The sequence below is a fragment of the Oncorhynchus keta genome, chromosome 30 (genome assembly GCF_023373465.1).
Source record: "Oncorhynchus keta strain PuntledgeMale-10-30-2019 chromosome 30, Oket_V2, whole genome shotgun sequence".
Classification (NCBI taxonomy): Eukaryota; Metazoa; Chordata; class Actinopteri; order Salmoniformes; family Salmonidae; genus Oncorhynchus; species Oncorhynchus keta.
The window spans coordinates 48,129,175-48,273,353 of record NC_068450.1 but is presented as its reverse complement, the minus strand read 5'-3'; the positions used below and the strand labels follow the sequence as shown (position 1 = coordinate 48,273,353).

Here is a 144,179-nt window from a genome sequence, read left to right as displayed (position 1 = left end):
TTCTACTGCTGGTACGGGGCACGGAACCCCGCCGATCATTCACAACTGGAATAGCGACATAATCTGCCCGAGGATCCCAACAGGCCCCTCAGGTGCAACGCCCACTGAAGGCCCATTCTGCTAACTGCGGCCTGCTATCTATCTAGAGCATATTGGACTGTTAGCTGATCCATTAGCCAGTTTCTTGGACCACTATACCCATTTTACCAATTGGACTTTGACCCCTCTGCTACTTGGAACCCTACTAATTCCACGACTAGTCTATCGACGTCACAGCACGAGGAGGCAAAAACAGATTTCCCCCCATCACGACTTCCCTCTAAGGCTCTTATGCTAGCTTGCTAGCCCCGGCCTGCTAACTGTCCGAATCGCCGTGTCCATAGCCAGCCCAACCACTCACTGGACCTATATGATCACTTGGCTACGCATGCCTCTCACTAATATCAATATGCCTTGTCCATTACTGTCCTGGTTAGTGATTACGGTCTTATTTCACTGTAGAGCCTCTAGCCCTGCTCAATATGCCTTAACCAGCCATGTAGTTCCACCTCCCACATATGCAATGACATCACCTGGTATACAGTCTCTGTATCTCTCGCAACGTCACTCAATGCCTAGGTTTATCTCCAATTAGTCTCCTCCTACCATACCCTTGTCTGTACATTATGCCTTGAATCTATGCTATCATGCCCAGAAACCTGCTCCCTTTACTCTCTGTTCCGAAATTGCTAGACGGCCAGTTATTATAGCCTAGAGCCGTACCCTTATCCTACTTCTCCTCTGTTCCTCTGGTGATGTAGAGGTTAATCCAGGACCTGCAGTGCCTAGCTTCACTCCTACTCCCCAGGTGCTCTCATTGTTTTACTTCTGTAACCGTAAAAGCCTTGGTTTCATGCATGTTAACATTAGAAGCCTATTCCCTAAGTTTGCTTTATTCACTGCTTTAGCACATTCTGCCAACCCGGATGACTTAGCCGTGTCTGAATCCTGGCTTAGGAAAACCACCAACAACTCTGAAATTTCTATCCCTAACTATAACATTTTCATCCAAGATAGAACTGCCAAAGGGGGCGGTGTTGCAATCTACTGCAGAGATAGCCTGCAGAGTTTCATCTTACTATCCAGGTCTGAACCAAAACAATTCGAGCTTCTACTTCTAAATATTCACCTTTACAGAAACAAGTCTCTCACCGTTGCCGCTTGCTATAGACCACCCTCTGCCCCCAGCTGTGCTCCGGACACCATATGTGAATTGATTGCCCCCCATCTATCTTCTGAGATTGTGCTGCTAGGTGACCTAAATGTGGACATCATTAACACCCCGGCCATCCTATAATCTAAGCTTGATGCCCTCAATCTCACACAAATTATCAATGAAGCTACCAAGTACAAACCCAAATCCTAGATATCATCCTAACTAACTCGCCCTCCAAATACACCTCTGCCGTTTTCAACCAAGATCTCAGCGATCACTGCCTCATTGCCTGCATCAGTAATGGGTCTGCGGTCAAACGACCACCCCTCATCACTGTGAAACACTCCCTAAAACACTTCAGCAAACTGGACTTTCTAATCGACCTGGCCGGGGTATCTTGGAATGACATTGACCTCGTTCCGTCAGTAGAGGATGCCTGGTTATTCTTAAAAAGTGCCTTCCTCACCATCTTAAATAAGCATGCTCCATTCAAAAATTTAGAACCAGGAATAGATTTAGCCCTTGGTTCACTCCAGACCTGTCTGCACTTGACCAGCACAAAAACATCATGTGGCGTTCTGCATTAGCATTGAATAGCCCCCGTGATATGCAATGTTTCAGGGAAGTTAGGAACCAAAATACAGGCAGTTAGGAAAGCTAAAGGTAGCTTTTTCAAACAGAAATTTGCATCCTGTAGTACAAACTCAAAAAAGTTCCGGGACACTGTAAAGTTCATGGAGTATAACAGCACCTCCTCCCAGATGCCCACTGCACTGAAGCTAGGAAACACTGTCACTACCAATAAATCCACAATAATTGAACATTTCAATAAGCATTTTTCTACGGCTGGCCATGATTTCCACCTGGCTACCCCTACCCCGATCAGCAACCCTGCGCTCCCCACAGCAACTTGCCTAAACCTCCCCCACTTCTCCTTCACCCAAATCCAGATAACTGATGTTCTGAAACAGCTGCAAAATCTGGACCCCTACAAATCAGCCGGGCTAGACAATCTGGACCCCTCTTTATAAAATGATATGCCGAAATTGTTGCAACCCCTATTTCATTGTTGCAACCTCTCTTTCATATCGTATGAGATTCCATACATTGGATAGCTGCCGCGGTCATCCCCCTCTTCAAAGGGGACGACACTCTAGACCCAAACTGCTACAGATCTAAATCTATTCCACCCTGCCTTTCTAAGGTCTTTGAAAGCCAAGTTAACAAACAGATTAACCTCTTGCTCCTTCCTGGCACGCAGGCGTCCCATCTAGAGCTCTGGAAATGCAAATGCACTACGCTAAATGCTAATAGTATTAGTTAAAACTCAAACGTTCATTAAAATACACATGCAGGGTATTGAATTAAAGCTACACTCGTTGTGAATCCAGGCAACAAGTCAGATTTTTAAAATGCTTTTCGGCGAACGCATGAGAAGCTATTATCTGATAGCATGTAACACCCCAAAAGATCCGCAGGGGACGTAAACAAAATAATTAGCATAGTCTACTACACAAACCGCACAAATAAAATATAAAACATTCATTACCTTTGACCATCTTCTTTGTTGGCACTCCTAGATGTCCCATAATCACTATTGGGTCTTTTTTCCGATTAAATCGGTCCATATATAGCCTAGATATCGATCTATGAAGACTGTGTGATAAACTGAAAAAAATAGCGTTTCATAACGTAACGTCATTTTTTAAAATTCAAAAAGTCGACAATAAACTTTCACAAAACACTTCGAAATACGTTTGTAATGCAACTTTAGGTATTAGTACATAAGCGATAAAATTCATCAGGAGGCGATGTCAATTCTATAGGTGTCCGTCTCGAAAAAATGTCTGGAGAGAGCTCGACCAAAACCTCCGGTTGGAGACCTGAATCAAATTACAAGACTCTAGACAACGTGTGGAAGCCGTAGGCACTGCAACCTCGGCCTCATTTAATCGGTTCACTTTGAACAATTCCTGGAAGTAGCGCAAGGATATTTATTTCCATTTTCAGTGATCAGATTTTCCTGCACTTTTCGATGAAACGCACGTTCTGTTATAGTCACAGCCGTGATTTAACCAGTTTTATAAACGTCTGAGTGTTTTCTATCCACACATACTAATCATATGCATATACTATATTCCTGGCCTGAGCAGCAGGGCGCTAAATGTTGCGCGATTTTTAACAGAATGTTGGAAAACATTAACAGGTTAACCCATTTTGAATCTCACCGTCTTCTCCGCTATGCAACCTGGTTTCAGAGCTGGTCATGGGTGTACCTCAGCCACGCTCAAGGTCCTAAACGATATCATAACCGCCATCGATAAGAGATAATACTGTGCAGCCGTATTCATCGAGCTGGCTAAGGCTTTCGACTATGTCAATCACAACATTCTTATTGGCAGACTCCAGCCTTGGTTTCTCAAATGACTGCCTCGCTTGGTTCACCAACTACTTCTTCAATAGAGTTCAGTATGTCAAATCGGAGGGCCTGGCAGTCTCTATGGGGGTGCCACAGGGTTGACTCTCTTCTCTGTATACATACAGTGCCTGCGCGGCCCCCTTGAACTTTGCAACCTTTTGCCACATTTCAGGCTTCAAACATAAAGATATAAAACTGTATTTTTTGTGAAGAATCAACAACAAGCACAATCATTGGAACTTTATTGGATATTTCAAACTTTTTAACAAATCAAAAACTGAAAAATTGGGCTGCAAAATTATTCAGCCCCCTTAAGTTAATACTTTGTAGCGCCACCTTTGCTGCGATTACAGCTGTAAGTCGATTGGGGTATGTCTCTATCAGTTTTGCACATCGAGAGACTGAAATTTTTTCCCATTCCTCCTTGCAAAACAGCTCGAGCTCAGTGAGGTTGGATGGAGAGCATTTGTGAACAGCAGTTTTCAGTTCTTTCCACAGATTCTCGATTGGATTCAGGTCTGGACTTTGACTTGGCCATTCTAACACCTGGATATGTTTACTTTTGAACCGTTCCATTGTAGATTTTGCTTTATGTTTTGGACCATTGTCTTGTTGGAAGACAAATCTCCATCCCAGTCTCAGGTCTTTTGCAGACTCCATCAGGTTTTCTTCCAGAATGGTCCTGTATTTGGCTCCATCCATCTTCCCATCAATTTTAACCATCTTCCCTGTCCCTGCTGAAGAAAAGCAGGCCCAAACCATGATGCTGCCACCACCATGTTTGACAGTGGGGATGGTGTGTTCAGGTTGATGAGCTGTGTTGCTTTTACGCCAAACATAACGTTTTGCATTGTTGCCAAAAAGTTCAATTTTGGTTTCATCTGACCAGAGCACCTTCTTCCACATGTTTGGTGTGTCTCCCAGGTGGCTTGTGGCAAACTTTAAACAACACTTTTTAGGGATATCTTTGAGAAATGGCTTTCTTCTTGCCACTCTTCCATAAAGGCCAGATTTGTGCAATATACGACTGATTGTTGTCCTATGGACAGTCTCCCACCTCAGCTGTAGATCTCTGCAGTTCATCCAGAGTGATCATGGGCCTCTTGGCTGCATCTCTGATCAGTCTTCTCCTTGTATGAGCTGAAAGTTTAGAGGGACGGCCAGGTCTTGGTAGATTTGCAGTGGTCTGATACTCCTTCCATTTCAATATTATCGCTTGCACAGTGCTCCTTGGGATGTTTAAAGCTTGGGAAATCTTTTTGTATCCAAATCCGGCTTTAAACTTCTTCACAACAGTATCTCGGACCTGCCTGGTGTGTTCCTTGTTCTTCATGATGCTCTCTGCGCTTTTAACGGACCTCTGAGACTATCACAGGGCAGGTGCACTTGATTACACACAGGTGGATTGTATTTATCATCATTAGTCATTTAGGTCAACATTGGATCATTCAGAGATTCTCACTGAACTTCTGGAGAGAGTTTGCTGCACTGAAAGTAAAGGGGCTGAATAATTTTGCACGCCCAATTTTTCAGTTTTTGATTTGTTAAAAAAGTTTGAAATATCCAATAAATGTCGTTCCACTTCATGATTGTGTCCCACTTGTTGTTGATTCTTCATAAAAAAATACAGTTTTATATCTTTATGTTTGAAGCCTGAAATGTGGCAAAAGGTCGCAAAGTTCAAGGGGGCCGAATACTTTCGCAAGGCACTGTAAATTATGTCGCTCTCGCTGCTGGTGATGATTTAATCCACCTATACGCAGACGACACCATTCTGTATACCTCTGGCCCTTCTTTGGACTTTGTGTTAACTGACCTCCAGATGAGCTTCAATGCCATACAACTCTCCTTCCGTGGCCTCCAACTGCTCTTAAATGCAAGTAAAACTAAATGCATGCTCTTCAACCGATTGCTGCACGCCCGTCCAGCGTCACTACTCTGGCCGGTTCTGACTTAGAATATGTGGACAACTACAAATACCTAGGTGTCTGGTTAGACTGTAAACTCCTTCCAGACTCAAATTAAACATCTCCAATCCAAAATTAAATCTAGAATCTGCTTCCTATTTCACAACAAAGCATCCTTCACTCATGCTGCCAAACATACCCTTGTAAAACGAACCATCTTACCGATCCTCGACTTCGGCGATGCCATTTACAAAATAGCCTTCAACACCCTACTCAACAAATTGGATGCAGTCTATCACAGTGCCATCCGTTTTGTCACGAAAGCCCCATATACTACCCACCACTGCGACCTGTATGCTCTCGTTGGCTGGCCCTCGCTTCATACTCGTCGCAAACCCACTGGCTCCAAGTCATCTACAAGTCTCTGCAAGGTAAAGCCCCGCCTTATCTCAGCTCACTGGTCACCATAGCAACACCCACTCATAGCACGCGCTCCAGCAGGTATATCTCGCTGGTCACCCCCACAGCCAATTCTTCCTTTGGCCGCTTCTCCTTCCAGTTCTCTGCTCCCAATGACTGGAACGAACTGCAAAAATCTCTGAAGCTGGAGACTCTTACCTCCCTCACTAGCTTTAAGCACCAGCTGTCAGAATAGCACACAGATCACTGCACCTGTACATAGCTCATCTGTAAATAGCCCATTCAATCTACCTTATCCCCATACCGTATTTCTTTATTTATAATATAATATATGCCATTTAGCAGACGCTTTTATCCAAAGCGACTTACAGTCATGTGTGCATACATTCTACGTATGGGTGGTCCCGGGAATCTTGCTCCTATGCACCCCAGTATCTCTACTTGCACATTCATCTTTTGCACATCCTACTATTCCAGTGTTTAATTGCTATATTGTAATTACTTTGCCACCATGGCCTATTTTTTGCCTTTACCTCTCTTATCTTACCTCATTTGCACATGCTGTATGTAGATTTTCCACTGTATTATTGATTGTATGTTTGTTTATTCCATGTGTAACTCTATGTTGTTGTATGTGTCGAACTGCTTTGCTTTATCTTGACCAGGTCGCAGTTGCAAATGAGAACTTGTTCTCAACTAGCCTACCTGGTTAAATAAAGGTGAAATAAAAAAAACTGAGCAATCGGGGGAGAGGAGCCTTGGTCAGAGTGGTGACCAAGAACCTGATGGTCACTCTGAAAGAGCTCCAGAGTTCCTCTGTGGGGATGGGAGAACCTTCCAGAAGGACAACCATCTATGCAGGACTCCACCAATCAGGCCTTTATGGTAAAGTGGCCAGACAGAAACCACTCTTCAGTAAAAGGCACATGACAGCCTGCTTGGTGGTTTGCAAAAAGGCACCTAAAGACTCTCAGATCATGAGAAACAAGATTATTCTGTCTGATGAAACCAAGATTGAACTCTTTGGCCTGAATACCAAGTGTCACGTCTGAAGGAAACCTGGCACCAGCCCTACTGTGAAGCATGGTGGTGGCAGCATCATGCTGTGGGGATGTTTTTCAGTGGCAGGGACTGGGAGACTGGTCAGGATCGAGGCAAAGATGAATGGAGCAAATTACAGAGAGATCCTTGATCAAAACCTGCTCCAGAGCGCTCAGGACCTCAGACTGGGTGAAGGTTCACCTTCCAACAGACAATGACATTAAGCACACAGCTAAGACATCGCAGGAGTGGCTTCGGGACAAGTCTCTGAATGTCCTCTCTGGCCCAGCCAGAGAGCCCGGACTTGAACCCGATCGAACATCTCTGGAGAGACCTGTAAATAGTTAGACACTAACCCATCCAACCTGACAGAGCTTGAGAGCATCTTCAGAAAATAAAGGGAGAACTTCCCCAAATACAGATGTGCCAATTTTGTAGCGTCATACCGAAGAAGACTCAAGGCTGTAATCGCTGCCAAAGGTGCTTCAACAAAGTACTGAGTAAAGGGTCTTATGTAAATTATTCTTATTTTTAATACATTTGCTAAAATTTGCTTTGTCATTATGGGGCAGATTGATGAAAAAACAATTTAATCAATTTTAGATTAAGGCTTTAACGTAGCAAAATGTAAAATAATTCAAGGGGTCTGAATACTTTCAGAATGCACTGTATGGGCTGACGCTCGGCTGCTTGCTCCAGACTGATGACATGCACCTCAGGGTGAGTGCAGGGAGGAGGCATAGGACGTACTGGACTGTGGAGGCGCACTGGAGGTCTGGAGCACAGAGCTGGCACAATCTGTCCTGGCTGCATGCTCACTTTAGCCCGGGGTGCTGGCCCAGGATGCACTGGGCTGTGAAGGCGCAATGGAGACACGGTGCGTAGAACCGCATAACATGGTGCCTGAACTGTGACACACACCCCAGGGCGAGTGCGAGGAGGAGACACAGGATGCACCGGACTGGGGAGGCGCACCAAAGGCCAGATGGGTGAAACCGGTGCACATGACAACAGACTAGTGTCAAGCTACTCAGCACATCCGCTCTGCAGCGCTCTCAACGCCAGCACCTCTCTCCGGATTCTTGCGTCAAGCTCCTCACTCGACTCCCTGACTGGCTCAAGCCTCGGGTCCGCCGACCACTCCGTGTGCCCCCCTCCCGTGCCTGCGTCAAGTCCTATATTCCTGGTCTTTTCGTAGTTCCTCTCTCGCTGCCTCCGCCTGCTTCCATGGCAGGGTCTTGTCCCCTGCCATTACCTCCTCCCAGGTCCAGGATGTCCTCCACTCCTGGGCACGGTGCTTGGTCACTTGGTGGTGGGATCTTCTGTTACGCCCGTCGTCGGAATGAGACCAAAGCGCAGGTTGGAAAGTGAACACCCAAAAACATCAAAAGATAAACAAACGTAATGTTCTACAGGGCTATACAGCTACTGTGCAAAAACAAGATCCCACAAACTCAGGTGGAAAACAGGCTGCCTAAGTATGATTCCCAATCAGAGACAACGATAGACAGCTGCCTCTGATTGCGAACCATACCCAGCCAACAAAGAAATAGAAAACTAGAATGCCCACCCAAATCACACCCTGACCTAACCAAATAGAGAAATAAGCAGGCTCTCTAAGTTCAGGGCGTGACAGGTTTTAATCCTCATACAGTCTCTAAAATAACGTAATGTGAAGCGTAGAGAACAGGTTTAAAATAAATAAACTATTAATACACTGTGCCGCTGATAAATTAATTGCCAGTGAGACTTACTGTGAGTACTGCTCAATCCACCATTCTGACAGAAATGACTAAGGATGATGTAACTTTTCACCTTGACCTCAAAAAACATATTTAATTTATCCAAGGACACACTCAATTATTATTTTTCCCAACGATCAAAAGCCCAGTACATGTTTTAATGGTCTCTGCACGTTATTGCCCATTTCTTTACATTGTAGGTGTCGCTAAGGTTACTCTTGTAATATATTGACCATGTATCATTCTTTATGATAGACAATACAAAATTGTGGGTGCTTATATCTGTCTTATTTCACACATGTACAAGTGTGTTAAATATGAATGTGCGAATTGGAAATGTGTTTCTTTCATATCCCAAATCACCCTGAGACACCCTCAGAGAGTGGGGTCACTGCCAGGGTCTGCTAACAGCAACCCTGGAGCAATTGGGGTTAAGTGCCTTGCTCAGGGTCACATTGGCCAATTCTTCACCTGGTCGGCTCAGGGATTCAAACTAGTGTCCTTTCGGGCCCAATGCTTTAACCACCCTGTCGACCTAGAGTGGTGATGGCCTGGCAATCATTCAAGACCACGCCATCAATGAGGAATCTATATGCTTGACCCAAACACTTACTTTATCGTCACCTGCTTTGAAGCAGTGACAGATTCGTGGCATGGCTTTTGTATCGGTATGGAGTTGAAAAGACCTCCAGCTCTATTTTAAAAGAGGACTCTTCACCAAGATTGTTTCATCAATGTGGTAAAAATAGATTGGGATTTCATCAGAGGACAATTGCATGCAAATCAGTCTCCCTTGAAGGGTTGAGCTGCCCAGGGGACAGAAGTGAGGGAGATTTAGGTTGGATCTACTCAGCAGTCATTTTAGTCCACTGGGATTCCTTGATTTGTATTCACCCACACATAAAGCCATTGTGCTAATGTTAGCTATGAGTCACTATTAAGTAAGTACAGCATCAGGGCGCGTTATTTATATATTGGAGTTATTGTAGATACTGGCAATGTACTCTACTCAATATGTCTGTTTTGGGGTGGAGGATTGAAGCAGTTAGTCGTGAGGAGTCTGTTTTAGGTAAGTTATTGCAGTAGCACTTTACATTCAAATGTCATGAGGTGAGCTGTACTATTCAGCTTTAACCCCCTTGTACACTGTTGACACTACTCCCACTGGGCACAAGCTGCCCATTTTCCATGAGACAATGTTGTAGCCATGTGGAAAACATCATGAATTTGTAAGTGATCAACGTACACACATTTAGATAACTTTTTTTTTCTTCCACCCAACCTTCAACAAACAATTTCAAATGACTTTGATTGACAGCTTAATGAAATAGTGACACAATCTAGACACAGAAGTGATGTCAGTGCCCAGGCAGTGGGTTCTTGCTTTCCGGAAAGATTGGCCCAATTGCAACCACTGATGGCAACCAGATTATCGCCAGCTGATCTCTCGTTAAAACATCAATACGCTCAACAACAACAAAAAAATCAATCGTACAGATGATCTCAATTGCAACCATCACCGATTCACCGTTCCATAACACGGATGTCGGGGGTTATCTTTAGTTCTGATCGCAACCAATCATTTCCAAGACAATACCCACCGGAGGGGGAAATTATCATCGGAGCATTTTATATTCTTGCTTATTGAGCAGACAAAGGTCAATTTATCTATTTGACAATCATTCCATACAACTGAAATAAAGTATTTTATAACAATCTATGAATTGATTTATTGCACACGTGTACTTCACAGAAAAGTTGTTCCCCGACGGAAATATGCAAATACATGCTCGAATCTCGCAAGCTCGTGCTTGGCTCTGCCCACCACCTTGCTTGTTCTGCCCACTATGCTTCATTTGCTCCCATTGAAAACAACGCAGATAAACTATCTTGGGTTAGTTATAACTATATTTGGTAACAGCATCAGATCAGTTGGTCTGCTAGTTTTTATTCCACAGGTTTTTGGCTTTGAGCGCCATGTCATCTTCTGTTAGTCATGCGTTTAGAAATCCAGAGTTAAACTGCAGGTTCCGAGACTTCATTGCAATTCTGACATAGGTTCTGCTTCCCTCCATCCGGCTGGCAATTATCACAAGTCATTGCTCATCGGGTCCTGCTGTTATGGTCAGCTGAATGGTCAGTCCACAGGAGGGATGTTTTACATTACGCTTGACCCAGGTTCGTGCAGCTTCAGTCCACTATCACAGGCCGACAGATATGAATTACACCCCGATGGCTTTAAACTACTAACAATGAAGTCAAAAATGCTTTATAAGGGGCACACGTATTGCATGCCACTGACCTGTCACAGCAGATGAAGGACACCACTGACAGACACTGTGCTTCTCATGCCTTGGCCCCCAGTTCAGCAGTATCAAATGAGGTCAATATTCACCATCCCAGAGTGTCGACCGCTCGCATTCTGTTTGCGTACACATCCGCTGCAGGGGCAGCAGTGATGTGGAAAACCTTCGCACTTCACATGCAAAAAAACGACATCACTTCCAATCATTTCTCATTAAGTCATGTGTGCCCTGCTCAATTGCATGCGCCGAACTACTGTGTGCGTGAGCGAAGACAATAATGACAGCGGACAAAAGTTGCTTGATTTGAGTTTTTGGAAGTTATCGCCGGGAGTCGTGTGGTCATTACGAATTAGGACGAAGAAGTGAGACTGCAGCTTATGTCTGCGATGAAAGTGGGAAAATAAATATTCATTAGCACCTTTGGGCTGCAGAGACCATGGAATACTTGAGGGAGAACGTTAAACATGTCTGTTAATGGTTCTCTTCATTTAATGCTCAACATAATCACATAAACAATGTTCAGGACAGGAAAGATAAAGGGAAATATGCCTGTTAGCTGGAAGAGTCGAATTGAACAAGTGGACGAGGGTAAATGTCACGCACACCCAGACATACTTGTAGCTAACCTTTTGGTTTGCAGTTGGCAAACCTTTTGATTTGCAGTTATGCATAATAATGCATAATTTGGCTATTTGTGTAACCATCTTAAACCTGTCTAGAATAAATTATCCTTCATTCCAGATCCTCTACATAGGGTACATGTGATTCAAAAGAGGGTGTCTCAATTGCTGAATGACACCCACTTCAAATATGCTACTAAAATAACACAACTTCATAAACTATCAAAGTGGGAGGCAGGTAACTTAGTGGTTACCCGAGCCGACAAGGTGAAAAATATGTTGATGTGCCCTTGAGCAAGGCACTTAACCCTAATTTGCTCCAGGGGTGATGCACTACTATGGCTGACCCTGTAAAACAACTCATTTCACTGCACCTACATATCTGGTACATGTTGACAACAAAACCATGTTTTTTTTTTAACTTGTTGTTTTTTAAAGGATTCCACAAAACATCCCCTTTTGAATGTCTTACAGTTAGTTACAGTAAGCCCTATAGCTCTATGTTGAGGGTAGCAGTTTGGTATCTGTTCATGGGTTCAGCCATCTCCTGAGAGCCTCCTATGAGAACCCAGGGCTATTTCCAGTGTGCTAGGCTATTTATAGAGTGCTGCTTGTCTCAATAGAGAGGCAAAATGATCCGGATCTTACAAGCAATCAGGCCAGTAATCTGACCGACTAAGGGCTTTGTTGAATCAAAACTGTAGCTTGCTTGAGTATTATGGGTGTTCAGGTCCATTTAAATCGTCAGACTTATGAGGTCATGATCACCTCAATAAAGTAGGTAAGTGTATCGCAATAGGAGGTGTGTATCATACCTAAACGCCTTTTCTAGAGGAAGTGATTGAGTTCATTAGCCTTTTGCTATGTCTGTGTGTGCTTGGCGTGCATAGCCATTTCTGATGTAAAGTCACCAACTGTGCCGGATGTGTTTGCAGCAGCTTCAGGGTACAGATTCTAATGAGGTGGAGTCCTCCATGGTTCTTGAATGTAGTGAACACAAATTCACAAACAACATTAATGCAGAGGCATTAAGGAAGAGGCATTAAGGAAGACACTAAAAATAAACTTCCGGGATGAAAACTTAACCTAAAGTCACATGGACAACTTTTTTCTTTTTTTCTTGGACCATTAGACTTTATTATGACATCCAAAGTTAAGACGTACCAAACATACAATGAAACGCATTAAAAGTCTTCAAGCTTGTTATTGGAGGCATTTAAGCAGCTGGTGACCTCTCTTTCTCCCTTGTACCTAATGGACATTGAGACTCGTTGAACCATGCTTTGTTTTCTGAACACACAAGCTAACTTACAGTGTCGTGCGACACTTGCACTTGTAGACGACAGGTATTTATGTCTTTAACAAGGGTGGAAATGAGGAACTCGCACGTCTCTGGGGTACGTGGCCGGTGGGAGATGAAAGGAGAGGCATTAAAATAAAGTTAGTGGGCAAACGTTTGCCCTGGAGCTAATGGTGTGTGCAAGTGTAGTTCTCTCTCCTCCCTCTCCACTTTATGTGAATGCATTACTCCTCCAGCGCATCAACTGTGCACTTTACGAAGCACCCCCTCTCCAATCGATTGGTGTACATAACTCCAGTAAGACTGGAAACTGGTGATTGTTGCAAGGCAAGTCTTGTCTTCCTCTCTCTTTCTCCATCCAAACGCAGTCAAAACACAGCAAGCCCAAGTTCTCTCCTCCTGTGAATATTGGATCATATAGAATGGTCCTTTCCCAGAGCTGTTTGAATTTCAGATCATGTAGAATGTAATCTATGGATACATTTATAATGCCTCACTGGTGACCCTTGAATGGTCTACTTGCTTAATTACTTGTTCCTTGTCATCATATTTTGTCAACTGAATCGTTAACTTTCATAATGAAAGCCAATGTGAAAGACAAAAGCATAAAATGGTCTGATTAGATTTCAGCTTTCTCCTTTCCCCAGCGATTCACAAATCCCCTGGCGGCTACTGTTCATCTATAACAATTAACGATGAAGAGTATATTACTGCTTAACTACCCCAAGTTGGTATTTTGGACTTTCAAGATGCATTCCCCAGCACCTTTCTCCATTAGGTTGAAAAGAAATGCACTGCTTGAACAGTTTTTTTGTTATCATGTGCCGGAGGGTAAGGCTGCCGTCTTATCGGCTCTCAACCAATCATGCTATTTTGTTTGTTTTTTCGCTTTGTTTGTAACTTGTTTTGTAGATAATGTTGCTGCTACCGTCTCTTATGACCGAAGAGCTGCTGGACATCAGAACTTGGATTATTCACCTCAAATTGGAAGAGGAGTTCTTCAATGAGTCGGAAGCAAGGGACATACTGCAGACACCCGGCCAGGCCTCGATCCCAGTGATTCACTGGAGAAAGAAACTGAGATTTCGCAGCAAAAGATCTGTGTGCCTTGCGAGGATCAGGCGACGAATGGCTAATATGCCTTTGCCTTCCGTTATGCTAGCTAATGTTCTATCACTGGAAAATAAATGGGACGAACTGAAGGGACGTATATCCTACCAACGGGACAAACTGTAATATCTTGTGTTTCACCAAGTCGTGGCTGAACGACAACATTAAGAACATACAGCTGGCTGGTTATACACTAAATCGGCAAGACAGAACAGCAGCCTCTGGTAAGACACGGGGCAGGGGCCTATGCATTTATGTAAACAACAGCTGGTGCACGATATCTAAGGAAGTCTCAAAGTTTGGCTCGCCTGAGGTAGAGTATCTCATGATAAGCTGTAGACCAAACTATCTACCTAGAGAGTTTATCTGTATTTTTCGTAGCTGTCTATATACCACCACAGAGCGAGGATGGCACTAAAACCGCACTCAATGTGCCATAAGCAAACAGGAAAATGCTCATCCAGAGGCGGCTCCCCTAATGGCCAGTGACTTTAATGCAGGGAAACTTAAATCAGTTTTACCGAATTTCTATCAGCATGTTAAATGTGCAACCAGAGGGGAAAAAATTATAGACCACCTTCACTCCACACACGGAGATGCGTACAAAACTCTCCCTCGCCCTCCATTTTTAAAATCTGATCATAACTCCATCCTCCTGATTCCTGCTTACAAGCAAAAATTCAAGCAGGAAGCACCAGTGACTCGGTCTATAAAAAAGTGATCAGATGAAAGAGATCCTAAACTACAGGCTTGTTTTACTAGCATAGACTGGAATATGTTCTGGGATTCTTCCAATGGCATTGAGGAGTACACCACATCAGTCACTGGATTTATCAATAAGTGCATCGAGAACATTGTCCCCACAGTGACTGTACATACATACCACAACCAGAAGCAATGGATTACAGGCAACATTCGCACTGAGCTAAAGGGTAGAGCTGCCACTTTCAAAGAGTGTGACTCTAACCCGGAAGCTTATAAGAAATCCTGCTGTGCCCTCCGACGAACCATCAAACAGGCAAAGTGTCAATGCAGGACTAAGATCGGCTCGTACTACACCGACTCCGACGCGGATATGGCAGGGCTTGCAAACTATTACAGACTACAAAGGGAAGCACAGCCGAGAGCTGCCCAGTGACACGAGCCTACCATACGAGCTAAATTACTTCTATACTCGCTTCGAGGCAAGTAACACTGAAACATGCATGAGAGCATCAGCTGTTCCAGATGACTGTGTGATCACGCCCTCTGCAGCCGATCTGAGTAAGACTTTCAAACAGGTAAACAATCACAAGGCCGATGAGCCAGACAGATTACCAGGACGTGTACTCCGAGCATGCTCTGACCAACTGGCAAGTGTCTTCACTGACATTTTTAACCTCTCCTGTCTGAGTCTGTAAGTTTGCTGATGACACAACAGTCGTAGGCGGAGGTCAGAGACCTGACCGTGTGGTGCAAGGACAATAACCTCTCCCTCAACGTGATCAAGACAAAGGAGATGATTGTGGACTACAGGAAAAGGAGGGCCGAGCACGCCCCCACCGATGGAGAGGGGAAAATGAAACCTATTCCCCCTCGGGAGACTGAAAATATTTGGCATGGTTCCTCAGATCCTCAAAAGGTTTTACATCTACACCATCAAGAGCATCCTGACGGGTTGCATCACTGACTGGTATTGCAGCTGCTCGGCCTCCGATCGCAAGGCACTACAGAGGATAGTGAGTATGGCCCAGTACATCACCGGGCCCAAGCTTTCTGCCATCCAGGACATCTATACCAGGCGGTGTCAGAGGAAGGCCCTAAAAATTGTCAAAGACTCCAGCCACCCTAGTCATAGACTGTTACCTCTGCTAACGCACGGCAAGCGGTACCGGCACGCCAAGTCTAGTTCCAAGAGGCTTCTAAACAGCTTCTATCCCCAAGCCATAAGTAACTAAGTAACACAGCTAACTAGCTGCTATCCGAGTGACTATTGGCTAATGTCGATTCCGGAGCAAACACCAATTATCCCGGAGCTAGCCAGCTGAAGAGATCCATCAGCCACTCCTGGGCTACAATCACCTATCCGGACCCGTTTTACTGCCAATGCGGAGCCCCACTAGGCCTTCATGACTGAAATACCGACGTTATCTGCCCAAGTGAGTTATTCAACTTGCCCCTCCATCGCGACATAACCTTAACGCCCATCTGCTAACTGCGGCCCGCTAATCGTTATCTGTCTTGAGCATATCGGCTGCTATCTGAACAGGTCTATCGAACAATCTTCTTGGGCCACTATAACTATAACTATTTTGACAATTGGCTTGGTCCCCTCTACCACACGGAACCCACTAATCTACCGACGGAAACGCATGGGGGGGCTAAAAACAGACCTCCATCTTCTGCTAGCTAGCTACCCATGGCTCGGCTAGCTGTCTAAATCGCCGTTACCCCAACCAACCTCACTACTCACTGGACCCTTATGATAACTCGGCTAAGCATGCCTCTCCTTAATGTCAATATGCCTTGTCCATTGCTGTCAAGGTTAGTGTTTGTTGGCTTATTCCACTGTAGAGCCTCTAGCCCTGCTCATTATACCTTATCCAACCCTTCAGTTCCATCACCCACTCATGCGACATCACCTGGTTTCAATGATGATTCTAGAGACAATATCTCTTTCATCATCACTCAATGCCTAGGTTTACCTCCACTGTATTCACATCCTACCATACCTTTGTCTGTACATTATACCTTGAATCTATTTTAACACCCCCAGAAACCTGCTCCTTTTACTCTTTGTTCCGGACGTCCTAGACGTCCAATTCTCATGGATTTTAGCCATACCCTTATCCTACTCCTCCTCTGTTCCTCTGGCGATGTAGAGGTGAATCCAGGTCCAGCATCGCCTAGCTCCTCCTATTCCCCAGGCGCTCTCATTTGATTAATTCTGTAACTGTAAAAGCCTTGGTTTCATGCATGTTAACATTCAAAGCCTATTCCCTAAGTTTGCTTTATTCACTGCTTTAGCACACTCTGCCAACCCGGATTTCTTAGCCGTGTCTGAATCCTGGCTTAGGAAGACCACCAATAACTCAGAAATCTCCATCCCTAACTACAACATTTTCAGACAAGATAAAACGGCCAAAGGGGGCGGTGTTGCGATCTACTGCAGAGATAGCCTGCAGAGTTCTGTCCTACTATCCAGGTCTGTACCCAAACAGTTTGAACTTCTACTTTAAAAAATCCACCTCTCTAAAAACAAGTCTCTCACCATTGCCGCCTGCTATAGACCACCCTCTGCCCCCAGCTGTGGTCTGGATACCATATGTGAACTGATTGCCCCCCATCTATCTCCAGAGCTCGTGCTGCTAGGTGACCTAAACAGGGACATGCTTAACAACGAGCCATCCTACAATCTAAGCTTGATGCCCTCAATCTCACACAAATTATCAATGGACTCTGTTTTGGCTGATCTGTGACCAGGTACAACCCCAAATCCGTAAACACGGGCACCCTCATAGATATCATCCTAACCAACCTGCCCTCTAAATACACCTCTGCTGTTTTCAACCAAGATCGCAGCGATCACTACCTCATTGCCTGCATCCGTAATGGGTCAGCGGTCAAACGACCTCCACTCATCCCAATCAAACATTCCCTGAAACACTTCAGCGAGCAGGCCTTTCTAATCGACCTGGCCTGGGTATCCTGGAAGGATATCGACCTCATCCCGTCAGTAGAATATGCCTGGTAATTGTTTTTAAATGCCTTCCTCACCATCTTAAATAAGCATGCCCCATTCAAGAAATGTAGAACCAGGAACAGATAAAGCCCTTGGTTCTCTCCAGACCTGACTGCCAATGACCAGCACAAAAACATCCTGTGGCGTTCAGCATTAGCGTCGAACAGCTCAGGAAAATGCTACTTTTTAGGGAAGTTAATTAATACAGTAGGTTTTTTGTTTTGATTTGTTTGGCCTGAGTTTGACAGACTACCTCATGGCTTCTGCAATGCACCTTGCACCTTCATGAGAAGCATGACAACCTTCCCTGATTAAAACTACACCATCTCAACGACCTTCAGATGAGATTGCTCTAGATAGACTGGAGAGATTTCAGCTACCTGTAGACCAATGGCCTCAAACTTGTTGCAAAGAATTGTCTCCTTCTGAGACGTGAGCACGTTTTCCTACGATACATGTCAATACTTGTGTGTGAGAGTAACTCTAAACACACACATTCCTAGTGCACATTTTAAAGTCATTTCCTGATAAATTCATATTTACCTAAATGTCTCTATCTGGTTCAGACAATCGTCACCTTTATTCCCAAATCTCTTTATTCCCAAATACCACCCCAGATTCATAAACGCCTCTTACAGAGACAAAATAATTTGGGTTGCATGGGTTTGTCAATTTGACTTGGACATTGGCAGTATACTTGTACTGTGTGGGTGTCTATGGAAGTGTTTCCAGAAAGACTTTCTCTTTGAGGGCATTGCTCTGCGTTCCAACCACTATGCACAGCACTAACTATTTCAGTTTGGGCTCAATGTAGGAAACATGTTTGACAGAGAGCGACTCTGTTTTGGCTGATCTGTGACCCGCTAGCACCTCGCCCGGTCAGGGGGGATGAGGCAACCTCACAAAGTAACACACGGGGACACTTTATTGACATACAACAGACATGGAATTTGAATGGGAATGGTTGTGGTTCTGTAATGGACAGAAAGCAAGGCTAATGTCACCGACAATAGCCCCAGAGCAATAATAACAAGAAGGGGGCTGTGAGATGGTACTTACAGTCACCGTCAGGGAATTCCTACGAATGTTGGTCTTTAACATCATCCTCTTTTTCTTCCTTTATAAGTTGTCTTTGAGAGGCGTGACCTTCCCAGGGCACAATTTATTATTTTGATATCGCTATCGGTGCTTGGTTTCTAAGTCACTTTGCGTTGGATCTTACGCGTAAAGTAAAAGTCTGGCAGCCAAAAAACAACAACTACACAACACTTTGTGTAGTTTTATCAGACTGCTTTGTGGCGCTCTAAGCTGCTCTTTTCTCTTTTTCCTCTTTGTACACGTCTCCTTGCCTCCTCATGAGGGTATCATGGAAACATGGTCACAGTGTGCATCCTGCATCACTTCCTCATCCATTTCCACGGCAGCACCCGGCCCCCCACCAGTAGCAGCTGATGTATGCACAACACTTGTGCTGGGGCTTTTTTGCTGAGCCACAGCAAATGGGATGGAAACCAAGTGACATCATCATAAACTTGAGTTAGATAGAACATTGACACACCACACCAAACTCTGCGTGTTACAATAACTGTGCCATCATTTTAGTTCCTGAAGCACCACGACATGCTGCAGCATGTGGAGCCTTGTTTTGCTTGCCATCAGATCTAATGTGCACATTAAGGTTAGCCACATGAGACTTTAATTTCCTGCCATTGTAAATCTATTCGAAAGATGTTAAATTAATTAAAATGCGCTAGTCCACAACAGGGTCTCCCAAACTCGGTCCTGAGGCCCCCCTGAGTGCACACTTTTTTTTGGGGGGCAGTTTGAGAAACGCTGGTCTACAAGATGCCCCACAATTCAGAGAAATTCCCAAATGTATAAACATTACATGATGTGGCTATAGCTCATGCTAGGTTTGGTGATTTATCTCAGACACATTGTTTAGAATGTCGGCACATTATCAAATGAATAGAAATCTTCATAAATATATAAATAGAAAGGTTTTCACTGTTGGAGATCTCTTTTAGTGATGATGATGATGATGGTGCTGGTAAGGAATTGGATGATCACGACGATCACCCAGTCAATAACATATTAATTCTTCCTGCGGAGTGTTTTAGCTCGGAAACATACTATCTGTCCACTTTCTCTCTTTGCCTATACTTGTTCGCTGAACAGAGGCACAACATGTCAGTCTTTGGCTGGGGTGTGATCACTAGACAGCTTGATTCACAGTTCCAACTCATTAGCTCCATGTGCCAATGCCGCCATGTAGCCTCATCAATCGCACCCCCCCCGGTGCAAAGTGGCTGCTTTCTTTCTCTACCTGCCCATTACGTTCTTTGTGCCCAATGCAATTACCTAAACAAATGACACACAATGACATAGAAAATACACAACTACAATGGCATTTGTGTTAAAACACCAAAAATGTGAAAATTTACTGTAAATCTATAATCGGGGGAAAATGTCTGGGGTTTGCACTTTGCACACAAAAATATATATATTTTCTCTCTGGCATTTAGGTTTTAAGCAAGCATATTTTTAGCATGGATGTACACACAGGCTTATAGCCACACACACCTACACGCACGTCTGCACACATGCTCAAAAACAACCACACATGTATTCGCACGCACATCACACACACTCACATGCACATGCATACACAGGATGGAAGGAACACACACACACACACACACACATTGGTGAGAAACTAGGTTATCATAGCAGTCATTATTGCTGCAGGGTATATAGCTTACAGAGCAAGGAAACATGTTTCAAGCAGTCCTGGGACGTGGACTACCAAACATACACACAAGGTATACATAGACTAAAATATGTTGATTTCTGTCATCACCATCCTAACCTCACAAGTTATTGTCTCAAGGCTAAAACAACATCCCTTGTTTTTTGGCTAGAAAATGCACAGTACAATACATGTTGTTCTCTCTAACACAGGTCAGGACATACTAGGAAAGGTCAAGATAGCATAAAAACCTTGCATGCATTTTAACCAAATCACAATATGACATTTTACGACATTCCATTGCACACATTTATGAATATTAATACATATATATGTCTAATTCTGTTCATGCCCTCAAGTGAAACATACACGTTTTAATATTTGTATATTTTAGCAGACCAGAGCGACTTAAAGGAGGTATTACGGTTAAGTGCCATTGCTCAAGGGCACATTGACAAATGTTTCACCAAGTCAGCTCTGGAATTACAACCAGTGACCTTTCGGTTACTGGCCACACCACTAGGCTACGTGCCGAATGGATTAACAACAATATAAAGTGTTGTAGTTGGATCAAAGCCCCACAATGAAAGAAGCGATGCTTCAGTGTATGGTTGGTGGACCATAGTTAGCGGCAGGGTTGTGTGTAGAAGTTAGGGAACTGCTCTGTTACCGCATGATTCTAAGTCTCCATGCCAAATTGCATCCTATTCCCAATATAGTGCACTACTTTTCCTTGTAGTGTGCACTACTTTTAATCAGAGTCCTATGGGCACTGGCCGAAAGTAAAACACTATAGGGAATAGGGCAGGGTTCTCCAATTGGCGGCCCCTCAAGTTTTCTGAGAATTTTTTTTATTTATTTTATTACATTTCCATTGTTGGACATAAAAGACTGTAAAAACACCAGGGAATGTGTTCCAAGTATTCCCACACATAACAGAGGGACACGTGATCGTATACACATGTAAGTAAGGTTTGAAATGACTATGTTTGAGTCAGACATGATATCCGTTTTGGGCTTCATACATTAAATATGTAATCAATAAATGATTTGTAATTATGTTTCGGCCCCCTAGATCATCCACTCAAGGAAAAAGCGGCCCAGCGGTTGAATCTAGATGATGACGCCAGGAACAGGGAATCATATCAGGTTCACTATGTTCACTCCATGCACATTTCTAGCTCCAAAACAACCTCCTGAGTTGCCAACACGTTGTTCAGCCTCCCAACCGTCGAGTCCTATTTAGCGTCTCCTCTGTTAGAGGCAGTACTGTGTAAGAGCCTGGACAGTTATTTCCTGTCTGGTTGCAGAGCAGCTGCACTTTAAAAGCCAAGTGGCATAACCAGGTTCGTGGAAACCAGACATCTTGTTTGTCCCTTAACATTTCACCCGCACCAAACCTTCAGGGGCGTAGACTCAGAAGGGCACACACAGACCCGGGCATGTCAAGGAATGAGATGAGACAGATTGATAGAATAAGTGGGTGGCGGGGCTGGTGTAGAAGCACCGGCAGTGAGTTCGCAACGTTTGACGGGCCTGAGGGGAGGCTCTGCTGTGCTGACAGTCTGGGGAATAGTGCAGTCTGCTGTGGGAGGTAGGAAAGGGGGTAGTCCAGTACGTTAACCTATAAATTGGGAATAAAACTTGCCTTTGAGTATACTTACCTGTCCTGGTCGTCTGTGTGGGGCTGTGTGCTGGAGCACTTTAAATAATGTGTTGTGTGGAGTTAGGGGTTCACTATAAACTGTGACAGGCACAAACACTTTTTTTGCCAAAGCCCTCCTTATCTGTAAAGATATGACACACGCACTCTGAAGTTCCTCTCTCGGGTGCAGAGAAATCTGTGAAGTGGCGTGTGGCTTGTGGCCATTTCCTCTAAACTACTGTGTGTGTGTATTCCTGACTGCATATTGCGACAAGACTGACCAATTTGAATTTAGGCTGTAGATTAATAAATTGTTCAGTCTTATACAGACTCAGGACTCCTTACTTCTCATCAATTACTTTAGGTAAGGTGAAGTGATGGACAAACATAAATTTAGTTCACAATCTAAAACGGAGTATTTGGCATTTTCTCGCCAAATAATATTTTGCCTAATATGGCTGAGCATATGGCCCACTCTAAAACGAAAAAGTGTAAAAGCACGATTGTGATCATGGCTTTGACAACATCAGATGTGTTTCACTGAGCTCTGGGGGTGGGTGGGGGAGTAACTAACTACAAGCAGCCAGATCTTCAATCGAAAGCTGGTTGTTGCGCCCTTATTCTCTCCCTGTTGGTCTCACCACTGGATTTATTGCGCGGTAGACGGACAACCCAATTTTTCCATAAAACCTTGCGTTTCAACGCAGCACAGTTCACGTCTATTCTCATCTCTCAAGTCAAACCGTGGTGTGAAACAGAGGATACCTACTAGACTTGGGGTGGATGCCAACAACTGAGAGAAGATTGTTTTTGGTTTAGTCATCGGGCGACAGCAGGAAAGGTGCACGCGTTCAGATGCTCAGCTGACCCTGGCTTTTTTTCCCCCCTTGGCGATAGCGGGAGATGCTGCTGGAGTTGCTTTGGCACCATTCCGCTCTCTCTGTCTCTCTGGCTTCAATCTCTCCATGTTGGGACAATACATTTAGCGAATGGAGATGTGAAGAGGCTTAAAGTATGGCATGCAAAGATGGTTTCTGCCAAGAAGGAGATGGTAACTGCGATGTACCCCAGTTACATTTCGACTCTCTTCTACTTTTTCTGCTTGATTGCTTGGTGAGTTTCGAGGATACATGATCTGGGGGGAATAATTGTTCCTGTCAGATTGGCGCTGCGCTGGTGCCACTGCCCATGGTCCTGAAGACTCTAGGTGCTGAAATCTGAAAGTGCTGTAATTGTGATAAAATCGACTCCCTAATGCTAATTTTGTCATCCATAGCTTGGGTATCGGAGAGGCTACTGTAATTTCACGATAACAAATCATTTTGATTATTTGTGTCGTTTTTCAGTGTAAAGAGAATCTCTGGAACGATAAAAAAGGATGACAGAATATATCCCGAGAATTTCACACGCATTTTAGACAGACTCCTGGACGGGTATGACAACAGACTGCGACCTGGATTTGGGGGTAGGTACATACCTGAAACGGTGACAGTTTTCGGCTGTCCAATTAGTTTGTGTGCTACAGTGGCTCCAAGAGATGAGCGACTATGATTTCCACTATTGTACCAATGCCTCGGAGCCTAGTTCCTCTCTAGGGTTCTTCCTAGGTTCCTGCCTTTCTAGTGAGCTTTTCCAAGCCACCAAGCTTCTGCATTGCTTGCTGTTTGGGGTTTTAGGCTGGGTTTCTGTATTGCACTTTGTGACATCTACTGATGTAAAAAGGGTTTTATAAATCAATTTTATTGATTTGAGTTGTTTAAATAGGCTATGCGGTTGACAGATCAAAATCACATTGTATTTTTCAACCAGAGGGCATGAGCTTTTCCGTAGCCTACTGTTTCAAATGAAACATGTTCCTCCACTGAGCCACGACTACTGCCTCCCACAGACATTCCTTGTTTCAAAAGCTAGTCGTTCATGACCTGAATTAACACTTTCTTATAATCACTGCTTTGATTCTTGTGTGCGACTGAAAACGGTAGGCTACCTTCAAATGTTTAAGCGAGTTTAGATGTGTCTTCTAATCGCCGTGGGGAAAGCCGCTTATTGCACTATTTAAATATAACGAGTGCAGTGTCGTTTTCTTGTGTCAAATTCTCCACGAGCACCAAGTACCAGACACACACATGTTTAAAGACTGTATGCTTGAATGTGAATTAATCACGAAAAAGTAACCTATTTTTCGTTCATTATAGACTTGACGGTGCGTTTGAAAATAGCTTACTTTAGGATACGTCCTTCAACTCCACCCTCAAAAAGATTCTACCTTAGTGCGCGTAAACTTCAAAACTCACCAAGTGTGCATAGGTTAGATACCGATACTCCCAGAAATGTACGATTGAAACCTATTTATCTCAGGTTCACTCCATTATATAAAAGTTTAGAACCTGACGCGAGTTATTAGGTAAGAATACGTTGCATGCTATTGCATATACTGTAGGGTTTTGGCACACATCTCCACAGCACTATCAACCCAACCTTTGGCCAATGTTATGCTGTTACTGAGGTCTTATGTTTGACATATTATTCCATGACAGGCCTACATGTGAATAACACAAGTTCTACATAAAATCAATTGAGGATTGATTCATAAAGAGTAGCCTAATAAACCAGAACTAGAGTGCCTGTAGAAAGTATTACAGACCCCTTGGATTTCTTCACATTAAATTGTTACAAAGTGGGACTAAAATGGATTTGTCATTTTATGTCAACGATCTTCACAAAATACTCTGTAATATCAAAGTGCAAGAACAATTGTAGCGTTTGTGAAAGATTCATGAAAAATAAAACACTAACATACCTTGACATTATGGAGTATTTTGTGTAAATAAAATGAAATATATTTTAATCCCACTTTGTAATGCAACTAAATGTGAAAAAAAGTTCAAGGCACTGTACGATCACTTCAAATCAATCAATTAATCACATTCATTTTTATAAAGTCCTTTTTAAATCAGCAGTTGTCACAAAGTGCATTTCAGATACCCAGCCTAAAACCCCAAAGGTCAACCAATGCAGATGCAGAAGCACAGTGGCTTGGGGCTATGCTGTGATAAGCTTAGAATAGTCTAGATATCGTGAAACTGACAGAAATTTTCTCTCAATAGGTCCGGTGACAGAGGTGAAAACAGACATTTATGTGACAAGTTTCGGGCCTGTCTCTGATGTTGAAATGGTATGTACCGAATCAACAACTTGATACAGATGAATAGCCTAAAAAAAAAAATGTTTGATTCGTGTAGACAATACACTTAACGTTTCATAGAAGAAGAGAAAGACAACGTTAACCGTTTAGATTTGGGTTTCTGCTTCCTCAGGAGTACACCATGGACGTGTTCTTCAGACAGACATGGGTCGACAGGAGGCTGAGGTATGAGGGTCCTATTGAGATCCTCCGACTCAACAACATGATGGTCGCCAATGTGTGGACTCCTGACACCTTCTTCAGGAATGGCAAGAAGTCTGTGGCACACAACATGACTGCCCCCAACAGGTTGTTCCGCATCATGAAGAACGGCACCATTCTTTACACCATGAGGTACTACATATACCAAAATGCTTTACACCATGATGCATACATTACCCAGCATGCCAGTGTTTCACCATGCTAACATCCTGTCCAAACAATCAGCGTTGGGTGTGTGAGCGTTGCAAAATAAATGTACACATACATCCAAACTGATCGCGGGCATCTGCGAAGCCAGGTGCTAAAATATATTATATTTTAGATGCTTGATGCACTGCAAGTCCTGCCTCTCCCATCTACTCATTGGTTTTTAGACACCTACTAACCCACCTGTGTGATTGAGAGTTTAAGCCACAATCCAGTCCAGTTGGTGGCGGAAATGCACCTTAAAGTTGGTTGCCAAACGCTGTATAAAATCCACAGAAGAAGAAGGAGAAGCAGAAGAAGGAGGGGGAGCAGAAGGAGAATGAACAAGGATAAATTAATCAAATAAAAAATAAAAAATAAGTTTCCCCTCTTATCTGTGGATAAAGGTCAGAGTAGAGAACATACAATTTTGTGTGACTCAAAATTCTAGAAAGATCCAGCAAAAAAAAGGAACATATGTGACCCACCGCCTCGATTCAGTCTTATGTAGAATTTTTTTTTTAAATTGTGTTTTTTACATTGGATAAGAGTAGAGATGCAGAGCTACAAAATACTATATCATACACTGATGTTGAGGAATAATGGGAAAGTAGTTCTGCTTTGAAAGTTGATCAGTTTGTAACCCCACTTTTGAGAAAATGGCCCTAGAATGTTTTGGTACACCCACTGAAGAGCTGCTCTTTGTCTACAACTATTCAACATTGTTCACACCCCCTTAAGCCTTAGCCCCACCCATCTCTTTACAATAAGGAAAAACACCAGGTAAACAAACACTTTATCTAGTCTTTGGCTTATATCCTAATCTGACTTTGAAAGCATCTAGATAAACCTATTGTACACATATTTTATCATTATTTGATGATGCTTACCCAGACATTGATAAGTCATGTGAAAGAAATGCTATAACCACCCCCCAGCCACATCTCGCTAAGTGGATGGGTCACTATTGTCCAGACATGTACACATGTTCATGAAATAATCCCCCCAGACACACCTGGCTAACTTAACTTCTTGCGTCGAGCCAACCCGGATCCGGGATCATGACTACAGCCTCAAGTCCATTACCATAACGCAACGGTAACTATTCATGAAAATCGCTTAAAGGAAATGAAATCAATATGCTAGCTCTTATGCTTAGCCTTTTGTTAACAACACTGTCATCTCAGATTTTCAAAAAGCGTTAGCATCACCAGGCAACATTTTCACAAAAACCAGCAAAAACATTCAATAAATCATTTACCTTTGAAGAACTTCAGATGTTTTCAATGAGGAGACTCTCAGTTAGATAGCAAATGTTCAGTTTTTCTGAAAGATTATTTGTGCAGGAGAAATCGGTCCGTTTCCTGCGTCATGTTTGGCTACCAAAAAAAAATGAAAATTCCCCAAAATAATATAGTTGGTTCACAGTCGGTTTTGGTATTTTAACCTGCGTGTCATGAACGCATCTGGTGGGGATAGACAAAATCAACATGCACATTATGGAGCTGGTTTAGTCAGCATGTGCTACTCAGCCTGCCTACAGTGTCCATCCTAAAGGTAGTTCTCCACTTTATGGATATGATACATGTTTGTCTTCTGTTTGGAGGGTTCCCTACTCTCTCCAACTCCCATTAGTTTCAATATGTTTAGATGTATGTATCCCCATAGGTTGACTATCAGTGCAGAGTGTCCCATGAAGCTTGTGGACTTCCCCATGGATGGACATGCATGCCCTCTCAAGTTTGGAAGCTGTAAGTATGATATGATATACTTTAAGTCTATTGTAATAGAAGTGACTTAAAAAAGCGGTTCTTCATTCTTCTCATGAGACTAATAAATGGTGGGCCATGCATTCTTCGGAACACTATGCATTGAAATACACCCCAATGCAAATCCGACTATACCGTCTCTTAGCAGATATTAAACCTGACACGGTGTATGTGTTTACATGCTCTAACAGTTCTTTGTCCTGTTTGATTTAGTTTGCAATGTTTATAAAAATGTATATTTGAATACACAGATCACACCAATTTACCAGCCGGCTTCTTTTCCCCTGCTTTTTGTTGTATCTGAAAGGGGTAGGGATTTTTAAAAACATGACAAATTTAAACCCACCTATACACATTTCACACAATGTTTTTCCGCCAACTTCAACAACTCTTTGCAGACTTTTCTGTTTATGTTGCTTATCACCTCCATAATGTTAAATGCAAACCGCCCCCATGGTTTAACAACACCCTCAAATCCCCCAATCCACCAGCTACCCAGTGATATGTTTAAAAGGGGTATACCAGCAAATAAAGTGGTAAAAAAGGGTCTGTTTTAAAGGTGGTCCTATTAACACTGCCTTGTATTTGTTACAGATAATATACCACATCTTCTGTCTGAAATGTGTAGATGTACTCAATATATCCCAGTTTGTCAACAACAACAAAATTACTAGTTTGTTTTGAGAAAAATACTACCATTACCATTACCCTATGCAGTGTCAAGCTTGTGGTATTCTTCCCATTTTGTCATATTTTGGAATTTCATACATATTCCTCAAGTAAGAAGTCATTTTCTTTTTTCTGACAATGACGCTAATAATACATGACATTCATTTTGTACCAAAAACAGAACAAAGAAACCCAAATTCAGCACTATTGTTCATAATGAGTGTAACGGTCAGCAAAACAGTGACTTATCTCCAATGGAAGAAGTTTTCAAATGAGGGTTCTGTCTTATCAGAAAACAGTAGCGATTTAAAGATAGCATCTACTGAGGGAAAAGCAAAAGAAAGGATCGGAGGATGGTTTCCCATGCACTTCCCAACCCTCCCCCAATCTATTATCAGCAATTGTGACATTTGTAGAGGCAGAGGACAAAATAGATTCCTCAGTTATCATTCAGTTACGTTATTCTTGGTTTAACATAGTACCTCCCCCCCACCTTCCCCAAATCCCATCCTCCCATCCTGGCCCAGAGTCAGGGAAGCAGACGCTGCATCCGATGGGGCCTGTAGCTCGGGAAAGGTCAGAATCCCTCTTCCCGCCCCAGGTTAGCTCAGACCTATTCTGGATCTCTCCAGAGCTAGTGTGAGTCGGCGCCCCCGGCAGCAGTCCACTCCACGACGCCCCAGCCGGCCCATTTTCCCTGCGCAGTTGGTGTCATGCCGACTTTGAGTCCCCTGTGGGAAGCGACAAACGGGAACAACAGACCCCGACATGAACCCAAGCATGTGTTGTTGTTTTTTCTTTCAGCCCTCTTGTATGAACCCTCATGTCACATTTCAACGTTTTTGCACCGTATTTTTGCAACGTTGGATCTGCAAAAACTTTTCCATGCAACAAAGAGCTTCTGAGACCTGGCAGTTTGTTTGAACGCAGACTCATTGAGCACACATAAGTCTACCCTTTGAGCACACAGCACTCTACCCTTTGAGCACACAGTAGACACCCGCACCCTTTATTACCATGCTAATGTACCACTCATTTTCAATCAAATTACGAGGAAAAGGTCTCTCAAAATCCAGAGTGCGCTATTTCAGGTCATCTTCAACGTCTGTATGTATTAAGCCAGTGAGGGATGTACAGATAAAGTGGGGGAACCATGCGTAACTGGACTGCACAGCATCACATCACACATCATTGTGTCGTACAAATGCATTGTGATCAGCTGACTAGATGAGGGAGATAGAAACGTTTCTCGTGTTCACAAAGCTTAGCGTTAAGGAGAGGATATCACTTGCACACAGTAGTCATACTCTCATATGACTACCATTTTAACATTTCCACTTAATGACGCTCTCTCACAATAAAGGCCCTATTCTCTCTCTCTCTCTCTCTCGTACATGTTTTTTCGTTACAGCTACAATTTTGAATTCTCTCTCTCTCTCTCCATTGTACATGTTTTTTCGTTACAGCTACAATTTTGAATTTGTATTAACCCCCCACTTGAGGGTTCAATAAATATATATATATTTTCCTTCTCTCCCCCCAGATGCATACCCTAAAACAGAGATGATTTATACCTGGACCAAAGGACCACAGTATTCAGTGGAGGTTCCCCCAGAATCATCCAGCCTAGTGCAGTATGATCTCATTGGCCACACTGTCAGCAGTGAGGAGGTCAAGTCAATCACAGGTATGGTAGGCCATTGGTAAGATACAGTAGATATCCCCAACTCTGATGATAGTGATGAATTTCTTCTTCAGTTCTTAATTCAGTTTGGAATGTTTTCTGTACAGTAGCTTTGTCCAAAATAACTTGTCTAGTTATATTTGATCATGATTTACTTTTACGCTACTGTCTCCAAAGGCACTCTCTATGGTGTCAGTAAAAATGCAGGATTTTGTTTGACGCTGTATCCCTCAGTGAACAGTGAAGACACAATACAAACTAGCAGGAGTCCATCATTTTCTGTGCTTGTGCTCACTGTCTCACGTCAGTCGGTTTGTTTTATGGAACAAGTCAACCGTCACATCTATGGCTATCCTCCAGGTGAATACGTGGTGATGACAGTGCACTTCCACTTGAAGCGGAAAATGGGCTACTTCATGATTCAGACATATATCCCCTGCATCATGACAGTAATCCTCTCCCAAGTGTCCTTCTGGATAAATAAAGAATCGGTCCCGGCTCGAACAGTCTTCGGTACGTATTGCACACAAATCCCTCCATTCTGTAAAATACTTATTTTGAGAGGCAGAGAAGATGTGAAAGTGTGTGAAGAGTGATGTGCCTCGTCTGTGTGTCTTTGTCTCCATTTTCATTTTGTGACTACGTGCTGCTGAGCAATGGACTTGGCTGTCTTTAGCCTCTTATATAACAATTAAAGGCTATGATTTATTAAATGTGTGTTATACTTCCATTGTTGTTATCCATCAAGTGGCAGTTGCATTTGCCAAAACCAGCCCATTTGTATATAAAAAAGAAATGGCAGGGCCCCACTGTGGGTGGAGTCAAAGATTAAAGGAGTGCACCTTTTTAAACCCGGAACTATACACTCCAGCAAAGTGGTTCCCAAACGGTGGGGCCCCGGGGGTGCACTCCTCAATCTCTGACTCCACCCACACTTCTGTTTGTTAACAAACGGGCTTCCATCTTACCCTTGAAGGTTGTCATAGAATGCACAAGGTGCAATTTTCAAATTGGGTAGTGCATCATCAGTTCTTCTTGTCATGTCAGTCATTGCATACCTTAAAGAGTTATTTATAACCTCTCAGAAATGTCCTGTTCAACCAGCCCATGCCAGGTGACGTTTTTTTTTAGCCAGGTTTTTTAGCCCATAGATTTTGAATGAATACACATTAGACATGGCAAAATGTACAGAACTGCAAGAAAATTAGCTTTAAACCTGTCAAATGTTCTCTCCGCCAATAATAGCGGTGTGAAAAGTTTGTGTCATGAACAGTGCTTGTGCCCATAGAAATGTGTGGTGCGTGCTCACCCGTAACAGGGGTGGAGATGTTCCCCAATGCTGTAAAGGGGGCCTGAGTGAAAAGGTTGGAGAACCCTTGCTCTAGAACTTCTCAATTGCACAGCACATTTCCATTACTTTCATTAACCTGGGTTTTACAAGTACTCCATGTAAATCAGCCTTTCTTATGTGTTACCCCTGAGCTAGGGAAATCGCATACTGTATTACAGCGTTCAATATATAACAATTGATTGGTTTGGGTTAAATTCAGAAGACACATTTCGGTTGAATGCTGGGTTCTGAATACTATCCGAAGGCAGTGTGTGTGTGTGTGTGTGTGTGTGTGTGTGTGTGTGTGTGTGTGTGTGTGTACACTTAGGTTGGAGTCATTAAAACTCGTTTTTTAACCACTCCACAAATATCTTGTTAACAAACTATAGTTTTGGCAAGTCGGTTAGGACATCTACTTTGTGCATGACACAAGTCATTTTTCCAACAATTGTTTACAGACAGATTATTTCACTTATAATTCACTGCATCACAATTCCAGTGGGTCAGAAGTTTACATACACTACGTTGACTGTGCCTTTAAACAGCTTGGAAAATTCCAGAAAATGATGTCATGGCTTTGGAAGTTTCTGATGGGTTAATTGACATCATTTGAGTCAATTGGAGGTGTACCTGTGGATGTATTTCAAGGCCTACCTTCAAACTCAGTGCCTCTTTGCTTGCCATCATGGGAAAATCAAAAGAAATTCAGCCAAGACCACAGAAAAAACATTGTAGACCTCCACAAGTCTGGTTCATCCTTGGGAGCAATTTCCAAACGCCTGAAGGTACCACGTTCATCTGTACAAACAATAGTACGCAAATATAAACACCATGGGACCACACTGCCGTCATACAGCTCAGGAAGGAGACGCATTCTGTCTCCTAGAGATGAATGTACTTTAGTGTGAAAAGTGCAAATCAATCACAGAACAACAGCAAAGGACCTTGTGAAGATGCTGGAGGAAACAGGTACAAAAGTATTTATATCCACAGTAAAACGAGTCCTATATCTACATAACCTGAAAGGCCGCTCAGCATGGAAGAAGCCACTGCTCCAAAACAGCCATTAAAAAGCCAGACTACAGTTTGCAACTGCACATGGGGACAAAGATCGTACTTTTTTAGAAATGTCCTCTGGTCTGATGAAACGAAAAAAATAACTGTTTGGCAATAAAGACCATCGTTATGTTTGGAGGAAAAAGGGAGAGGCTTGCAAGCTGAAGAACACCATCCCAACCGTGAAGCATGGGGCTGGCAGCATCATGTTGTGAGGGTGCTTTAAAAAAAAAATATGTATTGCAAAAAATACAAGGAAGGGATAACATTAAACTATTAAAACATGAAGGACAAACAATACAGCAACAAGACACTATCAAACGTGTCAGTCCTTCCGCAACAGAGCCATCCTTCTGTGTGAGGGTGCTTGTGCATGATAGTGATATAAAATATGTCATAGTTTCCTTTTTCATGATCACAACATTGTGAAAGATCCCCCCACAGTTCCCCAATAGCTGTCCCTCAACCATTCGAGACCCCTCCCACAGTCCCCCCCGGAAGAAATAAAAAATACAATTCATTCCATTCCCCACCCCCAAGAACCCCCCAATGCACCAACAACCAAGAGAATGAACTAAAGAGAAAAAAGGAAACGACAGAACAGCAAACAACAATGCAATTTTTTAAAAACAAAATAATACATTTTACAACAAGGGACATCGAGGACAACTGAAATCATAACAGCAATGCCAACTGTATATGTTTGTGTTCATGTCTGGCACTATTACATGTGTGTGTGTGTGTGTGTGTGTGTGTGTGTGTGTGTGTGTGTGTGTGTGTGTGTGTGTGTGTGTGTGTGTGTGTGTGTGTGTGTGTGTGTGTGTTCTTGTATGTGTTTATTTGAATGAGAGTGTGTGTATATGCATGTGTACAAACACCTGCACGGCATCAGCCTCAGGCAAACCGGCATGAGTTGTAAAAATACTGCCACTTAGTGTCATTCAAATGCACTTTTATTATGTTTTATTTAGACTTTTTTTCCCTTTATCTTTTGACCATCATTCTCTCTCTCACACAGCAACTCCACTCCCACTTGTCTCCAATTCCACATACCAACCCTCAACTTCCCTCAGCCCATCCCATCTATCTCTGCTGGCCACCCACTTAGTGTTTCTACGCAACACATATCTTTCAACTATGCTATGATGTTTAACGTACATTTACATTTAAGTCATTTAACGCTCTATCAAGAGCGAATAGAATCTTCACAGACATCCGTGGAAGATAAATACTGCATTACTAAGGGGGGTGAGAGGATTATTAGTATATTCCTTAAAGAGGTGGGGTTTCAGGTGTCTGAAGGTGGTGATTGACCCCTGTCTCTCCAGATCTCCACCATGACAGTACTATTTCTGGGGTCAATTTTAGTGGTCAATGCTGGATGCATTTTTTGGGTGTAGGGCCTGAGAGCCTGGATTCCTGAACCTGAGACCAGGTCTTGTACAGGCTAACTGAGGTGCAATACCAAATAAATTGAACACCAGACGGGCTGCTATGGATGAGTTGTGGGGTTTAATGACACAGGCAGGGAGCACAGCCAACAGCGAGTTGCAGTAATCCAGATGACAAGTTTTATGCCACAAATATTCAACATTTTTTGGTGGCAGAGAAACCTATATAATAACCGCCTTTGTTAGCTGAAAAGCACAAAGTCTTGAATCTTGCGCTTGGGAGGATATATGGAGTCATACCATGGAATCATGGAACAGTCAAAAATCTCTTCCCAGGTTCAGCTATTTTGCATCCACACTGATATGTCTGCCAGACATGCAGAGATGCATCCTGGTCCTCAAATGAAACTGGATTAATTGTTTCCTGCATAGCAATGATAGGAGAGACCATGTTTATTCCTGAGCCAGTTTTGATCCTTTATGTTGGGCAGAACAGAGCCCTGGGGGACACCAGTGGTGAGAGCGCGTGGTGACCTCCTCCCACTGCCACCTCCTCCTCCATTTTTGTGGCAATGCTGTAATCAATTGATGGTACTCTTGGATTGAGCAGACCTTCCCAGTGCAAGCGCTGGTAATTCCATGAAGGACATAAATGACTAGTCTTGAAACCTACAATTTACAATAAATTTAAGAACAAAATACCCTTTTCAAACTTACTTTCTGTAGTTGTTCAATAGGGATCGAGTGTAGGTTTTTTTCAGAAGGGGTGCAACTCTCGCTCTTTGAAGACGGAAGGGACGTAGCCAGCGGTTGAGTTGATGAGCAGGTGAGGTAATAGAAGGTCTCCGGAAATGGTCTGGAGAAGAGAGGAGGGGATAGGGTCAAGTGGGCAGGTTGTTGCCAGCTCTGCAATGCATCTGGAGAGAAAAAAGACAGATACTTTGAGCAAAAAGTGTCATTTTTAGCAATTATGTCGAAAATGAGACATGGCAATCTGCACAAAGACAAAAGGAGGCATTTTTAAACAATGGATGAGCTTTTCTTATTAAGGCAGATGCTTGGAACCATGTATGGTTCAGCAGAGACAGAGGAGGAAAATTAGAAGGAGGGAGTGAAGGATGCCAGGTCCGAGGGAGGTTTCGTGTTTTTTAATAATCTCCATTTCCGCTTATATAGATAGGCTGCCCAGAGCCCTGTTCTGTGAGCTTTCTCGAGCCACGGAGCGGGAGGGAGGACCGATGAAGGATAGGGGACATAGAGAGTCAAAGGATGCAGAAAGGGAGGAGAGGAGGGTTGAGGAGGCAGAATCAGGAGATTTGGAGAAGGTTTGAGCAGAGGGAAGAGATGATTGGAAGAGGAGAGAGTAGCAGCACCAGAGAGAGCGAAGGTTGGGACGGCGCGATACCATCCGAGAGGGGCATGTGGGAAGTTTGGAAGAGCAATTTTTTCAAAAATACAAGGTAGTGGTCGGAGACTTGGAGGGGAGTTGCAATGAGGTTAGTGGAAGAACAGCATCTAGTAAAGATGAGGTCGAGCGTATTGCCTGCCTTGTGAGTAGGGGGGGAAGGTGAGAGGGTGAGGTCAAAAGAGGAGAGGAAAAGAAGGAGGCAGATAGGAATGAGTCAAAAGGTAGACGTGGGGAGGTTAAAGTCGCCCAGAACTGTGAGAGGTGAGCCGTCCTCAGGAAAGGAGCTTATCAAGGCATCAAGCTCATTGATGAACTCTCCGAGGGACCTGGAGGGCGATAAATGATAAGGATGTTAAGCTTGAAAGGGCTGGTAACTGTGACTATGGAAATTCAAAGGAGGAGATAGACAGATGGGTAAGGGGAGAAAGAGAGAATGACCACTGGGAGAGATGAGGATCTTGGGGACCTTCCAGAAGCTGCAAGAGAGAGCAGTAGGAGTAGCAGTGTTATCTGTGGTGATCCATGTTTCCTAGTGAAGAAGTCTTGGGACTGGAGGGAGGCATACTGAGATGAACTCTGCCTTGTTGGCTGCAGATCGGCAGTGAGGCTACCGGAGACCTGGAACAATTCTTGGTCACCACCAGATTAGGTGGGAACGCGGTGTGGAGGTTCTCCCCACTTGATGGTCTGTGCAGAGAGGAGAGAACAGGGATAGACAGACATAGTGACAGGCTACAGAAGAGGCTCGCTAAAGCAAGGAGATTGCCCAAGTGGACTACAAACTCGAATGTTCAGAAAGTGAAGCAAGCAAGAATCTTATTGACTAAAATGATTAAAATGATACAGTACTGCTGAAGTAGGCTAGCTGGCAGTGGCTGCGTTGTTGACTTTGTAGGCTAGCTGGCAGTGGCTGGTTGACACTCACTAATCAAGTTGCCCGTGAGTGTAATAGTTTCATGCTGCTATTCGGGGCTAGCTGGCTAGCTCTCAAGTGCAGATTAGTTACGTTGCGCTAAAAGAACGACAATAGCTGGCTAGCTAACAGAAAATCGCTTAGACTACACAATTATCTTTGATACACAGACAGCTATGTAGCTATGTAGCTAGCTAACGTGAACTTCAATCTATCTAATCGAATAGAATCTACAGATTGCGTGTTGAAGATAAATACTTTTACTAAGAGTATTAGTATATTGGTAATTGACTGACCCCGTCTCTCCAGATCTCCTGACAGTACTATTTCTGGGGTCAATTTTAGATCAATGCTATGCATTTTCAGCCATTCCTGAACCTGAGACCAGAAACAGGCTAACTGAGGGCAATACCAAATAAATGATCTATTGATTCTGTATCCTCACAACAAAATATGCAGAGCTTCGATGATTTTATGCCACAAATATTCAACATTTTTTGGTGGCAAGAAATCTATATAATAATTTTAGCTGAAAAGCACAAAGTCTTGAATCTTGTGTTGTTTTATATATCGACTCATACCATGGAATCGGTACATCAAAAATCTCTTCCCAACTATTTTGCAATCTATATGGCACAGTTGTCAACATCCTGGTCCTCAAATGAAACTGGTATACTTTCCTATTTATGTTATTTTTATTCCTGTGCCAGTTTTGATCCTTTATGTTGGGCAGATAGACCCGTTCCCTACCTCCTCCCGCTGCCACCCTCCTCCTCCATTTTTGTGGCAATGCTGTAATCAATTGATGGTACTCTTGGATTGAGCAGACCTTCCCGTACAATTCTGGTAATTCCATGAAGGACATAACTCTACCATTACAATTTACAATATAATTTAAGAACAAAATACCCTTTTCAAACTTCTTTCCCATAAATACAGGTATTTTATCAACCAGCACATTTGAGTTCAGTCATAATATTTGTTCTATCTTTTCAGGGGAATGAAATTGAAATTGTAGCCAGCTCTGCAATGCTTGCTTGAAAAAGACAGATACTTTGCAAAAAGTATCATTTTCAATTATTCGAAAATGAGACATGGCAATCTGCACAAAGACAAAAAGGCATTTTTAAACAATGGATGAGCTTTTCTTATTAATCTACTTGAGAACCATGTATGGTTCAAATAAAACTTTTGAATGAGTGAAGCTTTTAGAGAGAGGTTTCGTGCTTATATATTTAATAATCTCAAACCACCCAATTCATATTCATTATATAGATAGGCTCGTTTTATTTTGTCTGGTTTAGCGTCCCAGATAAAGCGAAATATTTTTTGCTCATGTGATTTGAAAAACAAATCATTAAGAGTAGGCAGCACCATAAGTAAGTGAGTAAACTGAGATATGACTAAGGAGTTAATCAGAGCAATTTTTTCATAAATAGACAGGTATTTACCTCTCCATGGTTGCAGGATCTTGTCTATTTTTACAAGTTTTCTATTGAAATTCATTGTGGAGAGCTTATTTATATATTTTGTGATACTGGGTTCTTGGTCACCTCCTGACCAAGGCCCTTCTCCCCCACTTGCTCAGGTTGACCCGGCAGCCAGCCCTAGGAAGAGTCTTGGTGAATCCAAACTTCTTCCATTTAAGAATGATGGAGGTCACTGCGTTCTTGGGGACCTTCATTGCTGCAGACATTTTTTTGGTACCTTTCCCCAAGTCTTTGCCCCGACACAACCCTGTCTCAGAGCTCTACGGACAATTCCGAACCAACTGTGGGAACTTATATGGACAGGTGTGGATTGGATTTACCATAGGTGGTCTCCAAGTTGTAGAAACATCTCAAGGATGATCAATGGAAGCAGAAAACACCTGAGCTCAATTTTGAGTCTCATAGCAAAGGGTAAACATTATTAAAGTGACCAGTTTTCAATGACTATGTACAGCAATCTCTAAGGTGCAGGGTTGAGTACCGGGTTGTAGCCGGCTAGTAACAGTAACTAAACTTCAGGACAGGTTACTGGGCGGAGGTCGTCTAGTGGTGACTCTTTAACAGTCTGATGGTCTGGAGATAGAAGCTGTTTATCAGTCTCTCGGTCACAGCTTTGATGCACCTGTATTGTCTTAGCCTTCTAGATGGTAGGGGTTGAACAGCCCTGTAGTTGCCGTACCAGGTGGTGATGAAGCCCGAATGGAAGTTTTAGAGGCACTCTTTCTTCACCATACTCTCTGTGTGAATGGACCATTTCAGGTTGTTGGTGATGTCCACTGCGGCCCCGTTGTCATTGTGGATGAGGAGCGTGATCCCTCTGCTGTCTCCTGAAGTCCACGATCAGCTCCGTTTGGTTGACATTGAGGGAGAGGTTATTTTCCTGGCCCCACTTCGCCAGGGCCCTCTCCACCTCCCTGTAGGCTGTGTCGTCGTAGTTGGTAATCAGACCTACTACTGTTGTGCCCTCTGAAAACTTGATGATTGAATCAGAGACGTGCGCGGCACCCTTGTCGGGCCCCTGTGTTGAGGATCAGCAGGAAGTCCCGCCAGGAAGTCCAGGACTTTGCAGAGCGCTTTCTTGGGTACAGGAACAATGCAAGTGGACATCTTAAGCCCTAGCTTGGGGACAACAGACTGGGATAAGGGGAGGTCCTATGGGACACTCCAGCCACCAGTGGTCTGCACATGTCATCTGTGGATCTGTTGGGGCTGTATGCAACTTGTAGTGGGTAAGGTGGAGATGATATGATATTAGCCTCTCAATGCACTTCATGCACTTCATGTTGACAGAAGTGAGTGTTACGGGGCGATGGTAACTGAACTGCATGACTTTCGCTTTCTTGGGTACAGGAACAATGGTGGACATCTTGAAGCAAGTGGGGACAACAGACTGGGATAAGGGGAGGTTGAATATGTCTGTCAACACTCCAGCCACCTGGTCTGCACATGCTCTGAGGACACAGCTAGGGATGTATGTTAGCTAGCTAAGTTAGCCATGTTATCTCGCCCTCAGGATACGATTTTAGAGCACTAGTTAATGGTTAGCTAGTAACTTGGCTGCATGCTAACAGTAAATTTAGTGGCTATCCAGCGGCTAGCCACACTAGAAAAACTCCTCAATCAGCTTTCGGAATTGCCCTAGGGGCACCAAAACATAACATTTTAAGAACATTTTGAAGATTGTTCCACAAATAAGGTGCAAGAAAACTAAAAGCTGATTTACCTAACTGAGACCAAAGGAATTTCTAAAGTTAGCCATTCCTGAGACTGGGTGTGGTAACTCATACGTCTAAAGTTTACAGCGGGAGTTTTTGTAAAAGGGTTTTCTACATGAAACCATAGCAATGTAAACCTACACAACATCAAAAGAGGACCAACCAACTTTCTGGTTAAGAATGCAGTGATGAGTACTAAAACTGTATGGCACACCTGTAACAGCACACCTGTAATCAAAGCACAGTGTCCTGTGATAAACTGCATCGAACGACTTTAATGAAGTGGCCGCTACGTGTATATAGATAGGAACGTCTACTGAAGAATCTGTTTTCTGTTGTTTAGCGAGAGGCAGGATCCATTTCTATAGAAGAAGCCCCTTTTTATACTCAGCTTCTTAACTAACTCATCGATATGGTTTTTAAAAAGACAGCTTTTCATCTATCCAGATGCCCAGATATTTGTAAGCAGGGACACGATCAGTATGGACACCATCCAAAGTCAATTATCAGACTTATTTTGATGCGCTCCAGAGAACAACTTATACATAGTTTTACCATCATTCAGTACTAATGTCAGGTCAATAAAGATTTTCTGTAATACACTGAAGGCAGAATGTAGTTCAGATAGAGAATAGTCAACGGTGGGGGCAATAGCATACACATATACACATCAAGTGCCAGTGCAGGTTACCTGATTTAACACTGTAGATAGAAATTGGGGCAGTTTTACTGACACAGAAGATGCCTCGACTAAATTGCACTTTTAAACTGGACTAACTGAAATGGCATTTCTCAGACATGGTTTAAAATAGTCTGACTTGCCCAAGTCTGGATTTCAAAGGTCTGCCTTCCAGAAGGGCGATTGGAATTCATCTAGATCCAAGTGAAAGCTTAAATGAAACCTGTCCAGAGGAATGAAAGAGGCAGAGAGCTGCAGCAAAAATGTATCAAGCATATCACCCTGGCGATTTTCTTTCTCATCTATCTTAAGCAAGGCATCTAGCACGTCACAAGTAGTAAATTGTTGAAATGAAAACAAACAAAAAAGGCTGACAGAGGTAAGAAGAGTCGATTGACTGACCAGAGTCAATTTAAACCACCGTCACTCTCAAATAAAAAGCTTGCCGAGATAAAATCATGATTAAAATAATCACTTATCCCTTTCTTCTCCGTTATGATGCCAGAGTCAGACAGAACTTGCTTAGGCAGCGAAGAAGGCGAATTGGTATGCTTCAGTGCATTTACTGTTTTCCAATGCGTTTTTGCCCTTTCGTGTGTTGATGAAAAGATAAATGAGCACCCACCTTTTGGCACTGTTTTGCATGCTACCCCACATGTGTGTATCTGCATCTGTTGCATCTATGAGCCTATTTGCTTTGCCTGCTGACTTTCTTCCAAAGACAAACACATGATCGCTGAGTCACTGGGTTCTACTCATATCCTAGCAGCTGTAGAAGCTAGGGCGTGTTATTTCACAGCCACACTGATTCACGCAACGCCCCAGTGCGTCCCCTCCCACCTCCTGTCTCAGCGGGGAGCTAATGAAACTGTCCAATATGTGACAGGAGGGTGTTGTGGGAACATAAATATTGTTGCATTGGCCAAACCCCCAGGCTGTGGGGCTGTTACAGTACTCTCTCTTGTGTGCATGTGTGTGTGCGTGTGTGTGTGCATGCGTGTGTAAGGAGGGAAAGAAAGGAATTGACTTGAGGGATGATTAAGAAGCTCCCCCTGGTGGCTCAATATGTTATTGTTTAGTGAAATGTGTGGCATATACAGTTGACGTCGTAAGTTTACATACACCTTAGCTAAACACATTTAAACATTTAATCCCAGTAAATATTCCCTGTCTAGATCAGTTAAGATCACCACTTTATTTTAAGAATGCGAAATGTAAGAATAATAGTAGAGAGAATGATTTATTTCAACTTTTATTTCTTTCATCACATTCCCAGTGGGTCAGAAGTTCATACACTCAATTAGTATTTGATAGAATTGCCTTTAAATTGTTTAACTTGGGTCAACTGTTTTGGGTAGCCTTCCACAAGCTTCCCACAATAAGTTGGGTGACTTTTGGCCCATTCTTCCTGACAGAGCTGGTGTAACTGAGTCAGGTTTGTAGGCGTTCCTTGCTTGCACACACATTTTCATTTCTGCCCATAAATGTTCTATGGGATTGAGGTCAGGGCTTTGTGATGGCCACTCCAGTACCATGATTTTGTTGTCCTTAAGCCATTTTGTCACAACTTTGGAAGTATGCTTGGGGTCATTGTCCATTTGGAAGACCCATTTGCGACCAAGCTTTAACTTCCTGACTGATGTCTTGAGATTTTGCTTCAATATATCCACATAATTTCCCTACCTCATGATGCCATCTATTTTGTGAAGTGCACCAGTCCCTCCTGCAGCAAAGCACCCCCTCAACATGATGCTGCCACCCCCGTGCTTCACAGTTGGGATGGTGTTCTTCAGATTGCAAGCCTCCCCCTTTTTCCTCCAAACGTAACAATGGTCGTTATGGCCAAACAGTTCTATTTTTGTTTCATCAGACCAGAGGACATTTCTCCAAAAAGTACGATCTTTGCAGTTGCAAACCGTAGCCTGGCTTTTTTGGGGCGGTTTTGGAGCAGTGGCTTCTTTCTTGCTGAGCAGCCTTTCAGGTTATGTCGATATAGGACTCGTTTTACCGTTGCTATAGATATTTTTGTACCCGTTTCCTCCAGAATCTTCACAAGGTCCTTTGCTGTTGTTCTGGGATTGATCTGCACTTTTTGCAGTAAAGTACATTCACCTCTAGGAGACAGAATGCGTCTCCTTCCTGAGCGGTATGACGGCTGCGTGGTCCCATGGTGTTTATACTTGCGTACTATTGTTTGTACAGATGAACGTGGTACCTTCAGGCATTTGGAAATTGCTCCCAAGGATGTACCAGACATGTGGAGGTCCACAATGATTTTTTCTGAGGTCTTGGCTGATTTATTTAGATTTTCCCATGATTTCAAGCAAAGAGGCACTGAGTTTGAAGGTAGGCCTCGAAATACATCCACAGGTACCCCTCCAATTGACTCAAATTATGTCAATTAGCCTATCAGAAGCTTCTATAGCCATGACATCATTTTCTGGAATGTTCCAAGCTGTTTAAAGGCACAGTCAACTTAGTGTATGTAAACTTTTGACCCACTGGAATTGTGATACAGTGAATTATAAGTGAAATAATCTGTCTGTAAACAATTGTTGAAAAAAATTGCTTGTGTCATGCACAAAGTAGATGTCCTAACCGACTTGCCAAAACTATAGTTTGTTAACAAGAAATGTGTGGTGTGGTTGAAAAACGAGTTTTCATGGCTCCAACTTAAGTGTATGTAAACTTCCGACTTCAACTGCAGCCAAAAACTAACCTCGTCTCAGATATGTTTGTCCAATCAATGTTTGGCATGATGAAGGCCAAAGGGGTTTGCAAGACAGCACAAACAGATCTGGGACTGGAATAATGTTAAACTGGTTCTGCCTCTTGGACATACACTGGTCATGTTTCAATACATTTGAGGGACTGATGTGCATCTAGCATTTCATAGGTGGCATAGCAGCTTGTTTTTGTAGATTCTTTCATCTCTATCTAACCTTTTAACCTATACACTGACCGATGGTACGTCTGTGTCCATCCTCAATTTGACTGAATATGGCGCGAGCTCTGTGTGGGATATGTGTGTGTGTGTGTGTGTGTGTGTGTGTGTGTGTGTGTGTGAGTGCATGTGTTGAGAGTGTGTCATTTCCCCCGTTCACCTTTTTCTCAGTTTCAATTCTCAATGACCCATTGTTTTTTAGTATGAATCATTCTCTACCACCTGAGTGCTTACTGGAATATTTCTCTATCTTTGTTGTCCTCAATGCATCCTATACGCACTCATTGAAACAGTAGAGACGGGGAAGAGACACTGAACACACTAACATGTGGGCCCAGAGCCACTCTGGGGACATTCATTGTGACTCACAATCCTCATAGTAGCCTACCGGATGTTGTAAGTAGATGCAATGTTTGAACACATATATTATAAAGTCAGAAAGACCAACCATGGAAGGGCCTCCCCAGAGGAACATGTACTTACAATGGCTTACAACATCCGGTAAGCTACTGTGAGGAGTCACAATGAATATCCCCAGAGTGGCTCAGGGTCCACATATACATTATGAATACCCTACTGTTTATTTATATATATATATAGTAGGATTAGCTCAGTTTCAAAGGTGTTTATTAAAATAATATTTCAAAAGAAAATAATAGGTCTCCCCCATGAGACCCTCTCCGGGATACCGTCTTCTGGGCTCCGGGTCTTGCAGTATCCTGTGGGGATCAAAAACTGAACTCACTCCTGTTACCTCTGCAACAGTCCCAAACTATAGAGGAGTCATTTCTTCCCCCACTCTCTCCCCTGTGTGCTGCCCTTCTGGCAGCTTTATGGGACTTGTTCAGCTGGTGAGCAATCAGCCCTTGATTACTCACCAACTCCCAATCAGCCCCAATTAGTCCTGGCCGGAGAGCCCATTTGTGGCCTGGCACGTCCAGCAGATGGAGCCAACACCTCGTGATGTATACTCCGTCTGTCACCAGGCCTCGACGAGTCTCCCCCTGGTGTCTGACCTGCTGTACACCACAAAATATATGCATAGAAATGTCAATACAACGTGAACCCTTATGCTGGAGAAGGTTGACGTTTTACGTGTCCCCAACCAATTGTGTTTTTTTGTTAGTTTCTTTGCAACTTATTTTTTAAACTTATTTTGTACATAATGTTGCCGCTACCGTCTCTTATGACCAAAAATAACTTCTGGACATCAGGACTACGATTACTCATCACAGACTAGCAGAATCCTTTTTTTCCTTTAACGAGTCTGACAAGCCCAGTGTGAATGATATACTGTTTTCGCGGGAACAAATGCCAAAGGGCGGGCTGCCTTCTGAGAATTCGTAGGCGACCCCCACTTCCTTCCATTCTGCTAGCAAACGTGTGATCTTTGGAAAATAAAATGGATGACCTACACGGAAGACTAAACTTCCAATGGCACATTCAAAACTGTTATATCTTATGCTTCACGGAGTCGTGGCTGAACGATGACATTATCAACATACAGCTGGCTGGTTATTCACTGTACCGGCAGGATAGAGCAGCGGCATCTGTTAAGACAAGGGGCAGCGGACTATGTATTTTCGTAAAACAGCTGGTGCACAATATCCAAGGAAGTCTCAAGCTATTGCTCGCCTGAGGTAGAGTATGTCATGATAAGCTGTAGACCACACAATCTACCGAGAGAGTTTTGATCTGTATTTTTCATAGCTGTTTACATACAACCACAGACTGAGGCTGGCACTTAGACCGCATTGAATGAGCTGTATTCCGCCATAAGCAAACAAGAAAATGCTCACCCAGTGGCGCTGCTCCTAGTAGCCGGGGACTTTAACCTCTTGGAACTCCCTCTCCCGGATCCAACTGACACTAATTAGCATAACGCAACGGACAAAAAATATTACTAGAAAATATTCATATTCATGAAATCACAAGTGAAATATATTGAAACACAGCTTAGCCTTTTGTAAATCACCCTGTCATCTCAGATGTTGATATTATGATTTACAGCCAAAGCAAGACAAGCATTTGTGTAAGTTTATCGATAGCCTAGCATAGCATTATGCCTAGCTAGCAGCAGGCAGCTTGTTCACGAAAATCAGAAAAGCAATCAAATTAAATCGTTTACCTTTGATGAGCTTTGGATGTTTTCACTCACGAGACTCCCAGTTAGACAGCAAATGTTAATTTTGTCCCATAAAGATTATTTTTATAGCCGAAATACCTCAGTTTGTACTTCACGTTTGGTTGAGAAATCCACCGGAAACTGCGGTCACGACAACGCTGAAAAATATTCCAAATTAGATCCATAATATCGACAGAAACATGGCAAACGTTTTTTATTATCAATCCTCAAGGTGTTTTTCAAATATCTTTTCGATAATATATCAACCGGGACAGGTGGCTTCTTAGTAGGAAAGAGAGAAACAATGGTCGCATTTGTCTATTACACACAAATCACTCTGAGAGCCTCCAGCTGACCACTGACGCAATGTTGTCGTTCAGGCTCATTTTTAAAAATAAAAGCCTGAAACGATGTATTGTGACACTAGACACATTAGGGAAGCCATAGAAAAAGGAATCTGGTTGATATCCCATTCACTGCTCAATAGGGACGAATAGGAACGCAGAGCTTTCTAAATAAGAGTCCCTTACTGATTGGATTCGCCTGCAATATCAGTTCAGTTAAACTCACTAACAATATTTTTACAGTTTTGGAAACTTTAGAGTGTTTTCTATCCTATTCATATTCTAGCATCTTGTCCTGACAAAATAGCCTGTTTACTTTGGGAATGTTATTTTTCCAAAAATGAAAATAGTGCCCCCTAATTTCAAGAGGTTAATGCAGTGAAACTTAAATCCGTTTTACAAAAAGTCCTAGTAGCATGCTAAATGTGCAACAAGAGGGGGAAAAAAAATCCACCTTTACTCCACACACAGAGACACATACATACAAAGCTCTCCCCTCGCCCTTCAAATCTGACCATAATTTTTTCCTCCGGATTACTGCTAACAAGCAAAAGTTAAGGCAGGAAGCACCAGTGACTCGATCAACAAAAAAGTGGTCAGATGAAGCAGATACTAAGCTACAGGACTGTTTTGCTAGCACAGACTCGAAAATGTTCAGGGATTCCTCCGATGGCATTGAGGAGTACACCACATCAGTCATTGGCTTCATCAATAAGTGCATTGATGACGTTGTCCCCACAGTGACCGTACGTGCATACCCCAACCAGAAACCATGGATTACAGACAACATCCACACTGAGCTAAAGGCTAGAGCTGCCACTTTCAAGGAGTGGGACTCTAACCCGGAAGCTTATAAGAAGTCCCGCTATGCCCTCCGACGAACCATCAAACAGGCAAAGTGTCAATACAGGACTAAGATTGAATCGTACTACACCGGCTCTGACGCTCATCGGATGTGGCAGAGCTTCTTACCATTACAGACTACAAAGGGAAGCACAACCGAGAGATGCCCAGTGACACAAGCATACCAGTCGAGCTAAACTACTTCTATGCTCGCTTCGGGGCAAATAACACTGAAACATGCATGAGAACACCAGCTGTTCCGGAAGACTGTGTGATCACGCTCTCCGCAACTGATGTGAGTAAGACCTTCAAACAGGTCAACATTCACAAGGCCGCAGGGACAGATGTATTACCAGGATATGTACTGCGAGCATGTGCTGACCAACTGTCAAGTGTCTTCACTGACATTTTCAAACTCTCCCTGTCTGAGTCTGTAATACCAACATGTTTCAAGCAGACAACCATAGCCCCTGTTCCCAAGAACACTAAGGTAACCTGCCTAAATGACCACCGACCCTGACCCGTAGCTCTCACGTCTGTAGCCATTAAGTGCTTTGAAAGGCTGGTCATGGCTCACATCAACACCATTATCCCAGAAACCCTAGACCCACTCCAATTTGCATACCGCCCCAACAGATCCACAGATGATGCAATCGCTATTGCTCTCCACACCCTTTCCCACCTGGACAAAAGGAACACCTATGTGAGAATGCTATTCATTGACTACAGCTCAGCATTCAACACCATAGTGCCCTCAAAGCTCATCAATAAGCTAAGGACCCTGGGACTAAACACCTCCCTCTGCAACTGGATCCGGGACTTCCTGACAGGCCACCCCCAGGTGGTAAGGGTAGGTAACAACACATCCACCATGCTGATCCTCAACACAGGGGCCCCACAGGGTTGCGTGCTCAGTCCCCTCCTGTACTCCCTGTTCACTCATGATTGCACAGCCAGGCACGACTCCAACACCATCATTACGTTTGCTGATGACACAACAGTGGTAGGCCTGATCAACGACAACAATGAGACAGCCTATAGGGAGGAGGTCAGAGACCTAGCCATGTGGTGCCAGGACAACAACCTCTCCCTCAACGTGATCAAGACAAAGGAGATGATTGTGGACTACGGGAAAATGAGGACCGAGCATGCCCCCATTCTCATCGACGGAGCTGTAGTGGAGCAGGTTGAGAGCTTCAAGTGTCCTTGGTGTTCACATCACCAACAAACTAACATGGTCCAAGCAAGCCAAGACAGTCATGAAGAGGGCACGACAAAACCTATTCCCCCTCAGGAGACTGAATAGATTTAGCATGGGTCCTCCTCCGATCCTTAAAGGGTTCTACAGCTGCACCATCAAGAGCTGACTGGTTGCATCACTGCCTGGTATGGCATCTGCTCAGCCTCTGACCGCAAGGCACTACAGAGGGTAGTGCGAATGGTCCTGTACATCATTGTGGCCAAGCTTCCTGCCACCCAGGACCTCTATACCAGGCAGTCAGAGGAAGGCCCTAAAAATTGTCAAAGACTCCAGCCAACCTAGTCATAGACTGTTCTCTCTGCCACTGCACGGCAAGCGGTACCGAAGCGCCAAGTCTGGGTCCAAGTGGCTTCTATACAGCTTCTACCCCCAAGCCATAAGACTCCTGAACACCTAATCAAACTATTTCCATTGCCCCCCCCCCCTTCCTCTTTTACACCGCTGCCGCTCTCTGTTGTTATCATCCTATGCATGGTCACTTTAATAAACTCTACCTGTACATATTATTATTACCTCAACTGGTGCCCTGCACATTGACTCTTCACCGGTAGCCCCCTGTATATAGTCTTGCTATTGTTATTTTACTGCTGCTCTTTAATTACTTGTTACTTTTATTTCTTATTCTTATCTGTATTTTTTTTTAAAACTGCATTGTTGGTCAAGGGCTCGTGAGTAAGCATTTCACTGTAAGGTCTACAATTTGATTTGATTTTTAATTGAAGTTACAGAACAGAGTAGCGGTGTTCTATAGCACACTGTATTACTTCTACAACTAATATAAGGACAGGACATGAGAGGAGAGTAGAAACTAACGTGGGCATTGTTTCATGCATTTCACGGAACAATACATTCCAAGCATTCCAATGTACGTAAGGAGGCGGGGCGTTACCAGTGCCCTAAAGAACATCAATACACAACAAGTGTAGACTAGAACTTATTTTCTACTCCCATTATAATGTAAGCAAGACCCAAGGTGTCACACGATGAGGAATGAAGACTGTACTCCAACAGAAGCCGTCATTGTGATTACTCCTTAATTTGACGATTATAGCTCATCTGATTACATCAGTCACACCTCATTAATCTGTACCAGGAACGATTGTGCATCTGATCTTGCCAATTATAATCCAAGGAAAGAGACATTTTTATTAAAGCTAATATCTACTGTACCTTTGGAAGTCCTCTGCTTCATACACTTACATATGCATGCTGTAGGTAGGCAGAGTTTTGGATGGAGATGGAGGATGAAGTTATGTTTCTGTATCTCTAACATAAAGGGGATTTTCTCCGAATCACATTACAGCTATTTGCTAATAATCCCAAGTGACCTGCAGGCTTACTATAACTCCCCAGTTATTGTAAAGGTATAATCCTCAGAGTGGAGACAATTTGGTTATTGTCTTAAAAGGAATTTGAGGTGAGGGAAAGTAGGTATGCTATGTGAGGTGGTCGCTTGGGCAACCTCATTAGGATGGAAAACACAGGAAGCAAAGGTCAATAGGTCATCGACCAGATGTTTACAGGTCATTCTAGTGTCAGAAACGTTCAGTTTCCTGTTTTTCATGTTAAATATTAAGGCCGGCATTCATTGATTAGTGTGTTGGATTTCCACAAATTATTTTAATCGATTTTTTCTATGTAGTTGTATCCCTGAACTAGCACACCTGATTCAATTAGCCAAGGGATTGATGATTATATGAGAAGTTGAATCAGGTGTGCTAGCCCTGGAATAGATTAAATACAATGAACAGCCAGGGGGGGTCCCCCAGGAATGGTTTGAGTAATGCTAATATAATAGGACGGTTATATAATAGGACGGTTAGGCTTATACTGACTGTTTTAGTACTGTATGTATTATTTGAGTGTGTTGACTATTATTTTGGTTACAATTTACAGCCAAGGTTACAAACTTTTTCAAATTTTCAGGCATCACCACGGTCCTGACCATGACCACGTTAAGCATCAGCGCGCGCCACTCCCTCCCCAAAGTCTCCTACGCCACCGCCATGGACTGGTTCATTGCCGTGTGCTTCGCCTTTGTCTTCTCCGCACTCATAGAGTTCGCTGCCGTCAACTACTTCACCAATGCAGAGATGGAGAGACTGAAAAGGAAGCCGCCAAAATGCCCGCCGGCGCCCCAAACAACCCCAGTGAAAGTGAAGGATAAGGAGGAAGTTCTGCAGGTGTGTTAAGACCTATCCTCATTCCCTATACCCTTTTCTACTTCAGAGACTGAAGTATGAACTTGTTCCTTCGTTAATTTGTATGCTGATCATCAAATGGAGATTCATTGTAAGTCTCAAAATTGGATAAATGGACTTATTAAAATATAATACTAAATATAATAATAAAGGTTACTTTAGCATTGATAATTTATTATGTTTGGAGGGTCTCTTCCTGGCTCTCTCCCTTTGTGCCTCTCTTTCTCTTTGTACCCCTCTCTGCCAGCCTTCTCTCCCTTCTCTCCCACTCTCTCCGTGATATCACGAGCTAGAAACATTCACTTCCTGAAGGCCAAATAGGAATAGTAAATGATGAATACATGTTAAGTTTGTCCCATTTAGAGTACAGCTGCACAACTGTCTGCTTAGATCAATGCACGCCATTTGTAATCCAGCGCAGAGGCTTAGCAATATTATAAAATTAAAAAAAATAAAATAGGCTCTGAACGTCCTACATTTGCTTGCTTTCTCATCATTTAAAAAATAAAATCTTCAGCATGAAGATAAGTGTTTTGAAGACCCGTGTTGTAGAATATTCGTCCCATTTTCATTTGTTACCTACATTTACAATGTTATGCAAGCATGTTTGCAAGAGCCATTTTGGTATTACCAAAAAATGAACGGCTCCGACAAAGTTTTTGGTTTTTGCTCGTCATACTGCGTACAGCATGTTCTCATGAAAGGGTATTTGTACAGAATCGCGTGTAATGGGGGTTGATCAAACATGTTTACATTGAATTCATTACTCCATGCATTTGTATTCTACTGCAGTATGAACACAATCCTTCAGTTAAGGGGAAATGACATGCTAACGCTCTCATGTCACAGTCCAACTGTTGATTGATGGCTGATACTGACCGGGGGGAAAAAGCCATACATTCCCCCTGTATGGCCCGATGACTGCTTAAAGTATGCCCTGTGGATCTCAAGTCTTCGTGCGGTGTAATCGCGCCTGAATGCAGTTTTAGTGACAACTGCACATCAATGGATTAGCAGGTTGCCACAGCAACACTGCTGGGGCACATCTGTACAAGTTTCAGAAGCCCTGGCGCCAGGAGATAACTCTGTTCCTACAGAGCTGTGGCTCCAGCCCCGCACGGCTAACAGTAGGCAAATCAGCTCGGCATTAGGGCCCGCGGTGTGTATTGATGTGGCTCAGATTTATCTAAAACCTTTTACCTCCCAGCCATAGTGATGTCAAACCTAGCCTAGTGTCCACAGCACTGGGCCTCACATCTCTCAGACAGTAAGCAATATGCTTAGCCAGTTAGCACATTCCGGTAGGGGAATTATCACCGGTGAGGCTATAGTGCAGCACCTCCCTCTTCTGGGGCTGAAACCTATGCTAGCTCTCAGGAGATAAGCTCTTTTGATGTTTTACTGTACTGCCATGCCGCCCCATGGAACAGTACTTTGTGACATAATGAGCTTGTGTGAAATGAGTGAAAACCTACACAAATAACGTCTGGGAGCTGGGCTATTCTACCACGCAGTGCAGTATGTATGCAGACTAAAGAGTGTCGGCGGTATAAAGTAGGCCAGTCATATTCAGGCACATAGGAAAGGCTTAGAATCAGTGGTGCCTGACTGTTAACATGGTATAGCTCTGCATAGTTGATATTTCTCAGCTCAGTACAATTGTCATATTGTACCTTATCACAAAGAATCAAGGAAAAATGGTCACATTTGAATTCAAATTGCTCCACTTCAAGGGACTTCCTTGTTGTTGCACATGAGTGAACTATGTGCACAATTCATTCACATCACTGCAGTTTTGGGTTGATGGTTATTTTTCCCCTCTCCACAGCATAACCCTGACACCAATGGTAACCTGCGGAAACGGATGAACTATATGTCCCAGCAAGATGGCCAGAAAGCCGAGTCAAACAGCACAGCAGCGGCAAGAGGGGTAACCAGGAAACAACCTCAGTCTGGCCAATCATCTTCATCCAAAGGGGCAACTGGCGGCGCCATCATCCTACCACACTCCAGCCCCGGCCCCGCCAGCCAACCCAACACTTCCTCCTTGACCCTGTCTGCCATGAACACGCCCCTGGCTCCACCCACAACTGAAAAAGCAATGACAATACTAGCCAACCAGAGCCAGCCCACCGCTGACTCTTCGCTCCGGGACCTTCTAGGACCCAAACTGGAGCACATTCAGCTGATGGGCAAAAATGAGCCCAAGCAGTCGCCATGCTCCCAGCCGACCACCGCCAGTATGGGTGGGACCAGTAAAATCGACAAGTATGCCCGCATCCTGTTCCCGGTGTCCTTTGGCGCATTCAACATGGTGTACTGGGTGGTTTACTTGTCAAAAGATACCATGGAGGCCAAATTTAGAGGCCAAATCTAGTTTCTAGCTCCTCTCGGGGTCATTTTGGGAATCCTTTTCTACAAAATGTAAAATGACAGGAGAAAAAAAAGCTTTGGAGACATGGGAGATCAAATCATTTTTCATCTAACAAGGAAACCAAATATGCTGGACAAGAGCCTCAAAAGATTACACCCAGGAATAGTGATCTCTGCACATCTGTTTGTTTAATTTCCGAGAGGTCTTCTGAGAATGAGCATGGTAAAAAAAAACATAAAACCATTTTTAAAAATGTCTGATTCAAACAAATATCACAACTATGGCCATATCCAATATGCAATACAGTAACGGTGTGTAACGGTTTGATGGATTGGTTAGTTGTCTTAATGTTAGTGAGTACAGTAACACCTGATCTTAGCGTAAACAGCTAATAGGTCCCTCTAGTCTTGGCAGGCATTGCTCCAATGACAAAGGATAAGGACAATATCACTGAAGACGAGCTGGTCACGCAAGTCGCAAGGTGCCGAGCATATGAACAAGAAGATTTTGGGTGTACTTTCTCCCTTATTGATTACCAGATGTAAATGACTGGGTATGTTGTCATTTATTCTGGAATCAAAAGTAGATCCACTTTTGTCCACTCAAGTCTAATTTGCGCTCCCAAGTCTGTGCAGCAAACCTCGACCAAGCTTTGTTAAATAGCATAGAATGAGGATACCAAATACCATTGGTGCTGGCCTATTTTACTTCACTCAGTAACCTACAAACAACATTTCCAGGGGGTAATGTTCATCTAAGCCCCATTAGTTCCCTCCAAAAACATTCTAGGAAGTCTTTGTTTGAACGGTCAACTATGAAACGATGAGCTTTTTTTTTTTTTTATTTTTTTTTTTTTTTTAACATGGTCAGTTTCTGGAACATTGTGTACTAATGTATTCAATCAAATATTCTTCATTCATGTTCACTTAACAAAGGAACATATTGTAGGAACCCTTTGGTTTGGGAATGTTTCCTCTGAGTTCGGGAGTGTTTATTTGTGAGCAAATGTGGGGCCTGATTCCGCTACCTGTTATTGTGCATCGTGTGTGCAGAGGAAGAGTCGTTCCCCATAACCAAATTCCTACTATTAATGTAGAATGCCGTGCACTACCATGAGTCCATCGGGACACGCCCAGAAGTTCTGTTGGTTACCCACTGGGCGCACGACGTCATTTCAACATGGAAATGTTGGTAGTATTTGGTTGAGACGTTGATCAATAAGATTTCAACCTTTATTCACCCACTCAAAAAGAAAGCCATGAGTTTGTTGAATTCCCAATGTGTTATCACTATGCTTTTAAATCATCTGAAAGCACAACCAAATTCCAATGGGAAAAACAATGTCGGATATTTGGTTCAGTTGTCATCTAAATGTGTTATTAGTGCACGTTCAGCCATTTAAAAAGCAGAACAAAGTTAAAATGGAAATACAATGGTAGATGTTGTATTTATACAAGAACTTCATGTGTTATCACTGTGCTTCATCTAATAGCAGAACCAAATGACCTGGGTTGCAGTTGAGATGACATAAGTACATGATGCAGGTGATGCTGGTTGAGATTCTGCGCAGATTATTATAGCAATTGTGAAGGTCTCCACAGACCAGCGACCTTTGCATGCTGTCTTGAACATGCACGCTTTCTATGATTACAGAAGACATTTAGTAACAGTAACCTCAATGTGGCCATAGATGTGTTACTCATATTAGGGTAAATAAATACTGTTACATTAGTTTGTAAGATAGCCTTAACTTCATGCTATTTACTGTATTACAGAAGTCATGTTGAATTGTGTTTGTCACCAAATATCAACATTTAAAGGAGATGTTCTGTATCCAATGATTGGAAAGTTTCATCTGAGCAAAGTTTTGGTTGTGATGGAGGTATATAAATGATTAATTTGTAGACAAACCAGAATTAAAGCCAGTCTGTCAGTGGCAGACAACTATCCAAGCAGAAAATACATCTCCTTCAAATGTTAATATTTGGTTGTGTTGAATACCAAACACAACTCAATATCCAGCTCATCTAAAAATGAATAATTTGTTACAGTGAGGGGGGAAAGTATTTGATCCACTGCTGATTTTGTATGTTTGCCCACTGACAAAATGATCAGTCACAATTTTAATGGTAGGTTTATTTGAACAATGAGAGACAGAATAACAACAAAAAGAAAATCCAGAAAAACGTATATCAAATGTTAGAAATTGATTTGCATTTTAATGAAGGAAATAAGTATTTGACCCCTCTGCAAAACATGACTTAGTACTTGGTGGCAAAACCCTTGTTGGCAATACCAGAGGTCAGACATTTCTTGTAGATGGCCACCAGGTTTGCACACATCTCAGGAGGTATTTTGTCCCACTCCTCTTTGCAGATCTTCTCCAAGTCATTAAGGTTTCGAGGCTGACGTTTGGCAACTCGAACCGTCAGCTTCCTCCACAGATTTTCTATGGGATTTGGCTAGGCCACTCCAGGACCTTAATGTGCTTCTTCTTGAGCCACTCCTTTGTTGCCTTGGCTGTGTTTTTGGGGTCATTGTCATGCTGGAATAGCCATTCACGACCCATTTTCAATGCCCTGGCTGAGGAAAGGAAGTTCTCACCCAAGATTTGACGGTACTTGGCCCTGTCCATTGTCCCTTTGATGCGGTGAAGTTATCCTGTCCCCTTAGCAGAAAAACACCCCCAAAGCATAATGTTTCCACCTCCATGTTTGACGGTGGGGATGGTGTTCTTGGGGTCATAGCATTCCTCCTCCTCCAAACACGGTGAGTTGAGTTGATGCCAAAGAGCTCCATTTGGGTCTCATCTGACCACAACACTTTCACCCAATTGTCCTCCAATCATTCAGATGTTCATTGGCAAAATTCAGAGGGGCATGTATATGTGCTTTCTTGAGCAGGGGGATATTGCGGGTGCTGCAGGATTTTAGTCCTTCACGACGTAGTGTGTTACCAATTGTTTTCTTGGTGACTATGGTCCCAGCCTTGAGATCATTGACAAGATCCTCCCATGTAGTTCTGGGCTGATTCCTCACCGTTCTCATGATCATTACAACTCCACAAGGTGAGATCTTGCATGGAGCCCCAGGCCGAGGTAGATTGACAGTTCTTTTGTGTTTCTTCCATTTGCGAATAATCTCACCAACTGTTGTCACCTTCTCACCATGCTGCTTGTCGATGGTCTTGTAGCCCATTCCAGCCTTGTGTAGGTCTACAATCTTGTCCCTGACATCATTGGAGAGCTCTTTGGTCTTGGCCATGGTGGATAGTTTGGAATCTGATTGATTGCTTCTGTGGACAGGTGTCTTTTGTACAGGTAACAAGTTGAGATTAGGAGCACTCCCTTTAAGAGTGTGCTCCTAATCTCAGCTCGTTACCTGTATAAAAGACACCTGGGAGCCAGAAATCTTTCTGATTGAGAGGGGGTCAAATATTTATTTCCCTCATTAAAATGCAAATCAATTTATACAATTTTTGACATGCGTTTTTCTGGATTTTTTTGTTATTCTGTCTCTGACTGTTCAAATAAACCTACCATTAAAATGATAGACTGATCATTTCTTTGTCAGTGGGCAAAAGTACAAAATCAGCAGGGGATCAAATACTTTTCCCCCCCTCACTGTATATGTTGGATTTACTTCTCCATCTCAACCAAAAATCCAAGTCAAAGAATAGTACTAAATCAAATCAAAAAGGTAAATGCACTTTATTCAAAGTTTGATTTAGTACTATTCTTTAGCTTAGATTTTTGGTTGAGATGAAGACACGTATCCAACATATTAATTGTTGACTTTAAATCTTTAAAATCAACCAAAGTTTGAAACATTAGACCTATATGTATTTCTAGTTGAACCCTGGGTTGAATTGAAACAGTAGCTGTTGAGGACTTTGCACATGATATATACAGTTGTGGCCAAAAGTTCAGAATGACACAAATATTAATTTTCACTAAGTCTGCTGCCTCAGTTTGTATGATACTTTGCAATTTATATGTATATGCAATTTGCATATACTCCAGAATGTTATGAAGAGTGAGCAGATGAATTACAATAAATTGCAAAGTCCCTATTTGCCATGCAAATAAACTCAATCCCCCAAAAACCATTTCCACTGCATTTCAGCCCTGCCACAAAAGGACCAGCTGACATCATGTCAGTCATTCTCTCGTTAACACAGTGTGAGTGTTGACGAGGACAAGGCTGGAGATCACTCCAGTTCAAATAACAGACTGGAAGCTTCAAAAGGAGGGTGGTGCTTGGAATCATTGTTCTTCCTCTGTCAACCATGGTTAACTTGTCACGTTCTGACCATAGTTCTGTTATTTTATTCTTTGTTTTAGTATGGTCAGGGCATGAGTTGGGGTGGGCAGTCTGATTGTCTTTCTATGTTGGTTTTTGTGTTCGGCCAAGTATGGTTCTCAATCAGAGGCAGGTGTCGTTAGTTGTCTCTGATTGAGAATCATACTTGGGTAGCCTGGGTTTCACTTTTGGTTTGTGGGTGTTTGTTTCCGTGTGAGTGTTTGGGCCACACGGTACTGTTTCGGTTTTGTAAATTCACATATTCGTTTATTGTTTTGATTCAGTGTTCAGTGCTTTCTTTAATTAAAATCATCATGGACACTTACCATGCTGCGCTTTGGTCCGATCCTTACTCCTCCTCAGACGAAGAGGGCGATAGCGGTTACATAACTGCAAGGAAATATGTGCCGTCATCATTGCTTTGCACAAAAAGGGCTTCACAGGCAAGGATATTGCTGCCAGTAAGATTGCACCTAAATCAAAAGTGATAACTAAGTGGCTCGGGGAACAAAACATCAATATTTTGAGTTTGGCCAGGAAACTCCCCAGACCTTAATCCCATTGAGAACTTGTGGTCAATTCTCAAGAGGCGGGAGGACAAACAAAAATCCAACATTCTGACAAACTCCAAGCATTGCTTATGCAAGAATGGACTGCCATCAGTCAGGATGTGGCCCAGAAGTTCATTGACAGCATGCCAGGGCGGATTGCAGAGGTCTTGAGAAAGAAGGGTCAACACTGCAAATATTGACTCTTTGTATCAACTTCATGTAATTGTCAATAAAAGCCTTTGACACTTATGAAATGCTTGTAATTATACTTCAGTATTCCATAGTAACATCTGACAAAAATATCTAAAGACACTGAAGCAACCAACTTTGAGGAAATTAATATTTGTGTCAATCTCAAAACTTTTGGCAACGACTGTAGACCTGAACAGTATCAGTGATGATATGACTTATAAAGTATGGTTACATTTCATTTGCTTTGTGATCAGTGTCCCTTCCACGGGACGGTTGAGCTAACGTAGGCTAATGCGATTAGCATGAGGTTGTAAGTAACAAGAACTTTTCCCAGGACATAGACATATCTGATATTGGCAGAAATCTTAAATTCTTGTTAATCTAACTGCACTGCCAATTTACAGTTGCTATTACAGTGAAATAATACCATGCTAATGTTTGAGGAGAGTGCACAATTTTGAATAAGAAAAGTTATTAATAAACAAAGTAGGCACATTTGGGCAGTCTTGATATAACATTTTAAACAGAAGTGCAATGGTTCTTTGGATCAGTCTAAAACATTTTGCACATACACTGCTGCTATCTATTGGCCAAAATCTAAATTGCACCTGGGCTGGAATAATACATTATGGCCTTTCTCTTGTATTTCAAAGATGGTACAAAAAAAATACAAAATAACGTTGTTTTTTCTTTGGATTGTCTTTTACCAGATCTATTGTGTTCTCCTACATTTCTTTCACATTTCCACAAACGTAAGTGTTTCCTTTCAAGTTGTACCAAGAATATGCATATCCTTGCTACAGGCAGTTAGATTTGGGTATGTCATTTTAGGTGAAAATTGGGGGAAAAAGGAGCAGATCCTTATTAAACCTACCCCTTGGAATGACTTCTATAGCAACAGAGAATGTATTTAGTTATTAAGAGATTAATTGTCATTCTCACCATTGCACATTGGTAGTAGTCAGTGACATATCGAAGCTGGGCTTGGTTAAAACACTAGATGTGAGACCAAAGGGATAGATCAATTCTCCAAATAGGAAGTGCTGCCCAGCCTATTGTTTTTTTCCTGATAGTCAATTTAACATTGAAGATCTGATATTGTTTCAAAGGTACAAATTCAACATATTTTATACAAGGTTCGTCTATGTTGAAAATTGGTTTCCATGATGACAAATCCTGTGGTTTAAATATCACCTTAAAAAAAACAGTTTACTTTGTATTTTTTTACAACGTTGGTTCAACCACTTTGTGCCCAGTGGGTAGGGACTTGGTGAGGAAGTGGAAAAGTGTGCTATGTAATTCTCTCTGGTCGATAGGTATCGAGGGTCTTTATAGGGTCTCTATGCCAACTTTGGACAGATTTCCACTGATAAGTTACAGAAGCCTACATGGTCAATTCTTACACTGTGCCATGTCCACTGTGCCATGTCCATAGCATCCTCTTACGGTGAAAGTGTACTTCTGTCTAATCTTTCCCCGATGGCAACTCTCCTCTCGCCTTGTCAGCTGAGGTGATGTCACCTGCAGAGGCATGGTCAGTGATCAACCTGATGCTTGGTTTCCTGCCATGCTAATGGCTATTATCACCCAGATAGGTCACACATTGTTGGCCCCTCCATCACTGACCTAATAGTGCATTTCTTCCATTTCCTGAAGGTGGGGCTCAAAACAGAGGCTGATGGACAGATCAAGATGTCTGCCTCAGCTTCAGGTCTCCTCGATGCACTCGTGTGAAATTGATTCAGCCCCCCCCCCCCCCCCTTTAACAAAACACACATCCACGTACAACAACACTCTTTAAGGACCTTGTTTAGCAGCAGGTGAGATGGTGTTTTGATGCATTTCTGTGTGTTCTATTTCCCAGCTGTCCCCATTGATTTCTCTGTCTCAATAACACACCTTGCCTAGGGATTGATGTGGGTGTCATCAGTGGGTCGACTTGCTTGTTTAAACAATCCCAGGCTAGACGGCGGCCGGCTAATGAATGTTAGGTCTTTTACGTAAGGAGCTCCTGGATGCTGTTTGGGAGCGGCAGAACAGAGGAGAAGTGTAGTGAGTCTAGTGGAAATAGCCAGAGTGCTCTTGCAAAGGATGTGGTTGACTGGTTACATCTGATACTTAAGCATCTCCCTGGGTGGTTAGCGTCACCATAGCAGAGGGAGATATAGAGGTATTGCCCAGGCCCAATGAGGAAACACATCAACGTCACAGTTTTGTTTTTTTCTCTCATACATTTTTTTTGTTTGTTTATGTCGTGAATATCTAAATGAGGCTGCTTAGAAGAAGCAGATCTGGGAAATCATGTGTTAACACACTGCAAACCTGGACATAAAAACTGTCCACCACTGTTACGCCCAATTGTTGGAGTTTTTATTTTATTTTATTGCCCACTGAAGATGTTCTCCGAGACATGGTCCTGAAGGTCAATAGTTCAATTTATGGGTCATAACGCCCTGACCATTGTCTATATTCATCAGAAACACAACTCTTTCAAAAAGGTCCTTTTTATCATACGTATTTTTGGTTCAATAATATGTGGGGTTACATTTCAGTGTAATTGTGTCTTACACAAAAGTCTTGTGAGGTTTTTGTTCTTATGCGGTACCTATAATTTCAGCTTGGAGATCACGGTAAGCTTTCCTCCACCCGTTTGTATGGTTTTACGATTACTGGGGTCCTTCTGTAGCACAGTTGGTAAAGCATGGCGCTTGTAACGCCATGGGTAGTGGGTTCGATTCCCGGGACCACCCATACGTAGAATGTATGCACACATGACTGTAAGTCGCTTTGTATAAAAGCGTCTGCTAAATGGCATATATTATTATATTATTATATTACTGTCATATTGGACTCCGGTACAGAGCTTTGTCTTTGTTTTCTGTTTTAGGGATGAAGCTTATTCCTCGATCTACTGCCATTGGAAGATAATCATATTTGGTAAATGACTTAGCAATGGAAGTCTTTGTCTCTGATTATGTGCACAGATATCCATAATTGTCTTTGGACTGCCTCCCGAGACCAGAACCAAGCCCAGGAGAGAAATATAACTACAATAAGAATTGGGATGGCATTTTTTTAAGTATATATGAGATTTTGGTGAGGAAGTGACATCACCAATCAGCCAAATAAACAGAGTGCATATGTTACAGCATTTGGTAGTTCAGTTTTCTCAATCTTCTCTTCCCGAAGAATTCAGCACGTTTTGCGTTACTATACGTTATGTGGTCAGCCATTAGGCTATATAGTCAAAGTTCCAGCCTTGTGTCTTCTTCAGCACCCCTATCTGGTAAAAGGCTTGTATTGTGATGTGTTTTAACAAACGAAAAAAATAGGTGAATCTGTTTGTATTATAAAAATGTTTACATCCATATTAGGACATCAGTCATCCTCCTCAAACCCCGAACACAGGTCAAACATCAACCCTCCCATTTTGTTCAGTTCTCTCTTTCTTTTGGACTTCGTAACCCTTAGGGCTAATGTGTTAAACTGCAGAGTGCAAAGTAAATGCATTGACAGCCCCGGCGTGAAAATAATAATAATAATAATAATAATAATAATAATAATAATAATAATAATAATAGCTTGGCTGTAAATGACACAAACAATTTGTCAGTGCTTGACTCTGCAATTTCACAAAGCAATTAAAGCATAATTAAGAAACATTACTTCATAGACGGTTGGCTGAGCGCATGTCACTGACAAGTGCTAGGCAAAGGGCTGAGGGCTGTGACTCATGCTTGTTGTGTCCTGCTGCTGCTATCCCAATTGTACACAGACACATCTCACTGGTTAGCATCTGCATGTCACAGCAGTCAATGATGTGTGAGCAACTCGACAACAACCCCAACCTGGAGTGAAATAAGGAGGAAACGTCTCAATTAGTAGAGTATTGTATCTGAGTACAGTATTGGTAGTGACATAATATATGCATGTACTGTACTGTGTGGGTTTTTTCTCTCTTTTACTCACAACAGTTTTGTCTGTTCATGTAGCCATTTGCTTCTTTGATTATAGTAAGGAAAGACAGTTGAACTAATCTCATTTTCATAAATCGGGTTATATTTCATCATTCAAAATGATTGGAATCCTACCTTGTTTCTTACCTTTGCCAAAATCAACTCACATCCTCTTCATGCCCATAAAAGGTATACCGTTTAGGACTTTAGGTCAACACACGAGTCTGTCCAGCTTTAAATATGTTTACTATAATGCCCCCTGCTGCCATGTTATGATATTACACAATAAACTGAAAATACTGTGACAGCAATGACTATAAAGTCTTACTGTTTTTTAGTGTATGTTGTCAGAGTTTGCCTGTTGATAATGAGTCTTGCAGCCTAACCTAAGGGGACAGAACTATACAAATGTAAACGTCGAACTTTTTACTGAAAGAGACAATATTAACCCAGAGATATTTAGATTAGGGTATATTTATAGATTTAGTCATGTGTTATAAGGTTGTTTGTTGGATTCTTTTTTATACTGCCCACAAACCTACGCTTTTCAAGATGATCTGTCCTGACGTTGTGTGATAATGAAAGTTGTGGGTGGGTGTATTACATTTTCTTACATAATATTTAGTTTTCCTAATATCTTGTACCTTACCAAGAACAAGAGGGCTCCAGCATCTGTGGTGCTTGGTCCCCGAACAAGTTCAGAAATGCATTCACATACAAATGTACACACATGAATCTATACTCATTGGTGGAAAAAGTACCCAATTGTCACAACGGTAAAGATAACTTAATAGAAAATGACTCTAGTAAAAGTGAAATTCACCCAGTAAAATACTACTTGAGTAAAAGTCAAAGTATTTGGTTGTAAATATACTTAAGTATAAAAAGTAAAGTAAAATTATACTTTTTTTTTAAATTCCTTATATTAAGCAAACTAGAAGGCACAATTTTCTAGTTTTTTAAAAATTTATTTATGGATAGTCCAACACTCCAAGACATAATTTATAAATGAAGCATGTGTGTTTAGTTAATTCGTCAGATCAGAGGCAGTAGGGATGACCAGCGATGTTGTCTTGATACTTATAGGAATTGGACAATTTTCCTGTCCTGTTAAGCATTCATGTACTTTTGGAGTGTAAGGGAATTGTATGGAGTAAAAAGTACATTATTTTCATTAGGAACGTAGTGAAGTAATAGTAAAAGTTGCCAAAAATAGGAATAGTAAAATACAGATACCCCCTCAAAAACTATTCAAGTACAACTTTAAAGTAGGCCTACAGTGTTTGTTTTGCACCTTTTGTGCGTTTCCTATTTCTTTTGGTTAAAGTAAAAAAATCTCCCACAGTAAGTATTCCCTTCCATTGCTTGATGTTTTTCTCCTTGAGCATATTCATGTTTGTCTTGTTTAATGTTATTCTCAGAGAAATGTACTGAAGAGAATAGGACACAACGAACTGCAAAAAAAGAGACTCTGTAGAATTCCATTTGGTTTGTTTCCTTGGTAACCTGAAGTAAATTAAAAACTAAATGCAGAGATATTAACTCCTGGGAATTACATTGCCAAGGTCACAAGGTTGGCATCTTAATTCACGTACATGTGCGTATGATTCATTCATCTCTCCTCCACATAAGAAAAGAGCTAAAAATATATTTTTTTAAATGGTTAAATATGAACTTCATTACATTAAACAGTGAAAAAAATTATGAAACATGAAATTATTAGTCTTTTTTTCTTCAGTTTGGTGTGTTTACTCTAAATAAAAGTGGGGTTAAATCTGAAAGTTTGGGAGTGCCATTTCCAATTGCCCATGTTCCCTAATTGCATCTAGAAATGAAAAGGCATACATTTTCTTTATTTTGTAAAGCAACACAAAATCTAAATCTCCATTATTGGCATGACATGTTTCACAATTTAAACAAAATAATTTCAGCAAGACCCATCCATGTAGGTGTGTAACCTATTTCATTAATGCATGTATTAATTCATGATTTTAGTCCTCCTAGTGTGCATACTTAGTCAATAACCAACACTTGTAACAAGGGGAAAGCTAAATATTTGTGAAGCATGACGGAGTTATTGTTGCCATCTGTCAGAGCACAGTAATCATGTGCAATATTTTGAAATGCATCAATGTTTTACAAATTCATGAACGACACCAGAATAACAAGGTATGTCAAGTGTCATCATATTATTTCACCTTTTTGTCTGTCACCTTTTCATTCTAGAGAGACAAGGGTTCAACATTAGGGTTGAATAGCGGGAACCAGATTTACCAATATTTCCAGCCCAAACCCGCTCCCTTTTCCTGGGATAACTATACTGCAAGAAACCGGTAAATTATAATAAACTATTTATATGAATGTGAAATGTAACTGTTAAAAGATATGCAATTCCTAAATCTGACTTCTCTATCTATGGCCTTCTCTCTTCTATCTACATGATCAATGCTTAGGCTGGGGGAAAGACGGCGCATCTCATCATGTAGTGCAGTTCACAATGCATGTATCATCTCATCATGGTCAATCTTTGTCTTGTGACAAGTAGGCCTACAATTGCTGCAGCATAATATGCTACAGTAAAATAAGGACTGAATGCGCTTCTAATTTACACATCTCCATCTAACTTTCGGGGGTCAAATATTTTTTTTTATTGTAAAGATATATATTTTTGCAGCTGCAGAGTTTTAAAACGCATCACTCGAAAATCATTGCTTCAAATCAGTGCATGCACGTGAGCTCTCGCTTTCTCTTTCCATCAATACCATATATACTATGTATACAAAGGTATGTGGACACCCTTCAAGTTAGTGGATTCAGATATTTCAGCCACTCCCGTTGCTGACAAGTGTATAAAATCAAGCACACAGCCAATCAATCTCCAAAGACAAACATTGGCAGTAGAATGGCCTTACAGAAGAGCTTAGTGACTTTCAACAAGCAATGTTCGAACAGTGGAAAGCCTTCCCAGAAGAGTGGAGGCTGTTGTAGCAGCACAGGGGGGGACCAACTCCATATTAATAGCCATTATTTTGGAATGAGATGTTCGATGAACAGGTGTCCACATACTTCTGGTCATGTAGTGTACACAGATGAATGGATGGATAGACTACCAGTCAAACATTTTAGAACACCTACTCATTCAAGGATTTGTCTTTATTTCTGACTATTTTCTACATTGTATAATAATAGTGAAGACATCAAAACTATGAAATAACACATATGGAATCATGTAGTAACCCAAAACAGTTTTCAACAAATCAAAATATATTTTATATTTGAGATTCTTCAAATAGCCACCCTTTGCCTTCATGACAGCTTTACACACTCTTGGCATTCTCTCAACCAGCCTCATGAGGTAGTCACCTGGAATGCATTTCAATTAACAGGTGTGCCTTGTTAAAAGTACATTTTTGGCATTTCTTTCCTTCTTAATGCCTTTGAGCCAATACATTGTGTTGTGATAGACCTATTTGGTAAAAGACCAAGTCCATATTATGGCAAGAACAGCTAAAATAAGCAAAGAGAAATGACAGTCCATCATTACTTTAAGACATGAAGTTCAGTCAATACGGAACATTTCATGAACTTTGAAAGTTTCTTCTAGTGCAGTCGCAAAAAGAACAGAAAGCGCTGTGATGAAACAGGCTCTTATGAGGACGAACACAGGAAAGGAAGACCCAGAGTTACCTCTGCTGCAGAGGATAAGTTAATTAGAGTTACCAGCCTCTAAAAATTGTAGCATTTTGTCTGTCATAGTTTAAATGTACCTATGATGAAAATTTACAGGCCTCTCGTCTTTTTCAGTGGGAGAACTTGCACAATTGGTGGCTGACTAAATACTTTTTTGCCCCACTGTAGTAAAAATAAAGAAAAATCCTTGAATGAGTAGGCGTTCTAAAACTTTTGACCGGTAGTGTAGATACCTTTTCTTCTCTTCACAAAGAATCTCTGCATCTTATTCTAGTCCTATATTATTCAGCATGTCATTTAAATTATGAAGATCAGCACAACGAAATATTTCATTTAACTGCTGAAAGAAAGGAAGGAATGAAACAACAATAAAGATAGAAAGAGGTAGGCTAATACGCACCTTGCAAAGCATTAGGGGAAATGTTATGAAAGATAAGCTATACTGTGCCTACATAAAGCTTTCATACCCCTTGATTTATCCACATTTTGTCTTACCCATCTACACACAATACCCCATAATGACAAAGTGAAACCATGTTTTTAGATACTGTCATATCTGTCCTGATCAGGTCAGGTTACAGGAGACCACAACCCTACAGATTCTCTCAACCCCAACAGAGGAGGAGAGATTTAGGGGTCTGAAGATGTGGGGTTTTTATGACCCCTCACACCCCTGGTAAATCTCAGGGAACAGACAAATTCCTTTGTCCTGTTACTATAGAGAACCAGCCTCATAACATTAAACATGAAATAAAGGGACTTTGGAACCATGGTTTCCGTCAGCCACAATGGTGTGCATGACTATAGATGGAATATGAAAATGTATGTCATTTTTGTTTTGTTATTAAAGGTTAATAGATGACGTTATTACGAAAACATTGTAATGTGAAGAGTTTTCCTAGTATATGTTTGAAGTTTATACATTGTACGTTGTGTGGAAAAGGTCCAAATCAAAGGAAATGTTTTGGTAAAGATGAAATGTGAAGTTAGTTGTCTAAAATTGGCTTTGAGTAAAATCTTGACCTTGCCTCATTAACTTGGTACGCCCAGAGAATTGCCCTAAAGGCGGTTACGCCCACTTCTGACCCAAGGGTATAAAACCTGTGAGTATAGAATTTACAGAGAAGACTGCGTGACCCAAGCTGCAGCTAAGGTCTAAAAAGTCAACGAACCTAGAACGCAACACAAGTTTGAAGACAAAGAAATATTTTTCTACCCAAGCTGCGGATGAGTAGCTGTGTCTAAGCGGGTGAATTCAAGCCGGACCCCCTTACAATCCAATCCCAGCGAATCGTGGTATCTAAGAGGTTTCATTCCTATGCTGTGAGCTCTGAGCTACAGAGCAAGGGTGAGGGAACAGACTCCTAAGCCAAAAAGACACTGACATCGTGAGGACGAACAGAAAGGCGCGCCGGAGAAGTGCATAATCGTGCAGCCTGAACGGTCCACACGGAGGATCCACAGAACTTCCCCACGTAATTACATCATTATATTCTGACCCATAAGAGCGGCAGTTTGGGGCAAGGATAGGGTTAGAATAGCATAGCTGACAAATTCACCCACATGTATATTTCTCTCGTGTACTTTCTTTTTTCTCTCTCTCTCTTTGAAATCCCCATTTTGGGTAACACGCGCCATCGTGTGTTGGCCCGTTATACTAAGTTCTAATCAATAGCCTATAATGTGTATCTTTTATCATCATTTTAGCTTTTTAGTAAATAAATATTCAACTAAGATTGGTGTGGTACGAACTCATTGGTGAGACCCGGGTCCGTGCAGATTCACGGACTATACGACGTTCAGAATGAGATGGTAGAGGTAACTGGTTAATTAGCGGCTGTTGTAAAATCCATATTCTGATATTCTTTGAGTTAATTTGGGAAATAGAAACTCAATAAAAACTAGTTTTCCAATGGTGCCCCAGGTTAATGAGTTAATAATTGATTGATGGTTGCTTGATTCAACCATGCAATTAGAAACTTTAATCATTCGATGAGCAACAGTCGTAACATTAACTAATACAACGTCGCAACAATACTTTAGCAAATGTATTGAAATGCAGAAATATCTCATTTACATAAGTACTCACACCCCTTTGCTATGACACTCCAAATTAAGCTCAGGTACATCCAATTTCCTTTGATCATCCTTGTGATGTCGCTACAACTTGATTGGAGTCCACCTGAGGGTAATTCAACTGTTTTGACATGATTTAGAAAGAAACACGCCCGTCTATATACAGTAAGGTCCCACAGTTGACAGTTCATGTCAGAGCAGAAACGATATCATGAAGTCCAAGGAACTGTCAGTAGATCTCTGAGGTTTGTGATGAGGCATATATCTGGGGATGGGTATAAAACAATTTCTAGATTGTTGAAAGTTTCCAAGGGCACAGTGGTCTCTATCATTGAGAAATTGAAAAAATGTCCCATCTAACTTCAAACTTCTTATGGCTGAAATCCCATTAACGGGATCGATTTGACAATAGCCAGTGAAATTCAAACAGAAATCTCATAATTAAAATTCCTCAAACATACAAGTATTATACACCATTTTAAAGATAAACTTGTTGTTAATCCCACCACAATGTCCGACTTCAAAAAGGCTTTATTGAAGAAAGCATACCATGTGATTATGTTAGGTCAGCGCCAAGTCACAGAAAAACACAGCCATTTTTCTAGCCAAAGTGAGGAGTTACAAAAAGCAGAAAGAGAGATAAAATGAATCACTAACCTTTGATGATCTTCATCAGATGACACTCATAGGACTTCATGTTACACAATACATGTAAGTTTTGTTCGATAAAGTTCATATTTATATCCAAAAATCTCAGTTTACATTGGCGCGTTATGTTCAGTAATGTTTTGCTTCCAAAACATCCGGTAATTTTGCAGAGAGCCACATCAATTTACAGAAATACTCATCATAAATGTTGATGAAAATACAAATGTTATGCACACAATTATAGATATACTTAATTGCCTTATGGAAAAGGCCTTATGGAAAAAGCACACCATGTAATAATCTGAGTACAGTGCTCAGGCACCAAAACAAGCCATACAGATACCCGTCATGTTGTGGAGTCAACAGAAGTCAGAAATAGCATTATAAATATTAACTTACCTTTGATCTTCATCGGAATGCACTCCCAGGAATCCCAGTTCCACAATAAATGTTTGTTTTGTTCGATAAAGTCCATAATTTATGTCCAAATACCTCCTTTTTGTTTGCGCGTTTAGTTCACAAATCCAAATTCACGAGGCGCAGGCACTTAGTCCAGACGAAAAGTCAAAAAAAGTTTTGTTACAGTTCGTAGAAACATGTCAAACGATGTATAGAATCAATCTTTAGGATGTTTTTAACATAAATCTTCAATAATGTTTCAACCGGAAAATTCCTTTGTCTTTAGAAATAAAAAGGAACGCAGATCGCTCTCATGGTCGCCTGCCTGACTTGGCTCATGGCATTCTGCCAGACCTCTTAGTCAAACAGCTCTTATTCGCTCCCCCTTCACAGTAGAAGCCTGAAACAAGGTTCTAAAGACTGTTGACATCTAGTGGAAGTCTTAGGAAGTGTAATCGGACCAAATTTTACACTGTATATTGGATAGGCAAAGACTTGAAAACCTACAAACCTCAGCTTTCCCACTTCCTGGTGGATTTTTTCTCAGGTTTTTGCCTTTTGCCTGCCATATGAGTTCTGTTATACTCACAGACATCATCCAAACAGTTTTAGAAACTTCAGATTGTGGTCTATCCAAATCTACAAATAATATGCATATCTTAGCTTCTGGGCCTGAGTAGCAGGCAGTTTACTCTGGGCAACTTTATTCATCAAAGCTACTCAATACTGCCCCCCAGCCATAAGAAATTATTAACAGAGCTTGAGAAAATCTGCAAGGAAGAATGCAAGGAAGAATTCAGATGTGCAAAGCTGATACAGACCTAACTAAAGATGAACCAAAGCTGTAATCGCAAAGTATTGACTCAGGGGTGTGAATACTTATGTAAATGAGATCTTTCTGTATTTAATTTTCAATAAATATGCAATAATATCTAAAAACATGTTTTCACTTTGCCATTGTGGGCTATTGTCTGTAGATGGGTGATGAAAATATTTAATCCAGACTAACACAAAATGTGGATTAAGTCAAGGGGTATGAATATTTTCTGAAGGCACTGTATACATTGAGTGTACAAAACATCAGACACCTTCCGAATACCGAGTTGCAGTCATGGAAAAAGCCGGTGTTCCTAATGTTTTGTAGACTCAGGTTGTATATTTTATTTTTAGTTCACCTTTATTTAACCAGGTAGGCTAGTTGAGAACAAGTTATATTATATTATTATATTATTATTATTATATTAACAAGTTCTCATTTGCAACTGCGACCTGGCCAAGATAAAGCATAGCAATTCGACACATAAAACAACACAAAGTTACACATGGAATAAACTTAACATACAGTCAATAATACAGTAGAAGAAATAAAACAAAAAGTCTATATACAGTGAGTGCAAATTAGTTAAGATGAGGGAGTTAAAGGCAATAAATAGGCCATGGTGGCGAAGTAATTACAATATAGCAATTAAACACTGGAATGGTAGATGTGCAGAAGATGAATGTGCAAGTAGAGATACTGGGGTGCAAAGGAGCAAGATAAATTAATAAATACAGTATGGGGATGAGGTAGATAGATGGGCTGTTTACAGATGAGCTATGTACAGGTGCAGTGATCTGTGAGCTGCTCTGACAGCTGGTGCTTAAAGCTAGTGAGGAAGATATGAGTCTCCAGCTTTAGTGATTTTTGAAATTCATTCCAATCATTGGCAGCAGAGAAGTGGAAGTAGAGGCGACCAAATCGATCGATTGAAAAGCATGCATTTAGTTTTACTTGCATTTAAGAGCAGTTGGAGGCCACGGAAGGAGAGTTGTATGGCATTGAAGCTCGTCTGGAGGTTAGTTAACACAGTGTCAAAAGAGGCGCCAGAAATATACAGAATGGGGTCGGCTAAGGCTATATATGCATCAGCCTACTAATTATAAAAATGTAAAATAGTGCCTATTATATTTAAAAACAAGGCAAAAGTAAACATCTCATCCCCCACAAACGATGCAGCCCCATGGAGCTTGTTTCATTTACTTACCTAAGAGAGCATAGCTACATCTATGGGCTTTTACATTTTCCTGTCATGCATAAGGTGCGGTAGTATTAGTCTATATATCATAGGCTATGTATTGGATAAAAGCACAATCATTTGGGATTTTTTGGGCTTGGACTCATAAATGTTTTTAATGTATGGCTCATCAGGCTAAGGTACTGAAGCATCAGGTTTGAATTGTTATGCCGTACAAAGCTCTAATCGAATTCAGACATTTACTGTACATGTTTTATGCTCTAGAATGACACTTCCGGTTGTGGCGGGAAATACCGGGGTACCCGGTAGAAAAGTGATTTATTCTCAAGATGGAACATTTGTAAAATACCGGAAAACATATTCAAAAAACATGTTGGGTGAACAGGTTCTACCTGGAAAGGGTTCTAGGGTGACAAGCCATAGAACCCTTTATGACCAGTGGAACCTTTTTCCAAGAGTGGGGATCATTACTGCCTTAAAACCGCTCTGGGATAGGCGGGACGCAAATGTACCACCTGGCTAATTGCCAGGGAAAATGCAGAGCGCCAAATTCAAATAAAATGCTATAAAATTCAAACTTTCATTAAATCACACGTAACATACCAAATTAAAGCTACACTCGTTGTGAATCCAGCCAACGTCAGATTTCAAAAAGGCTTTTCGGCGAAAGCATAAGAAGCTATTATCTGATAATAATACAACAGTAAACAAAGCGAGAAAGAATATTTCAACCCTGTAGGCGCTACACAAAATGCTGAAATAAAATATAAATCATGCCTTACCTTTGACGAGCTTCTTTTGTTGGCACTCCAATATGTCCCATAAACATCACAAATGGTCCCTTTGTTCGATTAATTCCGTCCATATATAACCAAAATGTCAATTTATTTGGTGCGTTTGATCCAGAAAAAAACAGCTTCCAATTTGCGCAACTTCACTACAAAATATTTCAAAAGTTACCTGTAACTTACCTGTAACTTTGCCAAAACATTTCAAACTACTTTTGTAATACAACTTTAGGTATTTTTAAAACGCTAATAATCGATCAAATTGAAGACGGGCCTATCTGTTTTCAATACAGGACAACAACAAACTAACGCTACTTTTCAAGACTTGCGCAACTCTCAACAGTGTTACACTGTTTCAAGATGGCCGTACTTCTTAATTTCACAAAGGAATAACCTCAAACTTTTTCCAAAGACTGGTGACATCCAGTGGAAGCGGTAGGAACTGCAAACAAGTGCCTTAGAAATCTAGTTCCCCAATGAAAACTCATTGAAAAGACAGTGACCTCCATTTTTTTTTCTGAATGGTTAGTCCTCTGGGTTTTGCCTGCTACATACAGTGGGGCAAAAAAAGTATTTAGTCAGCCACCAATTGTGCAAGTTCTCCCACTTAAAAAGATGAGAGAGGCCTGTAATTGTCATCATAGGTACACTTCAACTATGACAGACAAAATGATAAAATTGTGGGATTGTAGGATTTTTCATTAATTAATTTGCAAATTATGGTAGAAAATAAGTATTTGGTCACCTACAAACAAGCAAGATTTCTGGCTCTCACAGACCTGTAACTTCTTCTTTAAGAGGCTCCTCTGTCCTCCACTCGTTACCTGTATTAATGGCACCTGTTTGAACTTGTTATCAGTATAAAAGATACCTGCTCACAACCTCAAACAGTCACACTCCAAACTCCACTATGGCCAAGACCAAAGAGCTGTCAAAGGACACAAGAAACAACATTGTAGACCTGCACCAGGCTGGGAAGACTGAATCTGCAATAGGTAAGCAGCTTGGTTTGAAGAAATCAACTGTGGGAGCAATTATTAGGAAATGGAAGACATACAAGACCTCTGATAATAATCTCCCTCGATCTGGGGCTCCACGCAAGATCTCACCCCGTGGGGTCAAAATTATCACAAGAACGGTGAGCAAAAATCCCAGAACCACACGGGGGGACCTAGTGAATGACTAGGTGCCAGACGTGTCCCCCTGCTTAAGCCAGTACATGTTCAGGCCCGTCTGAAGCTTGCTAGAGAGCATTTGGATGATCCAGAAGAAGATTGGGAGAATGTCATATGGTCAGATGAAACCAAAAGAGAACTTTTTGGTAAAAACTCAACTCGTCGTGTTTGGAGGACAAAGAATGCTGAGTTGCAACCCAAAGAACACCATACCTACTGTGAAGCATGGGGATGGAAACATGCTTTGGGGCTGTTTTTCTGCCAACGGACCAGGACGACTGATCCGTGTAAAGGAAATAATGAATGGGGCCATGTATCATGAGATTTTGAGTGAAAACCTCCTTCCATCAGCAAGGGCATTGAAGATGAAACATGGCTGGGTCTTTCAGCATGACAATGATCCCAAACCCACCGCTCGGGCAATGAAGGAGTGGCTTTGTAAGAAGCATTTCAAGGTCCTGGAGTGGCCTTGCCAGTCTCCAGATCTCAACCCCATAGAAAATCTTTGGAGGGAGTTGAAAGGCCATGTTGACCAGCAACAGCCCCTAAACATCACTGCTCTAGAGGAGATCTGCATGGAGGAATGGGCCAAAATACCAGCAACAGTGTGTGAAAACCTTGTGAAGACTGACAGAAAACGTTTTACCTCTGTCATTGCCAACAAAAGGTATATAACAAAGTATTGTTGATCCCTGCCTACAGACAGAAACTAAAACAAGAAGCTCCCACGTTGAGGTCTGTCCAATGCTGGTCCAACCAAGCTGATTCCACACTCCAAGACTGCTTCCATCACGTGGACTGGGATATGTTTCGTATTGCGTCAGATAACAACATTGACGAATACGCTGATTCGGTGTGCAAGTTCATTAGAACGTGCGTTGAAGATGTCGTTCCCACAGCAACGATTAAAACATTCCCTAACCAGAAACCGTGGATTGATGGCAGCATTCGCATGAAACTGAAAGCGCGAACCACTGCTTTTAATCAGGGCATGGTGACTGGTAACATGACCGAATACAAACAGTGCAGCTATTCCCTCCGCAAGGCTATCAAACAAGCTAAGCGTCAGTATAGAGACAAAGTAGAATCTCAATTCAACGGCTCAGACACAAGAGGTATGTGGCAGGGTCTACAGTCAATCACGGACTACAAGAAGAAAACCAGCCCAGTCACGGACCACTGCAGCCGAGGTGAGTAAAACATTTAAACGTGTTAACCCTCGCAAGGCTGCAGACCCAGACGGCATCCCCAGCCGCGCCCTCAGAGCATGCGCAGACCAGCTGGCCGGTGTGTTTACGGACATATTCAATCAATCCCTATACCAGTCTGCTGTTCCCACATGCTTCAAGAGGGCCAGCATTGTTCCTGTTCCCAAGAAAGCCAAGGTAACTGAGCTAAACGACTACCGCCCCGTAGCACTCACTTCCGTCATCATGAAGTGCTTTGAGAGAGTAGTCAAGGACCATATCACCTCCACCCTACCTGACACCCTAGACCCACTCCAATTTGCTTACCGCCCAAATAGGTCCACAGACGATGCAATCTCAACCACACTGCACACTGCCCTAACTCATCTGGACAAGAGGAATACCTATGTGAAAATGCTGTTCATCGACTACAGCTCGGCATTCAACACCATAGTACCCTCCAAGCTCGTCATCAAGCTCGAGACCCTGGGTCTCGACCCCGCTCTGTGCAACTGGGTACTGGACTTCCTGACTGGCCGCCCCCAGGTGGTGAGGGTAGGCAACAACATTTCCACCCCGCTGATCCTCAACACTGGGGCCCCACAAGGGTGCGTTCTGAGCCCTCTCAGGTACTCCCTGTTCACCCACGACTGCGTGGCCACGCACGCCTCCAACTCAATCATCAAGTTTGCAGACGACACCACAGTGGTAGGCTTGATTACCAACAACGACGAGACGGCCTACAGGGAGGAGGTGAGGGCCCTCGGAGTGTGGTGTCAGGAAATTAACCTCACACTCAACGTCAACAAACTAAGGAGATGATTGTGGACTTCAGGAAACAGCAGAGGGAACACCCCCCTATCCACATTGTTGTAACAGTAGTGGAGAGGGTAATAAGTTTTAAGTTCCTCGGCATACACATCACAGACAAACTGAATTGGTCCACTCACACAGACAGCATCGTGAAGAACCTCTTCAACCTCAGGAGGCTGAAGAAATTCGGCTTGTCACCAAAAGCACTCACAATCGAGAGCATCCTGGCGGGCTGTATCACCGCCTGGTACGGCAACTGCTCCGCCCACAACCGTAAGCCCCGCTCACAGGGTAGTGAGGTCTGCACAACGCATCACCGGGGGCAAACTACCTGCCCTCCAGGACACCTACACCACTCGATGTTACAGGAAGGCCATAAAGATCATCAAGGACAACAACCACCCGAGCCACTGCCTGTTCACCCCGCTATCATCCAGAAGGCGAGGTCAGTACAGGTGCATCAAAGCTGGGACCGAGAGACTGAAAAACAGCTTCTATCTCAAGGCCATCAGACTGTTAAACAGCCACCACTAACAATGAGTGGCTGCTGCCAACACACTGACACTGACTCAACTCCAGCCACTTTAATAATGGGAATTGATGGGAAATGATGTAAAATATATCACTAGCCACTTTAAACAATGCTACCTAATATAATGTTACATACCCTACATTATTCATCTCATATGCATACGTATATACTGTACTCTATATCATCGACTGCATCCTTATGTAATACATGTAGCACTAGCCACTTTAAACTATGCCACTTTGTTTACATACCCTACATTATTCATCCCATATGTATATACTGTACTCGATACCATCTACTGTATCTTGCCTATGCTGCTCTGTACCATCACTCATTCATATATCTTTATGTACATATTCTTTATCCCCTTACACTGTGCATAAGACAGTAGTTTTGGAATTGTTAGTTAGATTACTTGTTGGTTATTACTGCATTGTCGGAACTAGAAGCACAAGCATTTCGCTACACTCGCATTAACATCTGCTAACCATGTGTATGTGACAAATAAAATGATTTGATTTGATTTACTGAGATAAACGTTTGTTATTGACCAAATACTTATTTTCCACCATAATTTGCAAATAAATTCATTAAAAATCCTACAATGTGATTTCCTGGATTTTTTTTCTAATTTTGTCTGTCATAGTTGAAGTGTACCTATAATGCAAATTACAGGCCTCTCATCTTTTTAAGTTGGAGAACTTGCACAATTCGTGGCTGACTAAATACTTTTTTGCCCCACTGTAGGTTCTGTTATACTCACAGACATGATTCAAACAGTTTTAGAAACTTCAGAGTGTTTTCTATCCAAATATACTAATAATATGCATATCTTATATTCTTGGCATGAGTAGCAGGAAGTTGAAATTGGGCAAGCTATTTATCCAAAAGTGAAAATGCTGCCCCCTATCGCAAAGATGTTGACCACCTACACTCTTAGAAAAAAAGGTGCTATCTAGAATCTTAAGGGTTTATCCAGCAATCCATATAGGAGAACCCTTTGGTTAACCTATTTGGTTCCAGATAGAGCCCTTTTGGGTTCCATGTAGATTCCGGAACCAAAAATGGTTCTACATGGAACCAAACAGGTTTCTCCTATGGAGACAGCCAAATTACCCTTTTAGCAGTGGTGGGGGAACTAGTCAATTGTCATACTTCAGTAAAAGTAAAGATACCTTGATTGAAAATGATTCAAGTAAAAGTGAATGTCACCCAGTAAAATACTACTTGAGTAAAAGTCTAAAAGTATTTGGTTTTAAATGTATTTAAGTAAATGTAATTGCTCAAATGTACTTAAGTATCTAAAGTAAAAGTATAAGTAATTTCATGTTCCGTATATTAAGCAAACCAGAGGGCACAATTTTATTTTTTTATTCACGGATAGCCAGGGGCACACTCCAACAATCAGTCATAATTGAAAAACAAAGCACTTGTGTTTAGCGAGTCCCCCAGATCAGAGGCAGTAGGGATGACCAGGGACGTTCTGTTGATGAGTGTGTGAATGTGACCATTTTCCTGTCAAAATGTAACAAGTACTTTTGAGTGTCAGGGAAAATGTATTAAGTGAAAAGTACATTATTTTCTTTAGGATTATAGTGTTGTAAAAGTGGCCAAAAATATAAATAGTAAAGTAAAGTAAAGATACCTCAAAAAACTACTTAAGTAGTACTTTAATGTATTTTTACTTAAGTACTTTACATTACTGCCTTTTAGAACCTTAAGGGTGAGAAACGAATGTATGACATTAGAGAACATCCTGTAACATTATCATAATAAATATACAAAGTACATTGAATTAATAAGCCAATTCTGTTACAAATTAAACAATTATACATACTTCATTGAACCCATTATACTTGCAACCTCTTCATATCTCTATTTCTCTCTCACACACATACACACTCACACTCTCTCTCCCTCTCTCGCACTCTGTCTCACACACACAATCAAAGACACACACTCTCTGTCTCACAAACACACACTCTCTCTCTCACAAACAAACACACACACTCACAAACACACACTCTCTCTCACACACACACACAAACACACACATACACTCAGTCTTTCACTCAAACACACACACACAAAATTTCGCTTCCTGAGTCCTTGCTACCTGTGAAGATATAACACGGCTTGTCTTTTCTCATGAAGCAGTGGGATCTTTATCAGTGTCACAGACCCTCGACAGCCTCTTCATCTGTATTCTGCACAGCTTGTTGCCGAGGCAACTGGCGAGAGACAGGTCTGGCAGTTCCAGCAACATGTGTAGGATCAGCTGACCAAAATGATGATAATGTGCGGCTGATTTAAGTGTGTGATTTGTGTGTTCTCATAAATCACCGCTTGCTGTTAATTGCCCTTGTTATACGTTTTTCTGAAATAATTCCAGCATGTCTAGTTTAAATACACAATTACCGTAGTATCTTATCTTGCCATTTTATAATAACGTAAAACACATGAATGCCCTATATCACCTCAGTAAGCAGATTAGAATATTTAATAACATGACTATTTTGGATACACATTGAAATAGTGTCAATGTCTTGACTGTTAATATTGCAATCTTCCCCTCACAGATGATATAGCTATACTGTGAGGAACAATAGATGATAAATATGAGTAAAGATCATTTTATGAGTTTTAGATGGTAAAATGAGATGTTCCTTTATAAAGATGGGAAGTGATATGTTGAGAGTTACAGTAATATTTTTCTCCAACAGAGGATGCTGTCATCCCCATTACTGGATGTTGTTGTTGGTATTGGCGGCAAGTGAAACATCATTCAGGGGCGGGAGTGCACATTTCGGCAAGTATTCCTCAACCCTGCAAATCACACCTTCAGTTCCTATCCAGATTCCTTCTGCCACATTAATCATCTTGCCGTGTCACTCAGTCATCTTTTCCATAGATGAACCCATGAGTCCTGTAAGCTTAATGTGATGCAACACCTAGCAATACAAATGGTGTGCCGTAATAACTTGTGGTTTTCTCATGATCTTTTTCTGGCTGCTATAAAGTGTTCTTTGCCAATGGCGCAGACATTGAGAAAATATTTCTGTGCTTCAAAGTCCTGTGAATTCTAAGATTTGTTTGACCTCATTGAACTGTATTCTTCCTTCCAAACTGGTCTCCCTTTCAGCCATGAGTTTAGTGTATCCTGTTCATTCCCGGTTTGACTTGACAGTGGGCATAGACCCCTTAAAATGAGAGTGAAAGTGCCATTGATGACCGGTCACAGACTCCCAGGTATGTCCACTAATGGGATCAATGTAACCGTCCCCTGGCATGGAATGACAGCCTCCTCAGGCTGATTAGCTGCAGCAATAGCTCAATGCTGGTGGGAAATTGTGTTGTAATGAAAGGGTGGGTCGGAGTTGTAAGTTTTAAATCAGTTATTGTAATATCGTGGTCTTACGCAGTACCAGTACTACAAGAATGTGCTTTAACCTAGTCTTGGAACTAATAACCAAATTTCACATGCTCCTCGGTCATTTAACGGTCCATCAAACTAGCTGGAACCAAACTATAGCTTTAATCATTTGTAAATACATTTCTCCAAATAATCAATATTAGGTCTGAAGGATGGTCCCTTTGATGGCTGGTTGGTTTGGCTGGCTGGTTTTCCTCAGCTGCCCGCAACCTTGGTCTGTCAGCTACCAAGGTGTCTGACACCACGCTGGCCTGGACGTGAGAGGACACAGAGAACAAGGAGAGGGCAAAAAAGAAGGGTGGAATTAGTGGCGTCAAGGAATAAAGAGTGGAGAAAGATTCAGCAGATGGGAGGGAGAAATGACGGAGGAGGGGAAAGAGGGGGGGAGAGTGTGTGCACAGATTGCGTTGGGGGGTGACATCCGGGTAGCAGTATGGCACACAGATACATTTGAACATGTGAAAATCTGAAAAATCTAAAGTCATTGCATGTGCTGGTTAATATGAATGTAAATGTAGTGACAGTGTTGTTATTATGTATTTACATGTAGGTTATTGATTGAGAGGTGGTGTGTTTATTCCTTACCCTTATAGGCAACCATTTATTTATCTGTTAAAACAAGACGTTTTGGGGCTCTCTCTCAGCTAAGGAGTTATGAACGGTTAAATCTCGCTCTCATCACTGTAACCGTGTTTATGTTGGTCTTCATGCGTACAAGTGTTCCTTCCTCGCCATTCAAATGACTTCCCCCATCCACTCACAAGCCACCTACATCACTGTGCCACACATGATTTCGTTTTCAATAAGAAACTGGAGACATAATCAATGTATCTGATAGTTAGGATGTGCAAAAAAATAGTATTTTACTGTAGACTAGGCCTATATAGACGGAATGAGGCAGTTTATGCGTTTCCATTAGCAAATATGTAGAGGAAGCCTACAGATGGAAGTGGTCTTCAAAATATGTTCATTTTTCTTCTTATTCTTGGATTGGAAATATCAACATTCCTCTCTACTTGGATCTGCTATCTGGAAAATGCAAATAGAGTAAGATCAACATTGCAACTCCTTGCTTTCACTAGAGAGTGCCCTTTTTCTTTCAGAAATAAGGTATTTCTCCTCCTATGTGGTTGGAGTGGTTACAGCTGGTTACAACTGGCTTATACAACTGGTGTAATCTTTCTTAGAGCTCTAAAGAATGAACAAAATGCCTTGCAGTGTATACAATAACCCGGTATTAATATGGATGACACAGTATTATGCCATTGGATGGAGATTACAGTAATGTTCATTTTAAATGTAGAAGCAAATATTCCTCAACTTTAGCCGACTAATTACATGTGTTCATTGAAAAATTGTTACATCTGTTTAAAACAGAGTGGATACAAAATAACTATCTTTAGGACCCGTTATTTTCCCGTCTTTAACCATGTAGTTTCGTGTGTGTGTGTGTGTGTGTGTGTGTGTGTGAGAGAGAGCGATATTGTCGCGGCTCGGAGCGTGTGTTCTTCCCTTTCACCAGCTAAACTGAAATGGAAACAGAATGGGAAAATGTTAGACGCTGAGCGTCAGTGACATCAAGGAAAGGATAAAGACATTAAGTGCATAATTGGGCACAACTGTAATTATTGGTGCTTTGAATGTAGAAGGCTCGCTCTTGTTATACTCGTGCGCGCTTATTCCATCTTGACAGTACACCGTAGTGGTTCCACTGGGTACAACTTTCACATCTGGCTCAATTTCTGTGCTGATAATTGCTTCAATTAGGCTACACCCTGCATTCCAGGTGAGTCTCCTCGCTGATGAAAAGTCGTTTTGTGGTGAGAATGATTTGATACAGTTCCTGTCTGTCTCCACCGATAAGTAGGCAGGAGTAGCCTAGCCTAGATATCATGTAGAGTTTATCTCAGTTGGGATATCCCTCAAGCATTTCTGCACAGAAGCAAGGGATTTCAGATCTGTGGTTGAACTCGTTCACTGCGCTTTTGAACTCGTTCACCACTACACGCTAAATGTTCTGTTAAGCAGTGGAAATGAATTATCATTCAACACAGACATGTTGTGTGTCAATCAATACTAATTGCAGTCCCCCTAGAAAACATTCTGTAAATATTAATGTCATGTACGTTTTTCCTCTGCGGGTCCAAATTATGTATTCCCAGTAATACTGTAGGCCTTTCTGGGTATATATTCTCCGAGTTCATTCTGTGTAGGCTATTTGAATATATTCCCGTACAAATAGACCTAGAAAAAGAAACGTAAAATCGCCAGCTTGATCCATTATGGTTCCATTCATTATTGTCTTCCCTGCTGTGTAGGTGTAGGCTACATGCAGCTATGAGGAATAGAGACTACATTTTTCAATGTCTGTTCATCTGCCTCTCGTTGACGGTCGTCTGGCAAACGAGGTAAGTCGTTACCTTGAATAATAAAAATGTATCAAGTATGTTTTGTCACATTACAAAGTAAAACTGAACGTATAGCGTACCACTATATCTAGAGTTTGTCATTTAATTCATATTTTCTCCTAATCGTATTCCTTTAGTTTTGTACACCACAATGTCGGGATTCTACGTGCTTTAGTAGCCTACCTTATAGGTATCGCCTATGTATTTAGGATAGTGAACATCAGGCTTTTGTCGACTTGGGGGTCTTTTTGAAATCAATGAAGTGGGGAAATGATCGGATTAGGTTCCTATGGGTGGCGATGAAGTACAGACACTATTTTCAGTCAGAAAAAGCTGTGCTCACACCATGATGCCATGGAGAAGTGCTCATATCACTATAGCCACACTCTGTAATATGTTTATCACCAGAGCATGGGTCACGAATATGCAAATAGCACTTCATTTCAACCCTCAAGGAATGACATTCCATGTGGTCACTCAGTTCTCAATTGTACCGATGTAACTACATACTGGGACACTTTGTAAAGTGGGACCTTGTAATGTATGACCATTGTACAGCATCAGTAGCCTACAGCCTATACAGTTTCTCTACAAATAAACATGCTTGTAATCTACACATATTGGGACATGCTGTTCATTTTGTGACAGCATATCGTAGTCACTAGTGTAATTTTCAAATGGACTAGGAAGTCTCATGGTTGCAACATTTTTGACACGTTGCGCTTGACTCGCTGTGCCCACAGCGTTCACGAATGTAGCTTGTAGACTGCTATTAGCTCACAAATCAATCAAGAAACCAATGTCAGTCAATTGATTAACCAATACATGATCAATATCAAACATGTGCATTTAATTCAATTACGCCTCTTCTGCTTATTGGATTCATGAAACCGATTGCATTTGTGACCCACAACCTCAATTCGGTCTTATGTACAGTAGCAACATTTTAAATGTTTATTTTTCATTTTTACATTGGATAAAAGTAGAGACTCAGAACTACAAAAAGGTATATCAAACACTACAGTTGAGGAACAATGGAAACGAATTCTGCTTTGAAAGCTGATAAACTTGTAAACTCACTTTTGACAAAATGTGCCTTGAATGTTTTGGTACATCTAATGGAGAGCTCTTGTTTGTCTACACCTATTCAGCATCATTCACATCCTCTTAAGACTTAGTGAGGCCATGTGCTAAACAGAGTGAGTAAGGTCGTGCATTAAGCAGCCAAAGCTCTCAAGACTACAAAGGGTGAAAGTAGTAGCAAAAAGTGGTTGTAAAATACCCTTTAACTAGTCCTTGGCCTATATCCTAATCTGATTTTAGTGCAGGTCATGTTGTTTTTCACATTAGGGTCTCTGGTAAACACAAAGTATATCAAATAAAATTATGTTTATTTGTCAGATGCACATGAAACAGAAGGTGTAAACAGTACAGTGAAATGGTTACGTGCATATTTGCATAGTAGTAATACAGAAAAATAGAACGTGTGCATATAAAAAATATTGTATAATTGCTAGATGATGCTTACCCAGACACACTTGTCTAAATTGATGGGTCATGTGAAATAAACTCTATAACCACCCCCAGCCACATCTAGTTAGACATGTATACATGTTCATGAAATACAATAGATAATAATCACCCCTGGACACACCTGGCTAACTTGGTGGGTCATCTAATCATCTGGCGAAGTGGAATATTTGTTTTAGACATGTAGCTAGCTAGCTAATCAATTAGCCATAATCCCAACCCATAGCTACAGTACAAACATATTGCCATAGCTAGCCACCATGCATGAAACGCTGTAGTATGAATCTGCAGATAGCCGAAGTTAACCAACTAGGCTCAATGTTATAGCTAGCTAGCTAAAATTAGACTATAACTAGCAATGCAAATCAATTTCTGAGATACAAATAATATTACTACACTGATCATACACGTAACATTAGCTAGCGAGCCAGCAAGCTAACATTCACTAGCTAGCTAACAGTATGCTTTAACTTGCAATGAAAACAACTTTCAGAAAAAATATGAAACTTGTAATGTCTGAAAATGTAGCTAGACTTACCTGTACACATGTATGAATGCTTGTTTTGTTGTGTCAAGTTACTCTGGTTCACACCGAGTGCAGAAAGTCGTAACTTTTCCCCACTGATCTTTGTCAATAGTGGCAGGAAAATTTAGGGCAGCAATGTTGTTGAGAGCAGGAGCAACACTTTTGCAGCTTTCCATGGTTAACGTTATATCTTTAAAAAAAAGCCTTTGTAGCGAGGATTATCTACACACACTGAGCAGCTCATGTTATAAACAGAAGCCAGCTACATGGCAGACCAATCCGAACTCATCTCTGGGCATGTCCAGCCCAACTATTATCTCAGCCAATCATGGCTAGCGGGAAGGTTCCTGACATGTTTACGTGGCTAAACCAACTGGGCTTGTAATTTTACATTTCTACTCATACTTTACAGATGGTGTACAAGTTTGTTATTAACGTATATGAAAGCTCACATGTTCCAGAAGACGTTTAAAAAATATATATTTTGAAATCAAAATGCATTTTTTTGGCAAAGTATTACCTACAAAAGCCTGTCCTGTAAATTACTGATGTGCGTCATATGCCCGGCTTCCGGAAATGGGTCACATTTCTATATTCAATTGTGTTTTTGCTCCAAGATCAGATGGCACACAAATGTTCAGCATTGAAATGGGTCATCTGGGAGAATGCTTGGGAAAGGGGGGGATGTGTGTGTGTGTGTGTGTGTGTGTGTGTGTGTGTGTTCTATTACCTTTTTTTCTTGATCTTCCCTCTTTCATTCCCTCTGGAATAACTGTGCAAAGGCCTTGTCAATCTGACACTCTTGTCTGTCTCCAAGGCCAGTCATTGCTGATCCTACAACAGATGCCTTCAAGAACAACATCACTCTCTTCACACGGATCCTCGACAGACTTCTAGATGGCTATGATAATCGCCTTCGACCCGGCCTAGGGGGTAAGGAATCTCTCTTGGCTTGATTTTCCATGACAAAACAAGCTTAGGCCTGTATTCATAAAGGGTCTCAGAGTATGAGTGCTGATCTAGGATCAGTTTTATATTTGACATAATAATGAACAGATTATATGGACAGGGGTGACCTGATCCTAGATCAGCACTCCTCCTTTGAAACTCTTTATGAATACGATTCCAGTTTGTGGACAAACATTTTAGAAACACATGGTATGAATTCACATCACAGATTGTGATGACTTTAACTTTGTTGGCTTCATTTGATTTAATTGTCCTGTCAGGTTTAGTGAATCTTAGTGGAAGTATTCCTCACAGTATTTCATATTCCTTTACAGTCAGCATGCAGAACAAATACTGCCAGCGATGCTTCTGCTTGTGTCTTGTAATGTGAAAGATAGTGCAACCATAAAGCGTGTAGAGTGCAGCTTAAATTTATGTGGAGCAGCGAAACGCAGGCAATATTTTCTCATGACATTTAATGGTGCTGCACATGAAACCACATGAACATATCGGTCATCAGTGAGCTTGTTATTCCAAATCCTCAGTATAAATCTGTGTCCCAAATTGTGTCCTATTATCTGCACAGTGCACTACTTTTGACCAGAGCCCTATAGGTCCTGGTCAAAAGTAGTGCACAATAAATTGAATAGGGTGTCATTTGGGACGCAGTCCTGTTTGGTAAAGGTAGTGTTGTCGAGTCAGCAGGAGACAACGTTTCAATAGCTCTTCCCCAGAGGCAACAGCATGTGAATACTGTAATTGTTGCAGTACACGATAACACTATTACATGGTAGTTCAGCTACCGACCACTACTGCCACCACACAGAGAAAAGGTTCCCTTAGCACTTTATTAGGAAACTGCCCTGTTATATTACAGCTGCTCTCAATCCACAGTGTCAAGATATTGGCTGGCGCCTTATCAAGTGGGCTATTTGCTGCACTAGCACATAGTCCACCTGGGAAAACAAGTGACGCTCTGTGGTGTGGCACGATGGTCTATTTAGGAACCTTCGGTAGACACGAACACACGCTTTATGTGTTCCTTATCCTACAAACCTGCATTGGTAGGCATCCAAAGCTCCTGAATACAGAATCAAACCCTCAATCCTTGACGTCAGCACCATGCTCAAACCCATTAAGACATTCTGTATTTATCTACACACCCAGCAACCATCAACTCAAATCTGTAAATGTGACAACAGATCATAAACTATATTTTAGTACTAGGTGTAGATCAAGGATATTATCCAATAAACTAAATGGGAATCACTGGGGCACTTTAAAAATGGGGTGTAAATTGTATTGCACAGAATGACAAGTAGTTTTGCGTTGGTGTAGCAAGCCACATTTATAAATGGGTGGTACAGTAAACCTACACAGAATGTGCTATCGTCAAATATACTTTGTTTGACCATTAGCTGTAATAACAATTCAAAGCTGTGAGAATTGAGGAGAGTATTGTGATTTATGATATATAATCTGCTCTTGGGTCCTTAGCAGATACATTTCTGTCTGCCTGAGGTGGACATCCAGTCTGTACAGTATAGCATCCTCATTATTTGTTTGTCAATTCTGTTCTCCTGCGCAAACAGGGCAAATCACCTGCCCGTCGTTTTGGCCCATTATGTCGTAACCCTTGATTCATAGTTGTATCGGTTGGAATAACCTTGGTTGCTTTCAGTCCTCCTCCTCAGTAAACTTTGACCTGTGCACTTAGACATTGGACCCAACCCAGCACACATCCATCATCAATATCAGACGTCATCGTCTGCTGTGGCCTGGACTGGGACGTGTGGTTCACACAGGTTCTCGTTATTCTCTCGATCTCGTTAGCTTTCACTGCAATGTTAGCAATGATATCTGAATGGTGATTGTAGTTTCTTTAGACAATCGAAAAATAGACAACTTAACATTTCACAGACATGGATCCACTAAACTAGACATGACATCGGCTGGGACATAATGCCCAACATAAATCAAAAAAGATGAATAAAAAGACACAAAACACCAACTCTGACGTACATGAATTTCAACAAACATTTATGACATACTTGTTTGATTGAGGTGGTTTTAGTAATGCATTTAGAACATTCAGACTCACCAGACGTTTGAAGGCTCTCTCTTTAGACGCACGACAACGTGTAATGTCCACATTTCGACATTGCTCATGTCAACTGAGAAACCAGTAACCTGCTGCCATGCTCCTGAATACTTGTGGTGATACTGCTACATCCCATGTTTTGCACAATTTGTGCATGAAATCACAAATGGCTCATGTTTCATCGCTATCTATCCATCTCTAACCACAGTAACTAAATTGTTTGAACAAGCTGCTCCTTCCGTCTTTGATAACCATTTGAGGCGTATTGTCACAGTTTAGTGCCAAAGTATCACTCTGCCAATCTGAGATCTGTAGGGGGAAGGCGTTCTGACAGGGAAGCGTTATGTGATTGAACACCGGCCCTCAGGCATCATCATGGATATTGTTTGATGTACAGTGTCAGACATCTCATTGCTGACCACAACCACCACTGGTTCTTTCCATGTGCCGGCAAAGAACTCCGTATAGGGCTAGTGGCTAGCTAGACACTGGAGTCATCTTTCACCGCCTTGACACTTTACCCTGTGTGTGTGTGTACATGCGTACGTGTGGGTCAATGTGTGTGCGCGCTTGCACGCGTCTGAGTATATGTGCGTGTGTGTGTTCTAGCCTTTAACAAGCTCATAGAGGATAAACACTTGGTCAGCATAAACCATAAACCTAAACCGTCTAATGATTAGGTTTCCCTCTAGAGGAAAGTATAGATTGAGCTGAAGGTGAATGTGTGCCTAGGTCTAGCCGACTAAACTCAACACCACGATTTACGATATAGCTGATTGGCGACTAGTGTGGGTGGACTTGAGCTCCGGCGTCTCATAAAATGACGTAAAAAAAAAAAACGACTGGATTTCAGCACTCAAGAATAGCCCGCAATTACATCGAACAACATGTGTAATTATGGGCTATTCTGTTGGCGCTGATGTGTATTTTATGTGACATCGGAGCTCCAGTTTGCCCACGCTAGTCGCCGCTCAACTCCATTGTACATTCCTGGAGTATAGTTTAATTGGCTAGTCTAGGTCCAGTAACAGAAGGTATTATTGACATAATGGTGTGATGATGATAAACAGCACAGCACATGAATCAATGATGGAGGATGATGGGATGGATTAGTAACAACTGACCTGGAGAAAGAAAATCATTTTCTTTTTCGATCAAATGTGATATTTAGAAGCACTGAGAAGAAGTGGTATGATAGTGTCGAATAGTCCTCGCTTGAAGTGTAGTGTCTTTGTGAGATCGTACTACTACGATTCATACAATTATTTGTCTAAGCGTCTTCACTGTGTGGCTTTGAAAGAATCTCCTTCCGTCATGAGAAGATGCCTCTTCCTCCCTCCACCATCCACCCACCCACCTCTCCACCTCTCCCTCCATTGCTCCATTCTCTATCCATCCCGTCTCATTTCCAGGTGGCCCCAGAGGCCGGACCTCCCAAAGAATCTGTTGAGATTCAGGGGGCCATCAGCTCAAAACTAGCATCTGCCATATGGGTGATAATCTTTGTTTTTGTCTTGGGGAAGGGCTGGGAAGGGTTGCCTGGATGGCAGTATGGTATAGAAGCACTGACATACTTTCTCTATGGAAAAAACAAAAACAATTCTCCATGCCTAGAGGTACTGAATCATCCGCAGACTTCTGCAACCCAAAATTGAGTGGCTTATGAAGAAAGTACTATTTGATGCCTATGCTGCATTTGTTTTGCCATCTGTTCGACAAATGTTTAGATGCCAGAGACGCATTTGACTTCCGATGAATAACAGAATATTTTTGCGTTGCATATTAATAGTGTCTGTCTTCACTTTTGTTTTTAGAAAGTGCATTGCATTTTCCCCCTCGAGTTTCCCCCGAGAGTTCTCGTTGCTTTGTGTTTAAAATGTACCATAACCCCTAGCCAAAACAACTCCATTCCCAATCGTTAAAACAGAAAGTGCATCGCGTGTTCTGTTGTCGTCTTTATTTGAGAACTACACAACCCAGCAGCAGCAGGGGCAGAATAACCTGCGAACCTGCACCTTTAATCCTCTGTGTTTCAAGTCTGATTGTTTAACCGGGCGTAGCTGCTGACTGGTCCATACGAGGGTCAGAAACGAAACACAACCCCCGACACCTCACATGTGCACCTAGGGAAACTCTTGATTTCCTGGCGCTCCTAACTAATGTGCGTTTGCCTCCTTTTCAGTACAGTATTGAGAGGCCATTCATGTCATTTAGAGCAGCTACGGTATATTAGGTATTGGAGGATTATGTAAGTTTGCCTGGCAGGCAGGTCATATCCACGCTTCCTTGTAAAGGTTGTTGTGCGCCATATAAAAAAAAGGGAGACCAGGTGTGATTGTCACCCCTCTTATCTGTGCTGTATTTCTTATTAACCTCTCTGTCTCACACAGCCCCGTTCCACGTTAATTGAAGGAACAGCATCTCACTTTGTATATAGGGTTTTTGTATTGAACTATAACTATTGCACTCATATGTTCAGTTTGCTTGTTTACTAAAGTTTAGTTAGACATTTGATAGCTCGGTCGGAAGTCTAAACGCATATAAATGCCAAGCTAAGGGAACTTGACTAGACCACTCGCTTTGGTCCGTCTGAGCTGAAGAAGTGAACCTACATTACTTGATACTATAAATAAAGTGGCCTCACATCCTCAGGCTTCAAATGCACTCTGGTTTCTTTTCTAAATAATAAAACGAGCGATTTATCCCCAAGAGCCACTTCTTTGTACTAAGTATGCATCATTTGTACGTAACTCAGTACATTTTTTGCTGGATTCTTTTCTAAATAATAAATAAGTGATTTGTCCTCAAGGGCCTCCGCTCCTTTGTGTGAAGTATGCATTATTTGTACGTAACAGATTTTCTTTTTTTCATGATTTGGTTTACTTTTCCATTGAATATGAATAGGCTGCTGCTATTTTTTTTTTTATGATTTAGTTCTATGTTGTTATTGACTGTAGGCTTGACCATAGAAACATAGAGCAGTGTATTATAGGATCTCTATCCACAGGTTAAAACATGGTATTATTGTATTGTAAAGGTCTCACATTAAAACAGTGCATTAGAATGGGCTTACATCAGGGTCACTGTCAGTGGAGTCATATTTCTACATATCTAGTGTATTTATTCATCTAGTGTGAGTCTGCACACAACAAGGTGTCTTCATCCACACATATGCATTCGAAAAGTATTCAGACCCTTTGACTTGTTCCACATTTTGTTACATTACAGCTGTATTCTAAACTTGATTACATAAAAAAAAATTCTCAGCAATTTACACACAATACCCCATAATGACAAAGTGAAAACAGTTTTTTTGAATCTTTGCAAATGTATAAAAAAAAATGTAAAACAGATATACCTTATTTACATAAGTATTCAGACCTTTTGCTATGAGACTCGAAATTGAGCTCAGGTGCATCATTTTTTCATATTTTCAGACTTCTACTGTATACAGTACATGGATGATTTATAAAGCCAGGCACATTTAACCATTAGACTATTGATTATAGACCTAGTGAAGTTGGAGTTTCTCTCTCTTCTCAATTTTATTAGACAATTAAGGCAAGTGCTGTTTTCTCGTCTACCTAACTCCGCTGCTGCCTCAGCCGCATTGTTCTCAACACCAATAAGCTGGTTAACTTTGCCATTATGCACATAGCAACATGGTCTATTAAAAGATGCCAATTCAACAGCGCACTGATGTGTGGATTACAACCACTATCCAACACGGGAGAAAGTGCATTTGTTATAAAGTTGTTATTTTTTTATGTGTTGCACAATTGTTCTTACATAATATAACCATATGCAATTTCAGTTGTACATGTCTTCGAGTGATGGACTGTGCCATCCCCACAGCCTCCACAATGGATCAGTCCTCTCAGACAGGTGCGAATCAGACAGCTGTCTTTGTACACCATGATTATTCTATATTTTTTTGATACTGCTCAACTAAAGAAATCTCGGTTGACCAACAGCCTATTGAGCAAACAATTTTGGTGGAATTGAGATTTGCCGTTCCATGGTGATGTCACCATGTGGTAAAGGTGTTGATAGACCAAGAAAAAAAAGAGTTTCCAACCTCTCTGCCAATAACAGCTCATTTCACATTTTCCCCTTCCCACTTAGACAGTCCTAGCTAAACTATGCCTGGAGAAATTGCTCTTTGCTCAGCAATTGTTGTTTCTTTTTGACCATTTAAATTGAAAACTATCATGGTAAGGTACGTCATTGTTACCCAGAAATAATTTGATATTGAGATCAAAATGGCTGCATTGGACCTTTAAACACCTATTTTATAGTGCAATCCAGTGTATGTATTGCTAAATGTATTGCACACATTACCCAACTTGCCGTCTGTTCCTCTCGATATGTACTAGTTCATAAATAATAAGCATATCCATTACACGTCTGTGTGTCATTTGTCAGCAAACGCAGTGAACAGAGCGCACTGGGCCAGCTCTCGCTCGCCGAGTCGCCTTGCACGAGAGCACTTTATTTTAGGCTAATGAGAAACTCTTTAGAATACACATGAGTTCGTGTCTGTGTGAGCTACTGTGTGTGAGTTGCTGTGTGTGCGCAGCAGAGGATACTTGTAAAGCCTGAAAGCTTTTTTAAGAAATTACCCAAGCGTATAAGAGATTAACTTAATGAAAGAGATGCCCAGGAGAGAAACCAAAATGTGTGTGCTGTTGTTTTCTCTAGCACTGAACAGAGGTAGGCCAGACAGGATGGCGTCGTTAGGAGTAAAAATTGAAGTGTTGTTTTACTGCAACGCAGGGAAGTGCCACTCAAAATATGAGCTTCAGTAATTCATACTTGAAGTGTCTAGTAAATAGATCTGTTTATTCGTGTTCAGCGAGGAAGAAATGGTCTCATGATCCGCCTTGGTTTGTTCTATTTTAATCCTCCTTGTTATTATGTTTTTCAGATCGTGTAACAGAGGTGAATACCAATGTCTACGTCACCAGCTTTGGCCCGGTTTCAGATACAGACATGGTGAGACCACATTCTAATCTTACAAGTACCCTGTTACCACACTGAGTCAAACTGGGCTGAACCAAGCCAAGCTGTACTGGGCTGGGCTGGTTACGCATTCACCATAGTTGCTGTAACTGTGCTGGAATGGGCATTGTGAATGGGAAAATATGCAGGCCAGCACAGTAACAGTTTTGGTCTACCCTATAGTGTGAAGCATTGCATGTAGGGAAATTAGTTTAACCTGACCACATCAAATGTACCACTATGCAGAAATAACTGCAATTTATTACCATGACAACACAATTATGTTAAACAAGATATGACGGGAAAGGACCAAATTGGTTCTTATAAATGGTTTCTGTGGTGTTTTACTATAATATTATACTGTTGTAAGAATGGTTTGGGTTAAACACTTACGTTTTTTTATTGTAAAACACCACTGAAACACAACAGAGATCTTAATTACTACACCAGAACGTAGAAAAACTCAATTCTGATTTTGCCATTTCAGGCATTTTGTTTACCGTTTCTAATATATCTAATATATGCCATTTAGCAGACGCTTTTATCCAAAGCGACTTACAGTCATGTGTGCATACATTCTACGTATGGGTGGTCCCGGGAATCGAACCCACTACCCTGGCGTTACAAGCGCCATGCTCTACCAACTGAGCTACAGTTTCATTGCAAAACCACCATTCTGAGCCATTTTAATTTCTGTCGCTTATTTGGACCTCTTAGTCCTGTTCGTATTCATTAGGGCACACCATATCAAAACATTTTGCAACTGAAAATGAAAACAAGCATTTCTCATTGGACGGATTCCGTTTGCCCCTTCCTGTTTCCGTCCGTTTTCTTCAGTTTGGTGCCAAATGAATAGGACCCTGGTGTTTGTGTTTGTTCCAAGCAGCTTTGCCTGGCTCTAGTGGAGCACCAAAGCCCCCCCTAACACTGACACCTTAAGATTACGGCTCCCCTGATCGTCTTCAAAGGGCCCTGGCTTCAAACATAGCCAAGAGACCCCTCTCTCCCTCGCTCTTCCCCCGGGCAATCCATCCGCTCATCTCTTTCTCTTCTCTGGCCAGGCATCACACCTTGTTACCTTTCAAAACCTCAAAATCTTTCCCCTTCGCTTTCCTCCACAGCAGACTTAAGATCTCTGTAGCCAATGCTCCAGCTTGCGTCCCCTATTCAATTTCACTGTTCAAGGGACATGTTTAAATCAGGTTCTGGAAGAATGAGGGAGAGAGAAAAGGAGTGATAAGACACACATGCGTTTTATTCCCATTGTGTTGCTACCTTTGCCACATTGTTCTACCCTTCTTCATCCTGAGTGCTATTTCACTGTCTGGACTCCTTTTGGTACAGCAATATTATATCTCTCACTCTCTCTCTCTCAGGTTCTCCTTTCATTCTCTTCTTTTGATGTTGTTTTCTTAGTTTCTTTTCAAAGGCAGAATTGTCCCTTCTTTCTTCTTCCCTGGAGCTCATCCCTATACATCGTTTTCCTCTTCACGGCAACACCTTTATCAGTCTTACTATAGCGAGAGATGTGTTCTCTTCCCCCCCACTCGGAGCCGTGCCTATTCCTTCGACAGTTTTGTTTTATGAATTATATATATATATATATATTTATTTATTTATTTTTAAATTAAAAATCGACTCGTTATTCAAGTCACTTCTTCATTTATCTTGGGCTTGTATTCAAGAAAATACACACACCGATTTTTCATTCCACACTCACAGTCCCGTTTTAAAAAATGGCAACATCCAGCATGAGCCATTCTTTAAACGAACATTATTGTAGGAGCCGTTTTGGCCTGTGTGTTTGTTCTGTTGTCTGTGTGGCCGGGAGTGTAATTGCCTGAATATTACCGTAATATAAGATGCACCCAAATTGGCTCCAACAACTACGAATCAGCTGTTATCTATGAAACATTTATGATATTTGAAGAGCAATGCAGAATTCAAACCCTATCACCCCTAAAAGCAACATATACATTAGGCATAAGTTCCCATTAAGTATTCACTAGGTGAGTGTGTCCCATGTCGTGGTATGAAGCTTTAACTTAAGATGTGTACGATCGTCTTGATGCAAAGCCATGCCTTAATAAACACCTAGGGAGACTATCAGTATTATAATTTATTAATGTGTGCATGGTTGATGGTAACTTGTAGACATGATTGATAACGCCACGTAGAAATCTTTGGGATTTCCATACCGAGTCCAGTGGACTGCATGAGTTGCAAATCTACTTTGATAAAGCACAGAATATTGTTATCTGTTGTTGCCAACGAAATGGCTAGTTGGCTGAAGGTAAAATGATGAATTGACTGTTTTCATTGCTCATGTGGTCTCATAAGCTGTCATGTGCTCACACCTAAGGCATGTTTTTCCCATTCCAGCTCATATGATTTTGAACACAGCTAGTAAGCACACATGCACACCTCTTTCAATACACTTTGCCCTGGAGGCTATAACAAGCCAGGTATCCTTTGGAGAATGACGGGAGAAGCAGGAGGAGAGAGAGAGAGAGAGAGATTGTTCTACCTCAGCACTGTATCTCATGGCTCCAGGGCTGCTAAATCAAGTAGTGGGGGTTGGATAGGCAGGATAGGTACATGGCACACTAACACAAGAGACCTCACCTTGTATAGGCTGCTCCGATTTAAAGAATGAAACATAAAACTCCCATTCGGTGTGGATTAATGGCAGGCCCAAGTGTATGCAGGAGGAGCAGTGAGTCAGTAATGGATGTTATAGGGGCTGCATTGTCTGGAGGGGATAAGACAGAGAGAGAAAGTGTGCCATCCACCTAAGCTTCATCACAGGCTGTTTTCACAGCCTCTCACTAGTTGCCGCTTGTTTTTTATTTATTTATTTTTTATTTCACCTTTATTTAACCAGGTAGGCTAGTTGAGAACAAGTTCTCATTTGCAACTGCGACCTGGCCAAGATAAAGCATAGCAGTCTGAACAGACAACACAGAGTTACACATGGAGTAAACAATTAGCAAGTCAATAACACAGTAGAAAAAAAATGGGCAGTCTATATACAATGTGTGCAAAAGGCATGAGGAGGTAGGCGAATAATACAATTTTGCAGATTAACACTGGAGTGATAAATGATCAGATGGGCATGTACAGGTAGAGATATTGGTGTGCAAAAGAGCAGAAAAGTAAATAAATAAAAACAGTATGGGAATGAGGTAGGTGAAAAAGGGTGAGCTATTTACCTATAGACTATGTACAGCTGCAGCGATCGGTTAGCTGCTCGGATAGCTGATGTTTGAAGTTGGTGAGGGAGATAAAAGTCTCCAACTTCAGCGATTTTTGCAATTCGTTCCAGTCACAGGCAGCAGAGTACTGGAACGAAAGGCGGCCAAATGAGGTGTGGGCTTTAGGGATGATCAGTGAGATACACCTGCTGGAGCGCGTGCTACGGATGGGTGTTGCCATCGTGATTTATCTGTTTACACTTGAATAATTTAACAGACGCCTTGCTCAAGGGCACATCGGCAGATTTTTCACCTCATCGGCTCGGGGATTCGAACCAGTGATATTAAGGTTACTGGCCCAACACTTAACGGCTAGGAATACTTTCAGGGCAATTGTAATATTAGTAGGGACTGACAGCTAAGGAAGGTTCAGAAAGGCAGGTGGTACAACAGAAGATGTTGTGTCATTTTTAGGTGAAGGTTTTCATATTCACAGTGCAGAAATAATTTGCAATAAAACCTTTTTTATATATATATATTTTTTTTAAGTGAACTTACGGTTCAAGGTTTTATTGTCTGTAATCGATTGCCGATTGCTGACAACGTTACTTCTGCCCACAGGAATACACGATAGACGTGTTCTTCCGGCAAAGCTGGAAAGACGAGAGGTTGAAATTCGACGGGCCCATGGACATATTGCGGCTGAACAACTTGATGGCCAGTAAAATATGGACTCCGGACACGTTCTTCCATAACGGGAAGAAGTCGGTGGCTCACAACATGACCATGCCCAATAAACTACTGAGGATTCAAGACGATGGCACCCTACTTTACACCATGAGGCAAATACAGCTCAAACCAAACTATTTGAATTTGTGTTAGAAATGATTCATGAAGTTGAATGAAATATTATTACTGTGGCAGGTTTATTTAGCTTGTTCTTTCAATTCATGTGGAACAGAAAAACACAGTCAAACATATGACCACTGTACCCAGTCTCTCCCAATGTCACCCTTAACCTAAACAAATTTTATTTGAATGCATGACACACATTGCATGTAGCACATATCCCCTTGTTTCTCCTCATCGAACCAGTTTCGGTGTACGCCTCCCTTTGCCGCAGTAACCCCCCTAAATCAATAATTATGTTATTTATTGCAATATTTGACTCACTCAGTGCCAATGACAGGGGACATTACTTTGACAAGTGAGTCCCTGTAGAATACAGATGAAAGCATTGCCCAGTCAGAGGCTATTTGAATGGAATCACTTAGGAAAAGAGCATTGTCAGGTCCTTTAGGCTGGAATTGATACAGATAGAGAGCATCTCCACTGCACACATGCAATATATTTCAGAAATAGCCCACTATAAATCTGGGGGATGCTCATAGTTTGTGTGCACTATAAGCATTCTCTATCTCTAGAGCTTTGGTTTCCATCAACTCTGGTTCATTACTGATTGCACCTTAGTCTAGATTAAAAAGAGGCCCTCATGCGTGTTTGGTACAACTCCATTGGTTGTTCATTCTGACACTACCAAACACGACATATAGCGACAGGATGTAATAGCCGTAACTATTGCATACTGGTTCACATCAACCATATTTGATGGAACAGTGCAGAGAATAACAAAGTGAAAAGGATGTATGCCTGCGCAGTTTGGTCGGCACGAGTGTGTGTGTGTGTGTGTGTGTGTGTGTGTGTGTTTTTTGGACGTTACAGTGACGCATTGTGCTCCATGTGTGTTGTATCTAGGTTGACGGTTCATGCGGAGTGTCCTATGCATCTGGAAGATTTCCCCATGGACTTCCACTCATGTCCCCTGAAGTTTGGCAGCTGTGAGTAATGCACGATTGACAAGTGTAGAGAGTGCAGAGACACACAGGGTCACTGAGGGCGGCAGGGCATGACTCTCCTGAAAAGAACGTGCGATTTGAAATGCATGCAGGAATCAAATGTGTCTAAGATGGAGTTGCTCAATAGGTCATGTGTCATATGCTGCCGGGGTCGGACTTAATACATCTTTTGAGAGAAAGGGATAACGCCTCTGCTAAGTACCGTAGCACTAAGGATCCAATTGATTGGGAGTCCTACAGAAAGTTAAGAAACACCAGCAAAACGACAACTAGAAATCCAAAAGCATCCTTCTATGGATAATACAGAGCCTTCCGAAAGTATTCACACCCCTTAACTTTTCCAAACTTTGTTGTTGTAACAGCCTGAATTTAAAACGGATTCAATTTAGATTTTGTATCACTGGCCTCCACACAATACCCCAATAATGTCAAAGTGGAATTGTTTTTTTAAAAGAAATGTTCACAAATGAATAAAAAATGAAAAGCTGAAATATCTTGGGTCAATAAGTATTCAACCCCTTTGTTATGGAAAACCTAAATAATTTCAGGAGTAAACAATTGCTTAACAAGTTAAATAATAAGTTGGACTCATTCTGTGTTCAATAATAGTGTTTGAATGACTACCTCATCTCTGTACTCCACACATACCATTTTTTGTAAGGTCCCTAAGTCGAGCAGTGAATTTCAAACAATTTCAATGACTCACAAATAAAGGCACCCATTGGTAGATGGTAGAAAAAAAGAAAACATTGAATATCCCTTTGAGCATGGTGAAGTTATTCATTACATTTTAGACGGTGTATCAATACACCTCGTCACTACAAAGATACAGGCGTCCTTCCTAACTCAGTCGCTGGAGAGAAATTAAACTGCTCAAAGATTTCACCGCCAATGGTGACATTAAAACAGAGTTTAATGGCTGTGATAGGTGAAAGCCGAGGATGGATCAACAACATTGTATTTACTTCACAATACTAACCTCAATGACAAAGTGAACAGAAGGAAGCCAGTACAGTATACAAAAATATTCCAAATGTTCGCAATAAGCCACTAAAGTAAAACTGCAAAAAAATGTGATAAGGAAAATAACTTTATGTCCTGAATACAAAACATTATGTTTGGGGAAAACACAACACATCACTGAGTACCACTCCTTATTTTTGTGGCTGCATCATGTTAAGGATATGCTTGTCATCGGCAAAGACTAATTACTTTTTTAGGATAACAACAAATGGAATAGCGCTAAGCACAGGCGAAATCCTAAAGGAAAACCTGGTTCAGTCTACTTTCCAATAGACACTAGGAGACAAATTCACCTTTCAGCAGGACAGTAACTTAAAACACATGGCCAAATATAGACTGGAGTAGCTTACCTGTCACGTATACTCCCTCTCCAGCCTCTAGGTCATCAGGCTGCTGATTATCCCACACACCTGTCACCCTCGTCAAGCTCCCCAGCGCCTCATGACACTCACCTGGACTCCATCACCTCCTTGATTATCTTCCCTATTGTAAGGTTCTGCTTTTCTTTTCTTAGTCAACCTTGTGTTCTTTTTCTTTGTGTTCTTGAAAGTAGCCCTGTCTCTTTGTGTTCTGGAACGTAGCCCCGTCTTTAATTTTTGTTCATTGATTTCACCTGTGTTCGTTTCTCAGCTGGTCTCATCAGCTCCCTATTTAGTTCAGTTCTTTCTGTTTTTTTATGGTTGTGAGGTATGTTTGTTTTTGACTGCCTACCTGTGTTTGACCATTGCCTGCCTGTGACCACAATTCCTGCCTTCTGCAAAGGCTTAATAAACATCTGTCGCGCTCTGCGCCTGAATCTACACCTTTTTCTCCCTGAGCATTCATTACAGAAAACAATACCCCACAACCATAGAAACAGAAAGAACTGAACTAAATAGGGAGTGGATGAGACCAGGTGTGAAATGAACACAGGTGAAATCAATGAACAAAAATGAAAGACATGGCTATGTTCCAGAACACAAAGAAAAAGAACACAAGGTTGACTAACAAAAGAAAAACAGAACCTTATACCTATATCTGTCACTCCGCTTGGTTCTTTCCTCAGGTGTTATTGACTCTGTTTCATGTCGGTGCGTTTTTTGTGTTTCGTGTTTATTCTTTTGTTTATTTATTAAAACACTTACTCCCTGTACTTGCTTCCCAACTCTCAGTGCGCTCGTTATAGTACCAAGATGACTTTGAATGTTCCGACTGTCCTAGTTACAGTTTTGACTAAAATTGGCTTGAAAATCTATGGCAAGACCTGAAAATGGCTGACTAGCAATGATCAACAACCAACTTGACAGAGCTTGAAGAATTTTAAAAAGAATAATGTGCAAATATTGTACAATTCAGATGTGCAAAGCTCTTAGAGACTTAGCCAGAAACACTCACAGCAGTAATCGCTGCCAAAGGTGATTCGAACAGGTGTACTTCTGTAAATGAGATTTCAATTTCAATAAATGGGGTATTGTATGTAGATGGGCGAGATACAACAAAATGTTGAATAAGTCAAGGAATAGGAATATTTTCTGAAGGCATGTATGTACAGTGGGGCAAAAAAGTATTTAGTCAGCCACCAATTGTGCAAGTTCTCCCACTTAAAAAGATGAGAGAGGCCTGTAATTTTCATCATAGGTACACTTCAACTATGACAGACAAAATTAGAAGGAAAAAAATCCAGAAAATCACATTGTGATTTACCAGCAACAGTGTGTGAAGACCTTGTGAAGACTTACAGAAAACGTTTGACCTCTGTCATTGCCAACAAAGGGTATAGAACAAAGTATTGAGATAAACTTTTGTTATTGACCAAATACTTATTTTCCACCATAATTTGCAAGTAAATTCATTAAAAATCCTACAATGTGATTTTCTGGATTTTGTTTCTCTTACCTGGAATGCATTCCAGGTGACTACCTCATGAAGATGGTTGAGAGAATGCTAAGTGTGTGCAATGCTGTCATCAAGGTGGCTACTTTGAAGAATCTCAAATAGAAAATATATTTTGCTTTGTTTAACAGTTTTTTGGTTACTACATGATTCCATGTGTTATTTCATAGTTGTGATGTCTTTCACTATTATTCTACAATGTAGAAAATAGTCAAAATAAAGAAAAACCCTGCAATGAGTACTGTAGGTGTCCAAACTTTTGACTGGTACTGTAGTTGCGGCCACCAGCTTTGAATGAATTACCACTGTGACCTTTGTTTTTGCTGTCATTCAGCGCTGCACCTCGCTCTCCTCCATGTCAACAACACCATCACATTTTGTCATTTCCAAGAGGCAGAATATCATTTCTTTACTTCACTTGATTTGAGCCTAAAACCCTTTATGAAATCCCACACCATAACAAACAAACAGGGGAACCAAGACCAGGAAAGTCACAATGATAAGAACAGAGTTTGGTTTCTGCTGCTACAAACTTCCGCCAGTTACAGCAAAATCATTGCATAACCACTGAGGGTGTTGAATTGTTTCGATAAACAAAACAAAGAAATGGGGCCAAATGCTTCAGCCCTTAAAAGCAACACTAAAAAAAAGCTTAGTGAGTCAGTACTTGACATTGCATGTTGTGAAGTACACTGCAAGCCATCCCCTCGCTGTAAAATGTATGACCTATCAACCCTAAAAGCTAAAAGCCTACGCCTGTGGGAGAGGGGGTTCTACTAAGCTGACATATGAAATAGTTTTAAGATGGTCATACCGTGGATCATTTAGCTATTCGATTTGTTTTATTTTAAGCCCCATGCAGGTATATAAAAAAATATGCAATTTAATACGATATTGAATTTGACCTTTACTGCTGTAGCCCATAGAAACTCATTGAATATCACATCCATAAATGGCAAAACAGAGAGTCAAAAAAATCAATCATAAAGACGTTTTTTTTTGTGTGTATGTCCACACTGCCGTTCATTTTAGAAATCAGTACTGCGTTACATTGAGACACTTGTGGGTGTCCTCGAACAAACGGAGAACACCGTTGTGTTCGTAAGTGTCTCCCCTTTCCATAATGGACGCTGTAGACAGAAGTTGTCAAATCGGCGGTACCGACTTCAGACGAGCCCCGTGGGGCTTGTGGGACAAACCGTTCAGGCGCTGCAGACGTTCGTTTGTGAGAAGACCTATTTTTCAGGACGCCTCGCTTAGTCTGCCAAAACAGCACTGCAGCTCTGTCACTTTCCACTGCAGATGTGGAAGGCCGACATGGGTTCAATCCTGCACGTCCGCCTATCTCTAGCTTAAACAGACGGATTTTGATGGGGATTTTTGCGTTGTGTTTATTGATTGACGCATGGCTGCATCAGTCGACTATAGGGGGAAACTCATCCATTGCCAATAACCAATTAATAATACAAGCCTTAATTTAAATGTCAAGATGAGTTAATATGTTATATGTTTTCATGGCGCAGCAAGAGAGGGAGAGAGTATGATTCCCTAATGGCATTGATGAGTCACTGTCGATGTTTACTACATGAAATGTGTTGTCCTCTTGATATCTGTGTCTCTGTATAAAACACCCACGATAAGGAAGATGTGATGGTTTTGGCAGAGCTTCCTGTCAAAACCATCACATCTTGGCAGAGCTTCCTGACAAAACCATCACATCTTCCTCATCGTGGGTGTTTTATACAGAGACACATATCAAGAGGACAAGACATTTCTATATACACTGAGTATACCAAACATTAGGAACACCTGCCGAACATTGAGTTGCATGGGGCATGGACTCTACAAGGTGTCGAATGCGTTCCACAGGGATGCTGGCTCATGTTGATTCCAATGCTTCCCACAGTTGTGTGAAGTTGGCTGGTTGTCCTTTGGGTGGTGGACCATTCTTGACACACACGGGAAACTGTCGAGCAGCGTTGCAGTTCTTGACACAAACCAGAACCTTGACACCTACTACTATACCCCGTTCAAAGGCACTTAAATATTTTGTCTTGCCTGTTCATGCTCGGAATGGCACACATACACGATCCAATGTGTCAAAAGTCCTTTTTTAAGCTGTCTCCTCCCCTTCACCTACACTGACTGACGTGGATTTAACAAGTGACATCAGTAAGGGATCATAGCTTTTACCTGGTCAGTCTATGTCATGGAAAGAGCAGGTGTTCTTAATGTTTCGTATACTCAGTATACACAGTACCTATCAAAAGTTTGGACACTGTCACGTTCTGACCTTTATTTTCTGTGTTTTGTGTTTAGTTAGTATGGTCAGGGCGTGAGTTGGGTGGGCAGTCTATGTTTGTTTGTCTAGGTTTTGGGAATTTCTATGTTTCGGCCTAGTATGGTTCTCAATCAGAGGCAGGTGTCATTAGTTGTCTCTGATTGAGAATCATACTTAGGTGGCGTGGGTTTCACTGTGTGTTTGTGGGTGATTGTTTCCTGTCTCTGTGTATGCACCAGATAGGACTGTAATTTGAGTTTTCACGTTTTCTTGTTTTGTTAGTTTGTTCATGTGTACCTCATCGCATTAAAAAGTACCATGGAAAATTACCACGCCGCGTATTGGTCCTCTGATCCGTTTCGCCTCTCCTCTTCGGAAGAAGAGGAGGAAACTCGTTACAGAATCACCCACCACAATCGGACCAAGCGGCGTGGTAAAGGACAGCGACGACAGCAGCAGCAGCATCAACAACAGAGGCCACCATCACAGGACTCCTGGACATGGGAGCAGATACTGAACGGAGAGGGACCCTGGGCACGGGCTGGGGAAAATCGCAGCCCCAAAGCAGAGCTGGAGGCAGCGAAAGCTGATCGGCGGCAATATGAGGAGCCAGCACGGCAGTGCGCAGGTACGAGAGGCAGCCCCAAATTTTTTTTGGGGGGCACACGAGGTGTGGTACTAAGCCAGGTAGCAGACCTGAGCTCACTCCTCGTGCTTATTATGAGCAGCGCATTACTGGTCAGGCACCGTGTTATGCGGTTGAGCGCACGGTGTCGCCAGTGCGTGTCCATAGCCCGGTGCGCTATAGGGCAGCCCCGAGAGTGCCATGCGAGTGTGGGCATTGAGCCAGGGCGTATGGTGCCTGCTCAGCGGGTCTGGTCGCCGGTACGCAGTCTTGGTCCAGGTTATCCTGCGCCGGCTCTGCGTGCTGTGTCTCCGGGCGCTGGGAGGGTGCAGTGCGTCCTCTGCCTGCGCTCCGCTCGTACCGGGCAACTGTGGGAGTGGAGCCTAGGGGAGAGGTGCGTGTAGTAAGCACTAGATCTCCCGTGCTTACCCACAGCCCGGTTCAACCTGTGCCTGCACTTTTGAGGGTCCGGGCTCGAGTAGTTGTCCAGCCTGGGGAAGTGGTGCCAAGGTTGCGCACCAGAGCTCCAGTGCTCCCCCACAGCCCGGTCTTTCAGGCTCCTCCTAACACCAAGCCTCCTGAAAGTCTCCCCAGCCTGGTAGTTCCTGTGGCAGCTCCACGCACCAGGCTGTCTCTCAGTCTCCTCCCTGCAGGTGCTCCCGCCTGTCCGGCGCTGCTGCCGGAGCCTCCCGCCTGTCCGGCGCTGCTGCCGGAGCGTCCCGCCTGTCCGGCGCCGCTGCTGGAGCGTCCCGCCTGTCCGGCGCCGCTGCCGGAGCCTCCCGCCTGTCCGGCGCCGCTGCCGGAGCCTCCCGCCTGTCCGGCGCCGCTGCCGGAGCCTCCCGCCTGTCCGGAGCCTCCCGCCTGTCCGGCGCCGCTGCCGGAGCCTCCCGCCTGTCCGGCGCTACTGCCGGAGCCTCCCGCCTGTCCGGCGCCGCTGCCGGAGCCTCCCGCCTGTCCGGCGCCGCTGCTGGAGCGTCCCGCCTGTCCGGCGCCGCTGCCTCCTGTAGCAGCTCCACGCACCAGGCTGTCTCTCTGTCTCCTCTCTGCAGGTGCTCCCGCCTGTCCGGCGCCGCTGCCGGAGCCTCCCGCCTGTCCGGCGCCGCTGCCGGAGCCTCCCGCCTGTCCGGGCGCCGCTGCCGGAGCCTCCCGCCTGTCCGGCGCCGCTGCCGGAGCCTCCCGCCTGTCCGGAGCCTCCCGCCTGTCCGACGCCGCTGCCAGAGCCTCTCGCCTGTCCGGCGCCGCTGCCGGAGCCTCCCGCCTGTCCGGGCGCTGCTGCCGGAGCCTCCCGCCTGTCCGGCGCTGCTGCCGGAGCCTCCCGCCTGTCCGGCGCCGCTGCCGGAGCGTCCCGCCTGTCCGGCGCCGCTGCCGGAGCCCCTCAGCCCAGAGGCGCCAGAGCCCCTCAGCCCAGAGGCGCCAGAGCCCCTCAGCCCAGAGGCGCCAGAGCCCCTCAGCCCAGAGGCGCCAGAGCCCCTCGGCCCAGAGGCGCCAGAGCCCCTCAGCCCAGAGGCGCCAGAGCCCCTGTCCCTCTGTCCAGAGCCCCTGTCCCTCTGTCCAGAGCCCCTGTCCCTCTGTCCAGAGCCCTGCCCCTCTGTCCCGAGCTGCCCCTCTGTCCAGTGGGGTCATTGAGAGGGGTTGCCATGGTGAGAAAGCCACGGAGGCGGAAAATGAGGCGGACAAAGACAAGGGTGAAGTGGGGTCCGCGTCCCGCGCCAGAACCGCCACCGCGGACAGATGCCCACCCAGACCCTCCCCTATAGGTCAAGGTTTTGCGGCCGGGAGTCCGCACCTTTGGGGGGGGGTACTGTCACGTTCTGACCTTTATTTTCTGTGTTTTGTGTTTAGTTAGTATGGTCAGGGCGTGAGTTGGGTGGGCAGTCTATGTTTGTTTGTCTAGGTTTTGGGAATTTCTATGTTTCGGCCTAGTATGGTTCTCAATCAGAGGCAGGTGTCATTAGTTGTCTCTGATTGAGAATCATACTTAGGTGGCGTGGGTTTCACTGTGTGTTTGTGGGTGATTGTTTCCTGTCTCTGTGTATGCACCAGATAGGACTGTAATTTGAGTTTTCACGTTTTCTTGTTTTGTTAGTTTGTTCATGTGTACCTTATCGCATTAAAAAAGTACCATGGAAAATTACCACGCCGCGTATTGGTCCTCTGATCCATTTCGCCTCTCCTCTTCGGAAGAAGAGGAGGAAACTTCGTTACAGACACACCTACCTATTCAGGGGTTTTTCTACATATTTACCATTTTCTGCATTGTAGAATAATAGTGGAGATATCAAAACTGTGAAATAACACATATGGAATCATGTTGTAACCAAAAAAGTGTTAAACAAATCAAAATAGATTTTAGATTTTAGATTATTCAAAGTAGCAACCCTTTGCCTTAATGACAGCTTTGCACACTCTTGAATGAGCAGGTGTCTAAACGTTTGACTGGTACTGTATGTATACACACGACTATGGTGTCATTTGGATCCTATATCATTTATACTAGGTGTTTATTTCTTAAGTCAATAGTCATTTTCTTTCAGTTGCCAAACAAAATGTCATGAGAACAAAATGTACAACAGTCATTGAGATAAGCATCTGGAGTAGCTTTTTCTGGTGGAAATTATACAACCCTTAAACAGTTCAGTGACTTTATAGACACTCTTCTATTAAAATGATCAGAAATGACAATGAACCACTGCCTTATTTTCAAATGCCACACTGATGCCGTTACCCTTACTCTCTCTGTGGACTTAGATGCCTATACGATGTCAGAGGTGACTTACGTCTGGACCAGTAAGCCCGCCGACTCTGTGGTGGTGGAAGGCGAGAGCTCCCGTTTGAACCAGTACGACCTGCTCGGCCAAACAGTAGGCCAAGAAACCATCAAGTCCAGCACAGGTAAACTCGGGATATTACCGTTTTTTAAAAATCGCTTTGGTACTATTTCCACAAGTATGTGGTACATTTTCACAACTCTTAGTACAAAACTCCAAACTGGCCACGCGTGTGACGCAGCCAGCCTTTCCTTCGTAACCTGTCATTGCGCATTCATTTGGATTGTAAACATCACCAAACAACCGTTGTTTCAAAATATAAGTTCATTGTGAAATGTAATAAGAGCATTGGTTTAATCCACAAAACACAACATAATGATATATATATTAAATCTATACGTTTTAACGACACGTTTATCCAATAGCAAACAATGCAAGATAGTACGTGTTTGAAAACATCCTTAGAAGTGTCGAAAGTAATATGCTACAGTACTGTAAATTACAGTAGATTTCAGTTTTCACATACACTTAAATTACCCAACAAACTTACAGAATATCTATATTTCCCATCATATCTATCCAATGTGTAATCAAAGGCGTGATCAATGAAGACATCCTAATTCATGCAAAAAATAAGAAATTAATTAATAAATGTAATGAATCAAAATTAAACATAATGTTTAACACACATTCATTTGCATCAAGCCTGTCTTAAACATTTGGCCATAAATTCTCATCCACATCACAATGAATGTTCTCATTGTTCATGCACCATGGGAGAAAAAAAATTTGGCATGGCGAATCCAAGCTTGACATTGGTCTGCACTGATCCATGGCCAGAAGGAGGGTGGCACACTCATGGGGATGGCTTTCATACACCTTCCACCATGCTGAAAACAAATGAGAGTATGGGGGCAGGTATAGTGTTCACGAATCGGGGAATTGGGGATGGGCCCGAAATCATGCCTGAACCACCTCTGCATGATGGAACCCAACATTGTCCCAGACAATGACAGAGGTGACCCCTTCACCGTGACAGACCTGCTTATTAATTCAATTGAGAAACACAATGAGTTGTTCAGCGTTGTAGAATCCAAGTAATGGCCTACGTCCTACCACACCATCTTCAGAGATAGCGTCGCCCATGGAGATGTTTCCCCCACGTTGTCCAGGCACTTGGATGATCGCTCGTTGGACGATGAGGTTCCACCCACGGCGTCGAGTTTTGGCCAGGTTGAAGCCCGCTTCATCAACAAAGATATACTTGTGATGGTTCATAGCAGCGTCAAGCACCATCACCCTCTAAAAAATATATTTTGGTTAGTTATTTTTACAGGATAGTTCCAATATGATATTGTGAAGTAACATGTGCATTAATAGTAACATTAATATGGTATATAGTGCTGTACCTGAACATACTCGGCCCGCAGTTGTTTCACCCAGTCGTTGTTTCTCTCAAAAGGCACCAGGTAAATGTGTTTCATAGACACCTGGTGCCTCTTCAAAAGGCGGGCGATTGTTGGTGGGCTGATGGATGGCACATTGGCAAAGGTGTCATCATTCTCCTCAATGGCCTGCTTTATTTCAGACAGCCGTCTGTCATTCCTGGCCCTCACTATTTCCACCACTGCCCACTCCTGCTGGTCAGTCAGCACACGGCCACAGCCACCACTATGGGGTCTTCTGTCAATTCTGATGGTAGAACAGAGTATACTGTCAATAGATCATACTGTAAGAATACTGTAATATGTTTTATGAATTTACATGCATTACAATATGTCATTTACTGTAAATGTCATGGCACCACCATAGTACATATCCTGCAGACTAAACCGTTTTCTTGGCGAAATGTTCTCATAATCAAATTGACGGTCGATCTTTTCAGATTGGGGTGAACTAATCTGGCAGCCTTTGCCGTGGTAAGTCCTCTGTTTACAACATGGTTAACGACGATGGCCCGGACTTCATTAGACACAACAGTTCCCTGTCCTCTGCCTCGCTCTCTCTGATGTCTACCTCTTTGACGGTGCCCATGCCCACCTCTTTGACCGGGCCCACGCCCATGTCTTTGACCTCTTTGATGGGGTCCATGCCCACCTCTTTGACCTATTTGACAGGGCCCACGCCCATGTCTTTGACCTCTTTGACGGGGTCAATGCCCACCTCTTTGACCTCTTTGACAGGGCCCACACCCATGTCTTTGACCTCTTTGATGGGGTCCATGCCCACCTCTTTGACCTCTTTGACAGGGCCCACGCCCATGTCTTTGACCCCTTTGACGGGGTCAATGCCCACCTCTTTGACCTCTTTGACAGGGCCCACGCCCATGTCTTTGACCCCTTTGACGGGGTCCATGCCCACCTCTTTGACCTCTTTGACAGGGCCCACGCCCATGTCTTTGACCCCTTTGACGGGGTCCATGCCCACCTCTTTGACCTCTTTGACAGGGCCCACGCCCATGTCTTTGACCCCTTTGACGGGGTCCATGCCCACCTCTTTGACCTCTTTGACGGGGCCCACGCCCATGTCTTTGACCTCTTTGATGGGGTCCATGCCCACCTCTTTGACCCCTTTGATGGGGTCCATGCCCACCTCTTTGACAGGGCCCATGCCCACCTCTTTGACCCCTTTGTTGGGGTCCATGCCCACCTCTTTGATGGGACCTATGCCCACCTCTTTGACAGGGCCCATGCCCATGTCTTTGAACCCTTTGATGGGGTCCATGCCCACCTCTTTGACCCCTTTGATGGGGTCCATGCCCACCTCTTTGACCCCTTTGATGGGACCTATGCCCACCTCTTTGACCCCTTTGATGGGGTCCATGCCCACCTCTTTGACCTCTTTGACGGGGTCCATGCCCACCTCTTTGACCTCTTTGACAGGGCCCATGCCCATGTCTTTGACCCCTTTGATGGGGTCCATGCCCACCTCTTTGACCCCTTTGATGGGGTCCATGCCCACCTCTTTGACGGGGTCCATGCCCACCTCTTTGACAGGGCCCATGCCCATGTCTTTGACCCCTTTGATGGGGTCCATGCCCACCTCTTTGACCCCTTTGTTGGGGTCCATGCCCACCTCTTTGACCTCTTTGATGGGGTCCATGCCCACCTCTTTGACCTCTTTGACAGGGCCCATGCCCATGTCTTTGACCCCTTTGATGGGGTCCATGCCCACCTCTTTGACCCCTTTGTTGGGGTCCATGCCCACCTCTTTGATGAGACCTATGCCCACCTCTTTGACCCCTTTGATGGGGTCCATGCCCACCTCTTTGACCCCTTTGATGGGGTCCATGCCCACCTCTTTGACCCCTTTGATGGGGTCCATGCCCACCTCTTTGACCCCTTTGATGGGGTCCATTCCCACCTCTTTGACCTCTTTGATGGGACCTATGCCCACCTCTGACGGGCCGCTTTGATTTCTTCTTCTCCCTTGCTGTCTATCCTGCTCCATATTGAAAGAAAGTGCAAGTGCACACACACCGTTTTATATGGTGACCAATTGTGTTTACCACTATGTGAAATCAATTAGCGATAATGAGTAGTCATTAGGTATGGTTATCATATATCATACATGTCATTTAGATGTTTATACTTTACAAACAAATATTTTATGTATGCTCTCAAAATCCATATATAGTAACCAAACGGTTAAGTGATTAACCATTAAGCGCAGATGGATTAAGTGATGGTCAAAAGTATTTAAACAAATGACAAGAGAATCATATCAAAAGTATTGTGAGAATTGCATTGTGAAAGGCAATTACTTTATATGAAAGCTATTTCTAGATGAAACACTTGATTAGGTTTGCTGAAAAGGTTTCCGTGTGATTTTGTGTGTTGTACTTAGTGATTTGAAATGTGCTTAACGTTTATTTTTTTATTGCCTTTTTTGATCATCTGTTTTGAGTTTTGTACTGAGTTGTGACATTTTACCACACTTGTGAAAAGACTACCAAAGAGAGCAAAAAAAAGAAGAAAAACAGTATTTCACTTGGTTATTCACTCAATTAGATAAGCACATGCTCCCCCTGCAGGCCTGGATCACATCGCTGCCACCAAATGCAACAAAGTGAAAAGAAACAAAATCAGAGTATCTGTGAAGGACAGTGGGCATGTATAGGAATTTATTCAACATCCATTTGTAGTTGGCCAACGTTTAGTGCTTGTCACTGCTGGCTGCATACGTTTGTTCAGTGGTTCTCAACCCGTTTTGGTTACGAAATCCCCCAATTACATCTCACTCATCGCAAAGAACCCCCTCTTTTGCAACCAAGGACTAGGCCTAGATTCTTATGAAATCATACAAAGACCCCACTGTGGATAGGCCAAGTCTCCCCAAGAGTACTAGAAACCCAGGTTTCGAAACACTATTAATTGACCCAGCCTGTGGATAACAGAGGCTGAAAGACTGTTCAGTCCCTGTCCTATCATACTGAAACAGTCCTCTCATGTCTGATGAGCTTATTTGTAAGAGCTGCGACTAGTCTGACTAGGGAACCAACTGCACAAAACAACAGCCGATTCCGCTTTGACTGTTGAAACAAGAGACTCTCCACTTTACTTTGGATCAATCGGACTACAAAGGCTTAGGAGACACAGGTGCGCAGCCTCCTACGAGAGGGGAACACTCCTGGTCTACTCTGTCGGTTTGAGAGGAAGCAGAAGCACAGCTGTAGGAGCTGCCATTCACTCAGACACACAGGGGAGCGCCGTTCTGAAAGGAGGACCGCCTCCTTATTCCTGAGCTGTACTGCTGCTGCTGGTCTTATTTTGGAGCCGTCGCAAGACACAAGAGGCGCCTTGTCTCACAAAAGTGCACCAGAGCGATAAATGGGGAAGAAGTGCTGTGTTCTGGGCTGAGAAACAAACACACAGTAAAAAAATAAAGGGAAGGAAAAGTCTGTGTATAGGAACAGATGGGGAAAAAAGCTGTCAACAAAGGGGTTGGAGGGGAGTCCTTAGCGTAAGGAGAGGCATTCGACAGTGACACATACACTCCACCAAGAGGCAGACAGGCTCGTTTTAGTTGTATGGCGAACAGGTTGTTTGTCAATATTGAGCATTGTGACCTTTCGAAATGCAGTTATTCATCTGATTTTCGGCGTGTTACAAAATATGTGTATTACTGAGGGAAAGCAGAAGGCACCGTGGAATTATATATATTTTCTTATTACACTACGTTTCGTGACTGTGCTCCACCATTGAAATAATAATAATAATAATAATATATGCCATTTAGCAGACGCTTTTATCCAAAGCGACTTACAGTCATGTGTGCATACATTCTACGTATGGGTGGTCCCGGGGATCGAACCCACTACCCTGGCGTTACAAGCGCCATGCTCTACCAACTGAGCTACAGAAGGACAGCAAAATATGCTAGGGAGATGTTGGCTGCTTTGAATAATGCCAAAACCTCCTATGAAAATACAGAATAATAGTTATTTATAGCCACAGAGAAGGCAGAGAGAAACCTCAGAGAAACCCAGAGAAATGCAGGATGCGCTCCAGCTATGTGGCGTGGCACGGGATTGTCTTGTCACCATGACTTTGGCAGCAAAGCGGATCAATACGGTGGCCAGTGTAGTGGTCCTCAATGATTAGCATCTGCCCCCCTCTGCATGTCTCCGCATGCGTCTCTGGGGAGCACTCTCGTCACAAATGTCAGTACATGTTCGAAACACTCTTGAGGATCTTCATGACCAGGTCAGTCTGGTTCTATGCAGCGTGGATCTATTCTCCTCTGTCACCTCTCCTTTTCCTCCTCCTTCCTTCCCTTCTTCTTCTTCTTCTTCTTCTTCTTCTTCTTCTTCTTCTTCACTTAGTCATCACACACTCCCGGGTTTTAGTGCCACTATCCATTACTACCCATAAGTCTCCATTCCAACAATGTCGAGCAAATTACTGTTGGATGTTTTAACATTCAATGGGAATTTCTAATCTGTTTTCATTAAGGAAAAAGCCCTACGATCCCAACTAAATGATTCAGTCATATGCCACTGGTCTGAAAGTGCGGTGCTTAAAAGATTGAATTCCTGGGCTTAAGTGCCACTAAGAGCGTTGTCCAAGTGAAATACGGAGGAGCCCCCGTCACTGAATCCCTTATATCCCCTACATATTTGCTGATTGTGTTTAAATGAATCATTCATTAGTACCGTGTCAGTGTGTAGTCTACCGTTGTGGTAAACTAGGTCGTTTGGCACGACTACCTGTACTCTGAGGCTTGAATGTGAGGGACATCTTGCATCGGCCCACGAACATAACAGCTAAATTGTTTTAGAAAATCATTTCATTTTGTTGTATTCATATTTTACATTGAGTCACAGAGAGGACAGGGGGTGTTTTCCAAAGCAAATGAGTGGAAAGGAAATGACAAAATAACTCAAAGTAGATGTCTAATCAAACCAAATCAAATGTATTTGTCACATACACATGGTTAGCAGTTAATGTGAGTGTAGCGAAATGCTTGTGCTTCTAGTTCCGACAATGCAGTAATAACCAACGAGTAATCTAACCTAACAATTCCAAAACTACTACCTTATACACACACAAGTGTAAAGGGATAAAGAATATGTACATAAAGATATATGAATGAGTGATGGTACAGAACGGCATAGGCAAGATGCAGTAGATGGTATCGTGTACAGTATATACATATGGGATGAATAATGTAGGGTATGTAAACAAAGTGGCATAGTTTAAAGTGGCTAGTGATACATGTATTACATAGAAATGCAGTAGATGATATAGAGTACAGTATATACATATGAGATGAATAATGTAGGGTATGTAAACATTATATTAAGTTTCATTTTTTAAAGTGGCTAGTGATATATTTTACATCAATTTCCATCAATTCCCATTATTAAAGTGGCTGGAGTTGAGTCAGTGTGTTGGCAGCAGCCACTCAATGTTAGTGGTGGCTGTTTAACAGTCTGATGGCCTTGAGATAGAAGCTGTTTTTCAGTCTCTCGGTTTCCTGCTTTGATGCACCTGTACTGACCTCGCCTTATGGATGATAGCGGGGTGAACAGGCAGTGGCTCGGGTGGTTGTTGTCCTTGATGATCTTTATGGCCTTCCTGTGACATCGAGTGGTGTAAGTGTCCTGGAGGGCAGGTCGTTTTCCCCCGGTGATGCGTTGTGCAGACCTCACTACCCTCTGGAGAGCCTTACGGTTGTGGGCGGAACAGTCTCCAGGACACCACCACCGTCTCCAGGACACCACCGGGTTTGGAGGGTGAGATCAGTATCTTCAGTATTTCCCATCCTTGGTGGCCTAGGATCTTAGTATCCGGCTGTTGATATCCTCCCCAAGCTGAGGCCAGGTAGTGAAGTCCACACACCTCCACCCACCCCCCGTTGGGCAGAAGAGCAACAGCCCAATCTGTGGTCTTCATCTTCACCCAGGGGTGAAGGGTGAGATCCATGTCTCTTGCACTGCCAACCCAGGCCGTGGCAGAAGTGTACATACCTCCATCCACCTCTGAGGACATTGCTTTTGAAGATGCACATTTTGAGTGATAGGCTGATGTTCTTAGCTCTCCATACTGGTCTTAACATGGTGATCACGTCGCTCATGGAATTGCCATCCTTGGTCATCCTTTACCCAATATAAATGAACTCATCCACCTCTTCCACAGCAGGGTTGTTGATGTTGGTTTTGGTGATCACCATAATGCTTTTTTTCTTTTGAATGTTGATGTTGAGTCCTGCTATTTGTGCGGTCTGCCAACTTCGGAGTTTTTGCCTGCAAGTCCTGATGTCAACTTGCAAGAATAGCGAGATCACCTGCATAGGCCAGATCCTCAAGCACTTAGTCAAGTGTCCATATGATCCCACGTTTTCCACCCGTTGTGGAAATCATTAAGACTCCCTCTAAATGGGTGTAAAGCAGGCAATACTGTAAGTGCTCTTGAATAACAGGGATACAAAATGTTTTGCGATTAGCCAGAAACATAAATCACGTTTTCCTTCTGCCAAGTGGCAGTATCAAGGCCTTTATTGCAGAATCACAACAAATGAGATATATTTCTCTGTTCTGTTGCCATGGGTAACACGCATCTTTCTCTACTCATCTCTAATCCTGGGTTCTTTTTTAGATATTCTCCCATTACAAGTCGTGCATGCTGTTGCGTCATTGGCATTATTTAATGTCCTCGGATGCGCTTTAGTTTTCAGATGCGGTTATACAGTCACCATGTGCAATGCTTAATTCAATTGGCCTTGTTTGAAATGTGAAAAGTACACAATTTTTCTAACATTTGCATATCAAACCCAAAGTATCCACATCCATATTATTATGAATTTGCACGTGAATTAATATGGTTACCCTTTAAAGAGTGGTACTCTAGTTTGGGCAGTATAAGTTAATAAAGCACTATTTTCTCTCTGCAGGCGAATACACTGTCATGACGGCACATTTCCATTTGAAGCGGAAGATTGGTTACTTTGTGATACAGACCTATCTACCATGCATCATGACTGTCATCCTCTCCCAAGTGTCCTTCTGGCTGAACAGAGAGTCCGTGCCAGCTAGGACTGTGTTTGGTGAGTATGGGGCCACCTATCCTGCTTTGATGTCAAAGGGAGATATGCACAAAGGTTCGAGAGGATTTGTGTGTACCCCTTTTGCTCTATCCATATCTCTCCTGCTTTCTCCCACCATTTTTTTTTTACTTACCCAAGCATTGGTCCTCTTCTTACACTGTCTCACACTACTCACTATATCTCTTTCTCTCCTCCTCCCTGTCTTATTTTGGCTTGGTCCTGCATTGGTGACATAGTAGTGGCAAGTTATCATGTCATGCAGACCGCCTAATTGCAGTTCAGTGTTGCTCTGTGGTGCCAGGAGCCTTGAAGATGTGCCCTGTGTGTCCGTTTGCCTGTTTTCCGACCCACTCTGCGGTATAGCTGTTTGTATTACTGTGTAATGAATGAGCAACACTTGTTCCAATCCTGTGCGACAGCCTGAAAAGCCAAGTGAGTGTTTGTTCTGCCATAGCAAGGTAATTGAATTTAGTGCTAGGGGCCAAGAGGAGGGCTAGCTTAATAGTGTGATCAGAACTTAGCCTGTTTACGAAAAGCATGGGGTTGTTTGGTAGCCAATGCCAGACCCCAGCAAAAATAGGCATTTTCTTTTCAGGACAACCTGAAAAGGTAGAACACAAAACCATTTGACATAAACAGTTGCATTCATGGGTTTTATTGACAAATGTCAATAAAACAAAATAAGGCCTGCCAAAGCAAAAACTTGATTACAATTCATTTATAGGAATTCTCTATGTACAGAAATGGTTTGATCAGTGCGAAATTAATATTCAACTTGTCAGTGACAACTGTGTGGAGTTTGTGACAGCAACTATGTGAGTTTATTACAGTAGTATAGACACTTTATCCCAGGATTTCATATGATCGTCTATGTAGAAAAACACCTGACCTTCTAATGACTCGTGTAGCTTGTGAGCTTCATAGAGCAAAACATGTTACAAGTGGGGGTTCCTGAGAGTCTTAGCTTTTAATAGTTTGAAGCTCAAACCATTCTGATGCTACAGACGATTTTGTAAAAAAAAATTAAAAATTTTTTTAAAAAAAGACCCAGCCCCTTCGGGATCCGCCCTCGTCTCACTAACACCGCTCAAGTTCAGCTCCGCGTTAATCAGAAGAAAAAGACAAATCCAATGGTAAATGTAGCTCAAATACAAAGTTTAGAATGGTTAGACGTCCTAAATCACGCTGGCGCAACGGCGGGGCCTCATTGGGTTAATATTCCCCCGTGGGCTACATAGACTGCAGAAATATGCTCTGTACACCTGGGCAGACATTGATGGACAGATTGTATTTGGTCATTTGAAAACATGTACAGCACAGTCATATCACTGCAGAGATGATTACCATTCACACATGATAAACACACTATATTATATAAAGAATAAGCACATTACACAATAAAGTCAACAACTTCTGGTGTGAATAACCTTTCTGAATGAATCATGCAAACAGAGCAAGCAACTTTTGACTGAAGATGGCAATTAAAAATGTACTCTGGAGCTGTATGACTCTAAAGGCCACATAACTCCAACTAGTGAAAAAAAATAGGTTCATTTTAGCAGTTACTGTATGATAAGTATCATGTTTTCTGCTTAATACAAATTATACATACACATAATTTAGGTTTTGTGATAATTACCTTTTACAAGTAACCTTTTTTAAAATCCCGTTTATGGTGGAATGTCTGTTCCAGGCTTTACTGGTAGATTGGTTTGGTAATACTGAAGGGGGGCTGTGCTAGCCTGGCATACACTTTTGAGGGTGTTAGTACTGTATGTTAGTGTGTAGGTAGCACCGCCAACAACCATCCTGATGTGTTCACGGTAGAATGGGACATGGTTGTGTAACCAGCTTTAAAGGATCAGGACATTTCTTAGATAGGATTGGGTTTGCTCTGAAAAGGGGGAGTTGGTTGGTTTATTATTCTCTGTGTCCCTTTAAGCCTCCTCATATTTCAGTGCCACAGATAGTATACCCTCGGCGAAGTGGGCAGCGAATTCGTGTTTTTCTGCAGATAAGAAAAAAATTGGTTAAAGAAATTCAAGCGTTTATTCTCAACCTTAGTTCTAAAAATACAATTTGAGTAAATACAGGCTCATCTCTTATTTGCAGAGACAATGTTTTTACTTCATGTTTGATGTAAATGGCATCCAGAGACTTTTTTTTGCGATTTCACTTGTTTTTGAGAAACTTACCCCAACCACCGATTCACTTTTTCATCCTCGTTGTGCAGTAAGGGGGCTCTGAAAAAGCTTGAATAAATGCTCCAAAAACGCCCAAATGTGTCTTTTTAGAAATGGAAAAGCTCTCAGTATAGTGATGCAGGTCTTTAGATGTTGTACACGTCAAATGTGACCGACCATCTTATGTAGAAACATGTAAAATTGTGATTTTTTTTTTGGGGGGGTGGAGTAGAGACTTTTAGAGCTACAAAATGGAATGTTATACTCTACCGGACGCTCTGGCCGATGAGTAGAGTTGATCCGAACGTTGATCCGGCAGTCAAGCACCCAAGCTAACTGGATAACCATTTTACTCGCCCTAGCGGAGCTGGTTAGGCTGTTTTCATGTTATCCAGAGCGTTGGTGACTGTAACTGTGCTGCTGGCAAAAATTTAATTATGCTTTTTGCCAACGTTTACTGATATCGGCCATATTCAAAGGGTGTTGAGCATTTGTAAATTCATCCGTTATTCTGCGCTCTCTGGTACACTCAGACGAGAGTGCTCTGAAATCAGAGAAGATGGCCAGGCTGAATTTACAAATGCACCCAAAATGGTTACTTGTATAGTGGAGTCTTTTGTTAAGGAATCTAGCTAGCTAGCTAGCTAGCTATATAAACAATGAAGCATAATCCCAACTCACGACGTTACTACCTTGCATGACATCTAGAATCGGATTCCTGTTTCGCAACAAAGCATCGTTCACGCATTCTGTCAAACATACCCTCGTAAAACTGACTATCCTACCAATCCTTGACTTCGGCGATGTCATTTACAAAATAGCCTCCAACACTCTACTCAGCAAATTGGATGCAGTCTATCACAGTGCCATCCGTTTTGTCACCAAAGAACCATATACTACCCACCACTGCGACCTGTCTGCTCTCGTTGGCTGGCCCTCGCTACATAGTCATCACCAAACCCACTGACTCCAGGTCATCGATAAGTCTTTGCTAGGTAAAGCCCTGCCTTATCTCAGCTCACTGGTCACCATAGCAGCACCCACCCGTAGCACGCGCTCCAGCAGGTATATTTCACTGGTCACACCCAAAGCCAAATCCTCATTTGGCCGCCTTTCCTTCCAGTTCTCTGCTGCCAATGACTGGAACGAATTGCAAAAATCACTGAAGTGGATACTCATTATCTCCCTCACTAGCTTTAAGCACCAGCTGTCAGAGCAGCTCACAGATCACTGCACCTGTGCACAGCCCATCTGTAAACAGCCCATCTATCTACCTCTTCCCCATACTGTATTTATTTATTTATTTTGCTCCTTTACAACCCAGTATCTCTACTTGCACATCCATCTTCTGCACATCTATCACTCCAGTGTTTAATTGCTAAATTGTCATTCTTTCATCACTATGGCCTATTTATTGCCTTATCTTACCTAATTTGCATACACTGTATATAGACTTTTTCTCTATTGTGTTATTGACTGTATGTTTGTTTATTCCATGTGTAACTCTGTGTTGTTGTTTGTGTTGCACTGTTTTGCTTTATCTTGGCCAAGTTGCAGCTGTAAATGAGAACTTGTTCTCAACTAGCCTACCTGGTTAATTAAGGTGAAATAAAAATTCTAATGAATCTGCAAGGAGCTATCCAACCAGGTTCAATGTTAGCTAGCTAAGCAAATGGCTCTGAGATATGAATAATAAGGTCATACACATAATGTTAGCTAGCGAGCCAGCCAGCGAATGTTAGCTAGCTAACTAGGTAAACAATGAACCATAATGACAACTCATGACATTACTACCCTGCATGAATCTGCAGGTAGCTAACCAACCAGGTTCAATGTTAGCTTGCTGACATTAGGCCATAGCTAGCCAAGCAAATGGCTGTTTCTGTCAAAATAAGAAACATGTCATATCTGAAAATGTAGCTTACATACATCATTCATGGTTGGAGGTGACTCTTGTCGGATGACATGGTTGCCCTTCGTTTGGAGATGTAATCCTGAGACAGGTGGTTTCTCCACCTCCTTCTCGATAAAACTCAGTCCTCCAGAAATTTGAATACACGTTTTAATACACGTTAGACAGGATTACCTAGACATACTGACCAGCTCAAATAGACAGAAGCGTGCTATATGGCAGACCAATTCAAACTCATCTCTCGGCATGTCCAGCCCACTCATTATCTCAGCCAATCATGGCTAGCGGGAAGGTAGTTGACTTCTTCTTTGGCTAAACCAATGAGGCTCGTAATTAAAAATGTCTATTCGTATTTACAGATAGCATACACGTTTGTTATTAAGGCACATGAAAGTTCACATGTTCGAGAAGGCATTTTGAAAAGAAAACGCATTTTGATAAAAAAGAAAAGTTTACGTTCAAACGGTTCTCCTGTGAAGCAGTGACCCACGACATACGCCTAGTTTCCTGAAACAGGTCACAAATTCTGTCATTCGGAACCCTATCTGCAAGATTATATTCAATATTGTTGCGACTCAAAAATGTACCTACATTTACATATCAGTCAGGACGCACACTGGCTAACTTAGTGAGGAAAACACAGGAGCTGGAGATCGCCCAGCATGCTCTGCTCCACTTCACAGGTGTGCGGAGCTACAGCTCTGATATGATGAACTTCGATCTATTCTACAGCACTATGATAACTACTATTTCTCCACAGCCTTTTGTACAAGATGTTACATAAAATAGTTATTACTATGCACTTACTCTTCTTTGCTAACCAGAATGTAATTACTTGGCTGTACATGGTATCTGTAGATAAGGTACTTAAAATGATTGAATTATAATCTAAGGAAACTGACCACACTGAAAATGTTTGCTGTTCCCCTAGGTGTAACCACTGTGCTGACAATGACCACCCTGAGTATAAGTGCTCGTAACTCCCTCCCCAAGGTGGCCTACGCCACGGCCATGGACTGGTTCATCGCTGTCTGCTACGCCTTTGTCTTCTCCGCCCTCATTGAGTTTGCCACCGTCAACTACTTCACAAAGCGCGGCTGGGCCTGGGATGGGAAGAGCATTGTGAATGACAAGGTAATGGAAGCATATCCCTCTCCGATTGCCTGACATGCAGCATTTTCAGAGAGAATCCATAGTGATCTTTTTGTTTTGATGGGGCCCAACCCATTTCATTATGATATCCAACCAGAGGGCCTCAGAATGTGTTGTGTTTGCATCAGCATTCAGGTCGTTCCCTGTGCGGCAGCCACAGGGAATACTGGAGCTCGAAGACCATGTGCATATGAACAGATTTACGTAATGAATGTATAAACACACATATAGTTGCCTACAACCATACAGATCAGAGAAAACAATATGGCGATACAAACACAGAAGGTCACAGGCTTTTTAAAAACTTTATGTCCAGGGAGGGATAGTAGATTGGGACCCCATGAAGCATAGCCAGGTTAAATGGGTTGAGATTACAGAAAATAACATCTGACTATCTGTTTGGGAAGATCAGTTGGAGGTGAATCAGACTTTGTGGGGGTAGTAAACATTTGCTGTGACACACTTTGCGTCAGTTCATTAGTTAGACACCACAAAAAAACTAAAGTGAAGTGGAACGGTTGGGACTGAGTTTGAATACATCCTTCAGAATGTCCGTATTCATCTTTAAAAAAGCATATATATTTAAATATACTGGATATTTCAGTGCTCATTCAAAGTAATAAAAGTAAATTAAAATACATATCATATAATACTTTTGATCAGAGAATCACTAACCATGTACCGCTAACCTACAGTATGACAGCTGAATTGATTGGGAAATTACAGTGGCTAGGTCGGTAGAATGGAAAGCAGCATTTCATGAGTGATTCCCAACTGGGCACAGACGTCAATTCAACTTCTATTCCATGTTGGTTCAATGTAATTTCAATGAAATGTCGTGGAAACAATGTTGATTCAACCAGTGTGTGCCCAGTGGGTCCTCACGAAAGCTAAACAAAAAAAAGAACCAGATTTTGAGATTTTCACGAAAATGTAATGAATAGAAGAGTCCTTCAGAGGGAGGAAGGATTGTTTACATATTTTGGACATTTGTATCTAAAAGCATAATTGAAAAATTATCAAAGTTGGCATATTTACCCAGCCTGCTTTAAGAGTCCATAGGTGCTACAAAGCATATTATGCGTAATATTAGTAGTATTTTGATTGCAATAACTTTTGTTTTATATTCATGTAGGAATATTGAAAAAGATAAACATTAATTTTGAAAATATACAAATGCTGATTTGTCAATTGTTTCTGTCCCTACAAAAAACAAACATTTTGGTGACCAAAAGTTGTCAGTTCTTTCGAGCAATCTATTACTCGACATTTTTAAACGTGTATTTTTCCATATATAGACACACCCTGTGTTTGAATAAAATTAACTAAATGCATTGAACTTGTCTGATGCTTTAAGCTTACAGTTTGATGCCTCATGAGGGTGCCAGAGATCTAGAGAACCATAAAAAATGTATTTAAAAAATATCCTTAACCCTTTACCTGACCCAACTCTTCTCCTCTCTCTCGTGCTGGCTTTCGCATATTCTGCCATTAAGCCCCTGACGTTTCTGGTAATAGGCTATCTGAAGAGTTCGTAGCCTTTCTCATTTGGAATGGCAATTTATCTTACCATTTATTTTTTTAAATGTATTGTACTTTTGCCCCTTTTTTTCCATAATTGTAGTTAGTCTTGTCCAATCACTGAAATTTCCCTTACGTACTCGGGAGAGGCGAGGTCGAGAGCCATGCGTCCTCCGAAACATGACCCTGCCAAGCCACACTGCTTCTCGACACTCTGCTTGCTTAATCCGGAGGATGCAAATGCAGGCGACCGGCCCACCACAAGGAGTCGCTAGAGCGCGATGGGACAAGGAAATCACAGCCGGCTAAACCCTCCCCTAACCCGGACAACACTGGGCCAATTGTGCGCCGCATCATGGGTCCCCCGGTCACAGCCAGCTCTGACACAGTCTGGGATAGAACACCACTGTGCCATATGGGAGGCCCCTTATCTTACCATTTCTACCGATCTGCGTGCCAGTTATGGTTTTCATATGCACATTTTCTTGAAACAGTTTAATTTAATTCATAATAACTCTTCATATCTCAAAATCATTGTCATGTGGTTAATCAAAACATGCAACATTGTATGACATATTCTGGACCCTCAGAGATTCCTGCACCAGTGAGCTCGGGGCAGACACAGTTGTAGGCAATTTGCGCAAGGGATAAGAGGCAGTGCTTGGCTTTGGCAGGAGCTCACCGGAGCTGAGTACCGGCACCTCTAATGTTCTACTGCTTGAGCTCCTGTTCCTCTTATAGAATATTAGTTCAAAAGTATTGTGGAGTTCCTGCACCTACATATAAACAGTACTAGCACCCAAAATGAGTACCTGAACCCATTTCAATCCAAGTCTAGCACTGATAAGAAGCTTATTTTATGACGTGTCCACTGGATCAGAGCATGACATTTTTCCCTTTCATGCTGTGGTTATCGAAATGGAGAGAGCTGGAACGATTTTTCAAATACATTGAGGAACTATTATAATTCTCAATGGATGTAAGAACAGACGTTGTTTGCTTGCTGTTTGAGGTGAAGAAAACATTACTTTGAGAAGCTCCACAGATCATTAGTGGTGGTGTGTTAAGCCAATCAGGCATACTATCAGATCCCCAAATGAACACATTTATATGCCTACATTTGCAAGCAGGCCAGGTAGCCTATAGGTCTACTTCTATGCATGCGTGTCCTTACTCAACATTGACATGAGTGCTCCAAACTAAAGACAATGACTAAATTGACAGAACTCTTAAATGGAATTACATTTTTTTTAAACGTGTTTTTCACAACTGCAGGTTGTGCATTCTGAAAACAATGTGTGCACTCAGACAATGAGAACAGGAAGACTGGAATAATCATATTGAATGTATTCAAATAAATAACCGTAACCAAAGTAACAAACATTGTACATTAAAAATGATAAGAATTCATGGTAAATGTACTACTAGCGATATATGTCATGGGAAATTGTTATACACAAACAATCAAACACAAGCAATTCACACAATTAAGTTATGAAACAGTGAATGTGCACAAATTGGCAGGAGACATTGTGCATTGTGCATCTGGGCGCACAGTCAATCCGACTTCTACATTGGCCATGCAGCATTTACGGTGATATGGCCTCAGCAGAAGTCAGGGCATTCATACTTCTTGAGCTTCGCAGTGCAGTGCTGTTGTCAAGGAAGTGAGTTTGTGTTTCTACAGGATGTACCGCCTCCACCTCCCGTCAAACAATCATGTCAATGCGGAGCTATGCGGTGCCCTCCGCATTGTTACAACATTTGGGAGGCACATGGCGATGAGGTACAGAGGTTGATTTGGCCTCTGGAGGCACACCGTCCATATGGAGCCTGCGACCACATTTTAGAATCAGGCATGAATTGGCTTTTAGTCTACGCCTCAGCAATGAATTAGTTTACTGAGATGGGCGCAAATAAAAATATATATTTGTTACTGCTCGACTAAAACAAATCTTTGTCGACCAACAGCCTAATGACCAAACAATCGACCGGTCGACTAATTGGGGTCAGCCCAAACAATTCCATTGATTTTACTGAGTTACAGCTCATATGAGGAAATCAGTCAATTGAAATGAATTCATTAGGCCCTAATCTATGGATTTCACGATTGGGAATGCAGATATGCGTCAGGCTTGTGTGTACTTGTGGTAAAGTCAGGTGCAGGAGAGCAGAGAATTGTGAACAGGCGCACACTTTATTTCGGCAGGAGAGAGATACAGTCAGACGCAGCTGCGTCAAAAACCTCCAGCCTACAAGGCAAAGTGTAAAGTGCGCAAAACAGTCACAAAACATCAAATGTATAGCAGTACAAATGGAAAATGAAAAAATGGAGTGGCGATGGCTAGAAAGCCGGTGACGTCGACCTCCAAACGCCGCCCGAACAAGGACAGGAGCCGACTTCGGCGGAAGTCGTGACAATATGCATCTGTTGGTCACAGATAACAACAAAAAAATGGGCCTCAGGATCTCATCACGGTATTTTTGTGCATTCAAATTGCCATCGATAAAATGCAATTGTGTTTGTTGTCCGTAACTTATGCCTGCCCATACTATAACCCCAACGCCACCATGGGGCACTCTGTTCACAACGTTGACATCAACAAACAACACCATACAATTGAAGTTGGAAATTTACACACACTTAGGTTGGAGTCATTAAAACTTATTTTTCAACCACTCCACAAATTTCTTGTTAACAAACTACAGTTTTGGCAATTCAGTTAAGACATCTACTTTGTTTACAGACAGATTATTTCACTTATAATTCACTGTATCACTGTGGATGTATTTCAAGGCCTACCTTCAAACTCGGTGCCTCTTTGCTTGACATCATGGGAAAATCAAAAGAAATCAGCCAAGACCTCAGCAAAAAAATTGTAGACCACAAGTCTGGTTCATCCTTGGGAGCAATTTCCAAATGCCTGAAGGTACCACATTCATCTGTACAAACAATAGTACGCAAGTATAAACACCATGGGAACATGCAGCCGTCATACCGCTCAGGAAGGAGATGCGTTCTGTCTCTTAGAGATGAACGTACTTTGGTGCGAAAAGTGCAAATCAATCCCAAAACAACAGCAAAGGACCTTGTGAAGATGCTGGAGGAAACAGGTACAAAAGTATTTATATCCAGAGTAAAACAAGTCCTATATCGACATAACCTGAAAGGCCACTCAGCAAGGAAGAAGCCACTGCTCCAAAACCGTCATAAAAAAAACAGACTACGGTTTGCAACTGCACATGGGGACAAATATCATACTTTTTGGAGATATGTCCTCTGGTCTGATGAAACAAAAATAGAACTGTTTGACCATAATGACCATCGTTATGTTTGGAGGAAAAAGGGGGAGGCTTGCAAGCCGAAGAACACCATCCTAACCGTGATGCTCGGGGGTGGCAGCATCATGTTGTGGGGGTGCTTTGCTGCAGGAGGTACTGGTGCACTTCACAAAATAGATGGCATCATGAGAAAGGAAAATTATGTGGATACATTGAACCAATATCTCAAGACATCAGTCAGGGTAGCCTAGTGGTTAGAGTGTTGGACTAGTAACTGGAAGGTTGCAAGTTCAAACCCCCGAGCTGACAAGGTAGAAATCTGTCGTTCTGTCCCTGAACAGACAGTTAACCCACTGTTCCTAGGCCGTCATTGAAAATAAGAATTTGTTCTTAACTGACCTGCCTAGTTAAATAAATAAAAAAGTAAGTTAATTAAAGCATGGTGGCAAATGGGTCTTCCAAATGGACAATGACCCCAGGCATACTTCCAAAGTTGTGGCAAAATGGCTTAAGGACAATAAAGTCAAGGTATTGGAGTGGCCATCACAAAGCCCTGACCTTAATCCCATAGAAAATTTGTGAGTAGAACTGAAGATGTGTGAATAAGGAGGCCTACAAACCTGATTCAGTTTCACCAGCTCTGTCAGGGGGAATGGGCCAATATTCATCCAATTTATTGTGGGAAGCTCGTGGAAGGCTACCTGAAACATTTGAAAGAATTTAAAGGCAATGCTACCAAATACTGGGAATGTGATGAAATAAATAAAATCTGAAATAAAACATTCTCTCTACTATTATTCTGACATTTCACATTCTTAAAATAAAGTGGTGATCCTAACTGACATAAAACAGGGATTTTGTACTGGGATTACATTTACATCATTTACATTTAAGTCATTTAGCAGACGCTCTTATCCAGAGCGACTTACAAATTGGTGCATTCACCTTATGACATCCAGTGGAACAGCCACTTTACAATAGTGCATCTAAATCTTTTAAGGGGGGGGTGAGAAGGATTACTTTATCCTATCCTAGGTATTCCTTAAAGAGGTGGGGTTTCAGGTGTCTCCGGAAGGTGGTGATTGACTCCGCTGTCCTGGCGTCGTGAGGGAGTTTGTTCACCATTGGGGGGCCAGAGCAGCGAACAGTTTTGACTGGGCTGAGCGGGAACTGTACTTCCTCAGTGGTAGGGAGGCGAGCAGGCCAGAGGTGGATGAACGCAGTGCCCTTGTTTGGGTGTAGGGCCTGATCAGAGCCTGGAGGTACTGAGGTGCCGTTCCCCTCACAGCTCCGTAGGCAAGCACCATGGTCTTGTAGCGGATGCGATTAAATGTCAGGGATTGTGAAAACTGAGTTTAAATGTATTTGGCTAAGGTGTATGTAAACATCCAACTTCAACTGTACATGTGGTCTGTAGTTTTGAGGCCGGTTGGCTCACAAAGTTTTTTTTTTATTTAAGCTTTATTTAACGAGGCAAGTCCGTTAAGAACAAATTCTTATTGACAATGACAGCCTACCCTGGCCAAACCCTAACCCGGACGATGCTTGGCCAATTGTGCGCCGCGCTACGGGACTCCCAATCACGGCCGGTTGAGATACAGCCTGGAATCAAACCAGGGTCTGTAGTGATGCCTCTCGCACTGAGATACAGTGCCTTAGACCGCTGTGCCACTCAGTGTTGGAGGTGACTTATGGTAGAAAAATGAATGTTAAATTCTCTGGCAACAGGTCTGGTGTACATTCCTGCAAGTCAGCATGCCAATTGGACGCTTCCTCTAAACTTGAGACATATGTGGTTCTTGATATGCCACTCCTGTCAGATGGATGGATTATCTTGGCAAAGGAGCATTGCTCACTAACAGGGATGTAAACAAATTAGGGCTGACCCCATTTAGTTCACCGGTCGATAAGCTGTTGGTCGACCGAGATTTCTTTAGTTGAGTAGTCGCAATTTTTTTTTTATGGTGCACAAGATGCCTGTCTGATTCGCACCTGTCTCAGTGGACTAATCCATTGAGGAGGCCACGGGGATGGCACTGTCATCACACTAAAACATGTGATACAGAAATTGTATATGGTTGTATTATGTAAAAAAATAATGGTGCAACACTAATAAATCTAATATTATTTTATAACAAATACGATTTATCCCGCGTTGGATACGGTCGCTGTCCGTGGTTCTGAAACATAGTCTTCAGTGCGCCGCATGTCCCTATGTTGCTATGTACATAATAGCACAATTAACCAGTATATTGGGATTGAGGCAACAATGTGGCAGAGGCAACTGCAGTAGAGACGAGGGAACAGCCCTTGCTTTAACCCCTATTCGGGCGGGATTCGATTTACTGGGGGTGGTCAGGTAATGCAATTATGTGCACAAGCGCAAAACACCACATCTGTCATTTTAGTCACGTCCGAATCTGCCATGTCGGTAATTTGTACATGGCAGGAGAGTAACAATTCCAGCCAGAATAACCTACAGTTTTTTGGGTGAACTCCAAGGTCCTCTGATAATACTAGTACCGTGCGAATCGACATCCCTATGTTTTGAGAGAAATATTGGAGTTTGACAGGTGATGCTCATGGCTTGAGCAAGAAAACAATAACTGATTCGATAAATTGAACGAAGTGAATGTTTTTGTTCATATATTTTGTGGGTGTGAATTGAATATTGCCAAATGCATCAGTAATTTTTGCGCCTATTTAATGTAACCCCTTGCTGTTAATACATTGCAAACAGCAAACACTTGCGCCCAATAACCTTAAAACGCATCTCAAATGCAAGTGCACTGTGTAGCTCACATCTGAAGGTTGGGAGGCATTTGGGACGTATACTACGGATTGCTAAAATATCCTAATGATTATGATCACACTTTCTCAATTCAAATGTTATGGCAACACTATACCAAAGATGGATCGGTATGGTTTAGAAACTTGGGAACCAAATTCAAGTTATCAGTGTAGACCTGCTATTGCCTGGACTTGTTCAAATATTTTCACGGCGAGAAAAGAACTTCCAGGCTTCCGTCATAACTGTCAATATCTTGGGGGGGAAAAAATGAAGAATTGCTGTTTGTAAAAAAATCTAATCGCGTCCGAATCGTCCTCTGGAATAACGGACGTCTGGGTTAATAAATACATAACCAACGCTCTAGTAATTCTAGTCCCATGCGAATAGGGCTTAGCCTGTTTAAGAAAATTGAGGGGAGAGCAAACCCCAATTTAATTAGGTCTGTAAACAATAGCCTAACTGTTAAATGTGCCTGGCTTTATAAATCATCCATATATATCTACAGAAATAAGACAGATCTTGCTTATGTTGCCTGTTTGAGTGTTTGTTTAATAGCCTGCTGATTCCGTGAGCACCAACCCTCAAGCAAATGAAAAATGTCAGATAAAGCTATTTCACAGATTTGGCTGTTTTTAATCTTTGCTATGCTGTAATAAAGGCTTTAGAATTGTTTTCCATTAGAACAGACTGGAATAATTTATAATGCATTTAGTGTTGTTTACACTGTTACAAACAGGCAGAAAAAATTATATTGTAATCTAACAGCACCTGTTTCTTATACATATGCACGCAACTCTCACCCCTATACCCTCCTTTTTCTTGATCTCCTTATTTTGTTATTAATACAATTATTCTTATGATCATCATTATAACAATAAGTAATGCCGTTATCATTAGTAGGCTTTGTATAGTTTCCTTGTATAACCACCATTGAGCTGTAGGCCCAAGAGCACCTTACCGTGTCCTATATTTCAAAACATAGGCTAGTTTGTCATAACCAATTTATTGATGTGATTATGATAGTCTATAGGTCAGGCCCTATTGGTCACATGCATACGATGCTTACATGTTTCACGTAGAGAGAGCAAGGGTTGAGGGAATAGGGAATGTTTTTCCGAAACAAATGAGGGATTTTGGTAACAGAACTTTTCAGTCAGAAACAAGTAAGAAACTAAATGGATGAAATTATGTTGCAGCTTCAGCGCAGACAGCGCAATAAAACACTTGCTGCGCTGTGGGGCCTTTTCGCTGCAGTAGGATGGAGATCGAGACAACATGCCACACAGGCACTTGCTGTCATTTTTGTTAACACAGTGTGACCATTGGGCTCTTTCTTTTTTTTTTCCTTGTTCTCCCCAATTTTCATGATATCCAATTGGTAGTTACAGTCTTGTCCCATCACTGCAACTCCCGTACGGACTCAGGAGAGGGGAAGGTCAAGAGCCGTACGTCCTCAGAAAACACGACCACGCCAAGCCACATTGCTTCTTGACACAATGCTCGCTTAACCCGGAAGCCAACCGCAACAACGTGTCGGAGGAAACACTGTACACCTGTCGACAGTGTAAGTGTGCATGTGCCTGTCCCACCACAGGAGTTGCTAGAGCGCGATGGAACAAGAACATCCCGGCCGGCCAAACCCTCCCCTAACCCGGACGACGCTTGGTCAATTGTGCGCCGCCTCATGGGTCTACTGGTCAAGGCCAGCTGCGACATCAGGCTCTTTCTTGAGTAATTTGTGTCTTAATTATTTAATCAAACAGTGTGCTTCAAGCATCAAACAAGCTCAGTGCATATGTAGGTTTTATTCAAACACATAGGGTATGTCTGTCTATATATGGAAAAATAAGTTTAAACATTTCAACCAAGATTTTTGTTGTTATTGGGGACAGCCCTAAAACATATGCACATCCCTGTTAGAGAGTATTTCTCCTTTGCCAAGATAATCCATCCACCTGACAGGTGTGGCATATCAAGAAGCTGATTAAACAGCATGATCATTGCAAAGGTGCACCTTGTGCTGGGGGACAATAAAAGGCCACTCTAAAATGTGCAGTTCATCACACAACACAATGCCACAGATGTCTCAAGTTGAGGGAGTGTGCAATTGGCATGCTGACTGCAGGAATGTCCACCAGAGCTTTTGCCAGAGAATTGAATATTAATTTCTCTACCATAAGCCGTTGTCTTAGAGAATTTGGCAGTATGTCCAACCGGCCTCACAACGGCAGAGCCCGTTTAACCACACCAGCCCAGGAACTCCACATCCGGTTTCTTCACCTGCGGGATCGTCTGAGACTAGCCACCCTGACAGCTGACGAAACTGTGGGTTTGCCAAAATGTCTGAACAAACTGTCAGAAACTGTCTCAGGGAAGCTTATCTGTGTGCTCGTCGTCCTCACCAGGGTCTTGACATGACAGCAGTTCAGCATCGTAACCAACTTCAGTGGGCAAATGCTCACCTGTGATGGTCACTGGCATGCTGGAGAAGTGTGCTCTTCACGGATGAATGGTGAGTTCAGCTATGGGCAGCCATAAGCTACGGACAATGAACACAATTGCATTTTAGCGATAACGATTTGAATGCACAGAGATACCGTGACGAGATCCGCTGCCATCACCTCATGTTTCAGCGTGATAATGCACAGAGATACCGTGACGAGATCCGCCGCCATCACCTCATGTTTCAGCGTGATAATGCACAGCCCCATTTCGCAAGGATCTGTACACAATTCCTGGAAGCTGAAAATGTCCCAGTTCTTCCATGACCTGTGTCATATCTTTGGCATTATTAAAGTGAAGACTGTTATTTTATCAAATCAATTCTCTGTAATTATTATTACGTGATTAAACTAATCATGTAAATGTAATTAACCAGGAAGTTGGGGCACCAAGGAAAATCTTCAGATTACAAAGTTATAATTTTCTTAATATAACTTACTTTCAGGTATTTTAACATTTGATCAATTAGTCTTCTAATTAATTCATTCTTCTTTAACTCACGTTAGTCTTATTCCAAATTGTTGGTTATCTGCACGAACCCAGTGTTTGCTATGAATCATCCATACATCAATTGTCTTAATAATTTATTTCCCAACTAACTAAATATCACAGAAATGCATAACAAACAAACAAACAGTAGGTATGGTTACAAGGAAATTATAGGGGATGTGCCCTAGTGGGCTAAACCGGTATGGCGGCTTGGTAGACAAAAGGACTGAGAAGGGCACAAAAGACACTACACAGTTGATAATTAAATAATTGAAATGCTCATCCTTTGCACATGAATGCTCACTCATTCGGGAATAATTGCAATCAATATATATATATATTTACGCTCAGTGTGTCATCGTGATCTCTGTTGGAATCATCATTTTCTGTTGGAAAGTTCATCCGAAATTCTCTCCGCATACCTGGAGTCTTTGGTTAGAATGGATACTTCAGAGTAACATTCAGAAATGTTCTTATAGAGTAGATGTTTCGGCTGTTGTTGGTCTTCGCATTCAGTCGACATAAATTCTAGCTGCAGACTTGTAATTAGTATCGAAGATTTGCTCTTATTCTGTCGGTATCAATAGTCTCAGAGTTTAACAACCATTACATCCTTAACTTATACTGAAGGTCTCTACTCAAACGTTAACCCTCTCGGTAATCGAGGTGCGCTTGGACTCTATTCAAACCTTAGCCCTCTCGGTAATCGAGGTGCGCTTGGTCTCTATTCAAACCTTAGCCCTCTCGGTAATCGAGGTGCGTTTGGTCTAAAGGGAATTCCTCCAGGTGGGGGTTATATTCGTAACAGTAGAAAGGGGCTGTCCCTCGACGCCAGATCAATGTCTGTGGTCATGGGTCGGGCCAATGATTTAGTTCAACTTTAAAGGGAATTGGATTCTCTTTCATTAAACAGTTTAAAATCACATTACACAATTTCACAAATAGTTTCATCTTTACTCATTCATTTGATACAATAATTAGATACATGCCTCAGAATGGAGGCCCCTGTATAAACAGAGTTATGGTAATGTGGCTGTATTGTCTTTCCTGAGGTCACAATCATGAAACAAAATGAACCGGTCGTAGCTGGATTCTCCACCGACCGTTTCCACATTCTCCAAAACATGGATATTGTTCAGTTCTCAAGTTCTGTGAGGTAGAAGAAGTTCCTTTGTTCTACTGTGAAACTCTCTCTATACCGCATGGCCGGGGGGAAGAGAGTCTCCTCGGGAATTTACGACCTGAGATAACAGAGCCTGGGTGTAGGGGGCAGAGAGAGTTGGTGCTGGCTATATCCAAAGAGGGCCACATCATGACACCTGCATTCTCACCAGACATGTCACCCATTGAGCATGTTTGGGATACTCTGGATCAACGTGTACGACAGTGTGTTGCAGCAAGTTCGCACAGCCATTGAAGAGTGGAACAGCATTCCACAGGCCACAATCAACAGCCTGATCAACTCTATGATGAGGAGATGTGTCGCTCTGCATGAGTCGAATGGTGGTCACACCAGATACTCACTCCCCTACCCTTTTTTAAGGTATCTGTGACCAACAGATATGTATTCCCAGTCATGTGAATTCCATAGATTATGGCCTAATGAATTCATATCAACTGACTGATTCCCTTAAATTAACTGTAACTGTCACGTTGTATAAATGATTGGAGACAGGCGCAGGAATTCGTAATATGGGGGTTTAATACTCCACCCAAAATATACAACATGCCATGAAAATGCACAGGGACAAAGCCCAAAACAGACACGTATACAAAAACACAGGGTTGTAAGCCCAAACAAAAGAGCAAGGTCAAACCTCTATTAAATACACGGGACGAGATCCGCAACACACTACATGGGGTGAGACCCATAATAACAAATGCACAACCATACACTGACGAGACCCGTAACAACAAGTGCACAATACACCCAGCACAAAAGCCGAAATAACAAATCACAGGTACTCACAGACCAAAGGACATGGGATCAATAACCGACCAAACAATGGTGAACAGAGGGAACATACAGTATATACAATTACTAATCAGAGGGAATGGGAACCAGCTGACTTGGCCCTCCGGAGCTGGTGCACGGAATGAGCAGCAGTACCGGGGGAATCCATGACAGTAACTCAGTAAAATCTTTTAAATTGATGCATGTTGCCTCTATATTTTTGTATACTTACTACTTCGGGTCCAAGGCATTGAAGACAAAAACAGACAATCCAATGATTCTCAAATAGGCACCCCTATTTGGAATAACCTTAACTCCAGATGTGACAACACCTTTAAGTGGTGGTTCCAAAGTCTATTATGACGGATCTCGATTTGGATTATCCACGGACCGTTTCTTTAAATTCTTACAACTCAGAAATCTTGTTCAAGCACTTCAACATAATCTGGATTGAACCTAAGACAAACGCTGAAAGAAGCTGCTATGCCAGAGAAGTTGATTGCCAAGTTATATCAAGGGTTGATTGAAACTCTACCTGATGGTTCAGAACCTATAAGGGGGGAAAAATGGGAAACAGATCGAAAGGATGAAATTGAGGAGAACCATTGGTCACATATGTTAAAATGTTCATACCTGCCTCTACAACCTAAGACATGAACTCATGTAATTTAAGATTATTCATAGGATTTACTAGACTTCTGCCAGAATGCATATAATGCACCAAGAAATGTCACATCTCTGTTAGAGATGAAATAAGGCACAAAGGAACCCTTTACATTCTGTATGCTGTGGTCCTGTGATAAACTGCCACGATTTTGGGATGATGTATGTGCTATCATTTCATTGTGTCTAGGAATTTCTATCCATCCATTTCCACGATTATGTCTGTTGGGAAATGTAAATATTGGTGATCAATATCCAATAATGTATAGCCATCATATTCACCCTCAATAACAAACTGGAGGACTGAACTAACTAGCTGCATACGGTTGGATTTTGTATATTATAAATGTAAACAAAAAACAGAATTGTTTGACAAAATTTGGAAAATATATGTTGATCACATTAGGGAATGGGTTGTATAGTGGGTGTTTTGTTTTTGTGTTATTTGTGGGGTGCTGTTGGTATGTGTGGACCATGATAATTCCTTAGTGATGTGGACACAGAGGAACTTGAAGCTCTCCACCCGCTCCACTACAGCCCTGTCGATGGGGATGAGGGCGTGCTCGGCCCTCTGTTTCCTGTCATCCACAATCAGCTCCTTTGTCTTGCTGATGTTGAGGGGGAGATTGTTGTCCTGGCACCACACTGCCAGGTCACTGACCACCTCCCTATAGGCCGTCTCATTGTCGTCTGTGTCATCAGCAAACCTAATGATGGTGCTGGAGTCATTCGCAAACACCCAGTCGTGGGTGAACAGGGAGTACAGTAGGGGACTAAGCATGCACTCCTGAGGGCCCCCGTGTTGTGGGTCAGAATGGTGGATGTGTTGTTCCCTACCCTCACCACCTGAGGTCGGCCCGTCAGGAAGTCTAGGATCCAGTTGCAGAGGGAGGTGTTCAGTCCGTGTCCTGAGCTTAGTGATGAGCTTGGAGGGCACTATGGTGTTGAATGCTAAGCTATAGTCAATGAAAAGCATTCTCACGTAGGTGCTCCTCTTTTCCAGGTGGGAGAGGGCATTGTGGAGTGCAATAAAGATTGCATCATCTGTGGATCTGCTGGGGTGGTATTGGAAAGGGTCCAGCGTGTCTGGGATGATGGTGTTGATGTGAGCCATAACCAGTCTTTCAAATCATTTCATAGCTACATACTGTATATACGAGTGCTACGGGGCGATCGTCCTTTAGACAGGTTACCTTGGCATTCTTGGGAACAGGGACTATTGTGGTTTGCTTCAAACATGTAGGTATTACAGACTGGGTGAGGGAGAGGTTGAAAGTATACTCAGAGTACGCTTCCTGGTAATCCATCTGGTCCCACAGCCTTGTGAATGTTAACCTGTTTAATGGTCTTACATCGGCTACGAAGAGCGAGATCATACAGTTGTCCGGAACAGCTAGTGCTCTCATGCATGGTTCAGTGTTGCTTGCCTCGAAGCGAGCATAGAAGGAATTTAGCTCATCTGGTAGGCTCTGGGCAGCTCACTGCTATAGATTTCGCTTTGTAATCCGTGATAGTTTGCCAGCCCTGCCACATCAGACAGGTGTCAGAGCCGGCATTGTAGGATTTGATTTTAGTCCTGTTTTGACTGTTTGATGGCTTGTCTGCAGTCTTAGGGGCATTTCTTAGAAGCATCCAGATCAGAGTCCCGATCCTTGAAAGCGACAGCTCTAGACTTTAGCTCAGTGCGGATGTTGCCTGTAATCCATAGCTTCTGGTTGAGATATGCACCTAGGGTCATTGTGGGACGATGTCGTCGATGCAGATATCAATGAAGCCGGTGACTGATGTGGTAGACTCCTCAATGTTATCGGATGAATCCCGGAACAAATTCAAGCCTGTGCGAGTGAAACAGTCCTGTAGCTTAGTATGCACTTCATCGGACCACTTCCATATTGAGCACGTCACTGGTACACTGGTACTTCCTGTTTGAGTTACGGCCTGCGGCAGCCATTTCCTTGTGAGAAGGCAGTGTCAATGCAATATCATGTTGTTAAAAGTAGCTAGAGAGGAAATAATGATGCGGAAAATATTGTCTTACAAGATTCATTCAAGCTACGTTTGGTTCAGTTGCATCCCATTAGAAACGAAAAACTGGCACCTGTCATCATTCCACACTAGTGCTGGCCAAAATATCATATCACAGTATTTTTACATTTTTTGACGGTATGACTGTATTTTATGGTTTTGAATAATAAAAGTCCTAAATTTGCTTTATGAGTAGTGCTTGACCCTATGATGGTCATACATTCTAAGTGATTTCAATGCGTCTCTCTCCATTCTGATTGTTTTATACTGTTCATTCAACTTTAACCCCCTCCGAAAATCTGAATTTAATGAATTATTATTATGTATTTTATGCACTCATTTGAGATAATTCCTAGGCCATATTTTTAACCGAATGTTGCAATTGCGATTTGACTTGCAATTTAGATCAAAACACTTGAAACTGTTGGAATCATGGAAAAATAATGATTATTCGAATTCTATAGTTAGAAGATAATAGTGGGCACTTTGAATACAGTATTTGACTTGACAAAGAATACAAATGCCAGGGAGGAGTTATTGTGACAGGGTAGGAACCAAAGTGTTGGTCAGTGTTTCCTAGGGGACCCTATAATCTTTGGTCACATTAAAGCTGCATTTCAAACTCATACCCTCATCCACTTACCCTTGCCTTATGCCCTTGGGGGAATCCCCATCACCATCTTGGACGTCAGTCCAAACGATTAGCCAAAAAAGGGAAGTTCGCAATGTAAGCCCCTCAGCCCTCGTTTTTAATTGGGTTTGCGAGTGTACAATTATGTTCTCTTCGGGGCCTGAAAAGCCCCAGAATTCAATCCGCAATGATTGTACATCCGCTAAGAAAAGTCAGCCCAAACTTAAAACCTCAACGTCAATATGGATAAGTCAACATACAAGTGTAAGTAAAAACTAAATGTAAAAAGGTTAGAAATTGTGCTACTAATGCACATGACGGCATAAACACATCTCGTAAAATGACGGCACAAACACATCTCGTTTTTGTTTGCTTAGCTTTTGGAAATTGTAGAAATAAAAAAAAATCATTCTTCAGAAGTTCCAGCTAGGCATGCTAACATTAGTTAGATGATTAATTTGCTAGCTATCATACCGTAGGTGTATATTAATAATTATATAGTTAATATAAGTAGACATGCAATCATAATTAATAATCATAAGTAGCACATATAAAGCAGCTACCCGTGGCTGAAAACACAATAATCGCGGGATGAACGAGTGACAAATGTATATATATATATATTAGAGGAAAGAAGAACCTTTACAGTGTTCACAATGAACTGGCAGAGAAGTTTGAATGGCGAGAGCTTCTCTGGTATGATGTGATCACATTGGCTGGTGGTAATAATGCAACAAACGCGAATTGTCTGTTCTCTCCGTGCCCAATGTTCATGTTTACAACCCAATTCATAACATCAGAATGCCCCATGTAAGAAGGTTTCCAATCAAATGTATGAATTAAGTTAGAACGTTTGCCTATCAGTCTAATTTGCATAAACATTGTGATTGGATGACAGCTGTGAGGGTTATCGAATCAGGGTCATATCCTCTGATCTCCTCGAGCTCATTAATGATAGAATGTTCATATTTGACGATTGCAGAAAGGCCAGTCTTATTGTCAAATGACAGGAGTGGCAAGGAGTGGAATGTAATAGCTGAACAGAGATGGCAACCAGGCTATCACATTGTAATTCCCTGCTAAAATGTTGACAGTATGGTGTTCGACAGCACATCCAAGACCCGGCTGGCATTCATTCTGCCACTTCTCTGCATTTAGATTGATGCATTACCCTATCCCAGATCCCATTAATTATTATTAGGAACCTCCCCAGGGTGCATTCATCATCTAGGACTGTCTGGAACACATGCTAGCCGGAAGTGACAGGTCTGTCTGATGACTGCTAGCTACTAACTTTTGCTCTTTCCCACAGAAAAAAGAGAAGGCCTCCGCCATGAAGAAGAACAACGCGTACGCCGTGGCGGTGGCCAACTATGCACCCAACATCACCAAAGACTCTGGGTTGTCCACCATCGCCAAGGGCGGCGCTCCTGACCCCAACATGGCGGTCGGCAAGGTGGGTGGCAAGGCAGACCCAAAGAAGACTTTCAACAGTGTGAGCAAAATCGATAGGATTTCGAGGATTATGTTCCCGGTCCTGTTTAGCAGCTTCAACTTAGTCTATTGGGCCACATACTTAAACAGAGAACCTTATATAAAGGATATGGTGCGCTCAACCTAGAGGCCCCTCCCTCCTGCATTGTAATATATCCGAATTACGGGACTAAAAGACTTAGCAAATACGACTAGTATCTGCTAACTCTTGGTTCGTTGGTGCAAGACAGACAAGCCCTGGATTGCTTTGTGCCCCTCTCTTTCCTGTTTTTTCTACACCACTTTCTGCAGTGCTTTTGGAAACAACTGGCCTTTGTAAATACAGCATAAATGTACAATCATGACTTTTGTGTGTTTCGTGATATAATCAGTGAACAATACATTTATTTTGCGTGCTTATGTTCTGTTGACCATTGATGGCTCCATGTTTGAATAGTTTATGAAAAGGAACCTCGAGATGTTTATTTTAGTCAAAAAGTTTTAGAAATTATTATTCTTTTTTTATATATATATATATATATTTCATCTTATTTATTTTTAAAACATTCGTGGGTTAAGTATGTAATATTTCTCAGCGACCAGAATTTCTCAATTATGTATAAAGTTATCTTTTTCTATACAAGCCAATACAAAAACATATGAAAAAATTGTAAATGCTTATGTTTTATTGAAATGTGGTATATTATTTTGTTAAACAAAATATCAACATAAGCAAAACAAACAATGTTTTTTGTGTGTTGATTTACCATACTGTGTAACGATTGATTAATTGATTTTATTTGCCAGTAAAAAAAAAAAACATTTACCCACAGTACATACATTTAAAAACATGACAGGGATAACACAAAAAAGTCTTGACTTATTTCCATTGTGAAGCCTTAAAATGGAATGGATGAAGGGGTTGTTTGAAGCGTTTGAGGGAGGGTGGGAGCATCAATGATCTCAGTGGAGGGAGAATCATGGTAGCAGGCAGGGAGGCCTGACAGTCAGTCAGACACGGACAGGTCCGTAGCCTCAGCCACGCATCCCACCGTCTGTGTAGCCATTTTGGCTCAGACTAAGTACAGTGCCTTCGGAAAGTATTCAGACCCCTTGCCTTTTTCCCCATTTTGTTACATAACAGCCTTATTCTAAAATTGATTAAATCAATTAAAATCTTCAGCAATCTACCCCAGCATCATCCCTACAGTGAAGTATAGTGGTGGCAGCATCATGCTGTGAGGATGTTTTTCAGCGGCAGGGACTGGGAGACTAGTCAGGATCGAGGGAAAGATGAACGGAGCAAAGTACAGAGAGATCCTTGATGAAAACCTGCTCCAAAGCGCCCAGGACCTCAGACTGGGGCGAAGGTTCACCTTCCAACAGGACATCGACCCTAAGCACACAGGCAAGACAAGCAGGAGTGGCTTCGGGACAAGTCTCTGAATGTCCTTGAGTGGCCCAGCCAGAGCCCAGACTTGAAACCGATCTAACATCTCTGGAGAGACCTGAAAATAGCTGCTCCCCAGCTAACCTGACAGAGCTTGAGAGGATTTACAGGGAAGAATGGGAGAAACTCCCCAAATACAGGTGTTCCAATCTTGTAGCGTCATACCCAATTAGACTCAAAGCTGTAGTCGCTGCCTAAGGTGCTTCAACAAAGGACTGATTTAAAGGGTCTGAATACTTATGTAAATGTGATATTTCAGTTTTCTTTTTAATTTCAACTTTTCTTTGTCATTTTGAGGTATTGTGTATAGATTCATGGGGAAAAATAATTATTCTATATTTTTAGAACAAGGCTGTAGCGTAACAAAATGTGGAAAAAGTTAAGTGGTTTGAATACTTTCCAAGGGCACTGTACGTAGCTTGTCATTCATACTTATGTGCAGTACTCACATGGGTGATGCTACTGCTTCCGTCAGGCGCTGAAAGCTCACCACACTTCTGTATGAAGTAGTTTGTGTTTCACTTCGACAAGCCATCGCAGTCCTCTCTCTGTTCTGCTCATCACTGTGTCAGGATGTTTCAAGTTGATAAAATTATATTTGGATGATTGTCCATTCTACATTGGAGGCAGGTGCCATTTTCCTTGCTCAAAACAGCACTGAACTGTGCAAAAAAAGAAGGGTGCAATTTTTCCCCTTTATACTTCTATTCATCAAATTTTAAGTTAGGACATGTGGAAGGCGGAGGAGCTCCAGTACAGTAGGTGGCGTTAATGCACAATAATGTTGGATGCCAGCCGCCGATAAACCCCAGAATAAGGGCACTGTTATCCCGCAGTACTGTTAACGATGGCGAGCTCAGGTGTTCAGCAGGCCGGAGCGAAGGACATTGTGTGCTAGCTTAGCCAGCTAGTCCTAAGGAGGACTCCGGTACACAGCAGGTGGGAGCGACACTGTGTGCTAGCTCACTAGCAAGCTAGCTAGCACAAGGTGTTGCTAAATATTAAGCTAGCTAGTATACAGTGTCACCCGAGCCTCCCATCTGCTGTGCTAGCGGGAGGCGGGGATGACTAGTAGACAGTGTCCTACCCCACGCCTGTCGGGCACTGTTTATGCCGGTACACAGCAGGCGGGAGCGACACAGTGTGTTAGCTTGCACAGAGTGTCGCTAACTAGCAAGCTAGTTAGTTAGATAGCACACGGTGGCGCCCTAGCCTCCCGTCCTCTGCTGTGCTAGAGGGAGGTGGGGGCAACGGTAGACAGTGTCCTTCGCCACCTGCCTGTCTGGCACTGTTTTCCCGCAGTTCTGTTAAGAACGGTGAGAGCAGGTGTTAAGCAGGCGAGAGCGAAGGACACTGTCTACTGGTGTCGCTCCCGCCTGCTAGCAAGGACTCCAGTAGGCAGGGGCGAAAAAACTCTGATAAGACTTTCATTTCCCTTTTGACACATGTATATCATATCAGAAGGCGGATATTATGTATCAGCGCGTTAAAATGTGCTTTTACATGCTTTTCATTCACTGAGGTTTGATTCCTGGTTGGTGCTACAGTGTACTTCCATGTCTGATTTCATTGACTCTCTCCTTTAACTGCCCCTAATTTACAAATGTTTAGCTACAACTTCTGAGTCCGTTGGAGAGGATCAGCTTGAGCAAAGTGAGGTGTATAATCACTGATCTTCAAATAGTATTCGCTGGCTAATAATAGGCTTTGTGAGATTAAGATTCGCAGAGCTACGCCTCCCCTGGCGTAGGCGATCCCCCCCACCAAACACACACACACACAACCAGACATTGACTGACTGATTGGAGACAGCTTGTGTCAATTAAATAACACTTCCTAGGATTTTCTACCTGCAGGAAACCTAATGGATAATGCTGGAAATACTGGTAAATGCCAAAACAAAAGCCGAAAATCATGGCCCTACACATGACATATTTTGAAAAGTAAAAGTTTAGGCACAGCTTATTGGCAGTTTATTTTGATTTGTTATGAGGGTAGCATTAATTTTATCTACCATCATTCAGTACATTGGTTAAATACATTTTCCACCTCACAAACACAAATAGAATACAGGTGTGTTTGCGAGAGAGAGAAATGTCGCCCAACATCTATGTTAGTTATGTACACTGTCACACTGACCTTGTTGATGAAGATTGTTGAGCACCCAGAACTGAATGGAACTTATTTTGTCATGAACAGGCTTTGTATGAAGTGGCATCAATAGGATGTGTTGTTTGATTGCTACAATGGTGCTAGCCTGTTCTAAATCCTCAGATCAATTTAGCCATAATTCAAAGACCCAATAGACCAAACACCCACAAGTGCTTCAAAACAAAATTGCACCAGTGTCTACATATTATTATTACATATTGTTTACATTTATATGAAGTTATGTCATGTATATATTTCCTAAGTTTGTGTTAAATAATGTACGTCTTCTACCAATTTGCTCACCATCAACTGTTTCAATGGTTATGTACTGTACAGGGCCCAGAGTCTTTCATGGTCACATGGTCAGGGAAAACTCAGGGCACTAGCTATGAATGTGTTCATCAGATCTTTACAGATGTTGACATGCAACATTTCATGTTTACATACTGTATGTTTGTTATTCACCTTGCAGTTACAATTGATTTCAAAAGTTAGATGTTGTGCATAGACATTATACCTTAAATTAAGTCTTAACAAATCACCTGTGTCTCAAGAGATTTGTGCATATATTATTAACTATTGAAGTGAACATTTTCATGGATACTTCTACTATTGCCAAAATTGGCGCCGTAGACAACAATTTCAATTGTTTTGTTTTGCTATTTAGTTTGTCTGACAAATTAACACTAAAGTGTGTCGTGAAAATCTTCCTAAAACAACACGACCACATGATGGTGTGGAGCACACATTCGTGAGAGTGTCATGTGAAATGTGATACAATGTGGCACTACTCTCTCTCAGTCATCACCTCTAGTCTAATCCAATATCAATCTAAAAGTCTGATCTCATATCATTTGAGAAGTCATATCGATCTAATTGCAGATGTTCCACTGTGATGTCTCGTGGGAATCCAAGTTCACTGTCATTATCTTTGATGATTCGTTCGCACGTTGTGATCTATTTCAAATTAAATGTGACTCGTGCAGACAGGTGAAAAGAAGAAGACTCCTCAGTTGAGCCTCTGTACCAGTTCAAGTCGCTTGAGAAATGTCGGGATGAGTGTGTGGATGCGATGCTCAGTGTTTGCTACAGCAACATGACTACGGGGCCAAAGAAGGGATCTTGGCACCATTGCAGTTTACCAAGCAGTTTTACTCATCAGATTGGATATGGAGGTAGAATGAGTAGTGTGCTGTTCGGATTATATGAGCTTTTATAAGGACGCCGCATCACGGTTCATCTGACGAAATGTCAAAGCAATAAAAAATAAAAAATGACGGATGAAATTGTCACAACATGGTGTAAATATGGATTGTGTTTGTGCTTTGGAGGATAGTGCATGCGAGTGTTTGACGTTGTGTTGTAGGGGGGTGCCAATACACTCTGCTGAGCAGCACCAGCGTTAATTCATTTATTCATATTCATGACTATACAGTAGTTTAGACTGCATAGTCTTGTATTCATTTGCATAGTCTCATCACCATAGTCTGTATGACACTGCCATTCTACAGTCTCTGGATTGTTTGACTTGAAAATTGATGTGAAAGATGCAATGGGGCCGTCTGTATTCAAAGTACTTATCTGTCCATGAGCTATTGTTATACACTGACGTAGAATCAAACAAAACAAAAATACATGTTTTTTTTACCCTTATTTTCCAAATGGTCTGGTAATTTGGAATCATTTTGACCCCCAATATCTTTTTCATGTATTTGAATATGACGGTATAAGGAACACATCCATAGAAATCCACCTGACATTCCTACCCAAACAGCTTCTATTTTCTACAAACTCCAATTGTAATTCTTTCCATAGCGGCAAACTAAAAAGACAGAGAATTTCTGAATAAAGTATTCCATTAATTAATTATACATTTGGGTCTTTTGATTTCTCTCCACTGCTTCTCCATTGATCGGGATGTCGTGGATGAATTATGCTGAACAGAAATGTAAAAGCAACATGCAACAATTTCTAACATTTGACTGAGCTACAGTTCATATGAGGAAATCAGTCAATTGAAACAAATTCCTTAGGCCCTAATCTATGGATTTCACATGACTGGGAATACAGATATGCATCTGTTGGTCACCGATACCTTAAAAGAAATGGGCCTCAAAATGGACCTCAGGAGCATTCAAATTGCCATCGATAAAATGCAATTGTGTTGGTCGTCCTTAGCTTATGCCTGCTCATAGCATAACCCCACCGCCACCATGGGGCACATTGTTCACAACGATGACATCAGCAAACCACTCGCCCAAACGACACCATACACGTGGTCTGCGGTTGTGAGGCCGGTTGGACGTACTGCCAAATTCTCTAAAACAATATTGGAGTCGGCTTATGGTAGAGAAATTCACATTACATTCTCTGGAAACAACACTGGTGGACATTCCTGCAGTCAGCATACCAATTGCATAATCCCTCAAAACTTGAGACTTGATAAAATTGCACATTTTAGAGTGGCATTTTATTTTCCCCAGCACAAGGTGCACCTGTGTAATGTTCATGCTGTTTAATCAGCTTCTTGATATACCACACCTGTCAGGTGGATGGATTATCTTGGCAAAGGAGAAATATTCACTAACAGGGGTGTAAACAAATTATTGCAGAACATTTTTGAAAAATAAGCTTTTCCTGCAAATGGAACATGTGTATGAAGCTACACACAATAACCCAATCTACACACAATAACCCATAATGACTAAGCAAAAACAGGTTCAGAAATTGTAGCAAATGTATAAATAAATAACTAAAAATAAAATACCTTATTTACGTAACTAAGAAGATAGTCCCATCACCATGTGATTCAGGTACTCAGTCACCACATACCTGTCCGAGAACTGGTCTGGGTTCACTTTGCTGATCTTCTCCTTCCCATGCTCCTACAACACAATATGAGAGTTATAACCTTTGTGATCACTGTTCCCAAACAAGGGCTACCATATTTTAGGTTCACATGACATACAATACAGTACATTCGAAAAGTATTCAGACCCCTTGACTTTTTCCACATTTTGTTACAGCCTTGTTCTAAAATGGATGAAATTAAAAATGTCCCCATCCATCTACACACAATACACCATTGTGACAAAGTGAAAACAGTTTGTGACAATTTTGAAAATGCATTACAAATAAACAGAAATACCTTATTTACATAATTATTCAGACCCTTTGCTATGAGACTCGAAATTGAGCTCAGATGCATCCTCTTTCCATTGATCATCCTTGAGATGTTTCTACAACTTGATTGGAGTTCATCTGTGTTAAATGACATAGATTGGACAAGATCTTGAAAGGCTCACGCCTATCTATATAAGGCCCCACAGTTGACAGTGCATGTCAGAGCAAAAAACCAAGCCACGAGGTCGACATAATTGTCTGTAGAGCTCCGAGACAGGATTGTGTAGAGGCACAGATCTGGGGAAGGGTACCAAAAAATGTCTGCAGCATTGAAGGTCCACAAGATTACAGTGCCCTCCATTATTATTAAATGGAAGAAGTTTGGAACCTTCCTAGATCTGGCCGGCCAGCCAAACTGAGCAATCAGGGGAGAAGGGCCTTGATCAGGAAGGTGACCAAGAACCCGATGGTCACTCTGATAGAGCTCCAGAGTTCTTCTGTAGAGATGGGAGAACCTTCCAGGAGGACAAACACCGCCGAAGCACTCCACCAATCAGACATTTATGGTAGAGAGGCCAGATGGGAGCCACATCCCGCTTGGAGTTTGCCAAAAGGCACCTAATGACTCTTAGACCTTGAGAAACAAGATTCTCTGGTCTGATGAAACCAAGATTTAACTCTTTGGCCTGAATGCCAAGCGTCACATCTGGAGGAAACCTGGCATCATCCCTACAGTGAAGGAGCACCTGGGAGGAGGTGCTCTTATTCTCCATGGACTTTACAGTGTCCCAAAATATTTTGGAGTTTGTGCTACAGGATGCATAGTTCTGTTTGAAAAAGCTAGCCTATGCTTTCCTGTCTGTGTATGTTGATTCCTATCTTCCCTGAAAAGTTGCATACCGCGGGGGCTATTCGATGCTAATGCAGTACGCCACAGGATGTTTTTGTGCTGGTCAAGGGCAGTCAGGTCTGGAGTGACCAAGGGCGATATCTGTTCCTGGTTCTACATTTTTTGAATGGGGCATGCTTATTTAAGATGGTGAGGAAAGTACTTTTAAAGAATAACTAGGCATCGTGTACTGACAGAATGAGGTCAATATCCTTCAAGGATACCCGGGCCAGGTAGATTAGAAAGGCCTGTTCGCTGAAGTGTTTTAGGGAGCGTTTGACAGTGATGAAGGGTGGTCGTTTGACCACAGACCCATTACGGACGCAGGCAATAAGGCAGTGATCGCTGAGATCCCGATTGAAGACAGCAGAGGTGTATTTGGAGGACAGGTTGGTCAGGATGAGATCTATGAGGGTGCCCATGTTTACGGATTTGGTGTTGTACCTGGTAGGTTCCATGATAATTTGTGTGAGACTGAAGGCATCTAGCTTAGATTGTAGGACGGCCGGTGTGTTAAGCATGTACCAGTTCAGGCAGTTCTATCTTGTCAGAAAATGTTATAGTTAGGGATGGAAATTTCAGGGTTTTTGGTGGCCTTCCTAAGCCAGGATTCAGACACGGCTAGGACACCTGGGTTGGCAGAGTGTGCTAAAGCAGTGACTCAAACCAACTTAGAGAAGAGGCTTCTAATGTTAACATGCATGAAACCAAGGCTTTTGCGGTTACAGAATTCAACAAATGAGTGCACCTGGGGAATGGGAGTGGAGCTAGGCACTGCAAGCCTGGATTAACCTCTACCTCACCATAGGAACAGAGGAGCGGCAGGGAAGCCTAGTGGTTAAAGCGTTGGACCAGTAACCGAATGGTTGCACGTTCGAATCCCTGAGCTAACAAGGTACACATTTGTTATTCTGCCCCTGAACAAGGCAGTTGACCCACTGTTACTAGGCCGTCATTGAAAATAAGAATTTGAACTTAACTGACTTGCCTAGTTGAATGAAGGTTAAATAAAAAAATAAAAAAAGAGTAACGCAGGAGTGGGATAAGGGTACGGCTAAAGGCTATAAGAACTGGTCATTTAGTGCTTTCGGAACAGAGAGTAAAAGGAGCAGGTTTCTAGGCACGGGAAGAATAGCTTCAACTAAGTACTAACTAAAAGGTCTGAATAAATGTGATTTTAAAAAGTATTATTTTTTGATACATTTTTTTTTTTTAAAGAAAAACATTTCTTTGTCATTTTAGAATAAGGCTGTAATGTAACAAAGTGTGGAAAAAGTCAATGGGTCACAATACTTTCCAAATGCACTGTAGTTCACTACTCCCCCAACACTGGTGATGGCAAGTGATAGCGAGACAGAGGGCAGAGTTGGAGATTGGATTGGAACTGCAAGTCTTTTAGCTGATAGCTTTCAAGTGTTGGCCATCTAGAATTAATCACTCTGTGTAAACCTGTTCAGGGAGTTCAGTTTCACCATTGTGTATACATGAGGAAAAAGCGAATTGGCTAAAGATGAACTTCCACATCTACATAGTTACAAATTGATTGACTATCCACCTCAATCTGGCCTAAAGACAAAAGTTCCTAAATA

The 144,179-nt window shown here is 42.3% G+C and overlaps 2 protein-coding genes across 3 annotated transcripts; both read left to right on the top strand.

Annotated features, from left to right (window-relative positions):
• The first annotated feature begins 22,824 nt into the window (after positions 1–22,824).
• Positions 22,825–55,514, top strand: LOC118363569 (gamma-aminobutyric acid receptor subunit alpha-6-like). Its single transcript, XM_035744548.2, has 9 exons — positions 22,825–23,288; positions 23,522–23,640; positions 25,283–25,350; positions 25,493–25,713; positions 27,436–27,518; positions 29,749–29,892; positions 30,250–30,402; positions 49,315–49,571; positions 51,418–55,514. The coding sequence occupies exons 1-9, from the start codon at positions 23,203–23,205 to the stop codon at positions 51,964–51,966; spliced, it is 1,680 nt and encodes a 559-aa protein (XP_035600441.1). The 5' UTR covers positions 22,825–23,202; the 3' UTR covers positions 51,967–55,514.
• A 23,684-nt stretch (positions 55,515–79,198) lies between these two features.
• On the top strand, positions 79,199–140,400 carry LOC118363570 (gamma-aminobutyric acid receptor subunit alpha-2-like). 2 transcript variants are annotated; one of them, XM_035744549.2, is made up of 10 exons: positions 79,199–79,505; positions 80,038–80,127; positions 83,001–83,116; positions 90,160–90,227; positions 94,049–94,269; positions 95,183–95,265; positions 103,833–103,976; positions 112,247–112,399; positions 117,426–117,628; positions 134,817–140,400. In XM_035744549.2, the coding sequence occupies exons 2-10, from the start codon at positions 80,057–80,059 to the stop codon at positions 135,123–135,125; spliced, it is 1,368 nt and encodes a 455-aa protein (XP_035600442.1). In that variant the 5' UTR covers positions 79,199–79,505; positions 80,038–80,056; the 3' UTR covers positions 135,126–140,400. The 2 variants fall into 2 exon arrangements, with proteins under 2 accessions (XP_035600442.1, XP_052344453.1); XM_052488493.1 differs by lacking the exons at positions 79,199–79,505; positions 80,038–80,127; positions 83,001–83,116 and adding an exon at positions 89,058–89,117.
• The last annotated feature ends 3,779 nt before the right edge of the window (positions 140,401–144,179 follow it).

What these genes read in the sequence shown, in the direction of transcription:
- LOC118363570 (XM_035744549.2), top strand. Translation starts at nt 80,057, where the DNA reads ATGAGGAATAGAGACTACATTTTTCAATGTCTGTTCATCTGCCTCTCG. An exon ending in ACGGTCGTCTGGCAAACGAG is followed by an intron (nt 80,128 to 83,000) that starts GTAAGTCGTTAC and finishes TCTGTCTCCAAG; the next exon opens with GCCAGTCATTGCTGATCCTA. An exon ending in TCCCCTGAAGTTTGGCAGCT is followed by an intron (nt 95,266 to 103,832) that starts GTGAGTAATGCA and finishes CTGTGGACTTAG; the next exon opens with ATGCCTATACGATGTCAGAG.
- LOC118363569 (XM_035744548.2), top strand. Translation starts at nt 23,203, where the DNA reads ATGGTTTCTGCCAAGAAGGAGATGGTAACTGCGATGTACCCCAGTTAC. An exon ending in TTTTTCTGCTTGATTGCTTG is followed by an intron (nt 23,289 to 23,521) that starts GTGAGTTTCGAG and finishes GTCGTTTTTCAG; the next exon opens with TGTAAAGAGAATCTCTGGAA. An exon ending in CCCGGCTCGAACAGTCTTCG is followed by an intron (nt 30,403 to 49,314) that starts GTACGTATTGCA and finishes TCAAATTTTCAG; the next exon opens with GCATCACCACGGTCCTGACC.